This window comes from Sceloporus undulatus, chromosome 7 (assembly GCF_019175285.1).
Source record: "Sceloporus undulatus isolate JIND9_A2432 ecotype Alabama chromosome 7, SceUnd_v1.1, whole genome shotgun sequence".
NCBI lineage: Eukaryota > Metazoa > Chordata > Lepidosauria > Squamata > Phrynosomatidae > Sceloporus > Sceloporus undulatus.
In genome coordinates this window covers 23882914-23995038 of record NC_056528.1, presented here as the reverse complement: position 1 = coordinate 23995038, position 112125 = coordinate 23882914, and the positions used below count along the sequence as shown (strand labels likewise).

General features: G+C 48.0%; 8 protein-coding genes across 23 annotated transcripts in view; 3 read left to right on the top strand and 5 right to left on the bottom strand.

Moving 5' to 3' along the window:
* KCNN1 (potassium calcium-activated channel subfamily N member 1) overlaps positions 1-18526 on the top strand; it is a 34425-nt gene extending 15899 nt beyond the window's left edge. For 2 of the 8 annotated variants that reach the window (XM_042479903.1, XM_042479897.1), the window contains 10 exons: positions 2420-2884; positions 3136-3231; positions 4624-5042; positions 6439-6447; positions 10810-10951; positions 11724-11834; positions 12509-12636; positions 13717-13725; positions 16769-16838; positions 17127-18526. In XM_042479903.1, coding sequence (XP_042335837.1) covers positions 2519-2884; positions 3136-3231; positions 4624-5042; positions 6439-6447; positions 10810-10951; positions 11724-11834; positions 12509-12636; positions 13717-13725; positions 16769-16838; positions 17127-17399 — 1623 coding nt within the window. In that variant the 5' untranslated portion in view covers positions 2420-2518 and the 3' untranslated portion in view covers positions 17400-18526. Of the gene's footprint in view, positions 1-2419; positions 2885-3135; positions 3232-4623; positions 5043-6438; positions 6448-10806; positions 10952-11723; positions 11835-12508; positions 12637-13716; positions 13726-16768; positions 16839-17126 lie in introns of those variants that run through there. The other 6 variants (XR_006105078.1, XM_042479900.1, XM_042479898.1 and 3 more) reach the window with 6 other exon arrangements.
* A 3000-nt stretch (positions 18527-21526) lies between these two features.
* On the top strand, positions 21527-26836 carry LOC121937066 (MARVEL domain-containing protein 2-like). 2 transcript variants are annotated; one of them, XM_042479931.1, is made up of 6 exons: positions 21527-22558; positions 23097-24190; positions 24502-24689; positions 25172-25343; positions 26274-26324; positions 26499-26836. In XM_042479931.1, the coding sequence occupies exons 2-6, from the start codon at positions 23183-23185 to the stop codon at positions 26619-26621; spliced, it is 1542 nt and encodes a 513-aa protein (XP_042335865.1). In that variant the 5' UTR covers positions 21527-22558; positions 23097-23182; the 3' UTR covers positions 26622-26836. The 2 variants fall into 2 exon arrangements, with proteins under 2 accessions (XP_042335865.1, XP_042335864.1); XM_042479930.1 differs by having other exon boundaries at positions 22967-24190.
* An 888-nt stretch (positions 26837-27724) lies between these two features.
* LOC121937068 (occludin-like) lies at positions 27725-41043 on the top strand. 4 transcript variants are annotated; one of them, XM_042479937.1, is made up of 8 exons: positions 27725-29168; positions 32458-33235; positions 34841-34999; positions 38152-38303; positions 38657-38872; positions 39279-39521; positions 40018-40059; positions 40406-40505. In XM_042479937.1, the coding sequence occupies exons 2-7, from the start codon at positions 32540-32542 to the stop codon at positions 40022-40024; spliced, it is 1473 nt and encodes a 490-aa protein (XP_042335871.1). In that variant the 5' UTR covers positions 27725-29168; positions 32458-32539; the 3' UTR covers positions 40025-40059; positions 40406-40505. The 4 variants fall into 4 exon arrangements, with proteins under 4 accessions (XP_042335871.1, XP_042335868.1, XP_042335870.1 ...); XM_042479934.1 differs by having other exon boundaries at positions 27732-29168; positions 39350-39521; positions 40406-41043; XM_042479936.1 differs by lacking the exon at positions 27725-29168 and adding an exon at positions 29231-29664 and having other exon boundaries at positions 39350-39521; positions 40406-41043.
* Positions 41044-43671: 2628 nt separating this feature from the next.
* TIMM44 (translocase of inner mitochondrial membrane 44) lies at positions 43672-51743 on the bottom strand. 2 transcript variants are annotated; one of them, XM_042479955.1, is made up of 13 exons: positions 51623-51743; positions 50070-50174; positions 49521-49691; positions 49097-49177; positions 47748-47897; positions 47051-47190; positions 46634-46719; positions 46338-46430; positions 46054-46178; positions 45792-45842; positions 44971-45060; positions 44719-44829; positions 43672-44546 (listed from the first exon to the last, which is right to left on the bottom strand). In XM_042479955.1, exons 1-13 carry the CDS (start codon positions 51650-51652, stop codon positions 44427-44429), a joined length of 1353 nt encoding a protein of 450 aa, XP_042335889.1. In that variant the 5' UTR covers positions 51653-51743; the 3' UTR covers positions 43672-44426. The 2 variants fall into 2 exon arrangements, with proteins under 2 accessions (XP_042335889.1, XP_042335890.1); XM_042479956.1 differs by having other exon boundaries at positions 49521-49686; positions 51623-51637.
* Positions 51744-53052: 1309 nt separating this feature from the next.
* Positions 53053-66949, bottom strand: HNRNPM (heterogeneous nuclear ribonucleoprotein M). 3 transcript variants are annotated; one of them, XM_042479894.1, is made up of 16 exons: positions 66768-66948; positions 64838-65010; positions 61876-61928; positions 61020-61027; positions 60833-60926; positions 59919-60119; positions 59563-59716; positions 58783-58832; positions 58589-58649; positions 57671-57772; positions 56919-56963; positions 56588-56662; positions 55956-56054; positions 54896-55746; positions 54502-54553; positions 53053-53756 (listed from the first exon to the last, which is right to left on the bottom strand). In XM_042479894.1, the coding sequence occupies exons 1-16, from the start codon at positions 66917-66919 to the stop codon at positions 53593-53595; spliced, it is 2334 nt and encodes a 777-aa protein (XP_042335828.1). In that variant the 5' UTR covers positions 66920-66948; the 3' UTR covers positions 53053-53592. The 3 variants fall into 3 exon arrangements, with proteins under 3 accessions (XP_042335828.1, XP_042335829.1, XP_042335830.1); XM_042479895.1 differs by lacking the exon at positions 56919-56963 and having other exon boundaries at positions 66768-66949; XM_042479896.1 differs by lacking the exons at positions 61876-61928; positions 66768-66948 and having other exon boundaries at positions 64838-64971.
* A 2358-nt stretch (positions 66950-69307) lies between these two features.
* On the bottom strand, positions 69308-73936 carry MARCHF2 (membrane associated ring-CH-type finger 2). Its single transcript, XM_042479981.1, has 5 exons — positions 73674-73936; positions 72497-72725; positions 71579-71774; positions 70884-71093; positions 69308-70552 (listed from the first exon to the last, which is right to left on the bottom strand). The coding sequence occupies exons 2-5, from the start codon at positions 72670-72672 to the stop codon at positions 70391-70393; spliced, it is 744 nt and encodes a 247-aa protein (XP_042335915.1). The 5' UTR covers positions 72673-72725; positions 73674-73936; the 3' UTR covers positions 69308-70390.
* Positions 73937-76077: 2141 nt separating this feature from the next.
* RAB11B (RAB11B, member RAS oncogene family) lies at positions 76078-87944 on the bottom strand. The gene is made up of 5 exons (XM_042479987.1): positions 87080-87944; positions 82634-82829; positions 81714-81907; positions 81001-81081; positions 76078-80010 (listed from the first exon to the last, which is right to left on the bottom strand). Exons 1-5 carry the CDS (start codon positions 87117-87119, stop codon positions 79865-79867), a joined length of 657 nt encoding a protein of 218 aa, XP_042335921.1. The 5' UTR covers positions 87120-87944; the 3' UTR covers positions 76078-79864.
* Positions 87945-91400: 3456 nt separating this feature from the next.
* Positions 91401-98852, bottom strand: ANGPTL4 (angiopoietin like 4). Of its 2 annotated transcripts, XM_042479973.1 has the most exons (6): positions 98772-98852; positions 97397-97535; positions 93565-93678; positions 92954-93052; positions 92491-92766; positions 91401-91801 (listed from the first exon to the last, which is right to left on the bottom strand). In XM_042479973.1, exons 1-6 carry the CDS (start codon positions 98811-98813, stop codon positions 91620-91622), a joined length of 852 nt encoding a protein of 283 aa, XP_042335907.1. In that variant the 5' UTR covers positions 98814-98852; the 3' UTR covers positions 91401-91619. The 2 variants fall into 2 exon arrangements, with proteins under 2 accessions (XP_042335907.1, XP_042335908.1); XM_042479974.1 differs by lacking the exons at positions 97397-97535; positions 98772-98852 and adding an exon at positions 93807-97367.
* Between the last annotated feature and the right edge of the window lie 13273 nt (positions 98853-112125).

Below are 112125 nucleotides of genomic sequence, written 5' to 3'. Positions count from 1 at the left end.
AATCATCATCATCATCATCATCATCATCATCATCATCATCATCATCATCATCATCATCATCACTGTCGTCATCAGACTCATTACACTTCAGTGTTGGTTTGCCTTAATTGGAGGTGAGACATATATGGGATATGGCAGAGGCATGTAATGAGTTTGAACTTTTTTGGGAGAAAAAAATCATCCTCTTTTTCCTCCTCCTCTTCTTATTCTCCTTCCTTCTCATCTTCATCTTCCTCCTCATCTCCTTCTTCTTCTTCTTCCTCCTCCTCTTTCTTCTTTCCGCTCCCTCCTGCTCCTCCTCCTCCTCTTCTTCTCCTTCCTCCTCGTCTTCCTTCTTTCTCCTCTTTTCCTCTCCTTCCTCCTCCTACTTTCTTTTCCTCTTTCTCTTCTCCTTTTCCTGCTTTCTTTTCTTCTTTCTTCTTTGCTCTCTTTTCCTCCTCCCTCCTTCTTCTCCTTCCCTTCTTTCCCCTCTTTTCCTCCTCCTCCTTTCCTTCTCTTCCTCCTCATTCCTTCTCCTCTTTGTCCTCCTCCTCCTTGTTTTGTTCTCTCTTCTTCTTCCTCTTCCCCCTCCTTCCCCCTCCTCCTTCCTTCTCTTTCTCCTCCTTCTATCTTTTCTTCCTTCTCCTCCTCTTCCAAGTCAAACTGTTTCCAGCAGCCCTGCTGAGGGCTTGCAAACTCTGCTCCTTGGCCTCCTTCTTGACTGAGTCTCTTTGCCTGCAGTGCGGTCTTCTTCCTCATTGCCTACTGCCTTCTCTCTTACCAAGCATTATTGCCTTTTCTAGTAATCTTGCTGTCTTACAACAGCTTCAGGTTGGTCACCTTTGCTTTGAGATGGGTCTGGTTTGCTCTCAGACCCATTCATTTGCCTTTTTAGCACTCCCCGGTATCCGTAGGGCCCTCTTCCAGCTCTGCTTCAATCATGGACCATTATTATTATTTTATAGAAACTAGGTTGGTGGGTGCATGTAACAAGGCTTTTGCTGTAGCAGCGTCTCAACTGTGAAACTCCCTGCCCAAGGAAGTTAGGCTGCCACTGTCTCTTTTTAGTTTTCCAAAACAGTGCTGTTCTGCATGGCATTTAGTGTTTGAAATTGCTGTTTTAAACATGGACTCTAGGATTGTTTTTAGATGGCTTTCAGGAGATTTAAAAGAGGATTTTAATATGTTTTAAAAATATTTTTCTCTTTGTGTTGTTTTAATTGGTTTCTATTTGTCTATCAACCCGGGAGCCTTTGTGGGCTGGGAGGCTACAGAAATGCTTTAAATAAATCAAACATATCCATGGGATAAATAAATCCTAGACTTGTGCAGCAGTAACACCAATCTCCATTTAAAAACACTTAGCGGTGGTATTTTTGCCCCCCTTCTTCTTGCTTGCCATTCAAAGTCCAGTTCCTAATCAGTTCAAAACATCCCCGAATATGGCTGGAGGCTCTCTTTGCAGTTCCTGACTTTCCAGAAGACTAAAATGCCACTCTGCAAGGAGATATTGCAAAGTCAATTTATATGGATATGAAGGCAATAAGTCTGCCTGCCTGTCACTTTCTCTCCCTCCTCCTCTGCTTCCCTTCCCCTCTGGCACAGCCTGGCTGTTGTTGTTCATGGCTAACTTCAGCTTATGGTGACCCTATGAAGCAGAGACCTCCAAGTCCCCCATCATCCACAGCTCTGCTCGGGTTTTGCAGGCTCAGGACGGCCATGGTTTCCTGGATGGAGTCTGTCCATCCGTAATCCAGTCTCTGTCTTTTCCTACTGCCTTACCAAGCATTATTGTCTTTTCTAGAGAGTCATGTAAGGCCTAAATACCCTCAAGGCACCAGATCTCCTCTGATCTTGGAAGCTAAGCAGGATCAGCCTTGGTTAGTACTTGGATGAGAGAGTGCCAATGAATCCAAATGAATCTCGGTTTCAGAGGAAGGAAATGGCACAGTCACCTCTGAGGATTCCTTGCCTAAAGAATTAATGGGGTTGCCATAAGCTGACCAGGGTTCAATTCCCTGCTTGGCCATAAAACCTACAGGGTGACCTTGGGCAAGTCACACTCTCTCAACCTGAGGGAAAGGCAAACCTCTTCTGAACAAATCTTGCCTAGAAAAGTCCATGCCTTAGGGTTGCCATAAGTCAGAAACGATTTGAAGGCACACAACAACAACAAGGCCACCCTATCACAGGGTGTTCTTGGCAAGATTTGTTTAGAGGGGGTTTGCCATTGTCTTCTCCTGAGGCTGAGAGACTGTGATTTGCCCAAGGTCATAGTAAACCCATAAGGGGTAATACCCCCAAATTACAAACCCCACTGATATAGGAAAACTGAGCAGACCAAAGGAAGCCCTTCTTTTCAGACAGACATCCAAAGGAGACAAGAGGCTTCCTTTCTTTCGATCCTGGAATTAAAGTCTTTGCATTTCCTTCTTTCCAGGTCCATGCTGACCCTCGAACCCTGAGCCATGCCGGATTCAAGTGTGCCGCCGCCGCTGCCGCCGCCCCTGCCCAGCCCAGCCCTTTTGCGGAGATAGCCATGAACAGCTGCAGGTACAACGGAGGCGTCATCCGTCCCCTCAGCAGCCTCAGCGCCTCCTCCCACCGCAACGTCCACGAGTTAGATGCTGAAACGCAGCCGCTCCAGACCTTCCACGACTCAGGCCTGGAGGTGGTGGTCTCCAAGGGCGAGCACGGCAAGGCCTCAGACGGATGCCCAGAAGAAGACGCCGAGGCCCACCCCCCCGGTCACAAGAAGAACCAAAACATCGGCTACCGGTTGGGTCACCGGCGGGCCCTCTTTGAGAAGCGGAAGCGGCTGAGTGACTACGCCCTGATTTTTGGCATGTTTGGCATCGTGGTGATGGTGACGGAGACGGAGCTGTCCTGGGGGGTCTACACGAAGGTAAGAATGGGGGAAATCTGGGATCAAGAGGAAAAAGAAATTGGTCGGCTTCTCAACTAGGGTCAAATTTGGACTTCCCTTGGGAAATTTTAGCGGGAAGCCAAAGAGCACTCGGAAAGTTCCTGTACCTCTGAACAAAACAGCCTGATTTATGATACATGGTTTTCTTTCTACAAATGTAAACTCAGCCGTGTGGCTTAAACTGGTCTCCTGCCTGACCCTCCTTTCCTCCTTTTCTCTCACCTTGCTAGGAGTCTTCATATTCATTCGCCTTGAAATGCCTTATCAGTTTGTCTACCATGATTCTCCTGGGCCTCATCATCATGTACCATGCGCGAGAGATCCAGGTAAGAGGGACAGACGCATTTTCTGAGGCTGCATCTATACTGCAGGATTAATACAGTGATGGGACTGGATGTTATCTTGGGACATCCAACTCTATGATTCTAAGTCAGCCAGGGACAAAGGGGGAAAGTGAGAAGAGGAGAGAGAAACTGGGATAGTTTAAGAGTAGCTGTAAATGTGGGAAGGCAGAAGAATAACTGAGACTGCCCCTGTCAAATCAGGACAGTTGGAGGGCATGTACTCCAGATACGAGTATAGTTTCTTTGTGTGTGTATAGGTTGTACTGCTTCCCAGTGTTTGTGAAGAGCAGGCAGAGAGTAGCAGATGGCCAGTCATGACTCCTCGCAGCCCGCTGGAGCCCGAAGCCATTACTCGACGGAGTACACACACACACAAACACACACACACCCAGCTGTGCAGGAGCGGGTTTTTGCCACCGTCCCTGGCTGAGGTGCCTAGCGTGTGTGCAGACATGATGACGCACGGCAGGCGTCTGGTACCAACTTGGCAGGAGGTTAAACAGCAAGGAGAGATTTCCCATTAAGATGGTCATTAGGGCTCATGGCTGAATGCAGAGGTGCCCACAGCGAGGCAGAGGAAGGGGCCTTTGTGCCAAAGGGATGGTGGTGGAGGGAAGAGACAGGTGTGCCCTGAATTTCAGGCTACATAAATCTTGCTTTGACAGACTGTTCTTCACCTTGCTTTGCCCTTCACCAGCTGAGGGAAGAAAGACTCCCTGGAGACCAGAGTGATCCCACACTGTTTGGTTCATCCACTGTCTGTGAATTCACATTTTCCCTAGAGTGATTCCTGGCATCCTGATCCTCAGAGTTGTGCTCAGTTTCCATCTCTTTTTTTAAAAAAAGAAAGGAGGATGAGGACACGGGTTTAGCTACAAAAGTAGGAGAAACATTGGGTTGTTACTGTTTTTGTTGTGTGCCTTCACATTGTTTCTGATTTACAGCAACCTTAAGGCAAACCTGTCAGGAGTTTTCTTGGCATGATTTGCTCAGAGCAATATGCATATCGCTAAATAGCCAGCATGGCATAGTTGTTTGAGAATTGGACTACAATTCTGGAGATCAGGGTTTGAATCCCTGGTCTGCCATGGAAAAGCATTGGGAAATTACACTCTCTCAGCCTCAGGGGAAGACAATGGCAAACCTCTGAACAAAACTTGCCAAGAAAACCCCATGATAGGATCGCCTTACCGTCACTGTAAGTGGGAAATGACTTGAAGGTACACAACAGCAACAATAACAATAAATACCAAAGAGCTTTCTAGTAGAACCATGTTTATTCTGGTGATCACTTCAACCTGGAATGAGTTATTTCCAAAATAGAAGATTCCATCCTGTAATAATACTAGACACCCTTCCCTGCTCCCCACTCAGCTCTTCATGGTGGACAACGGCGCAGATGACTGGCGTATTGCCATGACGTATGAGCGGATCTTCTTCATCAGCTTGGAGCTGATTGTCTGCGCCATCCACCCCATCCCTGGACAATACTTCTTCACCTGGACCACCCGCTTGGCCTTCACCTACACCACTTCAGAGGCTCACACTGACGTGGACATCATCCTCTCCATCCCCATGTTCCTTCGGCTCTACTTGATTGGGCGGGTCATGCTCCTCCATAGCAAACTCTTCACCGATGCCTCCTCCCGCAGCATCGGGGCCCTCAACAAGATCAACTTCAACACCCGCTTTGTCATGAAGACCCTCATGACCATCTGCCCTGGGACTGTCCTCCTGGTCTTTAGCATCTCTTCCTGGATCATCGCTGCCTGGACCGTCCGTGTCTGCGAGAGGTAAGGGCCTCTGAGGGGCTCTGTCTCTGGAAGGGCGAGGGGTGGGAAGGAGGGAGGGGTGGGACCAGAGGTGTCCCCCCTGGCATCCCCCTGGGGCAGTGGAAGAGAAACCCAGCTCTTTCGGAGCAGAAACCAGCCATGTTTCTTGATTTGGCTCCTAATGGAATGAGAGAGGGAAGGAGAACCACCCCATCAACACAAAAAACCTTATTTTATCCCTGCCTCCTTTTATAAGCCTCACCATTTGAGTTTGGGAAAGTTCCTTTGCTTTTAGTGGGTCTTTCCTAAACCTCAGCCACATCCACAAGAAAACCCTGTGGGAGGGTCACCCTAAGTTGGAAACAACTTGAAGGTACACAGCAACAGTAAAAACATTTAAAGCAGTAAATTTGTAGTTTAAAACTCATCATTTAAAACAATTCTGGGTAGACCTGCCGGTAGAGATTGCTGTTTTGTGCTGTTTTTAACTCAGGCAGTGTATCTGGAATTGAATAGTTTCGAGATATCTATATTTCCATCGGGTTGATCATAGAGTAGCCAGTAGAGTGACCTATGTGCCATGGCCCTGATGTAAAATGGGCACCAAGACACATCAACACCCAGCACCCTCCCAGTTGTGGCCCTGATGTAAAATGCTAGGAAAGATCCATCAGAAGTACCTGTTGTGCATTACAGCATTCTTGCCATTCCCTCATTGGGCTTAATTGTGTTTCTACAGCAGAGGCACAGATTTGTAAAGTTATAAAACGTAGAATCTCAGTCTTGATTTATGTTACTTTTAATGAAAGTGGAATTTGGAAATTGGTGTTGTGACCGCTGAAGGGTCTGGGGCAACCATGGTGGTAGTGTTGGCAGACCTCCCAAATTGTTGCTAGACCACTGAGAAGGTCCATGCAATGCTAGCCATTCCCTGCGTTCAAGTGAGAGTTTGCCATCCCCATCTTATGCAAATTATTCCCTAGAAGAGCATAAAAAAAGAGACAACACCAATCAGTTCCCACAAAGGGGAACCAGGAGGCCTCTCATCCTCTCTAGAAAAGTGGCATCAACACCACCATTCTCTTTAATGGGCTCAACATTAATCAAGGGCATTGAAACAGTTCCAGCATATATGTCTACTTATTTCAAAGGTCAGAAATGGCACTTGAAAAAATCTGCAAGGGGAAAGGATCTAGGTTTCTTCCTCACCTGCCCCAGATCAAGGGTGTCGTTGACCAACTCTGACTCTTGGTGCTGTGTGTGGATCTGCTTTCTTTTCCTTGCTGTGTGTGTGTGTGTCATGCGTGAGCGTGTCTGTGTTGTGTTGTTTGTCTTCCTCCAGCCTTAAACTTGCTCAGTAACCATGCTGTTGTTTATTTCTGTTTTTCCTTCTCTCTAACTGCTGTGCTTCTCATAGGGACAAACTGTGAGTTCTGTGTCGTAGCTGCTGAGCAAACACGCTCCATGCACGGAAGCTGAAATTTGCTTAGAATTTAAGATTAGCTGCCATTTTTGGAGGGGGGTGGTCAAAAAGAGGGTCCAGCTTTCGGGGGGGGAACCAGGGGGGGGGAAATCATCCCAATGTGAGGGTCTGGTGAATCTTGAAGGAATCCCAAAGGCTCTGGCTTTTGGAAGGAACATCCTCCTCATCCATCCATCCATCCGTTCATATTTTTCATTTTGATTTCATCTTTTTCCGCTTTGGTTTCTGGAGAACCCCTCCCTGCTAGCATTGGGATACAAGTTCCATTTGTATGGGAAATCTTCTCCAAGGCCAGTATTTATTTGTCACCCCCCTTAAGGTGCCACCTGGTGCATCCAAGCCCCCCGCAACCCCTAGTGACAGCTCTGTATACATTTAGGATGATGCTTGTTCCACACAGAGAACATGGGAGCATCCCAGTTTCAAACAAAGAATACTTCTCACTGATCTCAGATCCCCAAACCCTATTCAGATCTTATCTCTTCCCCACTGATCCTAACTGGCCCTATCATTTCTCAAAGTTTCTCACAATGCTTCCTCCATTACATCTCTACCCTTGGTGCATTGTGATCTGAGGTTCCAAGCAAAGCTTTAGGCGTTGTGCAGGGATGCACCCCTTCTCTGGTTTTGGGCAAAAAAGACCAGAATCTTGGTGATGGGAGACCAGAGTTGGGATGGAAAGAGGAGACATGGTGAGGGAGAAGAGCTTTGGGTTCTAGCTAGGTCTTTGGAGCAGCGTCTGGGGCAAAGTGGGAGGGGGGGGAGCAGCAATCCTAAATTCCTCCTCTTGCCTTGCTTGGCATCATCTGACTTGCCTGGGCCTCTCTGTTCCTCTTTGGCTTTGGTTATTTCTTCCCTAGGGTGGCCTAAATTCCCCAGTCTTCTTCCTCCTTCCTTTTGCATGTTTTCCTTTCCCACAATTCTTGAGGTGCATCCAGTGGTGTAGTGGAGCCAGGGCCAAAATGCTGGGACTATGACATCCATCTGCCACCTCTCAGGCTCCTCTGAGTTAATATCAAACCTCCTAGGGAGGCAAATTGGTTTTTCCCATCAACAGTAGATTGGTATAAACTTTGTCTCTGTTGCAATCCACAATATTTTGGGGATGGCTTGGTCTTCAGTTAGCAAGATGCATTGGCTTTACAAAAGACCTGAAAACCACAAGAGCTTATTTTCCCCCCAAAATATAAATTAAATGTCTTCTTGCATGTTTGGAGTTTCCTGGAGGGTGTTGCTGGAGGGACTGTCTTGGTGAGAGGCTGTTTTTCATGATTTGCCACAGCACCACTGGTTGCATCTTCCCAAGCTTTCCGTGTTCTGTGTTGGCTCTTTCCATGTTCAAGATCATTTTCAGTCTCGCTTTCTCTCTCACTCATCCGGCTTCCTTCCCACCTAGCATTGTTCCCTTTTTTATGTTCACATTTTTGGCTGCCAAAATTTGCACTGAAGGGTTTTGCTGAAGGGTTTTGGGAGGAACAGGGATGCAGCATTTGAGACCCTGTTAAGACCACATGGCTCTCACACCCAGTGCCTTTCAAATACGTTGGCCCACACTGGCTTCTAATCCGACACATCTGGGCTTGGAGAAGGCTGGCATAGATGTGACATAAACCAGAAAGGCCTAGAGAGATGCACAATTCTGTGGTCAACCTCTGCCAGAAATCAATAATTTTCAATAGGCTTTGCTATGATCTGTCATTTCAGAGCCCCTGGGGATATGGACAGGGGGGTTGTACTGTATTCTTCTGGACTTTACAAGGCTTGTTGACCCTTGTGTTGAAGCACGGACTCTAAAATATGTTCAGCACTGTGGAGGATTCTTTTGAGCATCGCTTTTGAGCTTCGCTTGGACACTTCCTTTAAAAATCGATGCAAGCTGCTAATTCTTCACATCCCCTTGGATAGATCCTGGACCCTGGATAGTTCCCATACAGTTTAGACTAGGACCAGGTGCGGATTCACAGTGACATGGCCACCACAACGAGACAACTGTATGGACCAGATTCCTTCTTTGTATCGTTGATCTGGCAAGGGAAAATGTGTGTGTCATTTCCTACATGATTCAAACTTCTATTAAGGAATGAATTGCCTTTTTTGGGAGCCCTCTGATTTTGAGGCCTTTTAAAACTTATTTTATTCATGCGTTAAAGTCCATGAAAACCTAACACATCACTTGCCACTAATCTGAGCCAGTAGGTTAGTTAGTAAAATCTAAAAAGCATTAAGAAATAATTTCTGAAGTGCTACAGAACATTGTAGATACCTGGTGAGTCTCTCTTGGGAGAACATTTTAGATATGGAGTGCCACCCTGCAAAAGAGTCCCTGAATCAAGTATTAACCCACAATATTATTTGTACTGGATGAGGCCATTTTTATTAGGTTGTGGATAAAAAAAGGGCTGGCCATTTTTTTGCTTGCATACTTGGGAGTAAGCATCATTGACGCAGTAGGACTTCCTTCCAAATAATCCATCCAAAAGCTTTGAGTCTCACAGCATTCTGAAGCAAAGGAAACCGCAGTGGTTTGGGGCTTCCATGTTAGTTGTGCAGAGATTCCAGCCCAGGTTTCTTTGTGGCCATTAATGGCAGCTTTCCTGAACCAACTCTTCGAGGTTGAGACAAGTCCTGGAATTGATTCTTTGCCCCAGTGACATGGAAGGCACCAGCCACTGCTGGGGGGGGGGGACGCCAGCATTTTGGCTTCAAAAGCACATGCAGTTGGACCAAAGAAGCTTCTTGGTTTTTATTTTTAAAAAGAGCAAAACCCTTCAGTTTCATTGCTTTGAAATAGTTCTAGAAAACTAGTGGAATGAGGTTTGCCTGAGTTTCTGAAGAGAGCAAGCTGTGGAAAGGAGGCTAGCTTGGAAAACCATGGGGAATGTCAGGTTGCCACAAGGATGGGGCGGAAGACAGGAGCCTTTGCTGGAACTGACATGTAAATGGGATGGGATGGTCTATAAATTGATATATTTTTGTAAATGGTGAGAAGGGGCATTCCCTTTTCAAAGGGAAGCTCTGCAACTGCTAGACATGTGCTGAGAGCCTTCCTTATCCCTAATGGAAAGACAATGTCTTAAGAAACAAAAGAATCCAGATAAAACATTTTTTTAAATTTTAACCAACATTTGGTGATTAACTCATTATGCAGAAGGGTCTTTTAATGGCTGTGTGTGTGTCTGTGTGTGTCTGTGTGTCTGTGTGTGCCTGGGGCAGAGTGCCAGGGTAGTATGGTGGTTTGTTATGTTGGACTAGGACTGTGGAAGATCAGGGTTCAAATCCCCTCTCCTTGACCGTGGACGAGTCTCACTCCCTCAGGCTGCATCTGCACTGCGTAAATAATCCAGTTTGACACTGCTTTAACTGCCTTGGCTCCATTTTGTGGAATCATGGGAATTGTAGTTTGTTGTGGCACCAGAGTTCCCTGACAGAGAAGGCTAAATGGCTTACAAAACTGCAAATCCCAGGATTCCATAGCATGGAGCCATGGCAGTTAACATGGTGTCAAACTGGATTATTTCTGCAGTGTGGATGCATCCTCAGAGGAAGGCAATGCCAAACTCACACTGAACAAATCTGACCAATAAACTCCTAGGAGAGCATCACCATAATTTAAGACAAAACAACAGCAACACAACATGTTTACCCTGGTGAGAGCCAACATGGTGTAGTGGTTTGAGCATTGGATTCCAAGATACCTGGGTTCAAATCCCTGTCCAGGCATGGAAATGTCTTGGGTGACCTGGGCAAGTCACACTCTCTCAGCCTCAAAAGAAGTCCATGAGAAACGCAACCCATTAAAAGACCCATCTGCCACAGTATGTTAAGATTCAAAGGCCTGACTGAATAGAAAGGTCTTTGCCTGATAGCAAAAAGGGAGCAAAGAGAGGCCAAGAGAGTCTCCCATGGGTTTACAACTTAGGAGCAGCCACCAAGAAAGCCCTGTCTCCCGTGTCCCAGGCAGACTCAAAGAGAGATAAATGATTCTTTGGACAGTCTGGATCAAAGCCACGTAGGCCTTCAAAGGTCATAACCAACACTTTCTATCATTCCCAGAAATGGACCGCTAGCCGGTTCAAATTCATTACCTTGGCTCCAAGCATTATTGATATTGATATTTGTCTATCGCAAAAGGCTCCTCCCGCTTCCTTTCCAAGTGGCAACTTGCAAGGGGTAAAGATTGGATTGTGCTTGTGAGGAGGGGGAGGATGACATGGCCCTATCTCAGCATTTGCCCTGTGAGTGGAGGAGAAGCAAAGTAGGTTTTGATGGAGACTTTCCTTCCTCCCCCTGACCCTTTCGGAGCAGGTACCACGACAAACAGGATGTGACCAGCAACTTCCTGGGTGCCATGTGGCTCATTTCCATCACCTTCCTGTCCATTGGCTACGGGGACATGGTCCCACACACCTACTGTGGCAAAGGGGTCTGCCTGCTCACCGGAATCATGGTAAGGGACCACACAATATCTGATTTCTCTCTATTCCTATACTGTATTTCTTCTTCTTCCTCCTCCTTTTTCACATGTCCCAGGACTGTTTGAGAGATCCAGCAAGGTGTAGCAGTTGGACTAGGATTTTGGAGATCAGGGTTGGATCCCATGCAAACCCACCTGGGTGATCTTGGGCAAGTCGCACTCTCTCAGCCTCAGAGACACCACACACACACACACACACACACACACACACACAGAAATCTTGCAAAGAAAGTCCTCTGATAGGCTAGTCTTAGGATCACAGTGAGTTGGGATTGACTTGAAGGCACACAACAAAAGAGGAGCAATACAATTTGCTTTGATAATGGACACATTTGCAAGGTTCAGGGAGCATTTCAGAGGCATAAATGATACGCAAAACAGGGTGCACTTTATAAAATACAATGGGACTCACCAATTGGGGCTGAGTGAAACAGAATCTGAGGGGAAACAGAGCCCCCCCCCAGCAATATCAATAGCAAGTACATGTCTCTACTGCTTATCAGTGCACTTAAGCACTCCCTAAGCAGTTTACAAAGTGTAAGCTAATTGCCTCCAACAATCTGGGGACTCATTTTAGCCACCTATGGAAAGATGCAAGCCTGAGTCGAGCTTAAGCCCTTTTGCTGGTATTGAACTCGCAACCTTATGGTTTGTGGGTGAGTAGCTGCAGTGCAGGCATTTAACCACTGCACCACCAGGGCATGCACCACCCATGATCTCTGCAAATTCTCTTCTCTATTTTCAGGGGGCTGGGTGCACGGCCCTTGTGGTTGCTGTCGTTGCTCGGAAACTCGAACTCACCAAAGCCGAGAAACACGTCCACAATTTCATGATGGATACGCAACTAACCAAGCGGGTAAGAGAACAAGTCTTTTTTTGGTCTCCCTCCTTAGCACCGACAGATTCCAGCAGGGGTGGAGGGCTAGACGGCATTATAAGGTGGCTGTCTTCAACAAGGGGGGGATAAGGAGACATAGCAGAGAAAAGGGAATTTTGAGGCATAGCTGGAGCAGAAATATACAGCTAAAGCACCCCTGAAAGATGCCCATCTGACTTTTACTTATAGACCTCTGAAGGTCCATTGCCCTTTGAGGCAGTCTTTTCCACTCTCAAACAGCTCTTGTAGTCCAAGAAGTTCTTCCTGATGTTGAGGTGGAATCTCTTTCCTTGTCATTTGAATCCATGCTCTGGAGCAGCAGAAAACAAATGTGCTCCATTGTCTACGGGAAATACCATCAAATATTTTTAAATGGCTCTCGTCTCACCCCTCTCAGTTTTCCCTTCTCCAGGCTAAACATACCTGCCTCCCCCTAAGTTACTCCTTGTAGGGTTTCGTGGGTTGTAGACCTTTGATAAAGCTGGTTGAGCTCAGGACACACTCCAGCTTATCAAGCATCCTTGTTGAAACTGATATATTTGGAAATGTGTGTAACTTATTTTCTTTCCCCCGATTGATGCCTGTCCCCCTTCCCTCTTTCCTTCTTTTCAAAAATCCCTGATCCTCCCCTTCCCCCCCATCTCCTTCCTCAGGTGAAAAACTCGGCCGCCAACGTACTCAGGGAAACATGGCTCATCTATAAGCACACAAAGCTGGTGAAGAAAGTCGACCATGCCAAAGTGCGGAAACACCAGCGTAAGTTCCTCCAAGCCATTCATCAGTAAGTCAAACATGTTTACCTGCTTCAATCCTACCCAATCCCACCCCAGGGCTTGCTATTTGTCTCCCATAAACCCACCCTCTTCCTCCCCTCTCTACGGATCAGAGCTTTGGGATGTTAGCTGGAAAAACAGGAATGAGTTACTAAGTAGTCACCATTCCCACTGGAAGAAGCAGAGAAGTGGTCTCTAGGGACCCCTGCAAGAGGCCACATTAGATATAGAACAAAAATGGAGTTGGCCAGAAAAGAACTTCCAGGAGCTGCACAGATTGCTTAAACACAGAACTATACATCCCATGGCCAGCATGCTGGTGGAGGGATGCTGGGAGCTGAGGTCCAAAATTGTAACTTTTCGCAAACACCCATGGAACCACAATCAAAGACATGAGCAAAGTGCAATGCCAAGCAACCTGTGGCCCTTCAGCTGTTGTCAGACTGCAACTCACATCATCCCTCAGTAGTCCAATGGGGCTTGTAGTCCAATAACAGCTGGAAGGCTACCCGTTACCCTTATTGTGCTCTCACCACTATAACACCCTGGCTATGAATTACAACAACCCTACCTAGCATAGAGTTTTTAAGGATACCCTCCTTAGTTCCTAAATCTTTCTCTCTGGATATGCTCTGAAGGGATCATTTTGGGTGTGTATCTACTGGGGAGGATCTAGCTCTGGATTCTGTGCACATGAGGAAGGGTTGGATTAGATTACCATCAGGGTGCCCTTGCAAATTGATGATTCTATGACTCAGAGGAGTAAGCATCCTTCTCTCTCCACCCCACTCCCTGCCCTCTCCAGTCTCATGCCCTGCACATTGTGTGCTATGTCTATGTGGAGCTTTCTGCTTCTCCCCCTCTGCTGGGGATCAGTGAGGGAAAGCGGGGTGTCGGACTTTTTCCTGGCATTTAGGGGCAGGGTTTGGGGTCTGTGGATGAAGGGGGGGTATTGGTGGTGGAGGCTGCTTTTGTGTCTGTCTGCCTACATGTCTGCCCTCTGCCCCCTCTTTCTCTTGTGTTATTTAAACCTCTGTTGTTGTTTTTTTGTCTCTATTTTGCCCCTCCCTCCAACCCCATACTTGCAGAGCCCAGAAGTAAGTTGATTTTTGTGTCTCAGAGCTGCCTTTTTTTCCTCGAATGTCAACACTCTCTCTCTCTCTTCTCTCTCTTTCTTTCTTTGCATGGTTTGTCCATTTGGTTCCCACACTCTAGAAAGCTATCAGAAAAGGCACACATGTGCGTGCGCACACACTGGCCAGTGCATGCCCAGTGGCTTCCATGTCAGGGGGACAGTGGGTTGATGCTGGGTTTTATTCCTTGAACCTGCTGTCAAAGGTGCTGAATGCTGGGCCTAAAACAGCTTCACCATCTTGGACAGAGCCATTAAACTCATCCAAGAGATGGCTATCCAAAGGGCTGAATACTGACCTTACTCAATAGGTTCAGCACTTTGGAGAGCTCTATTAAACTCAGCTAAGAAACAGCTATCCAAGGTGCTGAATTTTATTCCTCCACCCATTTATATTTTTCGCACTTTGGTGGAATACTTTCCCATGGTCCCACCACCACCAGAGGCGCATTTAATGGGAACGCAGGAAACAAGGTCTTCTTGGTGGCCCCTTCCAAGTTGTGGAAAGCCTCCGGGAAATTCGGTTGTCTCCTTCCCTGTTGTCTTTCCATCAGCCTGTAAAGAAATATTTATTTAGCCAGGCCTCTGTTTTTAACTTGTTGAGACAGATGAAGGTTTTATAGTGGCTCTAGTGTGTCTGTATCTATTATGTTTTAAAATGTGTCTTTAGCTTGTTTTTGTTTAATTGTTTAATAGTTTTTTATGACACTTGTTAGCTGTACCTTGTTGTACTGAATTCTGCATTGGGAGAAAGGCAGGATATAAAATAAACAAATAAATGGGCCAGCACCTTGGAGAGTTACATTAAAATTAGTCAGGATTCTGCTATCCGAACTTTGGAGACTTTTGTCAGCATCACCTGAAGAGCTACTGTCTGAAGTGCTGGACTCTATTGCCCAGGTAGATCCAGAATTTTGGAGAGCTCCGTCAAAGACACTATTCCCCATGGACTCTATTCCCCATGTAGGCTTGACACCTTGGGGAATTATTATTATTATGCTTTATTTATATAGTGCTATAAATTTACAGTGCTGTACATACAATCTTTTTAATTAGATGGTTCAACAACAGCCAAGAATTTGTTAACCAAGCTGCTGGACTCTATTGCCCAGGTTGGTACAACACCTTGGAGGGCTCCATTGACCACCCAAGAATTCGCTCCCCAAGGTGCTGAACTCTTTCCCTCCAAGGGGACTTAGGACCTTGGAGAACTTCATTAAAACCACTAAGAAGTGGGATCTCTAAGGTGCTGAAATCTGATCCAGCCCAATAGGTTCAATGCCCTGGGGAACACCCTGTGGGCACTGAGTTTTATTGCCTGCTTTTAGGATATCAATCTCGAAAGTGCTGAAGCCTCTCCCAAATAAGGACAGCTTCTTAGATGGCCCTTTTAAAGGGAATCCGCTCTGTGTTTTGTTCCAGACTGTAAAGGGTCGAGCCTGGTCCCTCCAGCTAGGGATAGCTCATGGGAAGATTGGGCAGAAACAGTGTGGCTTCATCAGCCCACGGGACACTCTCTTTTCCCACCTGGCAGGCTTCTCACCCACCTCCCGGTCACCCATATTTGCATCTTGCACTTGTCACATCTGGTCAGCTCTCCCAAATTTTGTCCTGTGTGAAACTTGGCTGTGAGATTATGACTATTCTTGTGTTTTTTAAAAAAAGAGAGAGAGAAAAGTATGGATTTGTAGCATGCGAGCCGCATTGCAGTTGCAAAACAAATGCTGTTTTGTCCCCATTTTCCCAGTCATTATCTCACTTCTTTTTGCCTGTGTCATACAACAGAGTTGATCTGGTTGTATAAAAGAGGCTGGGCAATGTAGCGTCTGTTTTAATTTTTTAAATGTTATTGTTTTTGGAAAATGTGTCCATTTTTAAATGGGCTTCCCGTTCCTCTTCATCATCAAGCACGCACGCACGCACGCAAGTGGGCATTGAGACAACCTTGTTGCTGTTGTGTGCCTTTAAGCCATTTCCAATGTATGACAACTCTAAGGGGGTTTCTGGAGATTTGTTTGAGGAGGTTGCCTTTGCCTTCTTCCTCTGAGGTTGAGAGTATGTGACTCGCCCAAGGTCTTGCATGGCTGAGCAGGGATTCGAATCCTGGTCCTCGAGTGGTAGTCCAACATCCAAACCATGCTCACTCTCTGTTATGCAAACACCTTTCAGAAAAATAACCCACCCACTCTCCCTGCTTTCTCATGTTAAAAACCATACTGCAGAAAGAAAGAGGAAGAAAAATGGGCAATGTTAGTCATAGCCCTGCATTTGATTAAGATGTGGTTGTTGTCCTCAGTGCAGATAGTACAAAACAGTATTCATGCAGGTGACACCCTCCTCCTTTTGGCCCAGTGGATACTGGGAGACTCAGTCCAGGAAGTAAACTTTAAATCCCATTAGACGGAGTCAGTGGAGCTTTTAAAGCATGCAACATGTACAATGTGCATTTTGATTGGTCCAATAAAGATGTCCCTGTTTTGTGGATTTTGGATGGTACTGTACTTGGCTATAAGGCCCACATGGCTACCCCTGGATATGTTGCAAGAGAGGTCTTTCCTGGGAGGGTATGGAAACAGCAGTTAGCTGTTTCCCAAAATGTCAGGAGAACAGAGTCCCATCAGTTACACCCTTTTTTGACAAGGTGTCCTCTTCTATAAAGGAGGAGAAAATATGCAGATCTTCCTTGCATCTCCTCATCCGGGTGAAAACTGTCAGGTACAACCTCAAGCAAAGGAGGACTGCCCTGGTCTAGGGAGTGCCCCCCTGTTCCTTTTAAGCTCCCCTGTCCCACACGCCAATGGTTTTCCACTACATTGGCTGGCTGCATGTGTCCACGTCTTCCTTTGGATCTGGCCACGCCGGATCCAGGATTGTATGCATGTCCGTCTTCTGCTCCGTGATGGTGGAGTCTCTCTCTTTCTCTCTTTTACTTCATCCCATCGATAGGATGCTGCCTGCTCTTCCAATACCCCTGTTTTAATTCTTGGCGTTGTTATTTTATGTTCCAGGTTGAGGAGCGTGAAAATGGAGCAACGGAAGCTGAGTGACCAGGCAAACACGTTGGTGGATTTGTCTAAGGTCAGCTGGTTGTTGAGTTTGTTTTTTGGAAAGGGAGAGAGGCATTCCTTGAAAGGGAATTAGCAGCTGATAATTCAGGGTTGCCAGAACCGTGTTTGTTTGCTTAGTGTTGTGTTTATATGCCCCCTTTCTCCCAGTGTGGGAGTGTAATGGGACTGAAAACTAAACCATACATATTTCAATGAATAAATTTACGAACCAGAGGTATACCTGCAAAACCATTTTGAGCTTGCGGTATTCCTTCCAAGCCATTGCCTGTGACCCAGCCCTGCTTTCTTTTCCCAACAGACGCAGAATGTGATGTATGACATGGTGTCCGAACTGCAGGAACGCAATGAGGACCTGGAGAAGCGTATCACTGTCTTGGAGGGCAAAATTGACCTATTGGGACTCACCCTCCATGCCCTTCCAGGCCTTGTTAGCCAAGCCATACGTCAGCAGCACCGGGCCCTGGCCCGCACATGCGGCAACTCCAACAGCTCCGAACGCTCCTCCTGGACTCCCACCCGGCGGCGGAAATCTCCCTCCACCGCCCCCCACACATCTTCGGACAGCGGCTGATGGCACCTCACCTGCCCGGCCCCGTTCGCTCCTTTGCGCATCTAGATATCTATATCTATGGCCATTGTGTGGCCGGTTTTTTCCTCCCCTCTCAGAGCTTTTTTTCTGGAAAGCCCTGTACAGTTCAGACGACAACCTCCCGGATGCTTTTGCCCTGAGATGGACGCAGGTGCGAGAGGGGCGATGGAGGCTCCCATGGATGCGCAGGACGGGCTGACATTCCGGGCCAGTTCCAATGCAACATCCCACAAAGCCATTTCTTCTGTTTAAAAAAATTAAATCCTGATGTTGTTGGGGGAGGGTGAAGGTTGGGGAACCCCTGTTTAAAAATGTCATGCAGATCCATTGTAGAAAAGGAGAAGGAAATTTGAGGTTCAGGGTGGTGGAAGGGGGCAGGAGGGATGGATAAGGTTGTAGCCTGGTTCTTGGTGAGTTTGTAATGGGATTGAAAACTGAAACATGGTATTCTCTCCTGACTAAGCTCTGCAGCTTTAAATGTTGGACTAGTACTAAGGCAGGGGTGGGCAACTCTTTGAGGGCCAAGAGCCAAATCCCCCCCAGTCCTTCCATGGGCTGTACCTCTTCCCACAGGAAGCCCAAGTCCCCCCATTTTCCTCTGTGGCCCTTCTCAAAATGGCTGTTCTCAGAACAATTAATAATCCATTTGCCCACCCTTTTGCTAAAAAAAAAAAAAAGGGAAATCCATTCTACATCTCTCCAGAATGAGCAAGAAAAAGAAGGAAATTATTTCTTCAAAAACCCACAAGATCTTAACAAGATGCTGCTGTTCGTGGCGGAGGGTTGGTGCTCTAGTACCACTGATGTGGCGTCTTCTGAGATTTTAACAGTATTTTAATACGTACCATAGTTGGTTCTAGCATTAAGGAAACGCACACTCTCTTGGCAGAACCAGCAAGGAATGGAAATCTTTTTCTTTTCTTTTTAGGGGAAAAAAAAGAGAAGAGCAGATCTCAATAATACGTTGGAAGCAGGAAGCTGACATGGTTACATCCCAGTTCATGAAAGAGTAAGCTCTGTTTTCTGGGATTTGAATGATATTTGAAACCGTGGGCAGGTCTGATGCGAAAGAAACACACATTTGTCATTTTTTAAAAAGATTAGGCAATGCATTACTGCCTGAAAACAGGTTGATGTTCTCTCCCAAGAAGCCTCATGGGGGTTTCTGTTTCCCATTAAAAGCAGCCGCCTTCAAAGCCAGGTACAAACCTCCTGCCAGTGAAGGATGGTGTTGGTTTTTCATTCACACACACACACATACACACACATATATATACATTATATATATCTAAAATTTGGGTGGGTCTGGTATGAAGTGCATGGTGGGGCACTCTGGATGGAGCAGGCGCTGGGCAATAGGTGCTGTTTAACTCTTTTATTTCCTTCACTTGTGCCGGTTAGTGTGGGATCTTCCGTGTTGCAGCTGAGGGGTTGTCTCCTTTGTGAGTGTGAGGTTTAAGTGTGAACTTTTAAAAGAGGGAAAGATGGTGCTGAGCTGAGCTCTGTTCCCACAGAATAGCATATCCAAGGGTAGCCATGTTGGTCATACAGCAAAGTCCATTATCATCCAAAATTCACAAAACAATGACACACTTTATTGGGCCAACCAAAATGCACATTATACACATTGCAAGCTTTTTGGCTGGCCCGATAAAGGTGTCACTGCTTTGTGATTTTGGATGATACTGTACCCCACAAAATAGGTTTAGCACCTGGGAGCTGACAAAAAATCTGGATGAAAGCCCGGAGTGGATGCCTTGCTCCGGCAGACTCACTCCTCCATCTGGGATGAAGAATGGGCTTTCAAGGGTATGTTGGGTGCATGCAGTTGTGTGTGTGAGAGAGAGCGAGACCCCTTGATTCATTGCCATAGCAGCTATAGGGCCTTTAATTGTGACATGTGAAAAGGATCCCAAAAGAAGCATTAAATGGAAAATGCCAGAAAATGGGAAACCCAGGGGAGTCGGGCATCAAGGGCACCAATTCAGCTCTGAGGACGCTGGATTTTGATTGTGCCCAAAAAGAATTGTGCCCAAATAGAGCAAAGTGGGGGCTATTGTCATCCTTTGCACAGAGCTCTGTGGGAGACACAAAGGCGAGTTGGTGCATTACATTTCTGAAGTGATCCCTCAAAGAAGAGTGGAGTTTCTTCATCCAAACACTCATCCAAACCATTACCCCAAGTGGGAGAGACTGTCTTGCAGTTGATCCCCATCCACAGCTTAGACAGTGGGTTATTTCAGCTGTCCTTTGGGTGAGGAGCGAAGATTCCCCTAAGGCTTCTTGGTGATGTTCGGCTGGAAGGGACCAGACCCCTTTCCCACCCTTCTATTTCACTTTGTCCACTGTGAGTCCCGAATTCAAATCCCAACTCTCATACATCTATCCTGTAGAAATGATGCAGCTTGACAGCACTTTTAAGTGCCATGGCTTCATCCTATGGAATCCTGGGATCTCTAGTGCTGCAAGGTCTTTAGCCTTCTTTGCCAGAGTGCTAATGCCTCACCAAGCGTCAAATCCCATGAATCTTTAGGATGGAGCCAGGGCAGTTAAACTGGTGTGAAGCTGCATTATTTCTGCAGTGTAGATGCAGCCTCTGCCCTCACAGACTCCGCAAACGCTGTCCTTTCCCTCCTTACCCCTTCCTTCCTTCCTTCCTGCTGAAATGCAGAGGATTATAAAAGAAAAACACAAATGCTGATCTACCTTACAGGGCTGTTGAGATGACTGTATGCAAAAATATTAATGTATGCAAAAAAAAAAACCCAACACAATAACAGTAATAAAAATAAAATAACATTTTGACCATGTAATCTGTGCTATTCTTAGTGTAGTGGTAAAGAGACAGAGGTAGGAACCCAAAGGGAATTTATACCTCGGTTCTTTATTTTTAATTAATTCCAAGGATCAATCTTTTTTTCTTTTCTTTTTTTAATTCCTTCTTCTCTTGTCTTTCCAGAAAGCGGCGGTGGATAGTTTGGGGAAGGGGAGGGGATGGAGGGTATACTCAGCTCTGGATACGGACTTAGTATTTCTTCTTAGGAATATTCAATATTTTTTTTTCTCCACAGTGTTTTATGTACACTGCTAGCGTATGCAGAATTACAGACTGATGTAATAAAATACTCTGAATCCATGTTTGGTCTCGCTCCTTCTCCTCACCTTCTTTGCATGCAAACCATCACGCTTTGCTGGGGTATGTGCTTACATTTTTTATGGGGGGGTGTCTTTTTTTATGGGGGTGCAAGCAGCGAATGTTTCTTTCACTGCCTGCATCCTAGCAATAGAGAGACAAAGCTCAGAAGACAAGGAGATCCCACTTTTGTCAGGGGAAACCCAACGTCGGTGGGCAGTCCAAGCTTTGGAACTACATTGGTATTCCTGGGGCAGGGGGGCTAAATAGCAATTGGAGAGGTTTTACAGGCCATTGGGCATGGCCAGTGAGGAACATTGTGCCTCCTCCATTTCTTAGGATGTATTTCTCAGTGCTTAAGTGCAACTTTAAGGTACTGCAAATGCTATAAATTTGGGGGTCTGAATTATTATTGGGGAGATCTGTGGCCTCTTTTCCCCCCTTCCCTTGCAACCACTCCCCAATGGAGGTTTGGGAGAAGCTTGTGGGGATGACCAGTCCATTCCAAAACACCTGGATAACATCACTGGATAGGAACATTAAGAACCAAACAGGGAGCACTGGGAGAACTGGGTCAGCTAAAACAGAGACTGTAGCCTTTTGCTTTCCCTTAAAGGAGTGTTTGGCATACAAGAACTGTATTCAGTTCAACATATTGGATCCAATTGTAATCAGTCGATGCATCTGAATGGGTTCTTCCCTGGTCTTTTCTTGCCCTCTATCGGCCATGTTCTGCCAACACAGCCCAAGCTTTCTGCGTTTTAACAGCACATAAATGTATTTGTGCGCATTATTTCTTCAACAGATAGATCTGGTGTAAGAGGCAGAGACATAACATGGGAAGAACAGGGACAGGTTCCTGCACCACACAAAAAAGGAAGAGCAGCTCAAGGTACTTCAAAGTTTTCATTTTAAACTAACAAGTAGGAAAAGACTAAGATTGCATTCCAGATGGCTGGACTCCATCAAAAACCTCCCACAATGGCTGCCCTGAGTCTGCAAGACCTGGGAAGGACAGTTGGTAACCAGGGGTCTTGGAGGTCTCTCATTCCTAGGGTCGCAAGATGTCAACGTCAACTGGGAGACAGTTAACAAAAATAAATCGTACTTTGGATATATCAGGAGACACCAGGTCTCACTAGAAAAGGGGACAATGCTTGGCAAAGGGGAATGCCATAGGAAAAGAGGAGGACTGCATTGCAAGTGGATAGACTCCTCCAAGAAAGCCACAGCTATGACTTTGCAAGACTTAGGGAATTCTGGTGATGATAGACTTAATGGTCTCTCATTCATAGGGTTTCCATTCAGATTGACAGCAGTTAGCAATGGCCAAACAATGCCCCAGTGCCCTTGTCCCATAGACCTGTGTTGCTCTGAAGCACCCTAAGACCTTTTTGCCTTTTGCCTTTCTATTTCTTACCTTCCTTTCCTTTTCATGACACCGTTGTATTTAATGGGACTTGAGCATCCATAGATTTTGGTACAGGGGAGGTCTAGGAACCAAACCCCAGTGTAGATAAATTGAGAACAAGCTTGCCTGAAAGCAAAAGTACTTTGAAATTCCAATCTTGGGCATAGTTGTGTTGATTTTTCTGTAAAATACCCAGAGCTTTTATCAGTTCTCGGTTTATTCTTTGTGTAACGCTGGTCTCACGGCCAGCCTCCGGACATGACCCAGAGTTAATATTTAACTCGACTAGGGGCTGATAACATACTAAATCTGGAGCCTGACACGGTATTATTTTGGAGAGGGATTTATTTTGCAGTCGCCTGCCTTTGATTCCTTCATATCCAAGAGACGGCTCCATGCTGAGCCCGACCAAGAGGAAACGCAGCATATCCTTTGCCTGGTTGAACGTCAGGTTGCTTTCCACCACCGTCTCCGTCTCAGAAGCACTGCTGGGGTTGAAAATCAAAAAAGAGGTGAAGGCACTGAGTGGAGGAGATGCCTAGAATCCCAAAGGCACCAGATCTCTTCTGACTTTGGGACCGAAACAGGGTCTGGCAGGTGAGTACTTGGAAAGGAGACAGCCAGGGAAGGCCAACTATTGTAAGTCAACGCTACTCAAAGTGATGATCTAGGGACCACTGTCAGTCCATAGCTGTTGTCTGCTGGTTCCCAGGACATAAAGAAAGAATTGTTGTCAAGGGGCACAAATAAATGTTAATCTGTGCTGAACGCATTTTAAATGAATGTTTGAATTCGCTTTTGAAACTTTTGTATTGCCTGTGGTTGTAGCAGAATTTTGTTTGAAAGTCTGTTGGATTTCATACTGGGAGAAAGGCAATATTAAAAAGAAAATAGGATATATTTGAGATTTTGTTGGTGGGTGAAAGAGGCTAACTTAAAATCTAGCCTTGTTATTCAGTCCAGATTTTAACCCAGATGCTTTGATTTCCCTCTAAATTGCTGCAGTGAAAGCAACAAGCTCAGCCAATCTGCCTGGGAAGAAAGGCACATGAAGGATGATGGGGAAGTAGTTAAGATTTGCTCCAGCAGCCATTTTAAGCAAAGTGCTCAGAAAATGGTCCTTCTTGTGTTGCAGAGATTCTGAGTGCCTCAAGCTTGCAACTTTCAATGGAAGCCTGGACAAAAAATTCAGAGACCTCCCCTGGTTGTTGATGTTCCACCATGGCCAGTTCCTCTCATGGCTTGGAGTCGGACTTTGCTAATATATCTCCAGACCCAGAGGCACCATACCTAAAGCCCATTCGGCGTTTCATACCCCCATCTTGGAAAACATTCTTCCAGAGATGGAAGCAGCAGCCCTGGAGGGAGAATTCTTTTTTAACCTTCTCCCCAGAAGTCATCTCACACTCCCCGCCAGCATCTCCATCTTTGGAGTGCCATCAGAGGACCATCTTTGGCCGAGAGGAGAGTTTGGGCATCAGTGATAAGGACGAGGAAGATGTCAAGGAACCCCTCCCACCCTCGGTCACCCCTCCAAAGTCTGGCAAGACAGGCCTGTCCCCTACAAGCCAAGGGGGTTTATCGACTGCTCCGCCGAGCTATGAGGAAAAACTGGAGGCCTACGACCGGAAGTATTCCTACATGAAGTCATGGCCAGGCCTCCTGAGGCTCATGGGTGGACTGGAGCTCATACTGGGTGGAATGGTCTTTGCCTGTACGGCGGCTTACATCCAGAAGGACTACCAGTGGTCTGCCGTCTACAGAGACTCTTTTATGCCTTACAACGGGCTCACGGGGTACGGGTACAATTACTATGGCCCTATGACCCCCTTCGTCCTGGTGGTGGCCAGCTTGGCATGGCTCGTGACTGTCATCTTGCTGGGCCTTGGTGTGACCATGTACTACAGGACCATCCTCCTCCACTCCCACTGGTGGCCTTTGGCTGAATTTGGTCTCAACCTCCTCATGTTCTTGCTTTACATGGCTGCCTCCATCGCCTACGTCAACGATGTCAGTCGGGGTGGACTGTGCTACTCCTTCTATGCCTACAACCCTCTCATTGCGGCGTTGTGCCGGGTTGAGGGGGGACAGATAGCCGCCATCGCCTTCCTCTTCCTTACCACTTTGCTCTACCTGGCTGGGTCTCTTGTCTGTCTCAAGATGTGGAAGCATGAAGCTGCAAGGAGGACTGAGATGGTTGTGGCAAGACCCTACAATGAGGAGCTATTGGTAGGTGTGCTTATGTGTGGGAGAAAGTGGACACACATTTTGGGACAATAGTGTGAGGTGTCTTCACTTTCCTGTACATGCAATTCCACGTCCATCATTGCCAATAGGATACGCCAATTATGCGAGAGAGAATAACCCCCCATGTGTGGCACACCCATTCTTCTGCCAATGGAACAAGTAGAAATTAATATTACTTCCACCTCCATAATGAGTGAGATCCTTCTCCTCTGGATGCAAATATACCCATCTTTCCCTTTTCTGAAAGATGCAAAGATATCCCATTTTACCCTTCTTGCCCTCTTTTTCCACAGCAAAAGCCAATCCTCGTGCAAGTTGCACCTGAGACACATCTCTCCGAATCCTGCCATGACTCTCCTCCAGCAGGGAAAGTAACTCGGCGTGTCGAATTTTCCGAAAAGGTGGAGGCCCCGGAGACACTGAGCTGTGCCATCCCAACGGGTCACACCCCCAAACCCCACATTGTCCCCGATTATCTTCTGTAAGTCTGTAACGCTTTACTAAAACATTCCAAGACATTTGTAAGAGAAGGAGGTTGTGTCCAGCCATGATATTGATTTGGATTCTTCTTAGCCATTGTTTCAAGACTGACTTCTGTTTCAGTTGTTATGGATTGAGGGCATTTGCAGCTAGTCTTTTCCATAATAATGGTGAATTTTCTCAGAGTCTTAGTGCAAACTTTAATGGAGTCTATCCTTTAAACCAATGATGCCTGAACCCTGGGCCTGCAGGTGTTTTGGACTCCCAGAAGCCTCAGCCATCTTGGCCAATGGGATTCTGGGAGCTGAAGTCCAGAACACCTGGAGGCCCAGAGTTTGGGCATCCCTGCTTTGAACCTACCACCTCCATGGGTTCAGCACTTTGGGCAGTTGTTTTAAAAGCCAGCAAAGTGTAAAGTTTTGGCTTGGGGTCATGACTTTCCTTGCTCCTGCCATAGCTTTGTCCTATTTTGTCACTGGGCAGGAAATATCCCAGCATCAAGACTGCGGAGGAACGGGAGAAGTACAAAGCCGTCTTCAATGACCAATACGCTGAGTACAAGGAGCTTCACGGTGAAGTCCAAACTGCGCTACGGAAATTCAAAGAACTGCAAGCCATGATGTCCAAGCTTCCTCACCGCTCACTGGACTTGGAGGTAGTTCTTGAACCAGGATCGATGCCTCTGGTTTTTTTTTTTAAGCATGAGCAACAGAGTAAATAATAATAGTAATAGTAATAATAGTAATAATAAAAACATAGCACCCTCTTAGGAGTTTAGCACACAGGAGGAATTTCTCTTAATTTTGAATGAAAGGAAAGTGGGGCCAGAATGCATTCACATGAATTCACTAGTTCAGCGAATTTACGTGAATTCGAATTGCGTTTGAACTGACTTCCCATTGCCCAAAAATAGCTTGCTATTGCCTGAAATTGCGTGTGGTAGTCTATCACGCAATAACGTGAAACCCCATGATTGCGTTCGGATTGACATTGGATTATACTTCCAATTTCCCTTGTCTGATAAACTCCTTAGAAACCATCCTTTATTAAACCTTAAGTGCTGAAAAGCCTGGTAGCATAAAGACATTTTGCCAGCCAACAGGAGGATTCTTAAGGAGGAGGCCATTCTCGTCTCCCTAGGAAGGGAGTTCTGGGCTGCATCCACACTAGGGAAATAACCTGGTTTGGCACTGCTTTAATTGCCTTGGCTAAAGGCTATGGAATTCTGGGAGTTGGAGTTTGTTGTGGGCCCAGAGTGGAGCAGAGCTCTGCTCTGGACCCCACAACATACTCCTAACTCCCAGAGTTCCATAGCCTTAAGCCATAAAAGACTTAAAACAGTGCCAAACTGGGTTATTTCTCCAGTGTGGATGCAGCCCCAGAGTCTGGGGCAACCACCGAGAAGGCCTTGTCTCCCGTCTGCGATGGAGTAGAGAGAAGGGCCTCTTGCAGGCTGGAATGGCTCATACTGTATGTGGGAACGGTTGTCCACAACAGGAGGCTTGAGATTGTGGTTCTTTGTAAATGTGGGTACTTCAAGGTTTCTGGCTGGGAGTTCTCCATATAACGGCGCTTCTCTCTGCAGGATCAAGGCAGGGTCTCAGCTGTCTGGAGAGAATACAAGAGCAAGAAGAAGGTGAGGGAATGCTCTTCTTGTTGTTGTTTTCCTCCTCCTCTGCTTCCTTTCCTCCTCCTCCTTCCCCTCCTCATCTTCCTCTCTTCCTCCTTCTTCTCTTTCCCTTCTTCCTCTTCTTCATTTATTCTTCTCCTCTTTTTATAAAACCCTTCCCCCTCTGTCTCTGGGTCCCAGGATCCGGCTTTCCTGGAGAAACAGGAGCGCTGTGCCTACCTCGCAAGGAAGCTGGCTCACCTCAAGGCCCAGATTCAAGCCTACGACCGAGAGACCAGTGAGGAGGGGTCCATCTACTTCTGATTTAAGCCCTTAACACAGATCCAGCATGTGACGGGTGCATTAGACATAGAAAAGGATGTGGCTTCAAACAAAAAACTGGTTGGCATTCCACCAACATCACCGCCATTGGATGTAAGGAATGGCACAGGTCTCCCAGGAAAGGCCACCTCTCCCCGCATTTAAAATACTGCTTGTTTCAGTTAAAGTTTTTCTTATAAATTGTATATTTAAACATTGACGATGACTCCATACACATGATTATATATATGTGATCTTTCCTGGGAAGGGGGGGGCTATCAGGGAGTCGAGAAAGTTCCAGAGCAAAGGCTGACTGGTATCCGATGTTTTCAGGACTTCAGAAAGTTGTAATTTGGAAACCCAAAGACATGTTCTTCTTGGCAAAGGGTTTGTTGAGCAGGTGGTGCCCACGGAGAGATGCCAAGATGTTCCCCAGGGTGGGCTTCAAACACTTGGCAACTTCCGCGACATCGTCTCACATTCCAGGCCTGGAATCACAAGGTGATGGAGGGCTGAGCGAATCTGGCAACATCCAACCTGGGCATCCTTCCCAGAACCTGAGATTTGGGGGAAAGGACTCAAAAAGTTCAGATATTAATTATTGGCCCAGGACTCTGAGAGACTGGAGTTCAAACCCCCATTCAACCATGACTGACTTTGGGCGAGTCCCAATCTCTCAGCCTTGAAGAAATCTTAGAGGGTCACCATGAAAGTAGGCGACAGCATGGTCTAGTGGTTTAAGTTTTGGATTAGGACTGTCAAAGACCAGGGTGTGAATCTCAAGCACAGTGACTTTCAGCAAACCACACTCTCTCAGCCTCAGAGGAAGGCAAGAGCAAACCTCCTTTGAAGAAGTCTTGCCAAGAAAACCCTGGAAGAGGGTTGCCATAATAAGCTGTTGACCTGAAGGCACCTCATAAGAAGAGGAACTAGGCCCAAAGACATTGAAGATATCAGAAACAAGGAAAAATTAAACCCTCATAAGTAAAGCCAAGCTAAGAAAGGCTGGTGTAGTTTGCTTTTGCCTGAACCTCTTTAGAAGGTGCAGACTACTTTTGCATTTTGATCTCAGTTTGCAGCAATGGAAGTCAGCTGATGAGAAAGGGAGAAAGCGGGAGGAAGAGAGGGAAACTCGGACATTTTAAAAGCAGCTGAAAAGTGGGATGGTGGAGGATTAATTGGGATTCTCCCTGCCATATTGGGACTGTCATAGTGTATGTGGAGGGAGGTTGCACTGTAACCAGTACTTCACACTGCCTCTCATCCTCATTCCTGCCCTTTGGAGGAAAGAGTGTTATAAACATTATTATTCTTGTTTCCTCCCATCCATTAACCTCTAACTTTAGGACATGGAAAATTTAGTCTAACTTTATTGCTTCTAGCCAGAAGGTGGATGTAAAGCAGAGTGGAGGGTGAGTCCTGGCACTACAGCATCTGGGAAAGAGAAGAGGAAAGTGCAAATGCATAGACCCCACTACAGAGTTGCAAGTTGTATCAACAAATCTATTAATCCTTGGAAACAGTAGCAAATTAATGTTTTCCTAGACGAGGTGTAGGTTTGCACCTGACCCTTTCCTCTTGCTGAGCCCAGCAAAGGTGGTGGATTTGCATGTAGGTGACCCATGGAAACTGGAGACTCGGGACCAGAGATCTGGCAACTCTGCTAAGTATTGCGCCATTGCCACAGGTGGCTCCATGTTAATCCTCCATTTGACGCAACTCCACTGCCCCTCTCTCTGTTGTGGTTGTGTAGGCCTCTCAGGAGCCAAAGGTTTGGGGATTAAAAGCTTAGGATCTAGTTTGTAGTTCTCCTAGTTTTTAATTTTTTTAAGTTTGGAGTGGTGGCTTGGTACATCTCAGCTGGTGCTTTCGGCTCAAACGATTGGCATCAAGCCGTAGGGCATTTTTCTGGAAACAGCAACAACGACAAAAATGGGTTGGTTTCCCAAAATGTCTGTTCGGATTTTGTCCACCAGGTTAAGAAAGCGGAATGGGACGGCAGAGGTCAGGCCGCCGAGGGTTTAAGCAAAAGGTGGCCGCTTTTGCGGAATGGAATTGGCATTCAGGGGGAAAGAGTCTGGTAGTGAAAAAAGAGGGAGAGATTTAAATCCTCTTTTTGCTTGCCAGGCCTTTGTGAGTGTGCTTTTCCGTACCAACCTCCTGCAATCTAGAAAGTTGGCTCCGGCGGAAGGGAGGCGGAAGAAGGCCTCTGTGTGTGTGTGTTTTGTGTTCACATGCCCAGATTTAATGATTAGGTTTGGCTAGCAATCATTAATCCTCCAACGGCTGTTTTAAAGGGAACAGGGAAAGGTGTGCAGGGGAAAAACAAAGATCGCAAAGGTGTGTATATTTCGGAGAGAGGGAGGGGAAATCCACTTGAGCCAAAGCCTTTGGATCCGAACAGCGTAATCCATTGACAGCTCCAAAACTGGAGAGGAAAACAGGTTCCTGCTATGACTCCTCATTGCAACCTTTAAAATAACGGAGAATTGTGTGGGAAGGGGATTGACAACCCCTTCGGGTGGAAGGCCAAAGCAAGGACAAGTCAAGGTAAGAAAAAACCAAATTATCTGGATGGTGGTGAAGGTGGTTTTGTGGTATATATATATATGGGCGAACTTTCCAGAGGTTTCCTTGGCCAAGGTGCACAAAAGAGACCCAGGGCCAAAGGTCCTCATGGTACCTTTGAAACATTTATTGCAGCAGGTGATCTTTGGTGGGACACGTTTGGCTCCTCCAACAAAGCTCACTCCAAAAAGGCAAATTTCACTGTGACCAGACATGGAGTATTGGACTCCGTTGTCAAATCCCAAAAAGCGTATATTTGGAGAGAAATGCTGAAAAGCGTCACCAAAAATGACCAAGAGGATGGAACCACCCTTCTGTGAGAAACGATTGCACCGTTTGAGACTGTTTAGCTTAAAAGAAACAGACACTGAGGTTGACACAGTATAGTTTGTGAGCCATTAACTCAACAAAGGGGGAGAAGAAAAGAGGAGGCAGAGCCGCATGACTTCCCAGTTGTGTCGGGCAAAAGAAAACTACGGTAACCTTTCCTAACATATCTCTTCTTCCTCACTGATAACTTTTTGCACCTTGGCCGGACTCTGATGTTCCTTGGCCACACGTGTCCTGTTTTCCATCCACATCTTGGAATGGACTGGAGGTATATCTTGGAGGGGATGCAGATGTTGAATTGCAAACCTCAGGCAGCTAAACCTGGGGGCCAAAGTTGTGCCCTGAGCCCTCAAAGTAGCAGGTTGACCTTTTTTTGCAAAATGTAAGACATGAAAAGCAGGACTCCCACCCTCTGCATGGAGGAATGTGTGCCTTTGGAAGGAATTTGGCAGACAAGAGGCTGGGAGGCAGTGAAGGGACTTGGCAGGAGGAGGCCTCGGTGGTGGAGGTGGTGATGGTGGTGAGAAACGTACCCATTGTTTCTGAAACATCCCCTCCCTTCTCCTCCTCCCCAGCCTCAGGCACCCTGAGTGCTTTGTAAAATAAATATTTGTTGCCTTTCCTTTTTTCGAAACCCGAAAGGCCTTGGCCGAAAGGATAAGGTAGGAACCACCCAGGCCAGTTAAAAGAAAAATAGACTTTTATCTCTGCTTCCACCCTCAGTGGGTGGGGAGCCCTTGTGATAATGGCTGTGACTGTGTGGTTATCACAAGGGAGCCGGTGGGGTTTGGGGCATTGGCCTAGTGTGCCTGCAGGGACGTAGCTAGGATTTTAGGAAGGGGGGGGTCCAGACTAAGTGCCACCATTATAATGGGGCTTGAGTGCGGCGGCGCAGCAGCACACACCATTCATTTTTCTAATGGAAGGGGGGGGTCCGGACCCCCAGATCCCCCCCCCCTTGGCTACATCCCTGGTGCCTGGAGAGCAGGGTGCAAATCCCCATGCTGCCATGGAAGCTGCTTGGACAATGTTGGGCAAGTCACACTCTCTCAGCCTCAGAGGAAGGCAAAGGCCGACCTCCTCCGAAGAAACCCAGCAAAGATAATGGGGGCATTGTGCTGGTTTGAGCACTGGACTCCAGGAGACCAAGCTTCAAATCCTCAACCTGCTTTGGAAACCCGCTAGGCGACTTTGGGCAAATCACACTCTCTCAGCCTCAAAGGAAGGGCTCTTTGGAAGAAATCTGACCCTCCACAAGGCCAGGGTTTGAGCCCTTGCTCAGCCATGGAAACCTAAAGGGTCGCTTTGGCCAGGTTACACTCTCTCAGCCTCAGAGGATGGCAATGGCAAACCCCCTCTGAAGACACTTGCCAAGAAAACCCCAGGACAGGTCTGCCTTAGGGACACCATAAGTTGGAAACAACTTTGAAGGCACACGACAGCAACCGCAACTCTCATTGGGAGATTGTGCATGGAACCTGGAGAGTGAGGACCAGGCCTTGAGCTCTGTGTGTGTGTGTGTGTTTGTGTTACAGGAGGATAGGAACAAAGAGACCCTATGTTGTGTGCAACAACAGCAGGGCGAGGGGAGGAAGCTTTGTGTGTCAAGTTCAAAGGCAGTTCCTTGGCAGCTGCGGAGGAGAAAGCAGGGTGTTTTTTAAAAAAATAAAATCCCCATCCTGAATTATTTATTTATCAGGTGAAAGGCGAGATGCCAGGCTGGCTTCCACTCCTGGAAGCTTTGTTTTGTGTTTTCAAGGAACAGCCTTGAAGTCTTGCACAGCCGCAGATGCGTCCGGCTCTTCGCCGGAGGAGAGGGATTGTGGACCGGCTGGACGCTTGACCTCTGTGGGAAGGGCCAGTGGGCAACCGGACAGCACCGTGGGTAAGGAGGGCCTGGGCAGCAGGTAGAGCAATGGGCCACCTCTTTGGAGCCGGTTGCCACAAACCTCAGTGGAGTGCAAGCTTCAGAGACAGTGGCGAGAACAGGTTCACATTATTGGCGCAAAGACAGACTTTGGGGTGCAGATGGGTTGGGCGCTGTTAGCTCTAAAAGAAGTTTCTGTAAAGCTTTTAATGTGTGTGTGTGTGTATAGTAGTGTTTTTATATTATTATGTCTGTAAGCATCTTTTAAGGCTGTTTTTCACTTGCGTTTTTAAAATAGATGAGTTTAATTGTGTTTTAACGCAGAACTTTCTTTTCAAAACTGCATTGTGCCTTTGAAACATCTCATGCCACCTTGGCTCCCCTGCAGAGAGAAAGGCAGGGTATACATTAAATGGGAAAAGATAAAATAAAATTGGAATACTGTGGCCTCATGGCATGTAAATATTTTAATAAATGCAATCAGATAAATAAAATACTTATTCAAAAGAACAAGGTCTAATGGAGATATCCATGCACCATAACTTGGCACAGGGGTGGGCAAAGAATGTGCCCATGTAGCTCCTGAAGCCATTAAATTCCCAGACCCATTATTAAAACAGTTTTTTCTTAAAACCATTTGCCAAACTCACTCCAAAACTAACTGCAAGGGTAGTGATGCATTTCTCCTGAATATTTGCTGTTGCTGCTATCACAGTCTTCTTGGCCAGATTTATTTGGAGGAGGTTTGCCATTGCTATCCTTTGAGGTTGAGAGAGTGTGACTTGCCCAGAGTCACTCAGTGGGTTTCCATAGCTAAGCAAGTATTCAAACCCTGGCCTCCGGAATTGTAGTCCAATGCTCAAACCATTATACCATGCTGGCTACCCTGCCCAAAAGAAGCCATGATAACAATAACAAAAGGGTACCCAGTGCATTGAAACAGGATGGTGTGACCTGACTGGGAAAAGGGGTCATGCGAGATGGGAATCCCTGGACCCCCACATCCTCTGCAGTTACTCCTGGGACTTAGCCCCATCCCCTGAACCTTAATGTGTATCTTTGTTTTATCCCTAGCCGTCTGCACCCACAGTGGGTGGCATCCGCTCCGTCTATGAATCCATCCATTCACGGTGTGGAGCGCCTGCTTCTCTGAAGCATGTATAACAGCAAGAAGCCATACGAGGGGGCACCCGCTGGTTATGGCCCCCCTGAAGATGACTATGGGTACGGCATCCACTCTCCTGCCCCTGGTTCCTACTATGTGGAAGACGTGCCCCAGCATTTCTACAAATGGAACTCTCCTCCGGGCATCGTACGGATCTTGGAGGGCATTGGGATCTTCCTCTGCGTGGCCATCTTTGCCTGTGTGGCCTCCACCTTGGCCTGGGAATACGGCTACGGCTACGGTGGGATGTACGGAGGAAACATGGGCAATTTTTACGGGAGCGGATATTATGGGAACAGTTATTATGGGAGCGGTTATTACGGAGGCGGCCTCGGAGGCTACTACGGGGGAATGATGAACCCCCGCTCGGCCAACGGGTTCATGATCGCCATGTCGGTGCTGTGTTTTATCGCCCTCCTGGCTCTCGCCATCACTAGCCTGACCAAGTCGAGCGGATCGCGCTCCCGCCGGTTCTACCTGGTGGTCCTCATCCTGTGCGCCATCCTGGCCTTCATCATGCTCATCGCCTCCATCGTCTACGTCATGGGAGTCAACCCCCGGGCCCAGATGTCAGGCAGCTACTACTACAACACCAACCCTATGCTGGCCATGTGCAACCAGATCTACACCACCGGGGCCTACTTCAACCAGTACCTCTACCACTATTGCATCGTCGACCCGCAGGAGGTAAGAGCTGTCAAGAGTCTCCTCCATTATCTGGTAGATTCATTACTGTTGGGATGGTGGCTTCACGCTCAGGTTTATGGCTAGTCTTCCTCTAGTTCTTACGGGCTGCCATTGGAATGCTAGTCTGTGCAAGACATTCAGTGCTGGTACAGCTCCCTGTTAGGAATGGCTGCCATACAACCTGCATGGCTGTAGGAGGACCTGAAAGGAAGCCCAAAGTGGATTCACCACTCCTTTATCCACAGTAACAGATGTACTCTGGTCCTCTGACAAAAGCTTGAAACAGATGGTATTGAAAGGGACAGGGGCTTTTCAGTGGTTGCTCCACTGCTGCCTATGAAGTGCTCTCCCCAGGCCCGCCTCGCCTGGGTAGGACATCCTAATTTTCTGGGGGCAAGAATACTAACCTGTCTTCACCACCATTTGTAATCATTGCCATCATCTCAACTGAGTATGTGCTATCCTTCAGAGGAGGGGGCTGTAATTTTGCATTCTAGACCAGTGATTTCCCAAACTTTAATCCTCTTGCTGTCTTGGACTTCATCTCCCAGAAACCCCAGTCAGCTTGGCCAACAGTCAGGGAGTCTGGGAGATGAAGGCCAAAACACCTGGAGGACAGGGACGTAGCCAGGATTTTAGGAACGGGGGGTCCAGACTAAGTGCCACCATTATAATAGGGCTTGGGCGCGGCAGCGCAGCAGCATGCACCATTCATTTTTCTAATGGAAGGGGGGGTCCGGACCCCAAGAACCCCCCCCCTTGGCTACATCCCTGTGGAGGACCAAAGTTTGCAGACCACTGACGGACCCAGAGTTACTTCATGAGCAGAATGAAGAATGTTGTAGTTACTTTTTGGAGTTACTTTATAACTCGTCCCTTGCCTCCTGCCTGGAGATGATCCATGACAACATGAGAGACAAAGGTGGCAACCCCAATTGCTGCGATCGTGGGCCAAGTTGGTTGACGTCAGGAAAAACTCACGTACTGTTTTAAAGCAAACATGAAGGAAGGGTTTTTTTTTTGTTGTTGTTCAGAAGCAAGAAAAAGGGAACTTATCTGGAGACGGGAACCATTTTAGGGTTGGGCAGAAAACAATTGGAGCTGGTTAGTCAGCAGGAAAAGTGGCACACACCTAGAATTTGGCCTATAAGGCTGATAAGAAGAGCCCCAAAGACCTGCCTTATATTGCTCTCTGGATTCATTTGTGGTCCAGATGTTTCTTCTGGCCCTTGACTGACAGGTCATAAAATGTCAATTAAAGATAGTTAATAAAATGTCATCTCCATAAACAAGAGAAAAGTAACTTCCCTTGAGACCCAGCTGCTTACAGCATCCGGTCATCGTTGGGGGGACCAAAAGGTTTAACTAATTGGTATATAAAATGTACACCACTTTGAATTCCTTGTGCTGCTTCTCCAACTTAGATCCTCCAGGTGCTTTGGACTTCAGTTCCCAGAAGCCCCAGTCATCTTGGCCAGGAATTCTGGGATGTGATGTCCAAACCACCTGGAGGAGCAAAGTTTGGGAAGAGCTGCCTGGTGGCTTTTCAGGATGAAAATCAAAATATACCTTGCAACCTTCTTCCTTCTCCTTTCCTCCTTCCAGGCCATTGCTATTGTCTGTGGTTTCCTCCTGGTCATCCTCCTCTGCATCATTTGCTTCTTCGCTCACAAAACCCGCCAGAAAATTTGGAGATACGGGCAACCCAACATTTACTGGGACAGACCACCGGCATTTCAGGAGGGCCCCAACGTGGAGGAATGGGTGAGTTAACCATGGTTAGTTGGGAGAACCTCGTTCTTGGTAGAGTTGGATGGAAAACCCAGGGGTCATCTGGCCCTTTCCGCCGTTGGGAAAATCCATGGCTAAAGCATCCCTGAGAAATGACCCTCTAGCTCCAGTCAAAAGGCTTCAGTCTCTACCTTTTGGGGTAGAATCATAGATTTGGAAGGGCACCTGGCAAAACAAATGGGGAACCCAGGGCTGAAAAAAGTGGGGTGTCTCTCTGACTTCCATTGTATGTCCTTCTGAATGACTCATGGACACGGCTGGCTTTATCAGCGAGAGCAGAGGGAAAAATAAATATATAAAATTAGGACTGGTGTGTGTGTGTGTGTGTGGTGTATGTAAGAGAAAAGATTTCTATATCGCCTGTTTGCTTATGATATGTGTCAGTTTCGGTTGCGTCAATGATTAACCACAAAAACCATCCCCAAAAGATCCGGCACATTGCTCCGGGCATGAGAGGCACAAGTTGCCCTGGGAAGACATCGAGGCATCCCCAAAATAAGAGGATTTTTTTTAATGCACACCTGTCAAAATTCCTTCACAAGGAGTGAATTACTCAGGAATTCGAACCTAGATCCCAATGAAACACATTGCCAATATCCTTCTCGCACAGCAAAACGGACTTTGATTCTATCCAAGAGGACATTTCTTACGTCCTGCGCAAAGAGAGCAGACTCAAGAAAGCAAATTTATTAGCCTCAAGGGAGGAGCCCATTAACCTGAATGTTGGATTTGAAGCTACGACTACGAGGCTGGGGAATTCGAACTCTGGTCTTGCTGTGGATGATTATCTGAATATCATCTGCACAGACACAGTTAATTCTCTGCCATCCCACTTTCCATGCTGGTCTTAAAATGACCTGGGTTCACATTCCCCTTTTGTCTTCAGCTTATTTCAATTGCTGCAAACTAAATAAATAAATACATAGAATAATAAATACAGTGCACTCGCGCCATATGCGGATTCAAGCTTATGCTGAAGCCGCGTGGCAACTGGCAAATGGTGCACATGCCTGTGGTGCATGCGCTACACTGCACAGCAAACACGCATCCCATTATTTCTAATGGGGTGTGAGCATACGCAGAAAGCCCACTGTATGTATGTGTATGCATGTATATATATGTATATATGTGTGTGTGTGTGTGTATTAAATACAAATATAATAATATTTTTAAAGTTTTTTGATATTTTAGCTTGGAATCTGTTTTAATTATTGTACTAATTTAATTTGGTTTTAATGTACTATTTTTGTATGTTTTTAATTGTACTGCTTTTAATGTTGTAAGATACCCCGAGTCCCAGTCCTGGGAGAAGGGTGGGATACTACTAGTACTAATACTATTACTACTAATAATAATATAACTATTAAAAGTGCAAAAAAATACTTGCATGCAACTAAGCAGGATGGAAAGGAAAGAAGACCTTCCCAAACTTCCTTGATGGGGTCCATCCACCTGTCTTCCTCTTTTCCTCCAGAGTTTCCCCCCCAAAATTATCACAGATGCACGCACCCCAAAACGAATCGTCTCTGATAAATCTGTGCTTGTTGCAAAAATTTTGCCTTTGTGTTGGGAGACTGGTTCATTTGTATTTTCATCTTAGATGCCCAGGGAAAGCATGTGCCCTCCAGCCTCACCCGGGTTCAAGGTTGCCATAATCCTCCTTCCCTCAACAAGATAAGATCCTCATTACATTCTGTGCCATGTTTTGAAAACAGCAGATAAGCAAGGAGGCAAATGTTCTGACTGTGGGTCGGGACGGTCAAAGGACAAGAGCCGCTGGGCTCAAGGACGGAGGGACAGCAGATACTTTCCCTCTCGCACAGCTTTGGAAAGCTGCCGCCTTTTGTTTTTGGAACTAGAAGCTTCCCAATACCCCCATATGCTATATTTCACCCCTGGGGATTCTGGGAGGTGTAGTCCAAACATCTAACATTGTTCAAGCCTAACAGACAGTGGCTTTTAGAAGCTGGACTCAGATGAGCTTTTAATGATGTGCTGCTCAGTTTTATTGGTTTCTACATAGTCTTTTAATGACCTTAACATTACAAATTGTTCATTTAAAAAAACACTTTTATATTTATACTTTTTATTGATGTTTTTGTCTAGTTTTTAAACTGTATTGTTCTTAATAATTCTAAGCCACCTTAAATCCCATTATTTGGGGAAAAGCAGGGTACACTATGCCCCCCGTATCTATGGGGATACTTCCCGGTCTTATGGTGGAAATGCATAACCATGGATAATAGCACACTGAAACAAATGACTTCCAATGGAGGCTGAAGTTGTGCTGGAGGACCTAGAGATTCCCATAGAAAGCACCTCTCTAGGCATTTCTAAGTCCTCCACTGTGACTCTATGGTTAAGGTTCATTGGAAGCATACCATAGAATTGCGCTGGACTAGAAAATGCCTAGAGATAACATTTTTTCTGGACATGGGTAAGCAAAACTGAGGATACTGGTCCCATGGATATGAGGTTGCATTGTATACGTTAATAAAACAACCACAAGGAAATGCAAAAAGTAAAGACAAGGAACCAAGTTACCTTAATGGCAGAAAATTCAAACATTGCCATGAGTGATGGAAATGTATTACAGGAAAGAAAAGTAATAAAAATTATTTCTAGGGGCCACAACTGTTGGTCTGATCCAAGTTTAGGGTTCTCCTGGTGTTCCAAAATGCACCAGTTTCCATGAGTTAAATGCAAACCACAATTCCTGGTAAATTTCTGAGCACAGGCTTCCTTTGTCTGGAGATCCGATGCTCTTTGATGCTCCTGGAGCAAAGGCGGTGCGCCTTCCTCCAAGGGACCAGGAAGGGAAGGACAAAAGTGGGCAGAACAGACAACATCCCCTTCCCTGGTCCTCAAACAGCTCATTGAAGTCTCAGCCTAAAGCAACAGTTCTGGTCCGCATCGTCCAAGAAGGACGTGGACAAGCTGGACGGTGTCCAGAGAAGGTGGACCAAGATGGTCAAAGCTCTCAAAACCAAGGAGCGACTGGGGGACCTGGGCATGTTTAGCTTGCCTTGATGGCTATCTTTGAATATTGGAAGGGAAGCCATGGAGAAGGTGGGGTGAAATTGTTTCCTGTGCTCACTTTGGAACCACATTTGCTCCTTTCCTAGGTGAAGAACGTGAACGGCGGAGTGAGCAGCCATGACGAAACAGCCACCTTGGCCTACTCAGAAAAGCCCACAAGCCCCGCCAACGCCTTGGCCAGCTCTTACGACTACCGGCCCCCTGAAAATGGCTACTATGCCCCAGAAAAGCCAAGCAGGTGGGTAAGGAAGGGGCTGTGACTTTTGCCCATCACTTAAGTATCAGGTAGAGAGGCGAAAGTCTGGATAGATAATGTTTTTCTTGGGGAATTTTCTCCCCTTGCCCTGGACTTTTGCTCTTTGAATTCAGTTTGCTGCAGTTGAAGTCAGAGGGCAATAAAGAGGGAAAGTGGAGAAGGAAAGAGAACCTGGGGCATTTAAAAAGGAGCTAGGAAAGTGGGATGGCAGGGGATTAATCAGAACAGCCTGCCAAAATGGTAAAGTTAAAGAGGGGTCTGCTAATAGGGTTCAGACCTCTCTGACATCCCGGGACGCATTGTAACCCCCACGGCCTTTTTTGGGGCATTTCCAGCCCACCGTTCCAGACACCCACAGATGGCAAGCCCGACCGGACCTTTAGCACCAGCACTTTGGAAGAGAAGCCCAGCCGGGAAAGCGCCAGCAAGCCACCCATCCGCCGCGGGAGGCGACGCCGGAGGAACCCAGAGCTGGACGAATCCCAGTACGAGACGGACTACACCACCGCTGTGGAGTCCAGTGACGAGCGCAACCAGGACGACTGGAGCAGGTACGTCTCCTTTGCGGGGGAAGTGCCGCCATCTTGAACGGGAATTGAAATGTACAAGCGTCGCACTACCATTTGACCAGTCTCTTATAGTTGGAAGTTGCAATTGGGTTGAGAACGCAGTTACCTCTGCGTCTCCCTGCTTTTTTTGGTAACAAGTGGAACTATGAAGTCACTTGTCAAAAGCAATGTTAGAAATAGGATCCATGCTACTTTTTGAAGTAATTAGTAATATCTTCTAAGAATATTTTTCTGGGGGTACTGGATGGAATTTTTCAAATGTCTCTCCTCCAGCCCAAAGGTTTGGGATTTCTGTCATTCATTCCAGAAGGAAAATGTGGGTTTCAAGTGAGTTTCATGGCTAAGCATGTCCTAAGAGTACTGGTTCTTCCTTCCTGTTAATGTGCAGCGTTTCCAAAGATGCTCCCTATCCCTACCAAGATCTCACCTGGTTTCCACCCCCTCCGTTCTCCTCCGTAGCTTGTACCCTCCCATCACATCCGATGACGTCCGTCAGACGTATAAACAGGAGTTTGACACCGACCTTAAGCGTTACAAGCAGCTCTGTGCCGAAATGGACAGTGTCAACGACCAGATCAACCAACTCAGCAAACAGCTGGACCTCTTGGCTGAAGACAGCCTGCAGTACCAGGTTCGCCACCTGATTTGGGGAAGGGGAGATTGTGTTGGCAATGACCTTCCAGGCCCTATATGGATCGGGTCTAGGCTTTTTGGCAGACTGTATCTCCTCGTATGAGCCTTTGAGATCATCAGGAGAGGTCCTTCTCTTGGGTCCTGATCACATTTCCAAAGAAAGACAAAAGGCAGCGAGACAAAAGCCCTCTCTTCCCTTTTCTCCTCTTGTTGAATTGAGTGAAAACTCTATTTTTGCACTATGAACTCAGTTTGCAGTAAGTGAAGTAAGTGGAGGACAAAAAGGCGGGGGGGGAGTGAGAGGGAAAAGGGAGAAATTGGGACAGCCAAAAAAGTGGGACAGCAGAGGCTGGATGGAGCCAGATAGGGACAGCTGGAGGGTCTGATGCTGATGCTGGCCCTACTCAGTGACAGACTGCCCTTGATCATAGTGCTTCTCTCTTCCTTTCTCGTGGTCTTAGTCCTCTTCTGACTCTGGTGTTTTTCTCTTGCAGGGGGTAGCCGAAGAATACAACCGTCTGAAGGATTTGAAGCGAGTGAGTACCCTACAACAGATGGGTAGATTATAGGGATCCGTCCCAGCATTAGTGGCAGATGCCTGGGTTCCAAAGCTCGGGCCCCTCTGTGTGCAAAGGAGGGACCGTACCTGTGTCCCCACAAAGTGCTAGTCCTCATGGTTCCCAATAAAAGGAGCTGGTTTTTGTCAAGACATTGGGACTCTTCTAGGTCAGTGTTTTCTCCAGGGTTTCATCCTTTCTGAGGATTTGAGCTGGGGAAGGGGTGAACTTTCTTGGGATCTTTCCCTCCCTGCAAAGCTAAAGGACTCCAATGAATGACCTCTTTTCCTGATGTCTTTTTCCTTCTCTTTCGCCAACGCCGCAGACTCCTGACTACCAAACCAAGAAAATGGAGACCAAATCCTTGAGGAACAAGCTTTTCCACATCAAGAAGATGGTGAGCGACTACGACAAGCACAGAGGGTAAGCGGCGCCTGAGAATCCCTGCCGCCCAAGGCAATATAAACAGGGGATGGATGGCAAGTCTTTCACCTTTCTATCAACGCATGACGCCCCAAAAGTGGAGGCTGGCTTTTATTGAAACGTTCACCAATGCAACAAACCTTTTACCCGTCGAAGTGCCAACCTCCCAGAGTGAAGACTAACTCCAGGTTGATTCTTCTTCAACACCAGGACACTCAATTGTGCCAAAAAATGAAAGAAAAAGGACTTCAAGAAAGGATCCGGGGGAAAAAATCCAAACCTGCTGCACAGTTTCAACCCAGAGAGCTGGTTGCTTTAATTTTTAGAGACCAAAAAGAGACAGCCTTCCTTTTTGGAACGATATCTTGATAGTATCCATTATCTTTCCAATCATCTGCGTCATGTAAAGTTCTTCTTTTTTAAAAGCAATTGTTTTAGGGGCCGGTCTTGTAGCCTGAACTGTCCAGAAAGTTTTATTGCAAAGGTATTCCCATTTAGGTGAAGCCGTTTAGGGAAATGCCCCCCTTCTCCGCTCTGCCTTGCAGCGCATGGCAGGGCAGCATGGGTGGCATGTCCTTCCTGGCGCGGAATACTACAATGGCAGCTTCCAAAACCCTCGCCAGAATTTCTGTTTTCTGTGGCTGTAAAGGAATGAATAAAGAGCTCTTCACTGTTGATTTCTTTAAAAGAGAGCCACTGCTGGATTTTGTACAAAGCACCAGGCAGACACATTTTTGGCCATAGTGTTTTGATTTTCTTTATGGCGCTGCCTGCTTGCTATCGCCAAGGCAAGTGTGTACCGGTTTGGCCAAAAATACAGTCGTCATGGCTGACATTCTGTCCAGTGGTTATGAAGATGCAAGCTAGGATTATGCCATTGGTATACACATCTGCAATCATTGCAACTCTGGCATGGTTGTCCGTGTCCCCAACGCCTGCCTTAGTATCCACACCAGTTTGCAAGGAGGGCACTGGAGGATAGCTGTGGGGCGCCCTCCTGTGGCTGCATTTAGGCATATTCCCCTCTCCAACTAAGTCCTTCCATTGGCGTCCCTATGAAGCGCCCTCTGGCGGTTGAAAGAATGCCTTCTCTCCTGTCGGTCTCCATAAGGCTCCAAAGCGCTTCATTTCTTGCTCTCGGGCGCCCTCCTGTGGCTGCATTTGGGCATATTCCCCTCTCCAACTAAGTCCTTCCATTGGCGTCCCTATGGAGCGCCCTCTTGTGGCGGAAAGGGAGCATTCCCTCCTGTCTGTCCGAAGGGAGTTAAAAGGGCGCCAGGGGAAGGAGACTAAACGACTTAAAGACACACTTCAACAACAAATAGTGCAAAAGCCTAGGGTTCCCCCCCCTTTTAATTATATCAGTGTTTCAAAGCAGCCAGGCTCCTGCTGAGCTCATTTGTCAGTGGGTGGCTATTAGGAGATATTGGATGGTTTATGGACTGGCAGTGGTCCCCAAACTGTGGAACCGAAATAGCGAGGGGACGCACTTGCGATTCGCCTTTTGGGATCGCTTGCCCTTTTGCAGTGGAGATTTAGGCTGTGCCAGCAACTTCCTGGCTCTCTCTCGGGCGCCCCCTTATGGATAAAAGTGAGCACTTCTTACCTGTCTTGGGGCGCCCTCTGGTGGCGGAGAGGGGCAGGGACTCATGCCAGCCTCATGGCCATTGCCCTGCAGGGCTCAGGGATCATGCTGGGGATTTCCAGGAAGGAGCCTGAGGGGCCCAGGGCAAAGACAGGCTGCAGGGAGACCTCCCTCGACCCCTGCATTGCCTGGGGATGATGGGAAGTGCCCTCCAACCCCCCCTTGACTCCATTTCCTTTACACCCTGGCATCTTCATTCCCTTGGCAGCCTGGCATCTTCCAGACCAGCAGCGCAATCTCTTTTATATGGGCTTTCCAGTCCCATTGGGGGGAGAGAGGGCTGGATGCACTCCTATTTATGGTGGGGGGGCATGGCTTTAACCACTACGCCACCCCCACCTCTCCTCCTCCATTCAGGAATGGTCTCCCCTGCAGCTCCCACCACTGAGCCCTACTGCCTGCGGCTTCTAAGGTCGGAAACTGTGAGCTTTAAGGGGAGAAGAAAATCTGATTTTTCAAAAGCCCTTCAGCTGCCTTAAGGCAAAATCTTTCCCAGCTGTGACTTGAACTCAAAACCCTTGGAGCTTCTCCAAGGCCACTCTTCTTACTCCATCATCCTGCACCACTGGGCCCTCAACTGGGTAAAGGTGAAGGGAGCAGGAGGGGAGCAGACATTTTAAAAAGGTGGGCTAAAGCTCCCTCTTGAAACCCTGAAGGCAGGAATGGAAAACAAAAAGTTGAGTGTCCTTGTTGGGGATGTTGGGAGGTGCAGTCCAACCTTCACTTACTCTAGCTTTGCTGAGAGCCTCTTTCTCCATAAGGCAAAGAGGCATTTGCTCCATAGGTCACCATTTTAATCCTCCCTCCCAAAAGGGCAACTTTCAGAGAGGCAAGGAAAGACAGGGCAGATCTTTCCACACTGACAAATGTAATGTTCATTTAGAGCAAACATCTCCTCTTAACACCAGGCCAAAGCAGGACGGGGTGAGGGAGGGTAGGGTGGAGGTTAGCTTAATCCTAGTCCAGAAAGACACTCCTAAACTAATACTGTAGTAATAATTACTATTACTTTAAACAGAGCCTGGATAGCCATCTGTCAATGGGGATGCTTTGATTGAGAGTTCCTGCGTGACAGAATGGGGTTGGACTGGATCAGGGCCCTTCTTGGGGTCTCTTCCAACTCTATGATTCTATAGTTTTAAAAACAGGGAAGAAGAGCTTAACATCAATGCAACCATCAGCCTTGTAATACCAGGGAACACCCATTGGCCTCCGAAATAAAAAAAAAATCTATTACCAATGGCTTATTTCTCTCAGAGTCAACATTACATAGGCTATTTTCTGGAGGGCCACTACAACACCCATGATCCCCAGCACATCCTGGTGGAGGGCCACTGCCTTGGACATTGAGTGACACTGGGAACCACTCCTGTCCCATCACAACTCCCCCTCTTCCTTTATTAAAAAACATCCAGAGGCAATATTGGAAGCCATTTTATCTACTATTGGGTGGAATTCTGCTCCCAGGTAACCCACCTCCCCCCCCCCCAAAAAAACCCTGAACAGACACACAGGGACAGAACAACCGGCTATGCTCATTTTAATTTATAGAGACAATACAAGATTTTGCCATGATACTAGCCCTCTCACACCGGCTGTAAACTCACCAGATTTGCTCCCAGACCTTCCCGATATTCCTCCTCTCCTTGAGACAGCTCTGCTCAGCCAGCACCCCAGAAGGACAGCTGACCAAAACCGTTCCCTTCTTCTTTGGGAAGGGGGTGCCAAGGGATCGTTTGACTTCCCCATTTCGCACACATATCCTCCCATCAATCCCAAAGCGTTCCACAAAATGCACCCCCAGTTCTGTTCCTGAACTGCACCCTCCTTTGCTGCCCAGAGCATCATGAACAGAGATCCCGGCCGCCACAGGCAAAGAGAGTCCAACCTCCAATCCCACAGAGGGTTTGCAGGTCTGGGAGGTATGATCCACAAGTGCCCCTAATCGCAAGAGAAAACCAGAAGGGTCTGCTTCAGTGAAACCCAGGTGCAGCCTTAGTAGCACAACCAGGTCGAAGAACCGAGGACAGAGGGCACTGTGGAAGAAGCAACGCCACTCCATGCGTGCAGACCAGGAAGCGCCAAAGACTGGCATCCTTCAGCACTCCTGTCCCAGTCTCTCCGCTCTGTCTGCCTCAGAGCCAGCTGTTCCCAAGCCCTCAGGAAAAAGCAGGCATCTCACAAAGGCCTCAAACGGCCACACAAAATGGCCACCCTCACGTCAAGGCAGGCGTTCTGTCGGAGGGACGAGGGGAAGGGGCGGCCAGAGGGGCCGGACTCATAAGATCTGTTCTGTGCTTGAAGCAGAAATGTCTAACAGTCTCCAGGCGGCATAAGGGTTCAGCTCATCGGGGTCCCTGCAGAGAGCCCAGACATACAACATCCGCAGGACTTTCTCCTGGAAACAAAAGGGGAACAACCAGCGTTAGGGACGGACCCTTAAAACGTCTAAACAGCCACTGCAAGACTAGGAGGACATGCATATGGGGAAGATGGAATGGCTGTTTTCACACATGCAAAGACCACAAGAGTGTCAAGAATGCGCCCGACTCAGAGGTCCTTGAACTTACCGGGTCTCCTTCGACCACCTCCCCTTTCTGGTTTTTAATCACCATCACTAGCTGGGCCTGGAAAGTAATAATCAGCACGGGCCCCTGCTCCATCATCTTCCCCATTGCCAGCTGCAAAACAACAAAAGGGAGAGACGAAATATCAAGTCATTAGTCCATAAGCACTAGCTTGTTTGTTTTTGACAGATAGACCAATATAGAGTCAAGGGCAGTGTAATTTTAAAGGCAGTCCAGACCAGGACAGTCACTTACATCCACATTATCAATGTCCAAAATCCTGGAGTGGAACTGAAGGCCCATGGCTTTGGCTTGTTGAATTGGATGTGCCAACTGGCTATAAGTCTGAAAGAGAAAAAAAAAATCCACCTGAGTTTCCAAAATATTTTGCAGAAGGTGTCCCAAATTTAAAGAGGCAACTTTGGCATAACCTCTCTACCAACCCACATAAGATCTAGAACTGGCAATACAGAACCTGAGAGTCTTTTTGTTTTTATTTCAAGTTGGGTCTTCCTTGCCCAAAATGACTGGGACCATCAGTATTTTGGAATATTTGCATATACTGTATATAAAACAAAGTTTGGGCACACTGAACCATCGCAAAGCAAAGGTGCCACTATCTTAGCCACCCATGTGGACAATATTGTATTTTGGGTTATTTTAGATTTCAGAATTCTGGATAAGGGAGACTCAGTCTGTATTTAACCCACTCCAGCATGTTCAACCATGACATCACACTGATTCTCACTGAGGATGATAGGATTTGCAGTCTAACAGGCCTCAAAGGTTCTAGGCTGGAGAAGGCCTGCTAGGTAGAGTCCCTGTGGAAGGGAAGGAATTAGAGCTCAGAAAAGCAGCCTGACCGGGTAGAGGCTGGATGGAGCATCCTGGGAATTGGTAGTCCAAAAGAGGAGGAAAGTAACTTTTCCCAAGTGATGGACGTAGATATGCCTCTAGACCTCATCCAGGAGGGTTCTTCTGAGGGCCCTAAACTCTTTTCTACACAGGACTCTCCAGCTTCAAATTGGGGAGAAAAAGGCAAATTCAGACACCAGCCCTGCAAGGTAGGTACTCACTGCTTCGTAGCACCAGTCCTTGAGAATGTCTAAGTCCCCTGATATCATAGCCTAAAGAAAGAAAGAAAGAAAGAAAGAAAGAAAGAAAGAAAGAAAGGGGAAGGAGAGAGAGAGTGAGGGAGGAGGGCACACAGAAAGAGTCATGCCCATAGCCCTTCTCTCTCTCTGGGTTCTCTCCCAAGACATGGGGCCCCTCCAATCCTGCCCAAAAGAGAGAGAGGGCACTCCCCCGTCATGTCTGCCCCCCACCTAAAGAACCTGCCTCCAGGATGTTGGGGATGATGTCTTCCTCGCACTGCTTGAGAAACCGGTCCTTGTCAAAGTTTGGGTCGACGCGGAGGATCTCAGTCAGCACCTCGGACATCTCCGTCTTGGAGAAGAGGCCTCCTGCCATGAAGAAAAGAGAAGAGGGGCATCAGTGCAAGGAGGGAATTCAGGGAGAGAAGCACAAAAGGGGAGGAGGAAAACCGGAGATTTGGCTGGGAAAAGACAGGACGCCATTCTCCTTCCCAGCTCTGAGATTAAGCAAAAAGCGCAAAGGCTCACCTATAAAATCTGTCACTTTGTCGGTGACGGCACGCGAGGCCCGGATGACAACGTTGTCACTCTCGTCATATTTCATTTTCATTTCAAAGAACCCTGGAAGGGAGAGGGGGAGAAAACAACAGAGCTGCACTGGTCTGTTTATGGCAACTGTGGAAGGAAGGCTGGGGAACCATGTTAGACCTGGGATACAAAATAAACCACCGCAAAGCATTTGCACAACAGAGGGTACTCAGGGAGGGGAAATGTTGTCCAAAATAGCCTCCTCAGGAAGCGCCTACTTCCAGGTAACCACTTACGGTTGAAGACGATGTTGTTGTCTTTGAACTCTTTCCATTGCTGGTACCACTTGGAGTCCTTGTGAAGTACCACACCCATCGCCTCCCTGCAAGAAAAAGGAAGGTTGGAAAATCCTGTTCAATGGAGCGAACTCTCTCCCCACCTCTTTCCCCCTTTTGCTGGGAGGGCAGTGGCGGCTTTGGGCAGCCTACGGGTCTCCTGCATGCCTCTACCCTATACATACTGTCTCCCTAGAGCTATTGGGAGTGGCAAAAATCAAAGAGCACCCAACAGAATCCACTGGGGTGGAAGGAGACACATCTCCAAATAGTCAATGGGTAGCTGTTTTATTTTGAGAAAGGCCCATTTTTCCAACATAAAACGGCCATCCATTGAGCACTTTGGGTGGACACACATCAGCTGCCTTGATAACATACTCATTGGCTTCAAATATCCGTTCCTCTTTCAGCCTTTCTCCAGCAAACTCTGTCCGCTTCCGGAGCTTCTCTGGGCGCTTGTAAGGCCCTGTCTGCCCCAGGACACTCTCATCGATCTCCTTCCGGACCGACTCGACTCCCTGCAAGAAAAAGAAAAGCGTAGTATATGCTGGGACTGACACAATAGAAGGAGAGGAAAGCAAGTCACCATTGATAGCAAATGAGCCTGCCTGAATTTTGACATATTCAGGGAAGGGCTTGCTCTCCAACCCACCACCTCACAGGCAGCTTTGGTGAGGAGGGAGGCACAGCCTTCTTGGCAACTGCTCCTAGGAAGCTGTGGAACTCCCTCCTACAGGAGACTAAGGTAGGCACTCCTCTCTTTTCTCCTTCTGCCAACTGGCAAAGACCTTTTTATTCAGATACGTTTTGGTTCTTTTAACTCTTTCTACATCTCTGTTTCATCCAGCCTCTTAATTCAGAACCATAAGGACTGGGATCTAACATTTGTTTTAAGGGGCAAATAAATGCCACTGCTCTTCATGCAGAAGGCATCTCCAAGTATGACTGGGAAAGATGTCTTACCTGAAATCCTGAGTGATGGAAGGAAATGAGGGACTATGCTTAAGGGGGAGGGAGGGAATAAGGGATGATGCATAAGGTCCATGTGCTTATGGGCAGGGAGGGCATGACCTACCTGAGAAAAGGCCTTGAATGCTGCTGTCCGGCCCAATTTCTCTCCCCCTTTGGATACCGATTCGGCAGACTGCTTGGCAGTTTTGGTTGCTTCTTCCACACCTTCCTTAATCTTCCGGCCGAACTCACTCTTGCTGACTTCGTCCAAGCTCTGTGGTCAAAGGGGAGAAGGAGCAGTCAAGGCCATAGTGTGTGTGTGTGTGTGTGTGTGTGTGTGTGTGTGAGAGAGAGAGAGAGAGAGAGAGAGAGAGAGAGAGCGCATTTCTTTCCCCGGATTCAGAAAGAGAATAATAAATAAAAATATATACACTTCAAGTCGCATCCAGAAGGACAGGTGGAGAGACCGAGGCTCACACAAGTATGTCACCGCCTTCCTCAATTAACCTTCCCTCACACTTGCCTTCAACAACCTCATCCCCCTCCAGATGTGTCTGCACTACAATTCCTATGATCCAGCTGGCTTAGTAATTACTGGAGTTGTAGTCCAACAGATCTGGAGTGGCACAACTAGAGGAGGCTGTCCTTGACATGAGGAGCAAACATGAAGATGCCAAAACAGTGTCACACAGGCCTGGAGGAAAACACCAAGGTCTACCGAGGTAACCCTCCCTCAAAAAGTCCTTTAAAAACCACTTTTCCATGCTCAAGAAAGGAGCCACTATAAAGGCCAACAAGAGTGGGAAACCATTAGTGGTCTAGGATGCTGAGCAACAGATAAGAAAGGGGAGAATTTGAAAGTGGGGGTGGGGAGGAGGAGGAATAGGAAAACCAAGCTTTATGGGGAACAACTGAGGGAGCTGGGTATGTTCAGCCTGAAGAACGGAAGACTAAGAGGTGACATGATAGCCATCTTTAAATGTCCGAAGGGATGTGGAGTGAACTCTGCTGCTCCAGAGATCAGAACAAGAGCTGGTGGGTTCAAATTACAAAGTACAGTGGTACCCCGGGATACGAATGCGCCGCCTTACGAAATTTCCGGGTTACGAAAAAAATCCATAGAAAAAAACTGTTCCGGGTTACGAAGGTTATTTCGGGTTACGAAAAAATTTTTGGTGCTTTTCGGCGCTTTTTCGCACGAAATCGCGGCTTTCGCTATTAGCGCCTATGGCTTTTTCGGCTTATGAAGCATTTCGGGTTACGAACGCGGCGGCGGAACGAATTAAATTCATAACCCGGGGTACCACTGTAATTATAAAGTTTGCACCCATATGTATTTCCTCATTCTTGACTTGCTATTCCACTTGAAGCTCCTTGTTACTTGCCCCAAATCTCCTCAAGACAGGGGCACTCAGAAACACAGAATAAGTCAGGAAAGCAAACTAAATAGATGTTAAACGGCTGCAAACGCACCTCCTTAACTGTGCCAGTGATTTCTCCAAACTTCTTCTTCAGGACTTCAGAAGTCTTAACAGTCTCAGACTCAATGGTTTTCTGTACAGAAGGGTGGGATTCCAGAACAAATTGGAAGATGTTATTCACACCGTCAGTTTTAACTTTGTGTATAATAATAATACTAATGAACTGCCATAATTATACAAGCTACAGCAGTAGGTTGCTATGGAATTCTGGGACTTGTACTTTGGTGGGCACCAAAGCTCTGACAGGGAAGGCTGAATATCTCACAAAACTACAAATCCCAACATTCCATACCATTGAGCCATGGGAATTAAAGTGGTATCGAATTGCTTTATTCCTGCAGTGTGGCAGCAGCCTATGTCTTCAGCATCTACTTGAAAGTTATGTCCACATTCTCAGAAGAAACCCGCAGACTTACATATTTCCGTCTTGCCTCCTGGAGGGCTTCTGACTCTTCCAGCTTCTTTGCTTCGTCTCTGAATTTTTTAATGCTCTCTTTCATCTCTTTGTTTTTAGCTAGCTCCTGCTTGATGTTCTCCACAAAGCCTGATATAAAACCTTTGCGGCCTCCAGAGGAATAGCATCTAGACTAAAGAAAAGGTAGCCATTAAAACCCGTGAAGAAACAGAGAGAGCATTCCTGATTCATACACTTCCCTCCCAGGTTCTCCTGGGCTCAGATGAATCCTATCAAAAGATAAAGGTAGACTTTGGTCTGTAAGTTCATAATCCCTTGGAGAGAACACAAATGGAAAAAGGAAAGGGGACGGAAGAGGGAAACAGGGACTGAAACAGCAGCTCTTTCTCCAGTCAAAGGAATCGGCCCTTTGCCAGGATGTTTACCCATCCTCTCACCAGTTCCAGTGTGTCTTCAGGCAGCGTCTTCTTCCAAAAGGGTTACTCCAGCACCCTCTCCCCACCCCAGGATCAATGTCACAATACTTTACTTTGATTTGCCATAAACGCACCTGGTACAGCTGTAAGGAAGGCCTGTTGGATTGGTGTGGAAGGATGGCAAGTCGCGCTGCTCCCGAATACCGTCCGGATGCAAGCCAAATGTTTAAAAGGCATTTCTAGGATTCAAAAGACAAGAAGCTCCCATTTAATAATGATTATAAAACCCTTCGCTTGGCATGCATAACCCCTCTGAGGGATGAAACGCAAGTTGAACCAGAGGCAGAGAACAGGGAAGCCAGGGTGGGCTCCTGCCACTGCTAAGAGGGACAGCCAAGTCCCCTTCCCTTGGAGCAGACAAATCTGGAGAGAGATAAACAAAGCATGGTCTGACTTTCCTGTTTTGTTTTAAGTCCCTTTCAAATAGAAAGCCTGTTTTTAAAAGGCGTCCTTAACGTCATGAAAAGATGTCCTTGTTATTTAAACCAGTGCTACTCAAAGTAAGTGGTCCTCAGTCCATGGCAGGTTTGCAGGAAAGGAAAGAATAGTAGCCAATGGGCAGAAATGTGGTGCCAGTCCCTGGACAGGAGCGGGGAAAATAACTGCACTGCCAATCATCCACATCAGATAGCTTGGAAAGCACTGATTTAGATGGTGCATTTCTGCAAAAGTGCTTTACAGAGCATAAAAGTTCAGGTCGCTACCTCTTTGTTGTTGTTTCCAACCTATGGCAACCCTATCACTTTCTGTGGCTGAGAGCATGTGACTCGCCTAAGGTAACCCAGTGGGTTTCCATTGGCCAAGCAAGAAATTGGACCCTGGTCTCCGGAGTCATAGTCCAGTGTTCAAAGCGCTGGCTCTCAAGGTTTGCAATCTAATCCAAAGGTGGGAACTGCGTTGCTCCAGACGCTGTTGGACTGCAAGTCCCAGCATTCTGCATACTGCTGGCAACGTAGGATAGGAAGCTAGTAGGCGTCGAGCAATTCCCACCCTTGCTATAAACTGGTCCTCCCAAACTTCGGTCCTCCAGATGTTTTGGACTTCAGTTGGCCAAGCTGGCTGGGGCTTCTGGGAGTTGAAGTCCAAAACACCTGGCAAGCCAAAGTTTGGGAACCATTGTTCTAAGCTTTAAGAGCAGAGAAGCGATGGAGGAGGGAGGGAGAATGGGGAGGCAGAGGCTGCATCTACACTGGAAAATAACCTGGTTTGGCACTACTATAACTCTTTCTGGCTCAAGGCTATGGAATTCTGGGAGTTGGAGTATGTTGTGGGGCTCAGTGCTGCCAGGGAACCCTAGGAACTGTAGTTTATCATGCCCCCAATGGCTCACGAAACTACAAATCCCAGGGTTCCCTAGCCTCGAGCCTGGGCAGCTGAAGCGGTTTCAAACTGGGTTATTGTTTCTGCCGTGTGGACTGGACCTAACTTCCCAAAGACACATCCACATCTGCATCTGAGTCGGGATCTGCACTCTGCGCATGCGCAGTGGCACTCTCCGCTTCTAAAGCACTCAGAGAGGGGAGCACTCTGTACGCGCTCAAGAGCCGGCTCTCCTCCACGGCGGAAAGGAGCGCTCTGCACATGCTCAGGGGCCCTCCGCGCCTCCCCTCCTCCTTCCCATCCTTACCCGGCAACCCCAGAGCGCGGCCGCCGCCATTTTTAACAGGGAATGAGGACTCCCCGCCGGCGCCTCCCGATGACGTCACAAGCACCGCGACGGCATGGAGACGGGGACCAGGAGACTCTGTGACGTCACCCAGCTCGCTTCCCGCCTTTCTGGTTACCCCGGCAACCGTAACCCTCTGCCAATAGGATTGCGGCTAACCTCGTCATACTCGCAAAGCGTTGTGGGAAATGGAGTCTCGCTGCCTTGAAGGAGGCTGAAGGCAATGGGAATGAGATAAGAAATCTTTAAGAACGCTGCCGGTCTTTCCTTTTGGGCCTAAACCAAATCTCACCTCGCCCCATTTAGAGGCTCTGAGGCTCTTCGGCTCCCAAACCCTGGGCCCTGGAGCCCTCAGCCCATGCTCAGAGGCTACCTGGTCCTTGTGCCTGCGACCTAGAGTACTGCCATACAGGAAATGATATACTGGCACCAGTATGTAAAGCCCAGGGCTTCTGCCACAGGAGAAAGAACTGTTTGACACTGCTTTAACTGCCATGGCTCTGGGCTGTTGGATGCTGGGATTTGTAGTTTGCTGCGATGCTTGGGTTCTCTCGATAGGGAAGGCTGAATATCTCAGAAAGCTACAAATCCCAGAATCCCACAGCAATGAGCTCCAGCAGTTAAAGCGGTGTCAAAGTGCACTAACTCTGCAGTGTGGATGCAGCCCTATTACTGCAAGGGGTTGAAATGATTAAAATAGGAATGACTAAATAGTTGACTCTGCCCAAGATTGCTTCTGCCTGCCATAGGAACTCATATGAATCTGCTCCACTCTGGGCCTAACTCCAACTCCCAGAATTCCATAGCCTTCAGCCAGGATGCTGAAAAGCAGTGCCAAACTGGGTTATTTCTCCAGCATGAATGCAGCCTTCATCTCCCATCCAGCCCAGTCCAACAGCCAGACTAGTTGAGAGACTCCATAGTCCTCAAAAACTTATTCTGTTGCTCCGGAGGAGAGTACATGAAGCATTCGATCCAAATGACTGTGTGGGACAGGCTTAATGCTTCCTTAACTTTACTTGTGCTAGGAAAATACGCCGTTTGCACTACAGCCAAGGTCCAGATCCCTTAGTCAAGGTCCATCTGCAGCCCAGGAGAGTAGTACTTCAGTGTCAGGGCAGGATCCAACAGGTTCAAATTAGAAGAGATTCCAGCCAACTGTGAGGAAGCACTTCTTGGACGTAAGAGCAGCTCCACAGTAGAACAGGCTACTTCAGATGACAGTTGACTCTCCTATTTTGGCATCTTCTCTCAGGGGTGATTCCTCCATGGCAAGGATTGGATTAAGCAGACGTTGCAGTTCTTTCCATCTTGTATTCTGATCCTATGAATCCCCCGACCCATCGATTCTTCAAATTACAGGACAAAAGTCAACACAGTGCAATACTAAGTCACACAAAAACACTTTTATTATTGACATACAAATGTGGTTTTGGTCTGACTTTGTGTCCTAACCATACAATCCCTTCCCCCCAAATACACTTAAATTCATAGAAATTTCCCAACAAACTACTTTCCAGAGTCGGGCAATTCACTACTTGCTTCCTTGAAAAGATTCCCTCGACCCACAGAGGTTCTCCTGTCAGCCGGGGATGAGCGGAAGATAGAAAAGCTACGGCTTACGGGCAAAATTTCATTACTCAAAATCATACTGGAATACGTCATCAAACTGAACAAATGTGACAGCTACAAAGAACCAGGATAGTGCATGTTTACAGCTCCAATGCAAAAACAAAAAACCCCAAGACAGTAAAATTTTATTTTAAAAAAGGGAATTAAAATTACTCCGGAAAGCAACTGAGTATAGTTTCACTACCTTTACATCCAGGCAAATGTTTTTTTAAAAGTATCAACAAGAAAAGAGGTACAAACCAAACCCTTTTTCCTCTCTCCCCACCTCCCCGCCTTCGTATTTTTAAACATTTCCAGTTTTAAGCGTTGCGGTCGATCCTCACGTCGATCTCCCTGCCACGGAGCTGGATGCCATTCATCATGCGGCAGGCTCGCTCTGCGACTTCCGGGGACTCAAAGCGGACCACACCGCACCCTTTGGACTTCCCGTTCTCCATCTTGATGTCTGCATACAGGACATGACCTGCCGGAAAACTCATCCTTAGCCCCCGCTCTGCCTGAACTCTGCTGTCAACGTTTTAACAATAAGAATGCAGGGCTTACTGTCAACTTGTAGTAATTACTATCAACACTACCATGACTCCGTAAACTGTACTACTGATACCTGGAATGCTGTGCTGAGGATTACTTATTTATCTATCATTAAAACATTTTAAATGGTTTGTGTGTAAATGTGCCTTCAAGTCGCCTGTCAACTTACTGTTACCCCACAGGAACTTCTTAGGTGATCTCTGATCTAAGTATTAACCAGGGCTGACCCTCCTTAGCTGATCCTGCCTGATCCTTAGCTACCAAGATCAGGCAGGATCTTCCACCTTGAGGGTATTTAGTAGGCCCCTGGTTTCACAAATGTTAATTCTTAAATGTTTATTGCTCTGGTTTCTTTCATTTGAGGGTGGCACCCATGATAATTTCTACACTCCTCACTGAAAACTGAGAAATGAGATGGAAGGAATATTTAAGGGGAAAAAAGCATTTAGAAGGAGCTGCTGAGGAAGCAATAGTCAGTGAGACACTGACAGGCACATATGTCCTGCCATTTGGCCAAAATGGAGGGACCAACAGATCTCCCAAAACTGCTTTATCTGCTTGCAAACAGAGAACCAACCAAAGCTTTATGAAACACCTCACTCTTCCCCACTCAGAAGCGAATGAAATTCCCTTGTTCTTGCAACAATTCAAGCTTTATCTACAGTTCAGTTACTCACCACACTCATTGAACTTGTCCTTTAGCATCTTCCATGTGAAGTCAAAAGGCAGCTGGGGAAAACAAAAACCAAGATGATCATCAAGCAGCACAAGGAGACCCTTGCCCTCCAGGGGCTTCCTTTTCCAAATACTATGCTTCATGTCGTTCATGCAGGGCTTGCTAGGTTTGGCCAGGTGGACTCCAGTCTTCCCCAACCTGAAAACCAACTCCTGCAACCACAATGAAATTCAACCAAGGGAAAGTGGCACATTGTTGGGGAAGGCTGACATGTTCTCCCAAGGCTCAGGTTAATGACACCCCCCCCCCCCCATTCATGGGCTTCTCTGAATGACCAGACTGGAAAGAGCACAACCCTCTCCTCTGATGTGATGTGTTGTGCTGCCCCAACTTACATTTCTCACAAAGATCTGGCAGGCTTTCCTGGCAACCCCAACGGTGGCAGCAGTGGCAGGAACAGGTCCGCCGGACCCCAGGCCTCCAGCAAAGTTCCCAGCGGCAGCGGCGGCGGCAAAGTTTCCCCGGTCCATCTCCATGGTCCTCTCAAAGGTGCTCCCCATGGCCAGCCCCATCCTGTCTAGCCCTGCCCCGCCCAGGCCTTGCCCCATGGCAGGCCCCATTCTCTCCATGCCAGTGGCGGCAGCTGCGGCGGCAGCTGCAGCGGCTGCTCCCATGCGCTCCAACCCCATCCTGTCCATGTTGGTGGCTGCCAAGCGGTCTAGGCCCATCCGATCAAGAGGAGCAGCCCCGATGCGCTCCAGCCCTGCTGGCATCCGATCCATAACTGGGCCCATCCCCGCCGGGACCATGCGGTCCATGCCCAGACCCATGCGGTCCATGCCAGCAGCCCCCATCCGCTCTACACCAGCAGCCCCCATCCGATCCATTGTGGTGCCCACACGGTCGATGGCTGAGCCCATACGGTCCATGCCAAAGCCCATCCCAGCAGCTCCCATCCGCTCCATCCCTGCAGCCCCCATCCGCTCCATGCCTGCTGCCCCCATGCGGTCCATGCCAGAGGCAAGGTGGTCTATCCCCAGGGGGGCCATGCGGTCAAGGCCTGACCCCATCCTATCCACGCCGGAACCCATCCGGTCCAGCACCATCCCCATCCGGTCCATCTCAGAGCCCACCCTTTCTATCCCATGCCCCATGCCAGAGGGGAGCCTTTCCAGGCCAGTGGCCATGCGGTCAAGGCCGGGAGCCATCCGATCAATGGCAGGGAGGCTTGCTCCACCACCCCCACCTGGAAAAGACAGAAGGAACGAACAAAGAAAGAGAGAGAAAACACACAATGAAGCACTGGCTGGCCCGATTTTGCTTTCTGGCAAATAGCCCCAAGGAATGGCTTTTGTTTTCCATAGCTGTCCCCACCCCATCTCAATTTTCAACTGCAAATGGTGACATTTGCTCTAGACAGGGAGCTGTGCTTACAGAGTAAGGCGTTTGGCTTACCTATTCCCCTTTCCAGAGTATCTCCAAAACTACGGGGCATTCCCATTTCGTTTCTTGGGAAGTCTCTCTCAAAGCCACCCCCAATTGCACGGTCCATTTCTCAAAAGGAATGAACAGGAGGACATACATTAGTCTTATGCCAGAACACACACATGACACATAAAACACCAAACAAACTTGCCCAGAAACAGCAGCCAGCTGAATCAGGTGCAAAACCCACACACTAGATTCTGCTTCCAACAAGGGGGAGTCAGTGGCCTCTAGCAAAACTACAGGCAACCAAACACCTTTTGGACTGGCAGCCTGTTTCTCATCATCTCCAGTACATGCCACAGCGTTAAGACTGCCACTGCTCAGTTCCACTCTCAAAATAAAGCAGACAAGCAGATACCAACATTTCCATTCACTTTAAATTCTGCCTAAGCTTTCAAGAAATACATGAAAAGAGCTCTGCTGGGTTGTTCTTCTGCAGCAGTGGAAGGAATCGGGTTAATGGTTTTCAGCTATAAAACCTTCTGCACTCTTCGCTCAATGAGCCAACTCTACTCACTCCCCAAAGCTCTGCTTAAGCAGTGCTGGACCATCTAAGCATTTCTTTTTCAACCCATCCATACATCGCACGAGGTTCTTACCATTCATCCTGCCAAGGTTCATCCCAGAAGGAAAACGGCCCAAGTTCTCCATGCCAGTGAAAGGGCCTTCCATCCCTGACAGGAGGAAAAACATATCACATTTTGCCCACATAGTGCGAATAACAAGCTGAACAGAGAAAATAAGTACAGAAAACCAGAGGAAACAGGCCACAGGATGGGACTGGGGGTGAGGAGAGAGAAGAGGTGTCATGCATTAAAGATGCCAAGAATGTACACACTTGAAAGATGCTTTAGCACTTGTTTGAGCAGTTGTTCTGACATTATCTCCTAAGTTTTCCATTTGCATTTTATGCCAAGCCCTGCCACTTACCTCCCATTTTGTTCATTCCAAAACCCAAGCCTTCTATCCCCATGCCTAGAAAAGAAAGAGGACAACCAATGGAATAGGAATTAGACTCCAAAGGTGGGCAGTTTGGGCCTGACCCAAAGAGCCCTTTCCAGTGGAGCCTCCTCCCTCCTCAACAGGGACCTCTGGAGGACTCCAAGATGGTTAAAGGTCTGGAGACCAAGTTCTGTGAGGAATCACTTAGGAAGCTGTGCCTGTTTAACTTAGAAAATAGAGAGGTGACATGACAGCCATCTTTAAAAATATATGAACTCTTATTCCAGCAGCCAAAGCACATTCACAGAATCAAACAATCTTGCAACCAAGAAGAGACTCTTGCAGCCAAGAAGTTCTTCCTAATATTTTAGTGGAATCTTTTTTCTTGGAATTTCAATCCACTGGAACATGTTCTAGTCTGTGGAGCAGCAGAAAACAAGCTGACTCCATCTCTACACAACATCCCTTCATATATTTCAAAATGGCTACCGTCACATCTCAATCTTCCCCTCTCCAAATTAAATACCAGCCAAATCTGCCAAGATGGAAGCATGCCTGAACTCTCAGAAGCATTCAAAACCATGAGGAATAGCTTCTTGAAGCAGAGAACAGAACAGAAGTTGTAATATTTTGAAGCATGACAAACACATGAGGGAAAGCAGCAGGGAACAAACACAGGGAAGCAGTGGGGAAGGAGGGGAGTATTTAAACAAGGAGGCCAGCCACAATTCCTCACTCACCCCCAGGGCCCAGGTTGCCCATCCCCAGCCCTTTGTTCAAGTGGTTCGCGTCGATAGGTATCCCTCCTGGCCCCAAGCCCATGCCGATGCCCCCGAGTCCATCTGGAAGCAGAAGGTCAAAAGCCGTTGGTCAGTATCTATGCAAACCTTCAGTGGCAAAGCACAAGTTTCAGGTGGCAAGGAGGCAGGGACTGCAAAGAACTGCCCAACACACCCCTTTAGCCCACTCCCAGGATTTGTTTAGGGAAAGGCAACCACTCAGGATTTCTGTACAGTGGGGGTTGGCAACTGAGGCTTGGGAGGGGGTATATCATTGGCCCCGGGAAACCTTGGAGGGCTGCATTCTCACCGCACACAAAAAATTGTCCCTAAATGCCCACTAGGGGTGTGGGGAGCACTTCTGCCACATTTCTAGGGCCCCCATGGGCAATTTTAAGCCCAGGAGAAGCCTTTTTTTAAACAACGGGAAGTCCGCGCTTTGTTTTGTTTTTAAAAGGCCTCTTCAGGGCAGGCAAAAAAGTGTGGGAAATGGACATTTAGATGCATGCATGCACATGTGCACGCATGCACACACACACATACATATAATTTGTAAGCAACAAAAATGGTCCTGGATCATATGCAGCTCATGGACTGACCTTTGCCCACCCTGCTTTACAGCAAGGGCAACTTGTAGGCCTACAAAGGTAACTGGAAGTCCTATAAGACTCAGTCAGCCCAGCCAGTGGTAAAGAATTATGGGAGCTGCAGATCCTTCCCTCATCATCAATGAAAGGAGCAACAGTGGGGTGGGAATCATGGGAGCTGTAGTCCAAAACATGCAGAGGGCACCTGTTTTGAACTGGCTTCCCCAAGAGCTCCCAGAGGAAGAGCTTCCAGTTATCTTAGCCATGCCTTTTACACGATGGTGATACTCACGAGGAAGTTGCTGTGGCCTCTCTGGAGGAAAGAAGTCCCCTTTTGGCAAGGCTCGCTCATCCTGAAAGAATAGGCAGAACACAAAGATGTCAATGGAGAGACAGAAGAAAAGAAGGGGGGAAGTACAGTGCATTGCAGGGAGAGAAAACTTTTCAAGAAATTAAGAAACTATATTTTTTAAAACGTATCCTTACCATCTTGACATGCATTGGTCTGTCGAACAGAAGCTGCCCATTGAACATAGCTGGCATTTAGGTCAAGGAGAAGACAGCACAGATTGGACCAAGGGAAACCCAGAGAGAGAGGCAGTTGTAAGAGCATCCAGCAACCATCATTCCTCTGTTCTCATCTCAATGCTTCCCTGTTGCTGTCTAAGGTCAGAGTCCACAGGAATTTCCACACTACACTTCACATTTGCAATGGGCAAAATAAGTAACCCTTGAAAAAATGTTTTGGCAGCCTCAAGTTTCCCAGACCCATCAGGCCAACCTTCTTATAGCCAGAGAGAGAGGAGGAGTGAACTGCTGCTCTCAGAAGCCTCCAGGAGCAAGAATTTCTTTTCTGCACTAATATCAAAAAGCATTCATTTATGAGACCTCTGGCAACTCTGTAGTTTTTGTTTCTTATTTTAGTAGTCTATGCAACCCCAGAAGGTTCTGAGACATAAAAGCGGGCTCAGTACCTGCTGGAGTTGTTTTAATGATTTAAAACAAAACAAAACAAAACATCATAATCACAAAAGTACAAATTTATTTTTCACATCCAGGTATTTTCCTGCACTCTCTTGTCTGAATTGTCAGACTATTTGGTGGCAGAAAACGAAAAGACAGAACCTGCTACTTTTTGTTTTAAGGATGGTAAAGCAAGTTCAAAATCCAAAGAGAGATAAGAAGGATCTATTAGATCAGAAGCTGGTGTCCACATGATGGGATCCCACTGGTCTGTTTTTAAAGCACACCCATGAGAAAGGATACAGATGGCTTGGACAGCTTCAATGGCCTGTTCAAAGGTCACAGTGCCAATCCCCCTGCTTTTGCCCTCTTTGTCTTCAAGGATGTCTGCACGGACAACCACACCGGCCATGCTGAACACCTCCTTCAGCTTCTTCCAGCCTACTTTGTAATCCAGCTGAGGGAAGAGTATACGTCACTCAAGAAAGTAAAGAACCAGGCTGTGATGCTTCAAGATAAAAGATCCAATAGCTTACAGACTATTAAAATAGGAAACAAGGCACTAGTGTTATGAGTTCCAAGTAGAGGAGCTATCTGCCACCAGCCCCAGCCCATATGTGACTATGAAAGACATGAGCACAGGATCAGAGGTCACTTACGTTGGCCACAAAGACAGTACTTCCCAGCCTGCCTGCCTGGAGGGCATGGATGATCTCGTTGGGAATGTTGGGGTTGTTGAGGATGCTGGGAGGGATGTTGACCATCCCAGGGCCCCCGGGGCCAGGCCCAATCCCCATCCCACTGCCGGATACAGACATGGCTTTCTGGACAGCTCTCCTGACATGTTCTCCATCAGGATCCTATAAGACAAAGGGCAATGGTTGAGTTCAAGTGTCTGACTGTGGAATGGCTAGACAGAAATGGCACTCAGGGTCAAGCCAGGAAAAATCCTTTAAGAGAGCTTGGCTGCACCTGAATGGCATCCTTGGGGCACCTTCTTCAAAGCTTGCTCATCAGCTGAAGAGGCTGTGGGCTGCACAGAACACAGCAGGTTGAGCCAAGCCCATAAAAGCTATGGCCTCATACTCTAAAGTTGTTTCTGCTGCATCTCTTAAGGCAGCAAAGGATCCACATTGATGCATGCTCTTGCAGGCACCACCATCCTAAGGAAAACTGGGAAGGAGGCAACAATGGGAGCAAGTGTTGCTTGCATCCTGGCGTACCACTGAAATGAAGACGGCTTAATGCTATCGAGAGAAGCTTGTTTTCAGAGGACCCAAGCAGCAACCTGACTCCCTAAGCAGAGGTCATGAAGGGTTAGGATGAATTTAACGAGGAGATATTTTCTTTGACTGAAAGAGTTAAGAGGCAGGCTGGCAGCATTAATATATTTGTGTCACTATCATTGTGTCAGTGCAGACCAGGCACAGGTCAATCATCTCAAGAAGAACCAGCATGGTCCAAATACCTCGTCTGCCATATTTCCTGGTGAAAGTGAGTCATGAGGGCAGAACAAAATACAAGGGAATGCACAGAGCTATGCAAGGGCCACAGCTGGCCTTCCAAGCCATACCTCCTTCACTTTCAGAGGCCTCCCGCTGAGGCTGTGCTTGTTGAGGACCTCCACAGCCTTTTTCATGCTCTCTTCCATCTTGAACTCAACAACACTGCAGGCAAAATGCAAGGACAAGTCAGTACATCCCAACGATGCTCAAAACATTGTGTCTCAGTGAACAGTGGGATGGGGGGAGAATACTTACGCGCATCCCTGTTGGAGCAGAAATTCCATGTCATGCAGAGAAGAGCAGAGAGCAAGGAGGGAGGGAAAGGGAGGGGGGAAACAAAAGTCAGTAAAGAGCTAAAGGCAGAACAATCTTAAAAAGAGTTATTTTAAAACAGTTGTTTGGGGTTTTTTTTTAGGATCATTCAGTCAAAGGTTTGCTGCTGAAACAACAGCACAACTGCCGCATTACCTGAATTCCAGCAACTACCTTTACATGGCCAGAGAGCAGACACAGAAGTGGCAAAGGGCAGCACAGACTCCAGCTCCACTCAAGAGACGTCAGTCACTCTTCTAAGCTCCTACTTGACACCAAGCCCTTAGTTGCCACTCTAGTCCAGAAATCAGCCTTCAGGGAAGATTCGGGGACCGTCTCCCACTGAGCTGACAAGCACTGGCGCCTACAAGAGCTACTCTTTTCTTCCATGTTTACATTTAGACACAAGACTGCCATGGAATTCTGACATTTATGCAACCTCTCTTCCACATCAAGTTTACAAAGGTCAGCGACAAGAACCACAAGAAAACATTTAAGCTAGGTTTTTGACATTCATATACCAGTGAGTGTGCACAAGGACCCATGCTTAAGTCATACAGCCAAACACCAAAGGAGCGCAGCAGAGGGGTGCTGCTGGGCCTACCAAGCCCCTTTCCATTGTCTCCTCCTCCCCATCCCACCACCGCTACCACACTGTAGCCCCGGGGCAGCGCCGACGATAGAACCGGTGTACTACACACACACTACATTGCCCAAGTTCATTGGATTCCACACCACCAGAACAGTTACATTTGTCATGTAGTAAAAATCCACAGAAGAAATGCTCTCAAAGACTTACCCTTGACTTTCCTTCAGCGTCCATTAAGAGCTCCACGTATGTTACCTCACCAACTACAAATGAGATTCCAGACGGTACATAGACCAAGGGAGAAAGCCAAGAAAACAAGGGGGATTTAGAACAGTCGTCAACAACCTTATATGGAGCCTCTGCCTTATTAGAAAGCCCAGGAACACTCCACGTTTGTCAATCCACTACAACCTGGCATTACAGTTGTGCAGTATGTTGTGTGAACCAGAGTCAACACGGATTCTTGATTTTCTCCATCTTCGCTGACACACATTCCATTCCCACTTCTCAGTCTTCCTGGGCTCTTCAATGCCTGCTAGCTGCCAGAACACCAAGAAATAGGAAACCTGCATGGATTGCTCACAAGCGCTCTTTAGACAAATCTTTGAAATCCAATGTGCCAACACTGATAACTACCATTCTAGCTCTGTGTGTGTGCATGCCTTGCCTCCAATCTGAAAAGGTGAAGACTGCCTTAAGCAGTACAGGAAGCAGAGTATCCAGTTCCAGATTTGGCTTCCTTCTTCCCCCAAGGCAGCCATGAAGCTTTTCGGATCTTCCACACACAATGTGTCCTCTGCTAAAATAATTTAAAAGCTGGCATGTATAGGTCTATCACAAACTTAACCGATTATCCTATTTACTTACTTCCAAAGTAATACAGATGATACATTCAGATTCCCATTTCCATCCCCACAACCCTGAGACAGAGGAGAACAAGAAAGCAACCCAAACTTGGGTCCTTCTCACCCAGCTTCAGACTTGTAGCCAACACAACACCCAGCTCTTTCTACATCCCATTTCCACATCTACAGAAACTATCCTCAACCTGGACCTAAAAAATGAACTGAAGATATAAAAGCCATGGAAAATAAGACGTTTGCAAAGCAGGAACGCATGCCTGTCTCATTTTAAGAACTGGCCAACTTGGAATCCTGGTTCCTGCTATGTGTTCTAATTCTCTTCAGTCTGGACTAAAGTAACACTTAAAAAGAGAAAAGTGTCCCAAATGACACTATTTGTATCATTACATTGGTATCAATGCATTAAAAAAATACCCCAAAGAATCTTAACTGGATTCAATTCTGGATGAGGTCAGCTGGAAGAATATCAAGAACACTGGTCTGAAAGCTAGAGTCATAAGGAGAACATACTGCACATCTATAATGCTTAGGTTTCACCAACAAATGATAAACTGAAATGACTTCACCAAGAGGGGCAACTATTGAACAGGTGAGAGTTCTGAACAGACCACAACACTCCTAAACCATACTTACTGGCACCAAGACACGTCAGGGAGGCTCCCATGATTAAAGGCGTTAAAGAATCCCACGATTGCTGAGCGATGGAAGAGCAGTCTGTCGCCTCCATTTATCGGCTCCTCCCAAACCTGCAGCCAGGGCCCTGTAATTCTTACATACCAATTCTAACCATTTTTAAGAGCCACCTTCCCACATCTTGGCGCTATGGAGATTTGTCTCAAAAAGATATTTGTTTCAGATTGCCGAAGCAAACATTTGGCAGAAGGGAGGGCTGGAGAAGCATCTTTCAGGAATGCCACTTACGCAGAATCTGCGCTGTAAGTCACAAAGCCCAATAACACTTCCGCCTGCACATAAAACACTCAGTTCCCCTGCACAGAATAGAAAGAGGCTTCTCCCGTTGCTTCCTGGGAGCGCCTGCAGGGATAATCAGTTGAGCAGAGGAAACGAGTCTCGCATCCGAATCCTGCGCCCAGGTGAACTGGAGAAAAAGGCCAGGAAACAGCTGGCACAAGTTCAATGTGCCGCTGGCAGCAAGTACACATCTAGGCACACAAAACACTCCTATTCACCAATGTTTCACACACAGGGTAAGGTCAAGAACTGTCATGTCCACCTCCCAAGCAATGTTCCATTCATAGTTTAATGTAACAAAACCATCACTGGAAGGAGGACTGGACAGTTCCATCTAATCATCCAGCAACTACTGAGCCCTGTTGGGATTTTCTGGTGCGTCAAACACACCCTGGTGAGTGTTCACATCTAATTATGAATGGCCCACACACCACTCACAGGTCGGTGTTTGAAATGCTTTCCTTGGACTCGTACACCCATTAGCCATGATACTCCACTTGAAGCTACAGGTGCACACTGGACCCTAAGCTTCAAAGTGAGCGGCCCAAAAATATATTTCCCAATTTAAACATTTCAAGAGATACCCCCCAGGAAGATGGAGATTTTTATTCATTTCCCTTTATTTCTGGAACTTCCCAACTGATTATAGGTGGGTTCCATTTATGTGTTGCCTGCTTTGACTATTTTGGGGAAAAGAGGGGTTGTGAAAACAATTTTTGAGACCATATTTAGGATCACATCCCCTGCCAAATTTCCCTGAAGGATCTATGATGTTTTGGTAAAAGGATAAACATGGGAAAAACAGTAAGCCAACTGTGATGCATATACCCTCTGCAAAATCGAAAGAGGGAAAAGTAACAGAAGCCAATCCATCCATCTCCCTGTTGAATTCAACTCTTGAAATGGCTCTGGAGTATTCCACAACGAATGCAAGATTGCATCAACCACAAAGGAGACTGCTGCCCTCCTCCTCAGTAGTCACTGGGCAAATTGTCCAGAAAGGCTTCAAAAGAGCTTCTTCTTTTTTTTTAAATGCAACTAACACCAAGCCCCCAATAATAAAAGGCTTGACTCTTCCAAAATACTAAAATGGCTCTTTTGCTCTGAAGCCTTCTTAGCCACTGCCAAACACCCGCACACAAAGGATGTATCTTGCGAGGAAGGCCCAGCAGCTAGCATGCAATGCCAAGAGAGCCTACGCTCAAAAACCCTTGGCTGCTCAAACTCAATACAGCTACTCAAAATCACCTCAGGCACTTGCCTGCCTCCTGGACAAGGAAATCGGTCACAGGGAAGGAGCACAGGCACCCAACTCAGGCCCCCGCAGAGCCATTTACCTTTCTCTTTGACCAGGTCTTTGAGGTACTGCCACTTCACGTCGAAGGGGATGTTGGTAATGAAGGCCCGGTACCTTCTGGAAGGGCTGGCATAGGGCTCAAAGCGACTCCCTCCTCCCCGCTTGGCATTTCTCTCTTTCCTCTTCTCGTTCATGTTGGAACGGTCCCCTTCACTGCAAACAGGAAAGAGGGCTACAATCACAGGACCTTAGGCACCCCAAAGCCCCAGCCTTCACCCCACAAGGGCTGGCCTTGTCAACAGCAGCCATATTGTCTAGTGGCCACTCATAAATGCAAGGTTGTGGACCTAAACCTCTTCTTTTTAATAGTTACGTTTCCACAGAGTGAGAACAGACTTTTTTCTTCTACAGTCTAGCCCAGTGTTTCCCAAACTTTGGTCCTTAAGCTGTTTTGGACTTCATCTCCCAGAAGCCCCAGACATTGTGAAGCTGAAGTCCGTAACACCTGGAAGGCCAGAGTTTGGGAATCACTGGTCTAGCCTTTAATTTCTTAATCTGGCAAGATCCCACAGGATTTTGCATGGCGGCCAAAGGGGGATTGTAGTGAAGAGGCTGCCGATTTGGGAGTTGTATTTGACTACAAGCAACGCACTACAGGTATAACTTCTGAGTCCCCACCGAGGAACCCTGCAAATGCTCCTTTTGGGACCTCTGGGACAGAACTGGGTCAGCCCTTTAACAAAATCATGACTTCTGGAAAAGCCTTGGATGTTATGCGGGTTAAACAACCGAGTTCCTACATTCCCAGGCACTGTGATTCCTACATCCAGGTATCCATTCTAAAACTGGGCCCACGGCTGAAATACACTGGAGTTTAAGAGGCAGATGCTTAAAAGCAAGAACTATATTGTTAATTAAGTAAGTCTGCAAGCAACCAAATAGAAAAGAAAATAGGATGATGCTGTTGTGTGGTCTCTCAAATAAGACCGTTTTTAAAACAAGAACTCCAGTATTAACAAAGGTACTTGAAATTCAATCCCACCCCCCTTAAAATACAATTAAATTACAATTAGCAAAAACCTTTTATTGTAGCTATACTTTAAATACGTTTTTAAGATGGCTTAACCTTGTTTTTAAAATCAGTGTTTGTACTTAGTTCCTTTTGACTTTAGTAAACAAATGCTTTAATTTATTGCAAGCCGCCCTGATTCCCATTTTGGGGAGAAAGGCAGGATATAAACCTAACCCAAATCTTGCCTTTAAAAAAAGCCCACCGTTTTAAGGCCGCTGTAGTCCAAAACCGATGGCAGCAATAATCCAGTTTGAGACCATTATAATAATAATTAATTATTATATAGCTGCTCCGTCTCAATGCCAGGGGATCCTGGGAACTGTAGTTTTGTGAGCCACTGAACCTTCTTTGCCAGAGAGCTCTGATGCCACAATAAACTACAATTCCCAGGATTCCCTAGCACTGAGCCAAGGCAGGCAAAGCGGTCTCCACAGATACTACACTCATCCCTCCACATCTGCAGCTTTAACATCCATGGATCTTATTAATCTGTTCTCTCTAGGAATCTCTATGTCCTCCAGCGCAACTCTATGGTCGACTTGAACCAAGGCTCTAAAGATGCCTAGAGAGGAATCACAGAATCCTAAGGCATCTGTAGCTCCTCCAGCGCAACTCTATGGTCAATCTCTAGCGGATGCTGACCATAGAGCTGCCCTGGAGGACCTAGAGGTTCCTAGAGAGGTGTTCTCTCGGGTAAAAATGTGGTTTTGGTCATCTGCGGCTTTTCCACATTTAGACCCGAGGGTCCGCGGCGAGGCTGGAAGAGGCTTAAAGGTTGGAAATATCGGGGTGCCATTATTATTATGCTATGGAAGAGCGACGGGGCCCAGGCCCTCTCTCTCTCGGCCGCTTTGTCCGGCGGAGGCCTCCCCACCAGAGGCTCCCTTCTCCTCCGCACCTCTTGGGCATCCCGACGTCGCCCAAGCCGTTGCCAGCCCCGTTCGGCGCCACTCCCGCCGGCCCCAGCCCTCCTCCGCCGCCGTGCTCCGCCATTTTGGGTCCGCTCTCCAAAACTGACACAGAGCCGCCCGACGCCACAACCGCCGCCATCTTCTCTCGCTCCTTTTCGCTCGCGCGGAGCAGACTGCGCATGCGCCGCCACCTCCCTCTCAAACCACGCCCACTCACTCCCTACGATCCCTCGCCTTTACGCATGCGCAGAATGTTTACTTCCAAGCCATACCCGCGCTCTCGCTCTAAAACTCCTCCTTTCTGCGCATGCGCCGGTTCATTACCTTTTCCCTTCTGCTGCGCACGCGCTGACTCTACTTTCAAGCCACGCTTACTCTCTGAGGCCCATCACGTTTGCGCATGCGCTGAAGAGACGCTGCTTCACTTCTTAGCCGATGAGAAGGAAAGACAAGAGAGCCACGCCCCCTTTTCCATATTCTCTCTTCGTCCTCACCCGCAGGCAGGCATAGACATGGAGCAAACCACTTCCGGCCCCAACCGGAAGTGCTCCTTGCCTTCAACCAAAGTTCATTGTTTCTTGATAGCATCTGATTAAAATCCCTTCTGTTGTCTGCCTTGAAAGAATAAAAGCCCAAATAGTTACTAGGAAGTTATTCCCACTGAGGCATCAATGGCATCCCTGCTCCTTTAAGAAATGGTGCAGCTGTACGGCTCCATCCCTATGGAATCCTGGGACTGGTAGTTTTGCAAGGTCTTCAGACTCCGCACAAAACTACAAATCCCATGATTCTGCAGGACAGAGCATGGCGGCTAAAGTGAAGTCAAGCTGCATTATTGCTACAGTGTAGATGCAGCCTCCAACACAAAGCCCAGTTTCAGAAGATGGACTGTCAAAATTAATTTTCAGATGAACTTGATTTTCTTTTACTTCATCCCCCCAAATATCTGCATTTTATTTGGGACTGGGAATACAGAGGGCCCATATTATCCATCGGGGTTTGGGTTCCAGGAGACCAAAGTCCATGGAGGCTCAAGTCTCATTGTATTACACAATGGCATAGGAAAATGGTTCCCTTACACAATACGGCAAAAGCAAGGGTTGGATTTTTAGTTCAGGTCTGTGTGCAAATATTTTCAAGCCATGGACAGTTGAATCCGCAAATGCAGAATCCGTGGATACGAACGGCTGACTGTATGTCAACGCGGGAAGCCACGGTGGACCCGAGTCCAAAGAGACATTTCATGGGGGAGGCAATGTCTTCATTTCCCTGCTCCGCTCTGGTGCCACAACCAACTACCATTCCCAGAATTCCATAGCATGGAGCCACAGCAGTTAAAGCAGAGTCAAACTGGATTATTTCTCCTGTGTGGACGCAGCCACAGACAACAGATGATCTGGTTTTATCGGCCGATGGTCTCTTGGTGGATCTCTAGCAAACTGGCAGAGATTTCTGATTCCTCTCATCCGATCGGAGCAACGTCTGCTCCCTCTGCCCTAAATCAGACTTCCTGAGATAAAAGTTGGGGACTGTAAGGACTTTCTGCAAAAGTGCTGAAGAATGAATTAACGCTCACATTCATCCTGTCCATGTTTTATAGGCTTTAGGAACGCATAACAGTAACTAAAGCCAGAGTAGTGTAGCAGCTTGAACGCTGGACCAGGACTCTGGAGACAAGGGTTCAAATCCATGTCCATCCATAGAAACTCACTGGGTGACCCTGGGCAACTAACACTCTTTGACCTCATAGGCAGGCAATGCCAAACTCCTCCAAGCAAATCTTGCCAAGAAAACCCATCACAGGTTCACCTTAGGGACGATGAAGCCACAATGACTTGAAAGCACACAACGACATAGTAACTGGGCATTTACTAGTCGATAAAACAGGCCTGTAAGAAAAAATTAATGGTAAGATGCCTTGCAGTTGTTGCATTTTCTCTAGCAGGCTGTGTAAGGTCGGCTCACGCTGTGGAGATAGATAAGAACGTTTCCACCTTAGAATGCATGGGAATCTTTTCCTTTGCTAGGATGGGGTGATATTCTCCCTCATTTGCCTGGGAAAGAGTCAGCTTTCCAAAACAAGGAAGAAAGGATATTGAAAAATCAGGAAAAATCAGATTCTTTGGTCTCCTCCAGAGGGGTTCCAAAATCAGTCCCCCTCCGGTCCAAAAACCTGGGGTAGTGTCTAGTCCATCACGGGGAGCCCAGCGAACAGCAGCAGTGACAAAGGACTGCTTCAATGACTTGTGAGCTAACTTTGCCTTGGGTTTCATTCCTGCATCCTGCCTCACACCTTCATGCATTCAAGAAACCATTGTTCTGGTGCACCTGTGACTCTGCTTCACTTTGACAGACCCTCAAGCCTTAGACAGCTTGGAAATGGAGTGGATCAGGCCCTGGAAACACTGGGAGAGGGAGGAAGATCAGGAACAAAGAGATGTGGGCATCTGTGAGTTCTGTCCAGGTTCTGTTACCTTTGGATTCAAAGAGGAAAAGACGCAGCCCGGTGCCGTGACCTCTCAGAAACTACCAGGTGGTTACAGCATTTATTTATTCTTAAGAAAACAAACCTCCAGTTCAACATTTGGGAGTTCTTTGTTGTCTCTTTGTTTTACTCCTCCTGGGACAACGGTTATATGTCAATCCATTCTCAAATGCACAGAATCCTCTACATCGGGGAAAGCAACATCACTGACAAAACAAGAGGGGGGGGGAACAGGAGGGGAAGGAAACGGAATCCCCCCCAGCCTCCTCCCTCCCCCCCATTCCCAAAATCTATGTAGTGCAAAAACAGGGAAAGGGCACAGGGACACATGTGGGAGGGGCTGGGGTGCAAAAGAGGAGCAAACTCTTCCCCCTCCAATTCTTCGTAAGAGCACCAATTCATTCCCAGAATGAGAACAGACAGCAGGCAGATCTGCAAACTCCTTTCAGATGTCACAAGGTCACAGTGATTTTGTGGTGGTTGTTGGTTTTTTTTAACTTGCCTCAACTGTTTTACAGGATTTCTAGCAGGGGTGCCCCAACTCCGTGCCACAGCCCCACAGCTCTCCCCAGTGCCCACAGTGAAATCACTGGAGAAGAGGGAGAAGGCGCACGATCTGGAAGCCACGCCGCGTGGCATGAGGCAGGAGTTGGGGGGGGACTTCCCAGCAGCAGCTCCACCAAGTGGAAAGTGGCCAAGAGGACAACAGCCCTGGCACAGACTGCCTGGCAGGGACATTGAAGGGAAGAAACTAACCAGGGTGAAAATGGAGAACAGGAATAAAATTATAATTACAACAATAATTATGATAATATAAGATAGATATATGGATATAGGGGGAGAGAGGCAGGGGCTTTCCTTCCCCTCGCTGCGTTTCGCCTGGAGGATGGAGCCTGGCCAACGGACGCTCTTTGGCAGGTGGCTGCCACCCACAATCATTGCACGCACCCGGAGCTTGGTTGTCTCTCTGGGATCTGGCCTAACAGGAGGAGCAGGCGGTGAGCTCCCCTCCAGCCGAGTTGATTGTTCAGTCTTGGTTGCCGCAGCCACAGCTTTTGCCGCCGCTGAGGAAAGTGCTATTTCTGCCACATGCCGCCATGTAAGAGGAGGATGCCCCGTCCCAGCTCATACTGTCGTCTCATCAGCCTTCTTCTTGAGCAGCTTGGCAGAGAGTAGGGAGTGCGGGACGGGGTGCGGAGGGTGCCTTGAGTCTGGGATCATCAGGCGGACTTTCTGATTGGTCCTTCGCCACTCTGAATACAGCTGGCAATGGTAGCGGAATGAAACCTGGCCAGAGGATGGGAGGCAGTGAGAGATATGGATGGAGAAAACAATGAAGAGAGAATTAAAACAACACAAGCAGATGTGGGGACCAGTCCATGCACGTCTCAGGTGAGGGAGAAAGATGCCTGAGGCTCTCCATGCAAAGCACATCAGAGGCAGGGGCACAACAATAATAATTTTAAAAATAATCCTCCAGCCCACAGGATTATGGTCTTGAACAAGGGCCATTCTTGCAAGAAGAGAATGCATTCTGCTCTGCACGACTGACAAGAAAGAGAGGACTTTGAAAACAGGATAAGGGAAGAGCCCAAGACAAACAGGAGCAGGCACTCACCAGCGTCCAGAGGACATAGATTGTGAAAAGTGCTATGGTCAGGGCGATCAGGCCGATGGCCTCCAAGCGGCTATTGAATTGCAGGTGGTCTTGGGCACCGCGAAGGCAGAGCCAGCCGGAAATGGCGGCCAACGGCGTAATGAACAGGAAACACACCATGTCGCAAAAGAGCGTTCGCTTCTCGTTGCGCGGCCCCGGGTCCTTCAGCCACTATGGCCATGGAGAAGAGGGAGGAAGCAAGGCAAAGATGGTTGGATCAGAATGAAAGGGGGAAGAATGAGCAAGAGAGAAATTACCCAAAAGGTAGGGCATGGCAGCAAGCAGGACATTAGTTCCATCTGGCTTCCCCTTGCCCACCCTCTCCTAAGAAGACAACACCAAAAGAGTCAGTTTGGTGCCAAATACTGATACGCACTCCTAAATAGTGCAGCAGAGAAGCCTCTGAGCCCTCTATCCGATGGGCTCCAGTATCTCCTGACAGCCAATGACAGAACTGGGCCCCCAAACCAATAATTATATCGACTGTCCCCAGCTGGCCCACCCAATCCCCCATGGCTGGCTACATGGTGAATCCCTGGATTGGGCTGCAGCCCTTCCAGGATGAGCCTGACAGGAGATGGACTCCCAAGCATTGTACAGTGCAGAAGGAGATAGAGAAAATCAGCAGCAGGGCTGGATGGTGCATACACACCTACCTCTGTCAATGGCCGGGGCCGCCGCTCTACAACGAACTCGGTGTGGCAGAGCTCGCAGTAGCTGGTGTTGGAGGAGGAGAGCCATTTCTCCAGGCAGCTCTTGTGGACAGCTCCCAAAGTGCCAGTGCAGTCGCAGGGGGACAGCAGGGTCTCACCACTGCCCCCCTCGTGGCAGATCCGGCAGATGGGCCCATCGCTGCGGGAAAGAGCCAGGAAACACACGGGGATGAAACTGCCACCAGAGGCTGATGAGGTGGTGGACTATGGCAGGGGTGGGGAACGGTGGGAGGCCCTCCAGGAGACCTCAGAGAGCCATACCTCCCTGGCAGAAATAAGGTCCCTAAATGCCCTCTAAGTTTCGGGGGGGGGGCATCCTCACCATGTTTGAGGGGACTTTTTTAACAACGAGAAATGTTAACTCACTTCCTGTTTACTTCCCACGTTAGACTAAGGACTGATGGCCAACACAGTCCAACAATCTTTGGAAAGCCACATGATTTCCTCACACAGACAGTACCCAATATTTCTGCCCTGAAGTGACAGGAGGTGCTTGATGGTGGGGAGGAAGGCCTTCCCAAGCTGTGGCCCTCCCTCTGTGAAAAGATTTCCCATGGAAGATCATGGAAGGTTCCCAGTGCACCCAATTCAGTGGGACAGCGCTTTTCTTGACTGCTAACTGCACTGGTTGTCTAAAGGAATATTTTACTCTTTGGTTGTTCATGTACTATTTTATGGCCCAAGATTTATTACTAGTTAGAATTAAAGGTTTGGTGTATTGACTCCACAACCCCAGCTTCAGAGTAATGAGGAAGCTGCCATGGACTGAGCCAGACTGTGGGGAGTGGGCAGACAAACAGAGGGTCTCCCCTGTTTCCGACAGTGTTTTGTTGGTCCCACCCGGGTGCGCCTCAGCCTCACCTCTGGGTCCCCAAGGCCTTGATGACTGTGGAAAGCAGGCGCCCGTCCTTGGCCGTCACTTGGGTGACATACTGGGGGCGGCCGAGGTCAGCCTCTTCCACCGACTTGGACAAGGCGGCGCCACCGGGGCAGTCGCACAGCGAGCCGGGGAGATGGCAGCAGTCGCCCGTTGTCATGGCGACCACGGAGATGCAGGCATCAGCGACAGGAGGGCAGAATCATCATACGCCTGAAGGGAAAAAGAGAGAGAAACAGCAAAGGCACTGGTCAATAGGGAGCCAGGGATCAGGGCACCCCAGAGCTGAAAGGGAACCCCCATTTGCTATGCAGGGATATCATGCGGTGAGGGGATCGTGCATGTATCATGGAGGATCGGAAAGGTACTGGCCAGGGTGGCACCCCTGTGGTGGGAGGGAACCTGTGCGTCTCAATGCAAGTATGACCAGGAAGGCGCGGGCGTGCTCACACCATGAAGATGGGCTTCCTTTCAGGGGCAACCTGTCGGCTGCTGTGGGGTAAAAGGATGCAGGACCCAGAAAGGCCTCCTTAGCTCCCACACGGCATCACTAAAGGGAGGGGGGCTTCCGACGTTCCTCAAAAGTCTGGACAACTCCCAAATACGCAAGCGCTCTTGTTCCCAGGCTGTTTCTGAGTCTTCAGCCAAAAAGGCCTCCAAGTCGCCTGTCACCACCAGCTTCACAGGGCACTGGTTCCCACACTCACTCTTTGACTTCAGCTCCCAGAAGCCCCAGGAATTCTGGGTGCTGCAGCCCCAAAACATCTGGAGGATCAAAGTCTGGGAACCCCTGGTCGACTTTTAGACGGGAACATATCTGTACTTCTTCACTAGATACATATATATATGTATGTATGCTTTAGGGCAGTGGTCCCCAAACTATGCCCTTTAAGGAGTTTTGGACTTCATCTCCCAGAGGCCTCAGCCGTTTTGGCCAATAGCCTGGAATTCTGGGAGCTGAAGTCCAAAATGCCCTTAAAGGGCGCTGTCTGAGGCCACTGCTTCAGGGCCTTGGCTGCCCCTCCCATTCCCAGCCTCCTCCGATCCCCTCTCCTTGGGCTCCAAGGGCCTTCCTCAATCCCTCCCCTTCCCTTGAGACCCCAAAGGAGGGGGCCCTCCCATCCCGCTGCCACTCAAGGCACAGGCCCCGCCCCTCCGTACCTGCGCCCCGCCCCTTCCGCTCGGGCCCCGCCCTTCCGTCCGGTTCCTCGTTCCTTCTTCTCCTTCTTCCTCCTCCTCCCCCTCAGCGCCGCAGGGGCCCCTTCCGCCCCATTTCTCCGCCCAGGAGAGCGCAGGGAAGGAGGAGGAGGAGGAAGGAGAGGCTGCCGCCGCCACCGCGGCCTCGGCCCCGGCCGCCTCCGTCAGTATTCTCCGCCGGAGGAACTGCGCACCTGACTGGACGGCGGGGGCCCGCCCACTTTTCCTTTTCTCCGCCTCGCCCACTCAGCTCTTACAACACGGGGACTGGCACCGGGAAGAGCCAATCAGCCGCTTCGAAGGTCAAGAAGCACCCGCCCCTTTTTTTCCTGGCAAAGAGCGTTAGCGCATGCGCACGGGGCAGCCCAGGCCGTAACGGTCAGCGCGTCGGTTTGCCGGCCAATCAGGAGCTCCGAAATCGAAGACGGCGGGGAGAGAGGGGCAAGAGTTGCCATGGGGCGTGGCCCTGAGAAGGAGACCACGCCCCCTCCTGCCTGGCAAGGGAAAAGAGGAACGAGAACGAAAGCGAACACACTTCCGGGCCTCTTCTGCTCTGCAGCAATTGGGCCTCTCTTCAGTTAATTTTAAATCCTGATTTACCTTTTGAAATCGAGAGCAATGTTCGCTTACTTGCCTGTTAAGAATAAGACTCCACTGTCCCATTGAAGGCAAGACACACACACATATATATATGTATATGGCGTGTGTATATAATATATATATAGTTCTTGTGTGCCTCAAGTCTTTATTTTGACTTATGGTGACACTATCACAAGGTTTTCTTGGCAAGTTTCTTTGTGTGTGTGTGTGTGTGTATAGTAAAAAGGTACAGGGATGTTCGCAGGTAAAAGTCAATTCAGTCTTTGACAAGCAAGTCCTGAGGGAGGGATCAGTTATGACTAACCTTCCAAGGGATAATCCAAGCCACAAGTTCCAACCAAAAGGAAGAGGACCTTTCTTCTGCGTCAGATTAAGGCATGAGGCTGGCTTTTGTTTAAGTGCGTTCAGGACCAGGCTTTGAACAATCCACAAAGCAGACAACCATGAGAGGAAAACAACAATGTCTCCCAATCTCCGTTACAGCAGCATTTTTATTGTCCTTGAGAAGAAATCGAAGAAACCTCTTTGGTCTTTTCAGTTTCCTAGAACGGTTCTAGAGAGCGGATGGCAAAAGGTGGCTGGGAACTTCTGAGGAAAGGACAGAATGCGAGAGAATCGCGGAGGCTGCAAGGCCTGCGTTTAGACCTGGCCTTAAAAAATGGGTGGAAGGAGATGCATTTGAACTCAGCTCTACCAGGCGCTGAGCACTGGCCCAAACCAAGGGCCCCCTTTCCCAAATATGATCCCCATCTGTTCCTGCGATGTCTCCAGCAGACCCTCTTGGTCCACTGCAGGAGGCTGAATGCTAACCCCATTCCCTTTCCAGCCTGGAAGACTACGCTGGAAATGGTATTCATAAAGACGCTCCACGCTTTCACGGAGCCCTGAGGAAACTCAGACTCAATAGGCGGCAGCCCCTCATCCTCCTCCGGAGCCCATCTGCACAACCAGAATAATGCCTTCTTTCATTTCCTGGTGGGCTTTTCAAACAAACATCCAGGAAAGTTGCTGCAGCCGTTCCTGTGTGTGAGGGAGGGAGACAGGTCCAAATATGTTCTGAGGTGGGAGATACCCAGCAAAAGGACCCATCGGCCAGCTCCGATTCTTCTAAATGTGCCCAAGGCCTTGGTTGGGAACAAGGGTCCAGCTGGTGTCCCTCCCCTTGGAAGCTGAGCGGCCCTGGTCTCCTTTTGGCACCAAGCCCTGGCTCCCAGGCCAAAGGTTTGAGGCTCAGGGATGGCAGCTTGTTTTGGTTTAGGCAAGCTACTTGACTTTTTCAAGCTGCGTTCCTAGCTGCTCCCCAACCCTGGGATGTTTCAACAGACAGGATATAAGTACTTCGTGAATAAATCATTTCATTAATACCCGTGGCCTGTCTGTTTCACTACAAAAAGGGCAGGAGGAATCCAGTGGCGCCTTTCAGACTGATTTGCTTGCAAGGCTTCAAGGTGCCACTAGAGTAATGTACTCCCCCTTCTGTTTCATGAACCATTGGCAATGACCCATGGCCTTCCAGATGCTGTCGGATTACATTTCCCATCGTCCCCAATCACCGACTGTGACAGCTAAAGCTCTAAAGCCTTCGGGAATTTTGTATACCTTTGCTCTAAAGGAAATACCACCCTTCAGGGCCATATTGCCAAACTATTTGGGGAGAGGTTGTTATCACTTTGGAGCGCTCTCAGCTATCTCCTTTTCTGTGGAAACACAGGGAGCCATGCTCTGCTCTTCAGATGTAAGCCACCATTATATACAACACAGGGGCACCTTTCGGTTTGGCAATCTTTATATATATATATATATGTATATATTTATATATCCACAATACATAATAACCATGCACAAAATCAGAGTGAGTATTTACAAGGGGAATTGCACTTAACAGAAGCGTCAGCAGGAAACAATAAGCAGTGAGGAGGGAAACGTCCCCCTTCCCCTTTCCCTAAGAAGCAAAACGGTGTGGCCTAAAGCCATCCAGTGACCTGCAAAAGGTTTATGGAGCCAGCATCCTCACCAACAAGCATGGAAAGAGCCATCTGCCCTTCCTGGTATCCTGCTGCCAGCAACTGGGTGTGGATTCTGAGCAGCAAACATCCAGTGGAGCCCAGGGCTGAAAGGGACACTGCACTGCCCCCCTCAAAGCAGCTGTGGGGTCTCTCAAAGCACCTGGGGAGCCCTTTTGTTCTCTACTGATAACAGGGTGGAGTGTGGGATAGCAACAGACCTCAAGGGCCCTTCTTACCAAACACCAAGAATCGTTCTAGCAACCCTGTGCTCTCACAAAGAAGCTGCAACACACCGGAGTAGCAACGAAATATGGAGTCGACAAAGCAGGCCTGACCTCTTTCATCAGTGTTGTTGTGGGGGGAGAGAGGGGAGGATAACAGAGGTTTTGTCCTCCACATTCCTAGGCCTAAAAGCTCTTTCCATGCAAATCTATCCAGGAGAAAAGGCCTTCCACTTCTTTCTGCACAAGGCTTCAGACTCACGTTATGAAGCAGGACAAAAACGACAGCTATGGAACTGCTGTTTCAAAAAGGAACTTGCAATGTGTTAAGCAATTGTCCCAACTTCCAACGGATGCTCAGGAGTTAAGGTAGCATTTCTTCCATCACCTCCCATCTTCTTCCCTTTTCCTTCCCTACAACACCCAACAACATTTTAGGGCACTAAGAGGTTGCCCAAGGTTTCTTCCAAGGCTGAAAAGCTTCTTCTGCAGTGTAATGCTCCCCTAAGCCCAGTGGGCAGAACAACAGTCAGACTGACTGAGGTGTGTCAACTACGATCTTCTCGTCACCACAAAAAGCAATCCAGCCACTGATCTAAAGAGAAGTCAGGATGACTCTTCAGAGTTCAACAAAATGTGATTTCCAGTGTCCCAAGTTAACATGAAAAGCCTTTCTTTCACACAGAATTCCTTTTCTCCCTTCAACAGGCTCTTGAACTCTCCAGAAAGCAGGAAATCAACTCCTGGAGAGAAAGAGGTTAGGATCCCAATCCAGGTCACCTCAAAGCGACAAGTGGGCACATGTGTATCAAAAACGAATGTGAGTTTCCTCCACCAGGTATGCTGCAGCTTTCTAATTATGCAAGAATGACTGTGTTTGTGCTAAAGGCAAGATGAGGCCAGCAAAGATTCAGGGGAGAGAGAAATCTCTCTTAGCCTGAGGATACAGCACACAGAAAGTGCTGAGGCAACAGCAAACACTGCTGAGTTGTTTGCCAGCTCGAAATGCCAGAGAGAGAGAGAGAGAGAGAGAGAGAGAGAGAGAGAGAGAGAGATGTCCCCAAGAGACAGTACTGGGTGCCAGAGATAACCAGGAAGGTCTGACAAATTGAGAAGTTACAGCCTCCCCACCTCTGAGATGTCTCTCCTGTAAGGAAAACAAACATGTCCTTCGCTCACCACCACATTTAATCATGGTTCTGTCCCGACTTCCATCCTGCCTTCCCCCCACCAGAAGAAGCAGCAGCGAAGGCCATGCCCTGGAAAAGCTTGTCTGTCCATCCCCCGACATTATGACCCAGCAGCCACACCCTGAATCCTGGGAAGTTTTGGAGCTCACCTAGCCTCAAACTATCACCAAGGGAAGCTCCTAAGAAGGCTTCTTGGGTTTTAAAAAAACAACTCCTTGGTGGACAGATGGAAGTGAGCTGGATGTTTTTTAGTACCTCAACTGGCTGAAAAACCGTTTCCCACATGAGAATCTCAACAAAGAGTTTAGAGGAATACAGGGGTAGATTAGCTTTTAAAGTACTTTAATGCAACCAGGAACACAGTCCATGTTTGGCGGCTGCAGCCTCGACTCTGCGGTCACAGAGGCCACTACAGACACACACTCATCTATCAAAGTAAGACTGAGTTTCCAAGAAACAAATAAACCGCAGAGAGCTAGTGGCTGGACATCAGAAAGATCCCTCCCAGCCACCTCTCATGCCCACAGGGGCATCTCCAACCCACAGTTCAGCATTCATCCTGGCTTCAAGACCCAAGAGTCCAAAAATCTGCAGAAGGTGAGGAAAATAACTGTTGCTGAGACCTTCTTCTGCAAGAGGATGGCTTTAGGGATACAGAGACACACACGAAGAGCAACAAACAGCTTCCAGTCAACTTTTAAGTTTTGGTGGTGTTCTGAGGCCTGATGATGTCAGATTTCTGGTACATCATCCTAAGTAGTACAATCATTCAAAGAAAACCAACAGATGTACAAAGCTAAGAGAGAGGGACAAGGAAAACACCACAGGAGGGGCAGGCTTGGGGGTGCGGAGGTAATATAGGAGCCTGCGTTTCCAAGAGGTCAGAATTAAAAGCAAGAGAAGTGCAAAGCGGTAACAAAACAAAACAAAAATCCAAGCAGCTATGGTTACACTGAAGTGTTACAAAAGGGAGGAGTTATATCATCGTCAAGTATCTGGTTTTCTACAATTATTCATTCAAATAACCTTACCTGTGCAAGTTATGTACATAGCATGAAAAATATTGCTTCACACTCACTCCAGGGTGTGGTGGTGGTTGTTTGTGGTGGGCAATGGCAGGGGAGAGAAGAGAGAAAGATGGGGAGAGGAACAAAGCAACATGCAGAGACCAAATCTGGAAGATGCCCAAGGAGGGAGGAGTACTCTATGGTGCAAATCTGAAATATATGATTTGTACAGATCACAAAATGCCTTTGGGCACTTCATTAGGCCGATTAACAGAAAGGCAGAAGGAAATCACAAAAAGCCACTTCATGTGGTCTGTCGGAAGAGGAGGTGGCACTGAGGAGGCCACAAAACAGACAGACAGACTTCATTGTTCCCAAAATGATGGGAGGGAGGAATTAGAGTAAAGCTCTCCAGGGACAGAAAGCAGTGGAAACTATGCAGCCAGAGCATCTGGGCATTGTAGACAGGAAAGAAGCCAAAGGAGAGGGACCGAGAATAAGTTACAGGGAGGGGGAAGAACCCAGTTCTCCACAGATTTCATGCATGCGACTACAAGAACTAAGTATCACCACCAATGTGTTTCCAACAAGCCAGAAGTGGGTACTTTCTCTGTTTTAAAAGTGTGCAGTCTTGTGCCTGCAGAACAACCTGCTTGAAAATGAGAGTGCTATTTCGTCCCTACCCCTCAAGTGCAGCCGTTGCTTCGGTTTAGAATAAAAAACAGAAACTCACATCCTTCTCTCTCTTTCTCACAAACAAGACACACAAACATAAAGCCAAACCAAAGTTAGTGTGTGTCTCAGGGTGAGCAGTGTCCAGCTGGATTTTCCACCATATGCAGAAACAAAGAAACAGAAATAAACCAAAAATAGGGGCGGGGGTATATCTGCTGGCTCAATGCTTATATTTCAACCCCCAAAATAACCACACATTCAAAAGGATTCAAAAGGTAAAGGAATGTTAGCCCTACAGTAATAATGCTCTAAGATGGAAGGGATGGGGAGCAGGGGGGCAAAGGAAAGGAGAAATGAGAGTCACTAGGTGACAGGAGAGAAGTGCGCACACGTTTCCAACCGACGCAGCACAGGCCAAAGAGGAAGGAAGGGCAGGCCGCGGCCCCCGGGGGAAGGTCACAGGTTCTGGCAGCACTGGAGTTTGTTGGATTTCTGTCCGTCGGTGGTGGGGGGCACGCTGATGTCCACCACATTGTTGCCAGGAGACTCGTCATGGGCGGACCGGTCTGCAATCTGTTTCTGAGACACGATGCGGTAAATCTCTGCAAGAGGAAGACCAGAAGGGGCTCAGAGGTGGACTTGCATTCTGCTACAAGTAAAAGAACAGGCTGTATTCCCAGCAAAACCAGCAAGACTTCAAAGGAGGAAAGGGTTGGGTGGCTGCTGAGCCACTGAGGAAGGGGACCAGAATCCATGCTAAATTATAACCATTAGTCCTAAAATTCCTGCTGTTAATCCTAAAGGATTTTTATTCCTCGATTTGGATGTTGTAATTCACCCATGCCAGCCACCAGAAGAGGTGTGAGACAGAACATTTATGGCCAGTTCAACAGCGTAGGACCCTGCCCTTGTTTCTTTGGACCTACCCTCCCTCGGATAGACAAAAAGTCCTGCCCACAAAAATCGTTATGTTTCAGGAAAAGCTCAGTCACCCCCACCCCCACATGCACAGCCTCTGCCTAAAATCTAAATGGGAACTAGTGAAGTAGTGATTAGCATGGACTAATCTTTATATTTGCATAACCACACTTCTCCCCCTTCTATCCATGAGAGATAGAGCTATGTGGAAGAAGCCATAAACTCACCATCCACCCTTAGGCCAGCTTCCTCCTCACACAGCCTCAACTGCCCAGCAGCACCTACCATGAAAATGCTGAAACTACCTGGTAGAGTTGTTGCAAGGATAACAAGATGACAGAATACATGAGGTGCTATGAATACCTGGAAGCAATGCACCATTTCCTGACTCTTAGATCCTTCTTAGCTGAAGGATTTAAGCTCAGGCTCTTGTAGTGAATGCTAGAAAGGGAGGATCTCCTCCCAGCAGCCACTCTTATATTTGCTGTACTGACCTTTTGCCAAGAAAAATGGGAGGTTGGAGGAAGAACACAGTTGCAAAAAGCTGCTGAAAATGACAATCTGTAACACATCTCACACACACACACACACACACACACACACCAGAGCTGAAGTCTAGGGAAGTCTGCATTCCCTTCCCCTCTCTGTAACAGGTGTAAGAACCAAATTCTTACCTGTAAGGATGTTCTTGAAGGCTTCTTCAACATTTGTGGAGTCAAGTGCTGAAGTTTCAATAAACGACAGATTGTTTTTTTCTGCAGAAGAGTGGGGAGAAACAAATGCAGTAATTGAATGTGCTGTCATTTCTTCCCCCACCCCAGCTATCCAGATACTAAGGAGATGTGTGTCCATCCCCAAAGAATTTAGATGAGGTCATTAGACCACAGCGAAGAGAATCAGCAGACCTGGTTTGCCTGGAACACTAAACCTAAACTAAATGAACAAACTCCAGAGCCTCTCTTTAAAAACAGCTCTAAAATCAGACAAACAGTTTAAATATGGGTTCACCTTTAAAATTCCTTTGTGCGCAACACCCCTCTGGTGCTTCCTAGAGCCATAACAAGACATCAGCAGACTGCACTAACTGTTCCGTGGCATGTCTTGATTATTAATTATTGTAGCTATTTAATTCTATTTTAATATACTATTTTTGTATGTTTCTAACTGTATGGCGTATTTTAATGTTGTAGGCCACCCTTAGTCCCAGCCTTGGGAGAAGGGCGGGATATAAATAAATATAAGAAGTAAGTAAGTAAATAAATTCCTTCCTTCCAGTGGTTAATTTGCAAAGTTGTTGGCACTTTGGAGGGGGGGATTAACCAACCCTGTTCCCTGGGACCAGCTGCTCAAAAGAAATCAATGGCTACAGTTTCAACAACAGCCGTACCTGCGAAAGCACGCGCCTCATCTGTGGGCACAGCCCTCAGGTGGCGCAAGTCACTCTTGTTCCCCACCAGCATGATGACAATGTTGTTATCCGCATGATCCCGGAGTTCCTTCAGCCAGCGCTCCACATTCTCATAGGTCAGGTGCTTGGCAATGTCATAAACCAGGAGTGCCCCAACAGCCCCACGGTAATAGCTGGAGGAATCGGAGAAGAGGGTCACTTCCTCTCAACCAACAGTATATATACCCCACTCTCTTCCATGCCAGCATTCTCTGAAAATGCCAGCCACATCTGCTGGAGAAACATCAGGAAGAAACCCTTCTAGAAGATGGCCTCATAGCCCAAAAAACCCACAAAAAACTATGGATGTCTCTCGTGAAAGCCTTCGACTTCACATTTAACAAGATCCTACTTTCAGAGGGGGAAAAAAATAAGGTGAAGCAGGTCAGTCACTTAAGAGGCTCTTTGAGAAAGAGCCTAAAAAATAAGTAGCGGTGGGCATGGTGTTCAAGTTTTGCTTTCGTGTATGTTGAAATTTTTTTACAGCTCAATTTTTTTTCCATCCCATACCTGAAGAAATCAGTTATTTATTTATACTTAAGCTTTGGCAAACAAACCAAACACAAACCCTGGGTGAAATTCTTACACAGTTTTATCTACCTAGACAGAAAGTTAGTCTAAGAACTGACTGTTTAGGCATCAAGCTGCTCACCACCACTACCTGAAGGTTGGGTTCTTGGTAAGAATGATATTTAACATCTGGCTAATGGGCCTTTGCTTCAGCAGTGCCTTCAGAGCTAAAGACAGTCAAGGTCTGCAGAGATGGGTATTCTTTGCAAGAATCCCAGCAGACACTAGAAATTGGTACCAAGTAAGCCCTGACACTCATTTAAAAAGGCAAGGCAGTTTGGAGGCCTTACGCAGAGGTGATGGCGCGGTACCGCTCCTGGCCAGCAGTGTCCCAGATCTGGGCCTTTATTGTCTTCCCATCCACCTGGATGCTCCGGGTGGCAAACTCCACACCAATGGTGCTTTTGCTCTCCAGGTTGAACTCATTCCTTGTGAAGCGGGACAAGAGGTTGCTCTTCCCCACCCCGGAGTCTCCGATCAGCACAACTGGAAAGGCAGGGAGGAAAAAGAGAGAGAATATAGTGCTGTCAGCATCCCTTCTTGAATCAGGCTGGGATTGACAAACAAGGAGCACAATGAAAGCAGGCACAGCTATCTTTTGCCTAATGAACAATCCATTTCAAAAGTTCAAAAGCTGGCATGGTGCATTTTCTGCACTTTGGTTGGCCCACAAAGATATCACGCTTTTGTGGAATGTGGATGTTGTTGTATCTTGTCCCCTGGATAGCTGCTATGGCTGTTCCCTCCCTCCTTCCCTCCAGTTTCCCAGAGACTCTCTTGCTGCCATCAACTCCTCCTGAAGATTAAGCAGTTGCCATGGCTGCCTCCTCCTGCTGGGCACTCTTATTCACAGAGGCTAGTTAAGGCAGATGAAACAAAACTTTACAACAGGTGTGAAACAGATGAAGGCAGCCAAAGCAAGAAAAACCAGATAATGTGTAAGTACAAATCCACTTGTTCAAACTGAAGGAAGTGAGTCCAAAGCCTTCCCTGGATGTGAACTCTTTCCTCACTCATAGGAAGTCCCCTGCATCACCGAAAGCGTTTGTGGCAAAGAGCAATAAGAGACGTAGAGAGAAGGAACTGTGCCAAAAGGTCAAGCAAACAAATCTTGGGTCCATCAGCTGATCCAGGCAGTTTCCACCCTCCCACAGGGCCAACCTTCCCGTTGCTGGCATTACAGTACACTAGTAAGCTCTGTCTTCCCATGGCCAGAGCTAGGTGAAAAGGTAAACAATATTCATCTCTGAGGCAATCCAGATTCTGCATACACAAAAAGCTAAAATTCTGGCATTTACAAATTATGCAGCTGTCTTATATTTGCATACAGCTGCAGGTTTTGCATAGCGCCAGCCAGTTTTGTAAGTAATGCGGGGAGGGGGGGCATCCTTTAAAGGCCACTGAATCTCCAGCACAACAAATTCTGTTCAGTTCATGCTTTTGGTTTCGTTAAGAATTGCTCACCTGCTTCCAAACACATTTTTTTCCATCATGAGAACAAAAAACTTGATTTCTGAAGAGGGGAAAGGAAAGCTACAGTTTTTAAAAAAGCTTTGCCCTATATCCACCAGCACATTCGGCATTCTCCTAGCTTTCTATGGACATGCACACAAATCCTCTCAATTCAATGTAACAGCAATTCCCTACAATTCCCATGCAGTTGCAAGACCCCTCTGGAATATCCTTTCATGGGATGTCAAATCACTAGAAGCATGCAAGAATTTGACATTCAGACTGGCTTTAAGCACCTAGCAGTAGTGCTTTATCATACAAACAATGCCATCCTGAGTCTCTAAAGGGCTATTGGATGCAAACGATATACTGTAAGCAGTCATACTGCCGCTTTGAGTTCTGCTTCCTGCAGAGAGCCATTTGTCCTCATGTAAAAAGGTGTCACCATCCATTAAAATCAGTCTGTCAAGCAGAACAAAAAAGCCTTCCGTTATACCTGGAATGTGGAAGGGATTTTCCAACTGGACTGGTTGACTAAAAGGAACAACCATGCCTTGCTTGGGGTATCTCAGCCTCAGAAGCCTGGTTTCATTCTCTGCCTGTACTTTGACCTGTTATCTCCTGGCTTCCCTTACACAAACAGCTTGAAGAAAGACTTGGTGGCAGGAGTTGCTGCATAAAGGCCCCTTTGGAAGAACATGCCTTGGAAAAGAAAATCAGACCCAAACACAACCCGATGGCCTCAGCCCAGCAGCTCTCCAGAAGCCACCATCACTCCTCTTGCTCAGTTGGAAGTTTCACCACAGACATGAAGATGAACCACCATTTCCATGAGAATCCCTGTACAATGTTTACTTTGCAGGTGGTCCCTGTTGCAACCACTTCATGGATGAGAAGAAGCTGAGGAGGTCCATTCCTTTTCCTAATTTCCATGCAGCCCAATAAATCCGCTTGGAGGTTTGGACATAAATTACAAAGGCAACAGTAATCTCAATAATCAAACAGTACAGTATCCAGCCACAGAAAGAAATAAGAAAAGAAAGATGGACTGTACAAGCATTAAAAAGCAGTATTAAGTGCAATGAGGATGCTAAAATGCTCTCGAAACTCTCTTGAATACCCTACTTGTGGGAGGGAAAGAGGACGGAAGTCTTTACCTGGCACTGAGAAGACCATGGCAGAGGCCCCAGGTGAAGAGGTCCTAGAAGCCAGATGTCACTTCAAAAAACACCCTTTCCCTAGTAGCTACTCACCATTCCTTACCAGATAAGCATCTCTGATTATGGTTACAAACCTAGGATGCCCAGACCCAATGCCAACTCTGAAAGCAAATCCATACCCTGCCAATGGCCCACCAGTGGCTCCACAGACCTTCCTGGTATTACAAGGGCAGGAGTTGGGGCTATCAGGAGCCTGGCAGCCTGCCACAAGTTTGACAAGGCATGCTGTAAATGGCCAGGGTAAAAAGACCCCCTTTTCTCTAGTGCACTTGCCATTTTATGGCTGTTTTCTAAAAGCCCTTTTCCTTCCCAGTCTCAGGAGCCCTAGCTCCTTCTTGCAGTTGCCCTTTTGCCTTTTAAAATCACTGCAAACAGCAGCTTATGCACCTCTTCCATGGGAACCACTGAATTTCTCTCAAGTCAACTGCTTCCCATGTCACTGGGGTCAGTCGCTGGGAGCTTAATATACGAAGTCATTTAGAACTGAGCTGGTGTTTGGACACTGCAGAACTCCCCCCCCCCCCAATGTACCTCTGAAGCCCAACCCTCTGGCCTCCCAGCCCTCCTTCTATTCTCTGCTGCCATCATCCGCTCACCCCTCCTCTCCCTGTCACTGGCCCATTGTTTCAGAAAGGCTGGACAAGCAGCGGAGCCTTTGATGGGCAACCAAAGAATGTGAGTGTGGTGGAGCAGTGTTGACTTGGGTGGTTCCAAAGACAAACAATCTCTGGGCAGGACCCAAAGGAAACATGTTGACATTCCAAGGCCAAGAACCCTGGCCAAGCAAAGGGAACAAGGGGCTGGGAACACTGTGCTCCCTTCTCCCCTCAGTGACATGGTCCAGCCGAAGCCTGGCCTGAGTGGCCTGCGTATGCACCAAGTTAGCCCTGTACCCCATCAACCATACATTGCTCTGCAGAACCGGAAGTGAACTCCCCAAGGCTTCCTGTTCAGATGGGGAGCGTTTCTGGGAGCTCAGGTGGATTCCCAAAACCCCCAGGAGCCAATGATAGTTACTTTTGGGAGAAGAGTCCAAGGGCGGCACTGACATTGACTCCTTGATAAGTCAGCCCAGGTTTTGGGGGCCGGTTGTTGGACTGAAATGCCTAGACTTTTACATGAGTACTGTGCATGGCACTTTGGAGCCCACCCTTGCCCTCCAACCACCTTTCAAAGGCTCCTCCCTCTCTCAGGGAAAGGGGCAGTTCCACAAGCCCCTCCCCCTTTCCACATGATGTGCACTTCACAAGGCTCCTCCCCCTTTTTATGCCATGCGCTTGCCATTTCATCTTCTCCAAACCCTAAGCTCCTCCCTCCTTTGAACCAAGGAGGTGTCAAAGAAGCCCCTCCCATTTATAGGCTCCTCCCACCCCCACAAAGCCCCTCCTCCATAAACTCCTCCCTCCCTCAAGCCAGCCACCAAATAAGCCCCTCCCCCAGTACCAAGGGGAGGTGTCCAAACAAGCCCTGCCTCCTCCTCATCTCTAGGCTCCTCCCACCTCCCCACCAAGGAGGAGGTCTCCACATAAGCTCCTCCCTCCCTTGAACTAAGAAGGTCTTAAAATAAGCCCCTCCCCCTCTAGGCTCCTCCCACCTCCCCACCAAGGAGGTCTCCACATAGACCCCGCCTCCATTTCCTCATGCCTAAACTCCTCCCTCACACCCTTGAGTCAAGGAGGAGGTATCCAAATAAGCCCCTCCATGCCACTCCTAGGCTTCTCCCACTGCCACATAAGCCCCTCCTCCATTAAGCGCCTCCCTCCTTGAGCCAAGGTATTCAAATAAGCCCCTCCAGACCTAAGCTCCTCCCATCCCAGTGCCAAAGGGGCGGTCCTCAGCCAAGCACCATCCCTAAGTTTCTCCCTCAGAAAAGAGGGCGGTCCCCAACTAAGCACCGCCTCATCAAGGTTTCCTTCCTTAGGCCCCTCCTACTTCCGAGGCCCCGCCCATAGAGCTAGGGTCCCTACAAGCCCCGCCCCTTTCCCACAGCTGCAGAGCCAATAGGGAGGGGGCAATGAGACTCGGGAAGCGTTGGCCAGCCCCAGGGCCCTATTTCCTCCTTACCTTTGAAGAGATAGTCGTACTCGTCGTCGCGGGTTCCCATGGCGACGCCTCTCTCTCAATCTCTCTCTGCGGGCCCTTGGCTCAGTCTCCGGGGGCGGACGGGAAGAAGGGGCGAGGAGCGGCGGGAGGTGGTTCGGGCGGAGGAGGCCGGACTAGGCCAGGCCGAGCCGATCCTCTCTGACAGACAGGCACCGAGGCAGGCGGAGGGCGGGGCCCGCCGGGAGGAGGGCGCCTGCGCAGAACGGCCGAGCGGGGGAATGAGTGGCAGCGCCCTCGGCTTATCAGGGAACAGAGGGAGGGCAACGGTCGCTCTCGGCGGCAGCCAATAGGAGGGCGGGGAAACGGGAACGCGAGAGCCAATGAGGAGGCGGGAGCCTGGGCGGCAGCCAATAAAATACCCAAGAGGGCGGGGAAAAGGGAAAGCAAGAGCCAATCAGGAGGCGGGAGCCTTGGCGGCCGTTGGGATGTTTTCTTCTCTGAGGGGCTTTTTTTTCAAACAGGAGGGGGCGGGGCGAGTTTCCTGAGGAGAAAATAAAAAAAGGAGGGAATTATTAGGAGCGTCTTCTTCTTGTTTGTTTCCTGAGGTGATCACTAAGGAGATAATAAAACTCAATAAACCCGTTTGTGACAGAAACGCACACGCATATTACACATATATCACCTATGTATGCGTATATAGGTATATTATACATATTATTGTATACATACGAGACAGTTCTCGATTGTAATATAACTCTCTCTACTTCTATGGCCGCCTCAGAGTTACAGAATCAACGCAGTTTGACCCCGCTTTAACTGCCATGGCTCCAGACTAGGGGATTCTGGGAGTTTTGTGAGACATAGAACTATCTCTGTCAGAGAGATTATAAATCTGCATCCACACTAGAGGAATAACCCGGTTTGGCACCGCTTTAACTTGTTGTCTAGCTCATGGCTGTGGAATTCTGGGAGTTGGAGTTTGTTGTGGGCCCAGAGCGGAGCTTTGCTCCGCTCTGGGCCCACAACAAACTCCAACTCCCAGAATTCCATAGCCATGAGCCAGACAACAAGTTAAAGCGGTGCCAAACCTTCTTCGCCCCTCTTCAGAGGTTTATCTCCAGAATTTTGTCAAATAGAGACTGTTTGGAAGTGGGTCACAGACCTGTTTCCCATAGGATTTTTCACATTCATTGGGTCACTGTGTATCATGGCTCCCTTGTACACCTCACACTGGTTTTCCTACTGCCAACCGCAATATATCTGCTAAACAAAGCTGCGTCCGCATTGCGAAACTGATGCAGTTTGACACCGCTTTAACTGCCACGGCTCCATGCTATAGAATCCTGGGATTTGTAGTTTTGTGAGGCACCAGACAGAGGACTAATTACCTCACAAAACTCCAAATCCCAGAATTCCATAGCAAGGAGCTGTGGTAGTTAAAAGCGGTGCCAAACCACTTATTTCTGCCATGCAGATGCATGCAGCCCAAGTCTGAGAGTTCAGCTGCAGTGGGTAGCAAAATGGAGTCAGGAATTTGGGGACAGACACGCACACCATAACATTTTCCTTCTCAAATTTCTATCTTTGCAGTCGGTTAATTCAGCTGAGTTTTGAGAAATATAAGTTAAGCGTCCATTTAAAAAAAAAGGCCCAGGCCAAGAGAGCAAAGAAAGGCAAACTGAGAGAAGCCTTCACCCTGTGAAGAGTTTTGAGCATCTCACTCTTTGCAATGCAACAGATTTGGAGACTCAAGGAAATTTTCATTTTAGGGGTCAGCATTCTTATTTGGGGGCAATACTCTTTATTTTGCAAGTTGCAATGTCCCTCGGTCACTTTGGCCACCAGGAGAGGGTCAGGGAGGCCGTTTTATACCCTGGCCTTACTGACCATCTGAACAGCTTCCTTAAGATGCAGAATAAATTCATTTATTTCAGGGGCAGCAGAGCTCCAGGAGGTGCCAAACGAAGGCGTTCTCAGTCCCCCATAAGAACTCTGCCCCCAAATGAAATTTCCTTTCAGTCCCCAAATTCCTAGCAGTGCAAAAAGCAAGACATTGAAAGATCTTTCCCACCTAGAACTCTTCAATTTCCTGGGTTTGCCTTTCCTTGTTATGATTCTATAAAGCAGGCAAAGGAGAAAGCCATGCAGGGCATTTTGGTGGCAGGAGAGGTGAAATATACGTGGAACTAATGAACATTAATCCATACACAACGGATTAATGCTAAGACAACTGGAGAGGAAAAGGAGAATATGGCTAAGGGCTTTTCTCTTTCCTCACAAACCCAACAGCTGCACATTTGAGCATCAATAAGATGCTGCAGAATGGAGGCCCCTTGGCAGAGACAGTGACAGCTGATGTCCACCAAGCGGAGCTGTGGCGTCTTTTATTTAACGAGAATTTCCAATTCCTACATTTCCAAAGGAGATGGGACATGCAATGCATTTTCCTCCTTCCTGGCCCCAGAACTTAACTCTCCTTGCTCCCAAAAGCAAAACAAAACTAACCTTTTTATCTAAGAGATTCGGAGCACATCTCCTGAGAGGTTTATTTTTAAAGTAAGCTCAAAGACAAGAGTGCCTCTGAGCACGCATAGAAACAATCAGCTTTTATTAATGCCACAGTCCAGTCATTTTTAGATTCTGAACTGGGATAGGGATATGTTTTTACTTCTGTGTTTTGGGGTCTTGGAAGCTTGCTCATTCTGCAAAGAGGGCAATGCATTTGCTCTTGGACATGGTTCCTCTGAGTGATATGCAGAGTGCCTTTCTGCTGAAATTGCAAAGCAGCTTCTTAGCAAAACAAAGGCACAACAACCCTATGCAGAGAGTAGACAACTTACCTCCAAAAGGACCAGCCACAGTGTACTTTGTCACAGAATCACAACTGAAACGAGTTTTGGTTTATTAATTTTTAATTCATTAAAAAAAAATTCACTGACGTGTGTCAAGCATGTAAAAAAAGAGAAGACGACATGGAAAAGCAAGGAGCAAGAAATGACACCCTGCTCTCCTCACTTGGGTCCATCCAAGGCAACCTTTTATAAGTTACAACAACCACAGTATTCAATGATATTCAACCACAGGAACAACTGGTTTTTTTTAAAAAGGCAGGATAAAACACTCTTAAAAACCAGCAGACCGACAAGCACAACCATTATGTACAAAAACAAGCAGCTTATCGTGGGAGTCAATTGAGTCAATATGACTTAAAACGCACACATACGCACGCATATGGAGGAGGAGGAAGAGGAAGGAAACTGGGGGAGCCTAGCTTGGTTTGCAGCCACTTTGGGTCCCTCTTGTGGGGCCAAGGGATGCCCTGTGTTCAGCCAGCTCCACCAAAATGCCCTTCATGGCAGCTCCGTCATTGGAGCCTAATGCCAACCAAGGCAAAACAAATGGCAATTTGTCCAAGGAAACGTTGGTCTGAGAGTGGACAGCTGTACCATATGGAAGACAGTTCCTTTCAAGATGCTAAATGGTCCTTTATTATGATGTTTTTTATCAATTGCAGGGAGATTTAGACTATGTGCAGGTATCATTTCCATGTTCTGCCCCATTCCTGGCAACACCAGGCATCTCCCTGAACATCAGCATGGCTGACCACAGCTTTGCTTCTTCCATCCCTTCCAAAACATTAAAAAATCTCTGCACAGCGCCAGGCAGCTGGATTACCCAGAGCATTGTGGGAAAGCCCCAGAACACTCTGGGGGAAAAACGTGGGCACCAATTCTGAAGGATGCCCAAAGAAATCCTACCCGCCTCTGAGGCCATCTCTGGGTACAAAATGCAGGCAAATAAAACAAACCAAGGAACAGAGCTAGCCAAAGTGTGGCCCAATTTACCATGGCTGGCTCTGTTCCTTGGTTCATTTTATTTGCCTGCATTTTGTACCCAGAGATGGCCTCAGGCAGGTAAGATTTCTTTGGGCATCCTTCAGAACTGGTTCCGCCATGGGACACCTCTGTTCTTAGGAGAAGCTGAACCTGTGCCCTCTTCCTCATCGCCCAACAGTCCACAGGAACATTTTTGGTTCAAGAAGGGAGGGAAAGATCATACACACACACACATGCACACAGATTGTTAAAAATGATGCATGGGGAGAGGCCAAGTGTGGCTGAAAGACTGGCCACCTCTCTCTCATTTCAACGCACAAGGAGAAGAGCATCAAAACACATCTTTGACCTGCAGGAATGTGACAAACCTGACCTGTAGGGGAACGCTCACAGAACAGCACCAGGGATCATCCAAACGAACCGCAAAAACATCCTTTCGGAGAGCACCTGGCTTCAAGGCCCAACACCACTTAACCCCTTCCAACGAACATGGAAGTCCTTTCCTTTCCCTCCCCAACCCTCCTAGGTCACCACTCTGCACCCAACCAAGGAGCCAGCGGTTAGCATGGCAGCCTGGTATCAATTTAAGGAAGGCTTCTTTGGAGTCTGTGGGGCACTCCCTTCTTCATTCCCCCATCCCCACCAAAAGAAGCAACAAGACGTGGCCACATGTTGTAGGATCAAGGGCCACCCCGTGTTTCTCCAGTGGTCGGACAGCAGTGCCTTTAGGATGCTGCCCCCCGCTCCGTAGGTCGGATCTTTATGGCGGTGGCACGCAAGGGGTAGTAGCGTCCCTTCCATGTCTTCCAGAAGATGCCCTGCTTCCTCTCGTGTCGCTGGCGCGGGATGGAGCGGAAGTATTTGCCATTGAGGTTGACATGGCCGCAAGTGCTGAACCACCAGCCTCCTGAAGGAGGAAGAGGGGACAGGCGTCAACCGAGGAGACTTCCACGGAAATGTTAATTTTAAGACAAAATTATACTGCTAAACACCTTTTACTAGTCTAGTAAGATCAGAGGCAAAATTGGAAAAGGCCCTCATGGCACAAAAATGGTCAATTTCCCAGCGTGAAAGCCTTTCACCATCTACAGTCAACCTCCTGAGAAGTTTCTTCCAAACTAGCCACCCTTCGATCAATGCCTGGAACTCCAATGTGCACCATCCCTAGCCAGCACAGCTCATTGGGAAATGTAGTCTGGGACACTTAGAGGGTACCAAGTTGGGGAAAGGCTGGCCCAAAGAGTTCACAGCAATGGGTAAGGTCTGAACCCTGGACTTCGCAATTTGTCGCTTTATTTTCTTTACTCATGACCATGAGAAAGAAGAGTAATCAAACACATTTAAGGCCCTTAATAGGGTTTATCTGAAAGAATAGCATGGAGGGTGCTAGTCTAACTTCTCTAGGAAAGGAGTTCCAGAGTTTAGGGGCAACCACCAAGAAGCCCCCGTCTCACATGTTCCCGTCAGAGGTGCCCGTGAAATGGTGGGACAGAGAGAAAGACGCCCCAGAAGATCTGAAGATATGGGCAGAATCATATAAGGAGAATAAGGTCCTCCAAATACCCTGGGGCTAAGTTATTTTCCACAGGCACTAACCAGTGAGGTGCTTGGCGCAGTTGGCGTCTCCCTTGAGGTCATGATCCCTATCTCGCGTGGAAAAGGGCAGCTGCGGGAAGTCGCCCATGGCGTTCTCCAGCTCGCCAAGGATGGGTCCCAGGAGGCTGAGGGTGTACGCCGTCTCCTCTCCCCCAAGGCTGAAGAGGAACTTCACTTTCTGGGAGTTCCCTTCCCAATCGTGCAACTCGATCAAGAGATGGAACCGACCATCCTTCGTGATCTGGTGGATCTTCTCCAAGCCCAGCCAGAAATCTCCTACAGAGAGCAAACAAACAGCAAAATGATGAAAGATCTGGAAACTACCAAGCCCTATGAGGAACAACTGAGGGAGTTGGATAGGTTTAGCCTGGGGAAGAGACATGATAGTCTTACTGAGGTTGGAGTTAAGTGTGGATGTCATATGGAGGATAGCCCAGTGAGGAAGACCCCTTAAGCCACCTACCAGTAAGATTCCCAAAGCCGTTCTTGTAGGCTTCCCACAGCTGGTCAAAATCGACAGAGCCATCTAGCCGCCTCTGGATCACGGTCCAGCCTCCGTTACCTGGGAATCCCAAAAAACAAAAGGGAAGAAGATCAATTTGCAAGCCATCCACAGCCATCTACCAACACCAACTGCTATTATTGTTAGGCAAAGTCACACCTTTGAGACTAACTCAAAGAAGTTGCAGCATAAACTTTTCGTAATCTCACATTCTGAGGAAGGAGACCAAGTCTAGGAACACTTATTTCGCTCAGCTAGTCTCAAAGATACCTTTGCATGCTGATATTTCATACTAAAACAACTGTGTCTTTGAATTCTGCTCTGATATGGAGTTGTTTAAAAACACAGCAAGAAAGTCAGGGGTCTAACTAGGCTTTAAACGGTTTTGCTTTCCTCTCCTGAGAAAAACAGGGACTAAACTACTGATTTAACAAAAAATAAAGTCCAGGGCATTAGATGCCCTGCCAAGTCCAAGCTGTAATCTCCTTGCTAAGGACAGATTCAAACCCAGAACTCCAATCCATAAAACACATTCTCTCCTTTTCAATCTCTCTTTCTAGACAGATAGATACCTGGAGTCATGTCACAGAAGACTTCGAAAGGTGGGGAGTCTGAGGGCTGGATCTGGTAGACCCCACTGCTTTGCCCCCCATCAAGGAAAATCTGGTGACAGCTGGCTGGGAATTCTGAGGAGGAAAAAAAGGGAGGAAGGGAGAAAAGAAAAGATATTTATCACAGGGTTTTCTTGACAAGATTTCTTCAGAGGTGGTTTGCTGCCATGGGCTTCCTTTGAGGCTGAGAGAGTGTGACTCACCCAGGGTTCCTGCATAGCAGGGGTTGGGTTGGATGGCCCTTGGGGTCTCTTCCAACTCTATACTTTCCTCCCCAGTGGCCATTAAATGCTCCCAGGGGGGCTTTGGACCAGCCCATCACTTCCTCTCATGACCCGGTCTGCCTTGATGGGCCGATATGAGAATAAGGGCAACACCAAGAGAGCCACAAATGCAACCTTGAGTGTAGCTAATAAATAAACCAAAGGAGAGCTATCCAAGGACAGTCCAACATGGCCAAGCCCCTTGGCTTGGAGCAAACGCCATTCACGTGCCCAGAACTTGCCCATGGCCTGGACTCTGCTCCGAGGTTGCCAGCGAGACCTTTCCAAAGTCCCTTTGGAAACCTGATTGATAGGGCAGAGACGTGGCAGGAGGGAAAGGGACTTTACTCCACTGAAAGGAGACCAAACACACCCCCTGTGTGTCCTATGGGCTCCATGCAAAGACAAAGGGAGGCTCTGTTTGGACTTGGTGGGGGAACGGATCCAAGCTGGTGGCAGTGGAAAGGGGGCCTCCCCTCCCCTCTCTTCCCATCATGCTCAGAACTGGGTAAATTTAGCCCAGATTTTCCAAACACTGCTGCAAAGAGAAAGAAGGAAGGAGGGAGGGAGAACCCAAGAGTGTAAACATGAACTTTCCCCCAATTCCTCTCTGAGCATCAACACATGCGGTGGAAGCGTGGAAGCACAAGCCATGCACCAGACGTCTTGCATCACTCCAATGAGGAAGGAGGGGATGGGAGATGTGACCCCTTCCATGCAAGGAGATCCAAAGGAATTTCCCCTTCAACACCCTTGCAGGGAAAGCACATGGTCCTTGGTTCACGAATCACCTACCCCAGCATGCCAGAGCCAACCTGGGTCTTGGGGCTGGAGCACTGGAGCCAGGCTCCTCTGGGAGACCAGGGTTCAAATCCTGCCTGGCCCTGGGCAAAGTCCCACTCTCTCAGCCTCAAAGGAAAGCAATGGGATTTTGGGTCCCTATCCCCAGAACTGGAAATCACACAAGGTCATGCTAGGAGTGATGGGAGTCATAGGGAAGAGGTCAAACCCCGACCCATTTCCAGCTGGGGTTTCACTTTTGGGCTAGAATCCGGAGCAGAGACAACAGTAATAAACACCTCCAGGGCCAGTGGCATCCTGATAACATCCCTTCCAAGCAGGCCAGGACCACTACACAGAGAGAGTGTGAAATTGCCCACGTCTGCACAACACACTGGTGATTCCGTCCCCAAGCCTGCCGTCACAAGGGCCATGAGTCACTGCTCTTGCATCCGGAGGAAGCTGGCTTCCAGACTAACAAAATCCTGACCACAGCACATTCCTGGATGGGTGGGTGGGTGCATGAAAACACCCTCGGTCATCCTGACATTAAGACGCATCCTCTTCCTTTCTGTTGAGACCACAGATTGGATCTGGGAGAGCCCAGAGAAAAGGACAACTCAGCCTGAGAACTGGAGAGGAGAAGCAGGGGAGGCTTTCATTGAAGCCAGTGTACTTTTCTTTGAAACATGGCCCTGGAGGAGAGATCTACAGACACCCAGGACAGACACAAAGGCCAATAAGTGGGTCTGAAAACAAACCAAGCCTCCTCCTAGAAGCCCAAATGCCCAAAACTGAGGCTGTTGTGCTTTGGACACATCACTCACTAGAAAGGGCAATAATGCAAAGTGGTGAAAAGAGGAAGACTGCAGAAGAGGTGCATTAGCTCCATGCTGTTGAAGACCAGCTCTTGGAGGTCTCTTGCTGTCAAAGCTAACTTGGTGGCATTAAACTTCAACAAAGAACTGCTAAAGTTCTCTTGGCACCGGTTCTGGTACCAAGAGCAAATCAAATTCTCCCTAGAAGCCAAAGTGACTGAACCTTGGACACATCCTGATGCAACCCGATCCATTCGAAAGATGACAATTGTTGTGTGCCTTCAAGTCATTTCTGACTTATGGGGACCCTAAGGCGAACCTATCCTGGGCTTTTCTTGGTCAGGTTTGTCCAGGGAGGGTTTGCCATTGCCTTTCCTTGAGGCTGAGAGGGTGGGACTTGCCCCAGTCACTCAACAGCTTTCATGGCTGAGCAAGGAATCGCTAATACTCAGTAGGAAAAGGCAAAGGCTGCTTTACAGAGGAATGGACTCCAACAAGGAAGCCATTGCCCTGAGTTTGCAAGACCTGGGCAGCACAGTCACTGACCCAGGACTCTCAGGTCACCACAAGTCAAAGCGGACTTTTGACAGCAACTAACAACAACCTAGAAGCCCAGATTGAGCCCTCCTTTTACTGCTGGGTCCTCCTTTCCCATCCCCTCAACACCGCCATCCCATCCCCTCCAAAAAGCACATTCCTGCCATAATAAACCAGTCCTTCTGCTTATCCCCGACCCCCTTCCATGCATTCTTACATTCCTCCCTCCCAGGTCCACCGTCGCAAAGGAAGCTAAACCTACCAGGCAACTTTCTTTACTGCTGATCCACTGCATTTCAAGGAAAGCAGCTGTCTCAAAAACCACAAAACACCCCCACACCCACACTCTGCCCTCCTCTTGCCCCATTTAAGTTTGGGAGATTTGGTGAGACTGGACATTTTGTTGTCTTGGTGGCTTGATGTTTCCATTTTTGAATTCTTTTCTTTCCCCTTTGTTTTTCCTTTTCTAACTTTTTTGTTTGAGTAATCCCTGCCGTTTTGTTGATGTTATCATTGGCCCCGTGTCAAATTTTATCTTTTGTGTGTGTAAAATTGAAATAATATGTTATTTTTAATCTTCAAAAATGCAAACACACTCCAGGGTCCAATACAGAGATACAGATTTTTTTCCCCGCAAGGCTTGGCTCTCCGTTGCTGAATGGGGAACTGGCATTTCTTTTCCACCCCAAGCCAGGAGAAATCATTTGGGAAGCCCAGCCTTTCGCTGCCTTTCCCCTACTTGGAGGGGCGCCAGGACCCCCGCGGCTTTTCCCTTTGGCTGGAGAGCCTTTAGTCCTCCCTTTTCCGGAGGGGAAGGGAACCCCCTCCTTTGCACGTGTCACCTTTCGCACACTTGGCCCAGGGCCAGGGCCAGGGCCAATAGTGCGCTCCATGTGCACCAAAGGCTGTGCGGGGAAGAGGCGAGCAGATCATTTCCCCCCCACAAATCCGGTAAAAATTATTCTGGCTGGTCCCAATCCTTTTGGTGGAGGCTCCTATTTTCTCTCCATTCCCAGTCGCCCAGCCAAGATCCTAGGCCTCAGTGAGGTCCAGTCAGATAATGCGGCCTGCTCCAAGTGGCGCCACTTATTGCAAATGTGCAATCTTACCCTCCAATCTTTCACATATAAAAACTGTGACCAAGCAACACCAGTTCATGGTCAAGAGGGCAAAAGTTATTAAGCTGATGGACAGAGAAGTGAGGAGAGGCTGCAGCGGTTTGCTTTTGCCTGAGCCCACTGGGAAGTGCAAGCTTTAGCTCCTTCCTCTCTTCTGAATCCAAACGTCACCCAACTGAAGCAAAAGGGGGAAGTGGAAGGAGGAGAGAGAAACTGGGACATTTTAAAAGCAGCTGGAAAAGTAGGAAAGCAGAGCCAACTTCCCAAAGCTACTCACCAGACGCTTCCAAGACTTCAGCCATGGAGCCTTGGCTACGGTTTGCGGGGCGATCGGGGCTGCCCTGGAGGAGGCTGCCTTTCCACTTGGAGGTCTCCATGTCGTTTCCTTTGACATGCAGCGGAAGGAGCATGTTGACCTGGGGAGGAGGCAGACATGGAAAACATTAAGGGCCCTTGCAAAGTGGAAGCAGAGCATCTGGGAAAAGACAACCTGTTCTCTGAATGATGGGAGATGTAGTCCGGTACATCTGGGGAACACTCATTGGGACAGGGGCAGAACCATACCCCAGATCTTTAAGACAAGCCCTTCTTCCCTTGATCTGAAGGGTCATGAAGCCTAGAGACTGTTTGGTGATGGCTAACCTGGTTCGGGAGACCCTTTGGGCAGCCAACCCAAGGCATTTCTATCACTCTGTTTAATAGTAAGGCAAAAAGTAATGGGCCAAAGACAGGAACTGAGCCTGTTCTTAGACTACAAGTCCCAGCATTCTTCACCTGGCTAGTGGGACGGATAGGAAATGTAGCCCCACAACAACTGGAGAGCTGTGCAATTCCCACCATGATCTAATTCCCATTACTAATCCCAACCAGAATCAATAGGAATTTTCTAAATCGACTCTTATGTAATAACTGTGTAACTCAACATAAGCTATGGTTTTAACTGGTATTGTAAGTCACTTTGACTCCCATAGCCTCTCCAAGCTTGTCTGTTTCCCTCATTCATAACTCTGGCCCTCTTGAACATACTGATGTTGCTTAGCCACACAAATCCTGGCTGTCGTCTGTGACATATTGGCAGGTATGCCATTAAAACAAATCAGTAACTTTGCCCTTTCCCGGCGGCCAAACGGCTTTGCGGCAGATTCTGCAAAACTGGACTTCCTTAATTCGAGACGGGAGGTAAAAGGCCAAGTTCACCCAGGACGCTTATGTAAGACGGCTGTTGTTTTCAACTGCGGCAGGACAAAAATCTGCCGCTCAGGTTTTATACCTTGTAGAGAAGCCAAGTTGGTAAGGATTCCCCCTCCTTCCAGCAAACATAATACTGGCCACAAGAGGCGACTGGAAGAAAGGGTGAACCCAAGGAGCCACGTTTTCCACGCATGGCCAGCGAGCGAGGCACAGTGCCAACACACATTCAGGACCAGTTCACATGTCCTTTCCCCCTTACCCCTGAGTAATCCTTGCTTAAGACAACAACAACCACCTTGCTGCACCAGGTAGGACTTTGGCAGAGCCCAGCAGCACCAAGGGAAAGGGGTCCCTCCCCAGAAGCCATTTCGGATTGGCTTCAAATGGTGATTAACCAGCAGAGAAGAGTGGCTTTTGAGCATGCGCAAAGTGCTTTCCAAGTGAAGGAAGGGAAGCATTACCTTGCTTTGGAGGCTTTTGATCTGGCAGGTTCGCTTATCCATATCCGTACTGCTGCGGCTTGATCTTCTGGAAAAGCTCCTCCATCTTTGAGTTCTGAGGCTCACCAGTTTCTGAAAGGGACCCAAGGATGTACCCCTGAAAAAGGCATTCAGAGGCTGCATCCACACTGGGGAAATGACCAGTTGATACCGCTTTAACGCCCTGACTCAAGGCTGTGGAATTCTGGCAGTTGGAGTTTGTTGTTGGGTCCAGAGCAGAGCTCTGACAAGGGCATCTCTGAGCACAGACAGAGGCGTTCAACCCTTCAACCGTCCAATGGCAAACACTCCCCCTCTGGGTTCCCAAGCTCTAGCCAAGACACCCCTGTGCATGTGCAGAGTGCTTTTGACCCTCCAACCACCTCCAGTTGCAAAACTCCCCCCTGGGCTCCCAAGCTCTGAGGAGGGTGTCCCTGACCACGTACAAGTGCCTCGCGCCATCCCCACCTGCACCCCTCTCACCACCTCTAGCAGGATGTTCTAGCACTCCTCTCTAGGTTCCCAGTGCTGTCAAAGACGCTCCTCTGAGCACGGACAGAGGGCTTCAACCTTCAACTACCCCAGTGGCCAAAACGCCCCCTCTGGGTTCCCAAACTTCTAACCAAGACACCCCCGAGCATATGCGGAAGTGCTTTTGGCCCTCACAGCCGTCTCCATCTGCACCAGTCTAATACAGTCCAGTATAATGGTTCTGGCACTCCTCCCAAGCTGTGATAAGGGGACCTCTGAGTGTGGGCAAAGAGCCTTTCACCCAACAACCGCCTCCAGCGGCAAACTCTCCTGGGTTCCCAGCTCTAGCAAAGGCACCCTTCTTGAACATGTCTGGAGTGCCTCGGACCAGCCAGCGGCGACAACCCCCCTCTGGGTTCCAAGGTCCGACAAGGACACCCCGAGCAGTGCAGAGTGCTTTCGAGCCCTCAACCCTCTGCAGCTGCCAATGCTCCATCTCTGGGTTTCCCTTGGGCAGGTACAGAGTGCCGCACCTCCTTCCCTTTACCTGTCCGCTGCCGCTGCGGGGTCGGTCTGTGTCCCGGGGCGCCGTCGGAGGAGGAGGCTGGTTCCTTGCGGGGGCTCTCCTCCTTCTCCATCTCCATCTCCTTCTTGGAGGCGGAGGAGGCGCCGGTCGAGGAGGCGCAGGGCGCGGCGCTGCTGGTGCTGCTCCGCTGGAGGCGGGCGAGAGGGAGGGCGGTTGTGGGCGGCCAGGCGGAGGGCCGCTCCCGCAGCTGGGCCCGGCTCGTCCACGTGCTCCTTCAGACCGTGGCCCAGCTGCAGCAGCCCGTGCGCCAGCAAGGACACTCCTCCGCCCGCGCCCACGGAGGACCCCGCCCCCACGCCACCGCCCCCCTTGGCCGACTGGGCGCCGCCGGGGATCCAGAGGAGCAGCAGCCCCAGGGGCAGCAGCAGCAGCGCAGGAAGGCAGCCTCCGGCCGGCCATGACCCCCTCCTCCTCTCTCCGGGGAAGGAAGGCAGGGAGCTGAGGGAGCCTGCCAAGAGGGGCACGCCAGAAGAGACGCTTCTGAGGCCGGGAGAACAGAGCCCCCCTTTTATAGACGGCCGCCCGGCTCGTCCCTCCTCCTCCTCCTCCTCCTTCCTCCTTCTCTCTTGCCCTCCTTTCCTCCCTTCCTCCTCCTCCAGACCCTGGCCTTGCCTCCAGCAACCAGGGGGCTTCTCCTCTCCTCCTCCAGGCCTCTCCAGGGCTGGCTTTTTGGGGTGGGGCCAGCAGAAGACACCCAGCGAGAGAAGGGAGGCAGGCAGGCAGGCAACTCCTGGATGGGACAGCTGCTGCTGGGACTCATGGCTCTCAAAGGCTCTCTTCAGAAGGAGCTGGCCATTGCCTTCCTCGAGGCTAGAGAGAGTGTGACCTGACAAGTTTCCCGGGATTCGAACGCTGGCCTCCAGAGTTGTAGTTGTCCAACGCTCAAAGCACTTCCCCGGAGTAGATCAACTGTGAGTCCAATGGCAAAACCTCTATGATGGGTTTGCCTTCAGGTTGACGTAAGATGAACCTGAAGAGACCCAGCATCAAGGGAGGACTGGACTGGAGGCCTTCTTCCAAAGGCACATCCAGGATGGTTGGTTTTTGGGAAGGAAAGGGAGAGCTGGTGTGATGAGGATGATGGTGACATGGCTACTATTGGGTTGTGATGCCGGTTGTTCTTCCAGGCAGTCCCTTTGCTGCCTCCTTCTCCCACGGTTGAAACCCCAAAGTGTGGAAAAGTTTCAGCATGACACAAACTTGCGCATGGATTGCTCCGGAAAAAGCCAAGAAAGAAAAAGGCAAGCCAGAACAGGAGAAGAGATGCGGACGTCGTGCGGAGGAGAGCCAAGCCTAAAGCGATGCTTTTTCTCCCCAAGGTACTCTAGCAGCGGCCCTTTCACACTGAAGAACTATATATCTCATCAGATCATGTTGTTGTTGTTTGGAGCACAGAATTGTTAGCCAACAACAGCAGAAGGATGCTCCAACCCTCTCCAAGCCAAATGGAGAATGGCGCTGCATCCTGATGGATCGAAAAGTCCCCTGTTGTGTCCTGGGTTTACAATAGCAATGCCTCATTCACAGAACAGTATCATTCATTTCCATCCTAGAAGCCATTGAACCAAGGGTTTGTGGCGCCGTGTCTCCTGGCCGGCTTAATACCAGTTTAAATGCAAAATGTCTTGGGGTCAACAGGCAAGTAAGGGCCACTAGCTTTGCAAAAGGCCTGCTCCAAGTGGAGATGGAAGGAAGTGGTTTTGCAAATATGGATCCACTTATGGAAGAGGAGGAGGAGGAACTGGTTCTATCTACATATCAAAACTGGCCTTTCACAGACCCAGGAATAGGGGCCCCATGGCTGGCGACAGGGCGTGGCCCAACCTGGGCACCAGGCCCCCACAGTTGCTAGAGGATGCCACGTGCCAAAGCTCCTCCGCCTTCATTGACTCAGTGGCCATCTCCTGCCTCTGGCTTCCTGGTGGCGGTGACTTACTTTTTACATTTCAAAGATGCTGGGGAAAGAGTCCTGGGTAAATCCCAAGCAGACATCCACTCACCCACCCATCGCCAGGCCAATGTCGTTCCTCCGCAGAAAACCCACAGGGCAGCCTTTTCCAAGTGCAAAAACAGTTTAAGTGAATGACAGAGCTGGAAGAGACCCTGGGGTCATCCAGTTGAACCTGCTCCTAGGATGGGAATCCCTGGCTAAAGGCACCAGCCTCCTCCCACCTTGTGCTTCTTTTCCATCCCCTCCAAGTCCCTGCCTTCTTCCGTTTGGTTTGGGACCCTCCCTGGATATCAACATCTGGTGGATGCTCAAGTCCCATTCAATTCAACGGCAGAGTAAAATGGTGCCCCGATAAAGATGGCAAAATCAAGCTTGGCTTTTTGGAATGTATACTGCATATACTCCTGTGTAAGGAGAGAATTTTTAGTCAAATAACTGATTCCAAAAAAACTGGGTCGACTTATCCACAGGTCGATGCAAGTACTATACTTTAACTCTATCATATTTAAAAGAACCATCCTCTTCCTCTGAACAGAGTGGTAAAAGGTGAGGCACTTAGTCCATCCTGGGGCACCAAAAGAAGCATGGATCCCCTCTATCTACTCTCTCATCCATCCAGCCTTTCGGATGAGCACAAACAGTGATGCCTGCCAGAATTTTCTATGTTCTTTGGCTCGTTTTCCTTTGGCAACATCCTTTGGCATCCATTGTTACATCCCCTTAAGTCTTACCCTCGACGTATCCACAATCCATCACTTTGGCCCCAAAACCGCCCGAATCATACATGACTTCGACTTATAGTCGGGTAGAGATGGTAACTTTAAAATATTTCAATACATTTAAAAATCTGTGGATATGGAGGACTCCACTGCAATACCCTGGAAAAAAAGCAAAGGAGTCTTTGCATGAAGAGGACGAGGGACACATTCAGAGCTGAAACAAGGCCTCCTTCCCTCTGATAATAGACCTCCTTTTGTTTGCTGGAGGTGGATGTTGCACAAGAAGCCTGCATCTTTTCTTCCCTCCTTCCCCATCCATCTGAGGTTACTGTGCGAAAGGCACAGCAGCCGCCCGGGAAATCTGAGGTCTCCCAGAGCGTCAGGGAGGGCCGGGGTGGTTGTTCGTTCCTGCAAGGAAGGCAGGAGGGAGGCAGTGGTTTAAGAATAGAAGCCTCTGTGAAATGGAGAGAAGCATATAACAGCTCAGTGTGCATTGGAACCACATGCGCCTTCCTCCCCCTGGCTGCAGGAGGAGAGGGCCCTGCGCTTATGCCATTGCAGGCGCATTGTGCGCAAGGGCCAGGAAGGTTATGGCTTGGGCCTTGGGCAAAGGGCTGAAAGGAAGCAATGTCCTGGACACCGTGACTACACACACATAGGCACACAACACACAAACACACCCACAGCACCTCAGCTGCTTGCCTGGCCCTTGGCTCCTTTGCCACCACCTTCCCATCAGAACCGTTGCCTAGGCTTTGGCTAGGACCCAAGTGGAGCAAGGGGAAAGGCTCAGCGTGGGCCTCCTGGGCGCGCCTGCGCTCCGCCACGTACACCTCGCCGTCCGCTTCGGCTTCTGCGCCAGACCCTGGACTGAGAACGAAACGAGGGGATCGAAAAGTCTGGAAAGCAAGGCTCGGAGGGAGGGCTGAAGGACCTGGATATCTTCAGCCTTGAGAGAGAGAAGACGGAGAGGGGACCTGATAGGAGCCACTTTAAATACCTGAAGGGATGCCACTTGTTTTCTGCCCTCCAGAGACAAAACGCAAACCGAAGGGTTCACCTTAACAGAATTAATTTGTTTTACTGTAAATTGACTCGATAGAATGATTCTGCTGAATATCCCCATCTTGAGCAGAGATGGGCATCTTTCAGGGGGCTTAGTGATGTTTCCTACTAGACGAGATGGACACTCAAAAATTAAAAATGCCCTCAACCATGTTTCAGCACCAGGGTTAACTGCTTTCAATTCTGGAATAAACCCAGAGCGGATTCACCTTACCCTTGAAGCCTTCGCAGCTGTTAAAGGAGGAGAGAAACTGCACACCGAGCCCCAAACATTTGGCTTTGGGTGTCAGGTCTTCTCTGGATCGGCCCTTTTCGAGCATTTCAACAGGATGACAGCGGAGGGGGTCTTTCAGGGAGAATGGTTGCAGGGTGATTTTTTAGGGGGGCTGCAGTCAAGTGGTGTTTTGTAAACTTTGAATGGGACCCAATGCTTCCTCTTTAATCCCCAAGTGTGGTGCTTGGCACCGTTTCACCTCTGCCTTGGCACTGACAAAACCTTGATCCGAGCTGCACAACAAGTAAACCAAAACACGCTCTTGTCTTCAGCGGGGACACTGGACAAATGCAAGTCAAAGTGACCTTGGTCAAATCTAGTCAAATAACATCCTCCCCCCAAAAATATGTGGCCCAGAAAAGCCTAGCAGAGGGTTTCTCCATGATCACATGAAGCCACATAATGACAATAATAACTGTGGCTGACCCAAGTCTTATCTTTTGAGGCCTTGTCCCCCAAGAAGACCTGTATTGCACACACAAAGTTGACACTCTCCCCCTTTAACTTTTGCACAGCTGGAAAAGGCCATCTTCAGCAGGCGGAGAGGACATAGCCTGGCCTTCACCTTCTCCTTCTTTTGACCCCAAAGTCCTGCTTTCCCAGGAAAAACGAACGTGGTGCTTACCAGTGATACTTTCATTCCCAGCAGACAAGGGTCCTAGCATCCTGTATTTCTGGGTTTAGCTCCTATTTGCGCAGAATACAGGAGGTTAGGACCTGTCGTGCGGGGAAAACGAACGTTACGTTCATTCCAGCAGACAAGGGTCCTAGCATCCTGTATTCTGAGTAAATGAGGAGCTAAACCCAGAATACAGGAGGTTAGGACCCGGTCTGCTTGGAAAAAGTCAGGGCCTCCAAGAAACCAACTCCTCTTTTCCCAAGAAACCCTCGCTTTGGATCCCATCAAGGGAGGAGACGGATTTGGGAACCGGGTCACCGGGCCCTGGAAAAACATTTATCCAGTGTTTTCGAAAGCAGCAGCTACAGCCATGTTGACCAGGTGTTGGGAAGGAGGAGGAGGAGCATTTTTCCAAAAAGGCTGAATCTGCACGTGCAGAATGGATGCACGTTGCTGCACCACACATGGAGAGATAACCTGGTTTGGCACTGCTTAATTCTTTTCTGGCTGAAGGCTATGAATTCTGGAAGTTGGAGTAGTTGTGGGCAGTTAAAGCAGTGGCTAAACTGCATTAGTTCGCAGTGCAGCACCAGCCCAAGTCAAAGTCCACAACAATCCTTTCATATTGGAGCAATAAAACAGGTTTTAATTTGGTGCCAGCACAAGGGCTTTGTCCCTTCATTCAGAATGGTACATGTGGGCTACTAGACTCACATTGTGTGCCACACGACCCTGCAGCCACATCCGTATTTGTTTCCGGGGGGAAATGAAGTAGGGGTGCAAAGGAAACACCTAGAAGAAGCAGGATTTGTAGGAGGCTTCGATGGACTCTTTCTGCTAAAACATGAAACCAAAGATTCAAATAGGCAAGAAATGAGATTCCAACCTAAGCTGCCCATTTTGGAGAGAGAAGAAACTATGGGATCCCTTCAAGGTTCTGTCCTGGGTTTCCATGGCTGATGGGGATTGAAACCTGATCCCGAGTCATAGTCCAATGCTCAAAACCATGAGGCATGTTGGCTTTTGGGGAGAGAAGTATGAGTTGTCCAAATTTGATGGAAGAACCAACCTCTTCCAACAACGCGTAATAAATGCATGTATGCAAACAATGTTCCCGTTCTTAACCCGGTCTCACCTAGGTGTTTAATTTGCTTCTAATAATAATAATAATGCAAAGACAAAGATGAAGAAGGCATGAAGGGAAGAGGAGTGGAGGCAAAGTGGATTGCAAAGAGGTAGCAAAGGACGAACTGGGAAAAGTAGGTCACTAGGCATTTAGGGGCTGTCAGGGGAAATTGACTGCTGATGGATGGGTATGAAACCTAACATCCTCAACACATGCCGCTCTTTCTGTGAGCAAATGGAGGCTGCTCGGGTGCAAAAACTCTTCCCCTTCCCCAACCTCTCCAACTTATTCCTCTTCTAGATCAGTAGTGCCAGGGCAAAGCTCTCTCAGGGAGAGGGAATCCAGACGTTGGGAGAAGGATAAGTTTGGAATGATGGAGCAGCCTGGGTTCAAAACTCCCACATGGTCTAAAATCTCATGCCAGCCCCTTAGCCAGCTTTCCTCAAGCTTACCTTGTCAGATGGTTGTGAAAATAACATTGCTTGGAAGGATTATAACTAGGTCGCATCCACACTGGAGAAATAACCTGGCACCACTTTAACTTGTTGTATGGCTCTAAGGCTATGGAATTCTGGAGTTGGAGTTTGTTGTGGGCCAGAGCGGAGCTCCGCTCCGCCTGGGCCACAAAAAACGCCAATCCGCAGAAATTCCATAGCCTTAGAGCCATACAACAAGTTAAAGTGGTGCCAAACCAGGTTATTTCTCCAGTGTGAATGCAATCAAAGTAACAACCATTAAGTGCCAACCGCATTTGCTCACAACTTGCCATTCTAAAACACACATCTACAGGTTAAATCTCCTTTACCCAAAATGCCTGGGACCAGAAGTGTTTTGGGTTCGAGTTTTCCAGATGTTGAAATACTTCCCTCTACCAAATGAGATTTCTTGGAAGTGGGAACCAACTAGTCCAAACATGAAATGAATGTATGTTGCGTATCCACCTTATACGCACCGCCAGAAGGTAATTTTGTACACCAGGTTTGTTCTATGGTCAGTGTCTGTCGGACGTTGACCACAGAATTGCACTGAAAGACCTAGAGATTCCTAGAGAGGCGTCCTCTCAGGTAAAACCATGGTGTTTTTGTTATTTGTGGTTTTCCCATATTCACGGGGGTCTTGTGCCCCTAACCCTAGCGAATACGGAGGGACAAGTGTATATCCTTTATTTAGAGAGCCTTTGCAAGTTGGAGGACCCAATCCAGGAAAACTTACATACTGCAGCAAGAGTCCATCATCCTTTGAGAAAGTCTCTGGAGAAAGAGAGAGAGAGTGAGAGAAAGAAAGAAAGAAAGAAAGAAAGAAAGAAAGACCTGTCTCCATCTACTCATTCACATTAATTTATCTTTTAATCACCCGACTCCCCAGTGTCAGCGCTGGCATAATGAGAGCACTCCGTCAGCCCAAATGATTTGAATTCTTGGGATTAATTAATGCAACCGAACGGGAACAGGCCTCAGGACAGCCATGGCCTTGATCCGCCCCGACAGCTGACAAGACGCACAAGTTGGATGCAGAGGACACTAAGGCCTACAGGAGGGATTCGCAGCTGGTCCCGGACCCAAAAACCTCCTCCTACACTATTCCAACTTGTATTTCCCCTCGCCAAGTTTGTTACAGCTGGCTTTGAGGTCCCTCCATCTTGCAAGGCGCAACATTTCCAGCACAGATGTGCCTCCATTAACAAAGCCTCTGAGAAAGAAGCTCATTCTTACAAAATGTCTTTGACATCCACCCAGTCGTCCTTTCCCCTTGTCCTCTGTCTAACTGGAAGCTTTTTAGCAGCATCAGCTTTGAGGAAAGGGTGACATAGGGCTGCGGAAATACAAGCCAACAGTATTAGGATGCACACGTTCAAAATGCAATCAAATCCGAGCTGTGAAAGAACAGGGTTTGAATCTAACATAACACACAAGGAAAACAGCATCTGCCTCCACTCCAGCATCCCTTACTGTCTGCAATGAGGTTCATGGAGAAAGAAAAATGGAATAAATCAGTAATTAAGAACCTGAATTGTTTAACATAACACTTGAAAAGTGGGGGAACTGCAATTATTCCTTCCTATTGGGACCTGGCATCATATTTGTGTCCATCGGGTACCATTCTTTCTTTGCTAGAAACTTACCAGGGACCGGCAGCGAATGGCTCAGAGACTGGCATCTTTCAGGGCACGACGCAGAAGATGGAGAGAGCTTGTCTTCTGCTGCTCCCGAGAAGAGGCTCCAAAGACAAGATTCCCCTTAAACACAGAGGAGGACCTTCTTGGCTGTGGCAGTGGACGATGGGCTGCTTTGAAGGGTGGCTGGGTGGGCATCTTTCACGATTCCTGCCTGGCAGAAGGGGGTTGGATTAGATGGCCTCTGGGGATCTCCCTTACAATTCTATGCCTTGATGGATTTCTAGCCAAGGTTGCTTGCCTTTTGCTGAAACCTTTGGGACCAGAAGAGTCTCCCACACCTGACTCTCACACCCCACAATCTAGCCTCCTTGTTCCATGCCTCCCTTCTCATTCGGTAGGAAAACAAGGGTGTTTATGGCTTAATATAGCCGTCCCAAGCGTCCCAAGGCCTCTGGCACTCCGATAAATGCCTTGTTTACGCCTGGCTGGTGCGTATGGCCTTGCTCCTTTCCCTGGGAAATCTGGCTGGGACTTTCACCCTTATCTCCCAGTTGCACCCAGGCTCCCACGACTCATGGCCTGGTTTCCCAGTTGGCAGAGAGGGAATACAAATGTCCCTCATTTATTAAACAATTAATAAATAAAGACCCTCATTGGAACCCGCGCCTTGGAATTAACTCCCTTAAGTGGTTTTTCTCAAATCAAAATGAAAGCCAAAGGGAAGTACCTTTGCTATAAAATGAAAATTAGGCTAATTTTGGAACCTTTGCAGGGAATGGTGATCCTCTCCTCCTGCCCTCCTGGGGCCGAGTGTCATTTGAGCTGCAGCCGTACTGCAGAATTCATGTGGTTTGACACCGGTTGAACTGCCGTGGCTCAATGCAATTCAATTCTGGGATTTGCAATTTCTTGACATGTTTCGCTTTCTCTGCCAGAGAGCCCTGGTGCCTCTAATAACTGGGCTGCTTTTGGCTTCTATGCAGAACAAAAACAAAAACAGACAAGGTCACTGTGTACCTCGAGAGATTTAACAACAGGGCGAAAAGTGATGGATGGGGAAAATAAAAAACACCCACACGGGCTATAATTACACCGGAGGCAAAATTAGCACAAAAACAAATCTTAGCCTTGCGCTTGACTGTTGTTTACTTACATAGTGCACTATTTTAGCATCTTACGGAGGTGCCAATTTTGCACACTGTCTATTTATGGCCAGTGTGTATTTCTTACCCCTTTTAGCTGTATTTGAACACCTTGATTTGGGTGTGTATCTTTTCCTGCTCTGCCCCATACATTAAAATAAGGACCTGACAGCACTTTGCTACTGATCGCCTATCCAAGAACTAGCCAAGGCTCACCCTGTTTAGCTCCCAAGATCAATTTAGTGCCTCGAGAAAGAGCATGTTGTGGTGGTTTGAGCCTTGGGCTACAACTCTAGAGAGCAGGGTTTGAATCCTTGCTCGCCCCTGGAAACCCATCAGGTGACAAGCCACACTCTCTCGGACCCAGAGGAAGGCAAAGGCAAACCCCCTCCGAACAAACCTTACCAAGAAAACCGTGTGATAGGGTTGGAGATGACTTGAAGCACACAACAAAAATCCATACATTGTACACAAGAGATGGTCTCTCTGCTCCTAAGCCAGTCACTCCTCTCTCACAACCTCTGAGCATGTGAAGAGTGCCTTCCGCATTTGTCAATCACTCTTTGTTAGTTTTAATGCAAGGTAGCAGTTCATCAAGCGATCGGCTGCCATTAGGAGGGCCCCCTTTTCGATCCGCTCGCCCCATCCACTGCACAAAGGTTATCTTCCCGGCCTCCCCCGGGATCGAATCCCACCAGACCCCTGGAAGATCCATTAGTGACACTCCACCATGATAAATATTGCAAAGGCAGTATGGCTCCTTTAATCTCAATTGGACTCCCAGCCCTGAATTATTCACCGCTCAAGGCTCCAAAACAGGGCCGCTTTCCATTACGGCACAGAGCTGAACGATTTGTGCTCCAGCAAACCCCGCACTTTTATCGAACGGACGGAGCAAAAGGGACCTTCGTTCAATGGAAAGGCAGCAACGGAGGAGAGTCACAACAATAAGTAAAGAGCAAACCAACCCTAAAAAAATTCCCGGGAAGCCAAGATAGCCAAAGTGAGGCTGCTGTACTTTGGACACATCATGAAACATGAGGGAAAAATGCTAATGTTTGCTAAGATGGAAAAGACGGAGAACCTTTTACAGGTGGATAGCGCTGCCCTGGCTTTGCAAGACCTGAGCAGGGCTGTTTGCTACAAGGGTCCAAAACACACTGCAGAAATAATGGAATCTGAGACCACTTTAACTGTCCTGGTCCAAAGCTAGGGAATCCTGGGAACTGTAGTTTGGTTAGACATTGAGCCTTCTCTGTCAGAGAGCTCTGGTGCCATGGTAAACTACTATTCCCAGGATTCCCTAGCACTGAGCCAGGGCAGTTAAAAGTGGTCTCAAACTGGATTATTTCTGCAATGTGTTTTGGACCAAGGTCTCTCTTTCCAACGGTTGTCACAAAATCAACACAACTTGCTAACATTTTAACAACAAAGCAAAATCCTCTTGCTTTCAAACATGGCTGGAAACTCTTTGCACATTATCCAAGTGCAGAGAGGAAGATGTTTCTCCTCTTCTATGACTTTCTTGTTCGCCCAAATCCCCCCCCAATAAATAAATAAAATTCCAGTCTCATTCTCCCCATGCTTTTGCTCTGCTCAATATCTCCCAAATCGTGAAGTCCCAAAATTAAATCCCAGAACTGGACCCTTGCAAAAACAGGCGTCTATCACTGCCATGCGCCTACGAGTTGACTCTGACCTATGGCAAACCTCTCCTGAGGTTTTCTTGGTGAGGTTTCTTCAGAGGATGCTAACCATCATCGCCTTCCTCTGAGGCTGAGAGAGTGTGACTTGCCCAATCCATGGCAGAGTGGAGATTCGAACTCCAATCTCCCCAAATCCTGGTTTTTCAACTCGGCACCCAAAACCTCTACACCGAACTGGAAGCATTTAATTTAATCCTTTCAATAATAGAAAACCTCACCCTCTTCGGAGGCTCCTGGTTGATCCAAGCAGTGACTGCTTCTAAAAAAAGGTGCCACCCATCCATCCTTCCTTCCTTCTTTCCTCTCCAAACAAGCTCTTGCCATATTTAAATTAATAATTAGCAGCACTCTTGCCAACATTTTAATTTGGGATTTAAAAAGCAAGGACCAGATGAAAAATTCATCGCTATAAATGATAGATGGGGCTTAGGATGCACACAGACACTCCTGGCTCGGCGTGTTTACCTTCCTCCACTTGAGGCCTAACAGACAGCATAACCCAGCATCCACCAAAACGCCTGCCACACATTTTAGCACAAGACAGCTACTGTCTTAATTATTAATCATTAACAAGAAACCATCTGAGGCATCTCTCCAAACTGTGGCTCTCCCAGACGTCGCCAGGCTAAACCCCACCATCTCCTACTACTGGGGAGGATGGGAATTGGAGTCCAACATCCACAATCTGATGTTAAGGCACCAAAAGTGGAAAATTCAGCTCCTTCCCTTCCACTTATGCATATTATCCCTTCCTCCAAAAAAGTACCTCTCATCTCATTTTTGGAAGAAAAACCTGATTTAAGAAAGTGTGAAAATGTCTCAGCGCTGCCACCTAGTGACCGGTGAATGAAACAACACAAATCTGCATTTAACCTTTTCTTATAAAAGGCTAATAATATACCTTTTTTTAAATCCTATTTCATTTTATTGCAAATTAATATCTTGCAATTTAAGTTCTCTTCCCCCGTCCCGACACACACTGGAAAAATAAATGCAATGCCCACCAAAATAGGAACGCAACAGCCATTTGAACAACGGGGTTTTAAAAATAAAAACCCTATACAGTCTTTTATGAAAAGTTTTATTCAAATTTCTTAACAAAAAAGGAGATTTTTTTATATATATATAAAAATGGATCACTCCCCCCCCCAAATATTAAACCCCCCTTGCAAAAACAAAACAAAACAACCACCGGGACTAATTTAGACCAAACTCATGCCTGACTTTTCAAACTAGGGCTAATATATAAAACTCAAAACACGGTGCATCACAAAGTGAGAGGTAAAAGGGAATGGCAGGCGGGGAAATTAAAAGAAACTAAACCAAACCAATGACTTCTGTTTGCATTTTAGCTTTTGCAAAACGGCTAACTTGCTCTGGAGTTTGCCGGGAAGAGGGCCACCAAAAATAAAAACAAAGCCAGACGGTAGAAGGGAGTCTTGCTTTCTTATGGCAAGGACTGACCCTCCAGTTTTGCTCTGGCTGTATAAATGCACCCACCTGTGCCCCCATAAATTTGCAGCGTCCAAATGCCCTTCTGAACCACTTTGGGATTTAAAAG

Coding starts and splice junctions, on each gene's coding strand:
- TIMM44 (XM_042479955.1), bottom strand. CDS start 51,652: ATGGCGGCGGCCGCGCTCTGGGGTTGCCGG. Junction 45,061..45,791: donor AGGACTGGTGCTACGAAGCA/GTGAGTACCTAC, acceptor TTTCTCTTTCAG/ACTTATAGCCAGTTGGCACA. Junction 44,830..44,970: donor TGGACATTGATAATGTGGAT/GTAAGTGACTGT, acceptor GTTGTTTTGCAG/CTGGCAATGGGGAAGATGAT.
- HNRNPM (XM_042479894.1), bottom strand. CDS start 66,919: ATGGCGGCGGTTGTGGCGTCGGGCGGCTCTGTGTCAGTTTTGGAGAGC. Junction 61,929..64,837: donor AGACCTGGTCAAAGAGAAAG/GTAAATGGCTCT, acceptor TCTCATTTGTAG/TTGGTGAGGTAACATACGTG. Junction 58,650..58,782: donor GACCAATGCATGTCAAGATG/GTAAGGATACGT, acceptor CTATTCTTTCAG/GATGAGCGAGCCTTGCCAAA.
- MARCHF2 (XM_042479981.1), bottom strand. CDS start 72,672: ATGACAACGGGCGACTGCTGCCATCTCCCCGGCTCGCTGTGCGACTGC. Junction 71,775..72,496: donor AAGGCCTTGGGGACCCAGAG/GTGAGGCTGAGG, acceptor TCTTTCCCGCAG/CGATGGGCCCATCTGCCGGA. Junction 71,094..71,578: donor GGCCCCGGCCATTGACAGAG/GTAGGTGTGTAT, acceptor CCATGGCCATAG/TGGCTGAAGGACCCGGGGCC.
- ANGPTL4 (XM_042479973.1), bottom strand. CDS start 98,813: ATGGATAAGCGAACCTGCCAGATCAAAAGCCTCCAAAGCAAG. Junction 93,053..93,564: donor CTTCTGTGACATGACTCCAG/GTATCTATCTGT, acceptor TGGGATTCCCAG/GTAACGGAGGCTGGACCGTG. Junction 92,767..92,953: donor CGGCTTTGGGAATCTTACTG/GTAGGTGGCTTA, acceptor TGCTCTCTGTAG/GAGATTTCTGGCTGGGCTTG.
- LOC121937068 (XM_042479934.1), top strand. CDS start 32,540: ATGTATAACAGCAAGAAGCCATACGAGGGGGCACCCGCTGGTTATGGC. Junction 35,000..38,151: donor GCCCCAACGTGGAGGAATGG/GTGAGTTAACCA, acceptor CTCCTTTCCTAG/GTGAAGAACGTGAACGGCGG. Junction 40,060..40,405: donor GTCTGAAGGATTTGAAGCGA/GTGAGTACCCTA, acceptor CCAACGCCGCAG/ACTCCTGACTACCAAACCAA.
- LOC121937066 (XM_042479931.1), top strand. CDS start 23,183: ATGGCCAGTTCCTCTCATGGCTTGGAGTCGGACTTTGCTAATATATCT. Junction 24,191..24,501: donor CCTACAATGAGGAGCTATTG/GTAGGTGTGCTT, acceptor CTTTTTCCACAG/CAAAAGCCAATCCTCGTGCA. Junction 24,690..25,171: donor ATTGTCCCCGATTATCTTCT/GTAAGTCTGTAA, acceptor GTCACTGGGCAG/GAAATATCCCAGCATCAAGA.
- RAB11B (XM_042479987.1), bottom strand. CDS start 87,119: ATGGGAACCCGCGACGACGAGTACGACTATCTCTTCAAAG. Junction 81,908..82,633: donor TACCGCGCCATCACCTCTGC/GTAAGGCCTCCA, acceptor CGATTCCTCCAG/CTATTACCGTGGGGCTGTTG. Junction 80,011..81,000: donor CTTCAAGAACATCCTTACAG/GTAAGAATTTGG, acceptor TTCCTCTTGCAG/AGATTTACCGCATCGTGTCT.